Here is a 144179-nt window from a genome sequence, read left to right on the forward strand (position 1 = left end):
ATTATTGTTTTTCGTTTTTTTTCACAAAAACGGTAGTTATTCTAAAAGGCAGTATAGGTAACGAGATTTATAAACAAAAACGCAGCATTGAAAATATACTGGTGTTAAAATTCTAATGGATTCAAGCACCTTCAGTCGATAGTATTAATAATACTGGTGTTTGCTTATACCATAAATCAAAAGATTCATCCACATTTTTTTAAATTTTATTAAGAAAAGTTGAAAAAAGTTAATGTCTCATCTCAAAATGTGACTGGCAAATAACTGCCTTTTTGTTTATGGGGGCAGTATAATACCCATTTTAATACATATTGTAAAGGCGGTTTGTCGTACAGGCAACATTTTTACAAGGGTAACTCAAACATGTCAGAGCCTCAGACCTATAGGTACTTAAAACCATCACTGTTTAAGAGTAGGTTTCATGTGATTGCTCTATTTCTCATGTGATGGTGTGTATGTTACTTTAAAGTTTCTTTACACCTGGGGAGTTCTGGTTGAAACCAGAACTCCCCGATGATAATATTTGAAGAGAATCGACGTATTCAAGATATAGATGTGTCCACATTGGAAAAACTTTGCATCAAAGAACGTTTCCCATACAACTGCAAGTGAAGTATCATCACAAGTCATCCGAGTAGCCTGAATAGGAAATCATTTGTGGAATCAAAAAGAAGGGGTTGCGAAGGGGAGTCTATGATGATTTGGCACCGCCAACTGAACTCCAGGACAATTTGATGATGGACGTGTAGACGCCGCAGTGATGAATGAAATACGAAAATAAATATACAAACCTCCGTTACGATTTTAATCGGCAAGAAACCTTCAATATATTGAGCTTTACGGCTATTACAAGACTTGTATCGTCGGTGTACTTTCATATTTCAATGTTTTGCAATAATATTTACAAATGTATCGATATTCCACAAACTCACAATGCACAACCCTGTAATATGTCGGCCAAATGATTAATAAAATTACGCAATATTGTTGATAATTAATAACGTTGTCACTATTGCACAATATCAATTCTGTGTTGTGCCCAGATGTCAATCGTCCAGTTATCCAGGCGCCCAGTCGGTGATGCCTGTGCCCCCACAAGTGCTCTGGCCTGGGGGCCAGGCGTGATGGGTCGACCAGATAAGTGAGATAAACGCACTTTAAAAATTCGCTATAATATCAGAAAAGTCGCCTGCGGTTTTATTTTAATTAAAAGGTATTAAAATTTTAAAATATGTGGTTATGTGATACAATTTTTGATTATTATGTGTCAATACTCGACAACTCCATAATTCAAATAGATGTTTCCAATTCCAAAATACTGAAACCGATAAATAATTTTACCTCGAAAACCATTTGGAAAATGCTTGTATAGTGTCACATTGCCTTTAACATTAGTGATAGGTAGGGGGCCCGCCAAAGATTCTAGCCTGGGGGGCCCGTTTTAGGATGTGAGGGCCACGGTGGTGCCTATACTTCTTATTTCCAGCGCCGGCATGCACTTTGCAGGTAGAGATACATCATTAGTAAAGCGATTAGACTAACCGTAATAGAAACGACCAGAGCATCGCAGGATCACGGAAGAACAAAGGAAATTAATAGCAACGTCTACAATTTCAGTGGTCTTCATCTTCAGTAATGAGGCAAAAGATAAGGAAAAACTCTTCCGTACATAACTTTTAAATAATACAATCTATACATCTTAATAATATCATTATGAAATACTCTTCTCCATTTGTGAATTTTCGTTGACGCAATTATTGTTCTTGACGAAGTGATTCTTGATGTCAAGCCCTGACTCATTTAGATCAGCTCCTTTGTTGGTGTACTGGTGATGAAGCTGTGTGGTACTGTAGGTTCCTTGCGCTTCGTCGGATTTTCCAGATTTTCTGTAAAAACGCATTAAAGATTCATTATGTAAAATTGTTTATTACAACAACAATGATCTCTTGTTTCACTAGTTATGTATGAAAACAGTTTGGTTAATATTGTAATATATAAACTATAAGTAAGTATAAAACATATTGCCTATATGACATGTAAATAATATTATAAATCGTGCAAAAGGTTTTTCGTCAGATCATTCTCTTGTCTTTGATCAAAACACTTGAACATGCGAATTATTTGATGAATATAATAAACTAAATAAACATATTATATTACAATATAAGTTTGTTACTTATTGAAAATAAACTTTCTATACATATATAATAACGTGTCAGAAATCATTGGTAGGGTGTCACATTTATTAGAAATTGTTCATGAGAAAACTACAACTATTGTGGCCATGTGGAAATGTGTGAAAAAGAAAACAACTAACATGTTAATCTATCCAGAATCATTCTATGGAATTGTTATTATTTCGTAATACACAAATAAAACACAGGTGAAATTGACGGAAAATAATGAGCTCTACCTGTGTTGTAATAAATATTAATTTCCAAAATTCATATGTTAATTTAAAATTCAACGAACAAAAGATATGAGATATTTTATAGAGCAGTAGGTATTACATGGTACTTAAAACTGAACTATACAGCGGAAAACACATTTTGAAAATAGCCGATAAACTGGATTATTTGTTAGGTTAACCTAACCTAACCTAACCTAACCTAACCAAACCTAAACTAACCCAAACTAACAAATAATCCAGTATATCGGGAATTTTCAAAATGTGTTTTCCGCTGTATTCCTCATAACCGAACAGTACCGTTTATTCTTACAAAAAATATTTGTCAGATATATGGGTAATACAGCCGTTTCTGTGAAATACACCTATATTTCTATGAATCTATTGTATGGAATCCTGTATCATATTATTTATATTATATATATATATATTAATGGTTGTGGCACATGCTCATTTTATTGGAAGACATCAATCAGTATTTCACCAATACGTAGACAATAAAAGCTAGAAATGACTACGAAAAAATGGACACCCGACCTTTTACTTATTATTTATAGAATTAATAAAAATGTATACTCTTGTTAAGAGTAAAATGAGTCTGCATGAGGCACTGAGAATGAAGTAAACAGTAAGAAAACATATAGAAATAGGTATTATAACACCAGGCCCATCGTTCGCATTACAATTTCATTGTAAAGTTGTTTTATTCGTAAATCGTTAATAACCGAGACGAAGACAGAATAATTCAGGGAGGGAGTTTTAAAAAATGTCTTTGTCAGGAGGCGGTAAGCCAAATAAGTTTGGAAAACTATTTATTTACTTAAGTGTGAGAGAAAAACAGTGCACTTCCGTGAATTAAGTAGGTACTAGGTACATAATATTATAATGTTTTATTTTAATCAATAATAAGTTCAAGTATGTATTACTCAAATACTCCATCATACTTAGTAGTATCTACACATTATGTATAGATATCCGAGCATGTTATGATTTAAACTATAGTCATTATCTTTTTATATGAAGTTTAGTTTATTTATTTTAAGAGACTTAAACAAACTCAACATACTGTACCATCGTAAATTTACATTCTCTTATATTATTTTTTCATGTTAGGTATATTTTTGGAAAGTAAAATAGTAGTAGGTATAATTCGCCAACACATCTGTGTCGGCAGTGATGTTCTATTTTATAAATTTGATTTCTTATATTCAGACTCGTAGATCAGTACTTCTCAAACTAGGGGGCCCTGGAGCTCCTGCCAGGGAGCCACGAAATATTTCATTATTTCAACAAATATTTCCCAAACTTAAATGAAGACCATAAGTATAATTGGATAAAAACACCATTAATTGCTATATCCTTAAAATATGATCATATTACGTAGGCAGCTCAAAAAGCATTGATTGATATTAATTCAGATAATTCCCTTGAGGTCAAATTTAATGAACGAAGTTTTGCAGAATTTTGGATAAGGCGACATCAAGAGTATCCGTCACTCGCAAAAGGAGCATTGGTAATCATAATTCCTTATGCGACAACATACCTATGCGAAACAACATTTATTTTCATCATCACTGGTAATAAAAAAATAAACATAGGTCATGTCTTTTAACGGAGACTTTGAAGTAAACCCTGCAAATTAGCATTTCAAACATTGTACCGGATATTGATTTATTGTGTAAAAATATGCAATCACACCCCTCTCATTAAATTATTTTTGTAGATGTAATAAATTTGAAGCTAAATTTTGTTTGTTTTTTTTTCATTTTTGCTTTACAATCAAGTAAATGAAATGTTCTACTTACATTTAATAAAAATGTACCTATAATAATAATTAATGGTAAATAAAGTACTGTACACCCACGATGGCCGCGCGGCTTAAGCGTTGACCTATAGCGTCGTGGGTCCCAAGTTCAAATCCTGGGTCTGGCAAGTTCAGTATGAGTCAGAGTATGGACCTACTAGGTTGAGCAAGTGGCTGACATCCATTTTTCGTTTCGTTTTTAAAAAAAATCTGTTAATACAAGCCTCCACTCCGTGATTAGGATCGGACATGGTCGGTGGCGGGGGGGGGGATACTGTTGGTCACTAAAGACTACAATTTTTGGGAGCCTTGGATTCTTTCTTCTGATTTCGGGGGCCGTGGTATGAAAAAGTTTGATAAGCACCGTCGTAGATGACGTAATAAAGTAAACAATTTAAAATAGCGTTTGATTGATCGGCTCGAATATCGTGTAATACTACCTTTTGAGTGACAGGTAAAGCAGGAAAAGAATTTCTTTGACAGGTGCCTCGACGGCCAGATGAAGGATCAGACCGGCGGCGAAGGAAATCGCCACATCTCCAAGAGACATGCAAATCTGAAATTAATAATAAAAAAAAGAAATTATTGTATAACATCAGTAAACTCTTCCATTCCACGGTGAGTTCCATGTAATCTATAGAATATTAAGTAAACGTGACATAAAGAAGGCGAAAAAAATATCAGTTTTGTATATTGTTTGTACAAAATGTTATTTTGTTTTATGATAACTACTTAATAACGTTAGGCTAATGTCACTGGCGAAGGGTGAAGGTAGACTGTGGAGATCCGATATAAATAGTACATACTAAAATTTCTCAGTCATAGGTATTTATTTTCATTGCATTAATACTACAATATGCAGATAGTGTTAGTTATTTTTTTTATTAAACCCTGCGTAAACCAAGCCGCAATAGATAATAGTCAAAAAATAGTTGTATATCTATAAAATATCTAAAATTATGCCCATTAAATCATACATCGTTTTAGATATTTTATAGATATAAGAATATTTTTTTATCTCTCATGATTTGGTTTAGATAGGCCTCAATGAATTAAAAAAATCTAAAACAGTGATAATATGTATTCTTAATTCAATAAAACAAATAATTGTGCCTGGAAAGGTGTACACTATTTTTATTGGATCGCCCATAGCATACCTAAAATGTTATAGTTTGGATTAGGCAGGGTTTAATTGAATTTAAAAAACTAACCAGCACCATCTGCGAATTGTATTCTTAGTTCAATCAAAACAAAATAAATAAGTATGACTCACGAAGTTTATTGCGCATTATTTATATCGAATCTTAACAGCCTACGTCCACTCCACGCCGCTGAAATTTACCTAGGTACCCAACATCACAATTCAAATGTCGCATTATTTGAACAATAACACAACAACCTACTATTAGCAAGGGCATGGTTATTGATATATATATAGAAAAACCTACTATTGTAGAAACTCTATTGAAGATAATATTCACCATATAAATTCATTTCAGAAAGTCTCCTTCTTCCTTCTTTACTCGACGTTTCGGGCTCATTGCGCCATTATCAAGAGATAGAGAAGAATGTACTAAGATAAAAAAACAACCGTGAAAGCCTCAAACATTATATCACTTCAGAGAAACGGCGAGTATTAAACTTTGGTTGTTTGTCCAGTACAAATCTTGCAATCGATTTTTAACTAACATCCCGACTAGCTAGACATTCGAAACTTTTAGAATTTATCAGAACACGAAGCCAATGCATTCTTTTAATACTTTTAGCCATCTTCAAGCAGAATTGAATTCATTTTCAGTTAATTCTGTTTTGTATGAAAAGTAATAAGTAAAAGACTATTATTGGTTGCTAAGGGGGTGGTCCTAGTAACTAAATTATTAATATATACGTGCGTTAGTATGGAAATCAAAATGAAATGTTAAAATGACATTTCAGTACCTATTCTATATTTGTTTGTTTTTTATTTACTTCATATCAAGTGCAAGTTTGAGCATATTGAGCATAATAATTCAAAAAAAAAATTAAAAACGTTGTATATAAAAAGTTCTTTTTATCTTGTAATTATTATATTTTACGATTAATTTTAAACATGATTTTTTTTCATTAAACTCATCGAGCGAGTTGGATAAATACATATTTGCAATAAATCCAGAGATGAGCGTTAATATATGGGTCAGTAGAAGTAATTTATAATGCAATAAATAATAATGATAATCAAATAAATTAAAACTACACCACTGTTTTATCTCATTGACATGACTTGTGGATCGTGAACGTTTATTGTTTGAGGCTTTAGGATTACCTCTCGTGAGATCGTTCTGAGGATCGGTTTATATCCGACAGTTCAATATCTCAAAAATCGAAGAGTTAACAAAAGCTTTGTTTCGAATAATTCATCATAATAGGTTAGCAGCTTTATTTTTATGCTATTTTATGTACAGTTTAATTAAATAACTCACAATGCTGAAAGGGTCCAAGAAAAACGGCTGTCTTGTGGATGCTACACTCCTCATTTGGAAGGCCATGTGCATAAGGTAAGCTCCATATACCAACTTTCCAAGGACTGCCCAAGGGCGCCAGCTCAGGAATGTTGATATCAACGCTATATTATAGAATATATTATTATGTTATGAATAAAACTATAATCGAGTATATAATTATAAAATAACCCTAATCTTCTTCACCATATTATTGTAATGGAGGTAAATAAAAAAATATATCCAATAGCCCTTCATAATGGTTGCCAATCGATGTCTGTCGGTACACGAAGATGCAGGTGGCAGTCTCTTTTGTCGTTCCGGTCCTATCCTGTACGTTGCCATTTATTTTATAACTCAAATACATTATATCAAGTTATGTGCCGTCACGTGCTTTCACAGTAAGCCTCCGCTACGCGAAAAAGGTGTGGTGATGTCGTTTTATTGGTATTTAAAATGTTATCAGACTGATGCTCCCATCCCGTACCTCGTTTTGAACCTTTGAATGAACATTGTCAGTTAGCAAAATCTGCCGAAATCGCCAGAACAACAATGAGGTCACCTCACGCTTACCGCGCTACATCGGCGACCTCATGACTCAATGAACATTTTTTTATTATGTTCTGCATGCCTACACATTTTCAACTCACGTCACGTCACGCTCTTTGATTTTCTTTTCTCTATGGATTTTCTATTAAATTATTATCTTTGTCTGGTGTTTACGTCTATTATCTATGGTATGGATGCAATATCGTAAGTAAGTTTACGTATGCACACGTAGAAATTGTTAAAATTCATTTAAATTACCATGAATAATGAATAATAATTCAAAATATTAATAAATCAGAGTTGGCACTTTCAATAATTGAATTTATAGATATATTGATCATTCAAAATATTATGTGGAATGACGAAACCATAGACTAGATCTGTCGTATCAGCATGTTACAGCACGTGACGTCATCATAATATAATTGCAGCATTGCTATATCCACTACTTCTTCGTCGATACGTCATGACTGATAGCCTTCTCAGCGACTTGGCTCTATCCCAAGCATTCCGTGGCACTCAAGCTATAGCCAGTTGGAAACCCATGGCATTTTTGATTTGGTCCATCCATAATAATTATCATAAATCAATATGTCATTAACCTGATTTTAAATTTAAATCAAACTTTAAAGATCGCGCCAGCCATCAGCCGTAAGATATCCGTCTTAAACCACCAAACAACTTATTCTAAACTATTCCGTTCTTACTATTAATGAAAGTATAAACACACAATAAACCAGCATGGCGCCTGTAGTTACAGTAGTTGTATTATAAAAAAAACATACTTTAGAGGTTTTAGAGAATATTATAGCTTACGGACTCTTCCATAGACACAGCACATGACCAGCAAGCAGATGGCTGCGGCCCATGCTGGTCTGTGAAGACCTGCGTACAAGGCCGCTTCGACTGCGCTGTATGGGCGCGAAGTCTCGTAGAAGACGAATCCTGACGCTAGGGTGGCTAGCATGATCATCAACGAGACAGCGGCGCCTGTCGTGGATACTGTCTATAAATTTAATTGGAACTACATAAACGATTTTTAGATTTATTATTATTTCATATCAATTATCAATCCTTTTATATACGTTATTTTTTACATAGGCTATGATTCCAAACATACGACCAGGGAAAAGATCTCTTCTCATCTTGGCTGGACCGAAGTAGGAATCCTGCCCACTTTTGTGGATGTCATTCACATCCAGGGTCTCGGAAAGTTCTGGGGCGACCTCGGCACAACTTTAAACGGCGCTTCTTGTTGGATGCATTGCGGATGGTGGAAGAAAAGCATGTGGATCAAAATATGCACTGAAAAAACGTCATATGCCTTTGAAAGAAGCGGGATTCGTAGCTGCGACTCACTACAACTCTACTAAGGTTTTAAAAACTATAAATATTATCCTGATATTGGTTTACAAAATAGATTATTTTTAGTACCTTGTGGCCTAACTAGAGTTGGCAACATGTTAAAATCGGCCCAACTAGCTCATTGACTTTTGGAAAAACAAGTGCCATTTATTTCTGATGTAATATTGGCAACAGAAAATGTTGCCAAATTAGTTCAACAATCTATTAAATTAATTTATGCCGTATTTTATTGGATTGCCAACATGTTTTCTCTGTGTGAAGGGGTGCGCCAAGCGGGGTTGTCAGGGGTGCGAAACACACGGGCGGCAGAATTTAAGAGGTGGCAAAAGTCCCAATAACCAGTCACCAGAATGAGAATTGAGTCATAAAGGTACAATATTTCAAGATAAAAACAATCTGTCTCATGAGCTTATTTCACGGATAGTAAAAAAAAATCTCACATATCATTAAAGATTATTTTACAAATTTGAACTTCCATGCTTCATCGATACACATCAATCGTTCCGAGGTGCTTTGCATTATATTATAATTCAGAATGTTTTATTATTTAATAAGAAAAATATGTTGTAATTTTTCAACTTTTCTATGACTTTTCCACATTTCCACTAAAAAATATTTTTAAATTTGGGGGGTGGCAATTTTGGGTTTGGTACCCGGGCAGCAGACACCCTTGGCGCATACCTGTCTGTGTTAACATCTTTAAGCACATAGCTACTGATTTTCTTTGTGTAGTTCAAGTATGTAAGCAATTAAAAAAATAATGCCTAATTCAGACTATAATAAATCTGCCCGTAAACAAATAAACATTGTACCTATAATGAATTATTGGTTATAAACACGTTTTTTGTATTCCGCTATGGATGGAAAACCCCGTATAAATGCGCCGACAAAGAAAGAATTAGTTTGTATATAAGAATATGTTTGCTGTTTCAACGTGTGGTCTCGTCCAATGTTATTTTGATTAAAACTCTTGAATCTGTACGATGTGAACTTTCCAGAATGCATTTTATTTGATGGTAAATTTGCAGGTGTGGGCTTACGTTGAGTTTCAAACAATGTTTATGCACGTGCATTTGTGTAGCGACAAAAGCCAAAGAGACCAAAGGTTATGAACAATTGATTTGGTTAAAGCATACTATTTACAAACAATTTTGGCATAGCTGAATCAGCCAGTCATATGGAATTACTGTTGATAACACTCATACCCTTGAGAACTTCTTTTCGATTTGGTATCTGTGCACCAGATATCCTGTGAGGAGTCCTAGTAGATAAGGAGTGGCTCTTGCGTGCGATGGAATGTAGATCTGCTGGAAGAGCGCGTGTCCTCGAGGGTTTGTTAGAAAGCTGCAACGATAAAACAAAAGATGTGATACAGTCCACATTATGAGTATTCTCTATCATTTGGGTACCTATCTACATGGGCTAGTAGTATTTTATTAGGGAAATACTTAAACGCCCCAAGCGCAAACGAATTTTGAAGTTTTGTCGTAAAAAGCGCCGAAAGAACTTTCATGCTGGCATGGTTATCCATAATATTATGTTGTGTAATCTACTCACACACTTTCTTGCGAATATTAAAAAAACAGATCCGCATCTGACTCATGCGAATTATTTATTTATAACAACGAACCAAAAATCAAATCATTATACTTATACTATTAACATGCTCTTGGGCGGTATTCAAATTATCATTTATGATCTGTGTCCTACGTAGATCGGTAGTTTAACGGATAGTACTCACATTGACTGTAAATTCTCACACACTCCAACTTTTTTGCAGGATTTTTTTCTTATATTCTGCTGAGATTTTTCAAAATTATGTTTTTTTCAATACTAAGAATCTAACATTCTTAAATCTCGTATATATTCAGTAAGATTGGCTATTTGTATATAATTTTATTATGTATATGCTCATAAAGATGACGTTTCTAATCCGATATGATGTAAAGGACATTTTGACCAAACCTAGTTACTTATGGATTAAAGGATATAAAATGCAAACCCACAATGATTCATCTATCAGAAGCACACCACGCTATCGTCTGCTCCGCGGTTGATCAAAAGTCGGCACTACTTACTCATCATAAAACAATAATGTCGCTGGTAGTCTGTTGAAGTATGTGATGAGAGCTGGAGCAATCACCGAAGCCAGGATAGCAAAAGCCACTGAACATAGTCCAATAGCCGTCCTTCCTCGAACCTTCAGGATGCAGCAGGCCAATACTGATAGGATGAAGTAGTGGAAGTCGCAAGGTATGTACCATGACTGCACCATACACTGGAAACCGAGATTAATGATTCTTTGAACGTAGTATAATTATTTTTGAAGAATGAAATACTTACTATATTAGAGGGATTAAGAGATTTTTTTAATCATTTAAGTACTTGTTTTTATAAACGTTTCAGTATATATAATAGAATTGGTTTATTTAGCTTTGAATATTACATATTATTATATGAGATTTTACGCAATTATTTATCTAAATAATGACAATTTGTATTGCGCTTGTAAAATCAATATGTACAATACGTTTTTATCTGAATGCGGCTCGGACGCTCACGAAGACAGATTTTAAAGAACTAAGTTATCGTTTTCAATACTGTGGGGATCATGGGGGCCTATATAATTTATATTAATATACATTTTTACAAGGAAGGCCGTTTACCCAACTCATTTGATCCGTTCGTTAAGCGTCAATTGCATTGAGCTACTTTACGAGCTGTTTGTTGGCGAATTTAATAGCGAGTGATTCAGCTACTGCGATTATGATGATGACACACAAAACTTTCCATTCGCTGAGAAGCCACAAGCCAGCGACTATTTTGACCGAACGTAGTTCGTTTTTTTACCGGGAGGTTGGTACTGCGCTCTACTGCGCAGACGCAGTAGGGCCACACGCCGGCGTGTAGCGTGTAAAGTTGACCGGCTTTCAACTTTTCTCGGTTTACAATCTGCTTATTACCTTGTTCGATGATTACACTGGGCGACTTTACAGGCAGATTGTAAATTCGCCAACAAACAGCTCGTAAAGTAGCTCAATGTAATTGACGCTTTAGACACGTGGGAAAAAAACAACGTCGATTTTTACCAGTCATGTGATCTAACCCGTGACCTATGGCTTCAGAGACAGCCGCTCTATGAACTATGCAAACGTGGATGCTCACACAATGATAAAACTCGCTTTAAAATTATTTTTTAATAGAATTGGAGAGAAGGTCTGAATCGCAAATCGTCAGTCAGAGAAAAAGAGACGATGTGATAACGGGTTACTGTCTGCCTCGGTAAAATTATATATATATATATATATATATATATTATATAAGTACCCTATTAGGTCTTGAAAAAGTGCAGAGCTAACCTGCTATTGGTAATAGTAACTAGGAGAGCAATGGCTATTTATAAAGTCTTGAAATACGGTCAATAGAGTGGCGTGGTGAGGGTGTCATGTAGGTACGGTACAACATATAAACCTGAGCTATTCCCACCCCTATTTTCTCTTCGTGAACCAGAGATGATATTTACCATGTTCAACCTTAATAAGATCATATGGGCCTATATGAGGTTATATTAATGTTTTTATGAGAAATGGATGTTAACCACACTTCATCAGGTCCAAACTTCAAACATGCATTGAAAAAACAACGTGTGATTTTTCCAGACCGGCGATTCGAACCCGGGACCATGCCATTATTAAGGTGATGTCTCTAGGTAAAGTTGTTATTGAAAAATAGCTAGAAAAGTTTATTAATCGGTAAATATATATTCAAAAGTAATGAGAAAAATAAAATAAAAAATTAAGATGTATCGTGGAGTTCTATATACCAAAAATACGTGTCAAATTCGGTACATTTCTATCGGGTGGTAAGAATGAATGACATAAGATTTATTATCAGAATTACGATAAAAATATACGTAAATCTATTACCTAGCGAAACGCTAAACGTAAATTGGAATTTATTATATCCTTATATCTTTTTTTTCAAATTTAAAAAACATTGATTTAGAGGTTAGAAAGCATGCAATTAAAATCGAAAAATCTCGGTTTAGACGCAATTTATCGCGAAAAACGCTTAGCGTTTCTATTAAAAATATTATTTATTAATTTTTACGGCAGTTATTTAAATTTAATCTTGTATTTTTGTATTTTTGTATATTAACAAATCGATAGAAATCGAAACCATAATAATTGCTCAAATTGGCAACATGCTGACAACACTTAGCCGACGCTTGGCCGTATGGTGCTGCCGTCGTGGAATTATTTGGCCATGCTGGGCGTTAAAGTCAGCGATACAAAAATATTTGTATGAAATACCCGGAGTGCAGTTTAATGTAAGTGTTAATTAAATTAATAATAACAATGCTCTAAATCAAATTACCATTTTATCAACATTGACATAGTTGCTGATCATCAGTAAATTGGCCCACCAGTTTTCCCGACAGTGTGAGCCTTCAGGCCCTAGGATGACAGGCCACAAGGGCCCAGAACCCGTCAGGGGTAGCACACACGCTGTGAAGAATATGGCAACTGCGTATGTTGGAATCAATCTGAAAACAAAAGTAATTGATCACATATTTTGAGAAACTGGGCATACAATAATTTAAATAATTTCCTGCAAAATATTTTTTTAAGTAATGGTTATGGATCATTCGCTCAAATTTCTTCGGGGCCTACAGTATAGCACAGTGGTGGCGAACCTATGGCACGCGCTTGAAGAGAAAAAATACCTATAATAATAATAAATGACAGATCGCATTGTATAAAAAATAGCAGGCAAATACTCTTCAAGAATAAGCATTACGTTTAATTTAAATATATAATTGCATAAGTCGGTCTTTAGACTTTATGCGTCACATATAATATATCGCACTAACCTCATCAGGCGGCAGGGAATGGTGAGCCGCGAACCTCTAATTTTGATCGATTTACAATGCTTGAAACCACTCTAGCGAGAGAATGCCTAATCTGATCGGGGCAATTCTAGTGTCAATTTGTGCGTCCATAACCAATCTAATTAATACATTAACAAAAATTTTCATTTCTACCCACAAAAAAATGACTGCACCAAATAAGAAACAAAAACTTGGTGAAGCTAGTAGTAGTAATTCTGGCAGACAGTTTCAAAATTTGTGAACCAAATTGTAATTGAAAAAAGTGATAAAACCATATTCGTGCTATGTTCTGTGAGTGGTAGGTATCTAGAACATCATTTTTTTATTCGAATTTTTAAAAACTATTTTTCTCAATAACTGCTCGGCACGTCAGACAGTTGAAAAATAATATTTGGGAAATTTTGACACGCGTACGTAAAAAAGTTTGCGAACCCTGGTATAGGACAAACTTTTTGTTACCACTATTGAAATAGCATAAATGTACAAAACATAATATAGACTTACTTTATATTCTTAGTATCATGTAGAAATATATGAGTGCCTACGTGAGAATTGAAAAATGTAATGTACCTACTTTTATGTGTGAAAAATAAAATTATATTAGTAATCGCTATGGTGCGGTACATGTGTGTATCTATTTTCCTCGTCGTAACTCTCATGTCTGAACGTTGTGATCATTCCGAAACAGATCAAACTGACAGAAATTAGAAGCAACTCCTATTTCCTACTGTCAATCTGTAAAACTCATGCGTCACTGTTTATTTGGATAACATAAATCAACTAAGACAATTTGAAATGTGTACCGCATATATCTGAAGAATATGATGATCGGGAGGTTCATGGGGGAGTCTTTAAACTTCTTCAGCAGGGTATACATGGATAGGAGGCCACTCAAGACCAGGAAAGTGTCAACCAACAGGTCCCCGTGGCAGACGAAAACTGATTCAAATAGACGATATAGCTGAAAGAGATTAGAGAGAGAGAACGATTATATCATTATTTATCTACTTAAAAAAAAATAACTACAAACAGAAATAAACAATTTTCTTTTTTATTATTTCACTTGGTTTTTTAAACAAAAATGTAAAAACATTATTTATTCGTGACTTTATATTACAGAACCAAGATTTTATAGGATATAATACATTTTTCAAAATTAAATTATTTTTAAAACATGTTAAAAAGACGGCTCTTATATCAAATCTCGTCTCAACTGCAACGTGTCGAATACGTCGATGTGACGTCTCGTGATTCACAAAACACTCGTAGCCAAATGGAGCTCCGCAGATTGGTCTAATGCGCTTTTTTAGTTTGAAAAAAACATCTACTGTTGCAATCGTCAAGCTGCATGCTTCTCGGGCTGCGAGTCTAAGACGCCAGATCGTATACGAACGCCTACGAATTGGTCATTCCTATACAGGCTCACCGATCGCAGCATTCAAATATCTATATGTTTCGAAGGTTACGTGCGAGTGTCGCTAGGTAAATGTGCGCGGTCTTCATATGCAACACCGGATCGACGTTCTTGGAAGGCTTGATTTATGACTTTGCGGCAGACGGGCAAGTTTAGATGTGAGAGCCGGCTTAATCGATCGATCTTAGCACATTTTTCCATTAAAAACTTTTTTTATATTATAAATCTATTACATTTTAAATTGTTAAAGCTATGCAGGTATCCTATATTAAATAGGTAGGTACTATTTATATTTTACACGGTATTAAAAAAAATCAGCTAAGCGGACATTATACTTCCACCAAACCATGCTTGAAAGATACACCATTTTCCAAGATAGTGAACAAACGAGAGTAATTCGTTGAAAGTGGAAATTTTAACAGAATAGGTCAAAGACACGAACGCAAATTTTCAATATACACACTCGACCTTGTAAAGTACACAATATATGCAGAATTATTTTATCAACGACATTTTTTGATATAATATAGTGTTAAATTATACATAAAAATCGATTTCTATAATATAATAGTATAAAACCTTCATCAATTAGATTTTTAAATTCCACCTTGTATACTTTGTGGAAAGCATTAACCAACTTATATCTATTGGCGTACTACTGAAGATAAGACATACCTCTTCCATCCTTTCTCGATTACTCACAGGCCCCGAGAGGGTGGTACCAATTCTGTGATCGATTATAATGAAGAAAATGGAAAAGAATCTCATCCCATGCAGGACATCCAGACCAGAGCTGCTCTCGAACTTTGCCAGCTGAGGCAGGGTGTGTAACAGGGAGTACATCTTCACCAGGGTGGGATACTTTTTGTCTGCAATTAAAAAACAATCAATTCTATTGATTATTTAATTTATAATAATAATTTAATTATAGATAATTTATTCTATTGCACATTTATGTACTGAAATATAACTATATTCTAAAACATTAGAGCGAGAGGTTTAAAAGAATACTATTTTATGTAATAAAAATACTTTATGCAGTCATCAAATGCTTAAAATAAATATAAATGATAATAAGGCTTCAAAATGATATAAATAAATTATCTACAACGTTTAAGGAATGTCCAGGATCATGCTTTGAAAATACAATAAAAGCTCTATTTTCACCTACGCTGAGCATGTCTCCCGAAAACGGTTGATTAGTGTTTAGTGATTACTAATTAGTGCATCGTAAAGCTTAAAACTATTTATCGCCCAATCGCTTAAAATTGAGTTAGGTTAAATATGTTTAGAGAACATTAGTTAAATTTATTTGTTAAATTACCTTTCTTGGTAGTGATCATCCGGTAATGCCACAGCGATGTCAAAATAATCGCGATCAAGATCAGTCCAAACATCCAACTGAAATTGAAATTAAACATTAATGTCAAAATCGAAAATATTACAACAATTAATACGCTCCCTAAGTAAGTGAACGAAAAGCGTGTCTGGATTATTGTATGTCATCAACACTAAAAGCAGACGATACACAAAAACCCGTATACTGAATTTATTGTCAGCAGTCACAAACAATAAAATAATATTTAATCAACTTTTTTTTATACAACAAATAATTCACAAGATTTAAAAATGTAACATTCTAATTATTGAAAATACAAAATTTTGAAAACACTTATTTGAAATTATATTATGTATTATCATCATCATCATCCGGGGTCAATCCACTGCTGGGTGAAGGCCTCCCCAAGTTTCATCCAACTCTCTCGGTCCTGTGTCGTTCGCTGGCACGTATTTCCACGCAACTTTATCAGTTCGTCAATCCAGCGGCCTCTAGGGCGACCCTGTGGCCGCTTCGTGTCCCTTGGGTACCATTGGATGACGGCATTTGTCCAGCGGCCGTCCTTTCGACGAGCAATGTGCCCCGCCCATCTCCGTTTCAGCTGTTTGAGCACGGGCAGCACATATTATGTATAACCAATAGAAAAATCTTCATCTGCATCTCTCGGGTGTCGCGCCCACGCACATAGACCACTATGCTAAAGGAGCCAACTTAATTGCGACAAATTTTAAATTCAATTTGGAAAGCGCTTCTGTGAATATTAAGAGCCATTAGTTGTGTTTTCAAAACTATGTATGTTCAATAAAATAGTAATAAAATTAATTGTCGGCAAGATGATACTGATTACCAACCTGACGTCGAGGCGACAAAACCAATTCTCTTTAATTTCTCAATTTAACATTTGTAATGATATACCTACTTAATATGTATTACAGAAACGTTATATTATTAAAGTATCTATTTATATTTATAAAACACTAAGAGGCCTACCACCATTATAATTAATCTAACCTAACCTAATAGCCCATTTACACATGCGTGGATCTACTGCATTCACTGCATCACACTATAGGTACAGTTTATGCACGGTTTATTTACGTCACAAGCTTAGTTTGTGATTGAGTGTTATGCTGACCGTACGATTTAAAACCGTCTAATGTGAAAAAAAAAAAAAAAAAATGTGAAAGCGTGCATTAGGTCGCGTACACCACTGAGTGGAAATGGACGGCTGCTATACGGCACCGTTTTGGTTTTTAATCGTCGCCGTGTAATGTAATATGAAAAGGGCCATGCTCTTCTTCACGCCACTAAAAGAATGTCGCCGTTCGATTTTTTGCCGTACGGTCAAAACCGTATAATGTGAAAGGAGCGTAACTCCTCATCAGTAACGACCCTTTAATATCTAAGATCATACGAAAGCTGGTGTAGTCACTTACCCTACTCGCGATATAACAAAATGGAGGTGCACGAATGGTCATGAATTAAATGAGAAAATATTACTTACTAAAACACCAATGCCCCGGATGGAAGGTCCTCCCGAGGCTTCCCCAACTGAGGCGCCATCTGGCATGCCCCGTCTGGAACCACTATTCGAGCTGACGCCCTGCTGGCGAGTGTACTCAGAGCGTATGTCAGGTCCTGGCTGGAGCAAGCTGCTGGAACGCATATTGCCCATCTCAATCGATCCCTTCTCAGCAATGAGGGATCACTTACATCCTAAAATGCAAAAAGATGTGTCATACTTATATTCAGTATAATGCTTAGTCCAGACCAGGATACTTATAGAATATGTCTGCATATATTATGTTATTATACAATGTTTTGTAAACTATTGCCTCTGCACAAATGCACATGAAACAAGATTAATTCGAATCTCAATGCAAGTCCACACATGTGAACATTGCAATCACATTTGGTTTGGACAGTCTACATCATATGAATTTGCGTGTTTTAATAAAAAATATATTTCACAAGACCACGCATCGCTACGTCCGATGAAAAATAAAAAATAAATCATAAATATGGCCACAATTGCTTGTAGGTCATTAAATTGTATGTATGTCCAGTGTTGCCATATTTTTCTATGCTGATTATAGTACAAAGGCGTAAAAATTATAGTATTTCTGAAAAATATATAGTTCAGGAAAATTTTTCGTCTTGAATCCTTTAAAATTATAGTATTTTGGTATATTTGGCGTAAAATTATAGTATTTTACATTTTTCGCGAAATCAAAATTATAGTATTGTATTATAATTATAGTACGGTTGGCATCACTGATGTATGTTCCCAATAAATTGGTATTGCAGTTACTGTTCACAATTTTTCATCACCATTTCTTAGTTTAATGTATTGACCAACGGTAAGTACCTACCTACCTACTCTATATTATGGTAAAAGTAAATCTATAATTCAAAAAAAAAAAATTGAATTGACCATATCCGAACCCAATAATATCATATGGTGGCTCCATAGAGTGGAGGTTTGTATTAACAGGTTTCTTGTTTTTACGAAAAATAGATGTTAGCCACTTGCGTAACCTATCAGGTCCTTACTCTGACTAAAAACAAAAATTGAAAAATAATATAAGTATTTGCCAGACTCGGGATTCGAATTTGGGACCCACGACACTATAATCCGACGCATAATCGCTCGGCCATTGAGGGCGTTAAAATTATTAATCTTCAAATTAATGTGATATAAGAAATACGGATTATAATTAAACATTCATTAGAGGTGCTGGACATATAAAAATGTTAGGAATCCCTGATCTAGATAGAAAAATTTAAATTTAAATTCCAATAAAAACAGTGCATATTTTCATCATTAATAATTTAATCTACATTTTTTTAGTGGTCAATATAAGCATATTATATCAAGACATCATTTAAAATTCTGATAAAATACATAGTAGAGAATATTCCATAATTTATTTATAATAATATGTTGCCATCTAATAATATGCAAATTCTATTGTTTCTTTTTTAATTACTATCGTGTTAAATATTTTTCCATGCTGTTTTATCAGAATATATTATATGCAAAGTTGAACAATATTGCAAAATTTTGCATTTTATTTTCTTCTGATAGACCATTCTTTAACAACTACTGACCTTTATTATTACATATTATAACATTAATTTCACTTTTCAGCACGCGCAGAATGACGTTCATTGCCTATAGGAAAAAAAATATTAAAACTCATTTGTAGTAATTATAACACGAACTTGACAATGAAGTTAAGATTACACAACATGCCAGACAAAGAAAACACTTTTATTATCATTGAAATAATGTTCAATATTTGAAACATAATATAAAGCTGCGAAAGTCTTTTTTGTTGAAAGCTTCTTTTACTTTTTATATCAATACGTACGTCATACATCAGTAAATTTTAGCAATTAAAAATCGATTTGAAATTCTGCATAAATAAAATACATTATCATGTTTCAATTTAAGCATAAATTGATAATTTTGAAACACCAATAGAAATAGAAATAGAATAGAAAAAATCTTTTTGAAAAAAGTAACACACTCCGCAGGAATCGAACCTGCATCTCTCGGTTATCGCGCCCGTGTACATATACCACTATGCTAAAGGCGTCATAATTTACTGCGACAAATTCTAAATGATGGCATAGCATGTATATTCCCGCAATGTGCCATTCTAATTCGGATCGAGTGTTGAAGATGTTATATATTACCTGGGCAGTTCCGGTTCTTTTCCAACATTTACAATTTCGATGATTAGTTATTTTTTACGTGCAAAATTGTTACCTAACGATATTTTCATTTTATATTAATAACTTTATTTTTCAATTATTGTATATTTACGAGAGATGTATGATACCTGACGATACCGAAAGGCGAAATGATTAAAATTCATTTTTTTAATATTCAATTCCATCATTTGACAGCTGAATCCAATGCCTATCCAAATCAAACCACCAATAAATTAAAATTGCCTGATTAATTATTGTGTTTCAGATCTTCTGACTAATGCAAAAATTATTCCGTAATGCATGTAATATAATAATACCCCATTTACACGTGCATGGATCTACTGTTGACAGTAAGACCAACTTATATACTATAATATCTAATAACAAGAAAATGTATGGTGAAACATGTACCTATTATCCTGCAGTTGCAAGCTTGCATGCATGAATCAAAAAAGTTTGGAAGCTTCTGAATTTTCATGCGACAGTAGCGATTTTTTCGATCTGCGTCTGCGCAGTAGAACGATAGTGACGAATCTGCCGTCAAAAAAACGAACTATACTCATTTTGAGGTTAACCGATTTTCACTGCCTGTCAAATAGTACCAAAATGACAACATCGCGTCTCGCTTACTCTTGTAGTATGAGATTGGAGAGACAGTCAGCGTTTTTACGTGTAAACAGTTATTGTCACGATAGTTTAAAATACGCACTAGGTATTGCTGCCAGTTAATCCATGCACTATACAGGCGCTATAATACTCACAAATATTTTCTTCAAAGCTGCACTCTGAACATCATCAGATGGCATGAGGTGAACTTCAGTGAGGCAGTACTGTCTCGGAGGAGCACCTTCAGTCGCCTTCATGCACTCATCGTAATTGCCTAGCTGGTACACCGAGCCTTCTAGGATCCCTGAAGACTGTTTTGCCGTGGCGTCCCACACTGAAAAAAAATATTATGAACAATTATTGGTTTGAACCGTTCGTTATAAATGTATTTAGATTCATTTCGAACTATCTTGGTTAGAGACTGAAAGCCCTGACAGACGATAAAACAGGCCCCGACTGAATTGAGGACCACCTGACTAATACCGGATCCAAAAAAGGATAACCGGTTACTATGGATCTAACTAAGGGATACTTTTTTTTTAATAATAACTGGCACACGAAAGTAACAACGAGTAGTCTGACACCAGATCGTTGGTTTATAATTTATTAACTAACTCTGTTTCTCTATCAAATTTGGTCTTCTCCTATGAGCCGTTTTAAAGGTTAACTCAATAAGCACAATTGAGATTTGGGGGAGTTCCGACAAAACCCTTCAGACATTACCGCCAAAACAATTTAGAAATGAGACAATTTTTATTTTGAATATTTGGAATATTCTAAATTAGAAATACTACCATACAAAGGCATTAACTAAGTGTTAAAAGCTGATGATTTTAAGTTATTAATCTACTAATCGCTGCAACGGATTAAATCTCAAAATACACTAATTATCGTAAGTAATTATGTATATTTATATCGATACGAAATTCAAAAAACAAAAAGCACTTGTTGTATATATTTTTGTATATTTCGGGCGGTTTTGTCTAGGCGGATTTCTCCGGGCGGTATATATACTGGCGCATTTGGCTTGGCGATAATGTCTGAGCGGCGGCAATATCCGGGCGGTTTAATTTACAATATCTGGGCGGTTTTGGTTTTCAAGCCAATGGGATTTGTGTAATTACAAGAATCACATTAACCCTTCCTAATTACAGTGCACAAAAAGAAATCACATCTGCGCATATGCATGGTTTCTTTCGCTCGGCACCTGTCCAACCATGTCTTATTTCGTGCCAAAACTATCAAACCTCACGATAATGTGTTAAATGATTAAGTCGACTTATTCTTATATGGGTACTAGTATGTAATATGCATACACCTCTAAGTAAATACTATTATTTATATCTAAGTAAATAGTTATGCAATTTGTTCTTGAATTTTATCACTACTGAACACGTTTCAATCGATAAACATAATTGTATTTCGTCATTTGTATTAAATTTATTATTATCACAGAAAACACATTAAAAAATATTATTTAAATTCAAAATATCAACTAGTCAATAATGAACCTTCTCTAAAATATTTGATTATATTTTTGTCATAAATAAAAGTCAGTACGTGATAGGTATATCTAAAATACAAACATGACCACTTGCCTGCAGATGGTTTTGTAATAATTATTGACTTTGACAACTTTAATTTCTCAAAACCGCCAACGACTACGATTTTACAATACGCAGCTAGGTGCAACGCAAAAGGTTATACGGTCAAGGGTTTGTGTTTAGGTCGATTAGGACCTTAAAATTTGAAATATATATAAGTATATTTTTTTTAAATTGATACAAAAATAATTGGTTGATTATTAACTTCATATCAAAAATTTGATTGCATTCTATCAATATTAAGTACAATGTCAATTAGTGATAAATCACACGATCATAAAAATAGTTTTAATGCCACAGTATTTAACACCTGCGCATATATTCTATTCACAACACTGATATCGGCAGCTATCAAGGGTAGTTTTTTCATATTTTAATATTACAAGTATTAGCACTTATTGTAACGAATACAATAAGTTAGTTGTAATTGTTACAATAAGTGCTGTGTTTTATCAGCACCTCTCTTGGCTGTGTTAAATTTTAGAGCGAGATAGACAGTTTTGACTGTTTAGACCAGGGGTAGTCAACCTGGTCCCTACCGCCCACTAGTGGGCGTTCAAGCTTCCATGATGGGCGGTAGGGGTTTTTAAAACATGTTCATTATGTTTTCGCTTGTTCCTCATAAAAATTGAGCCAGATATCCAGTATTTAGTTTAGCAACATCAGCCTCAGGGATCTCATTAATAATTTAATTAATTAAATGTAATTTCATCAGACTTCATGCTTCTATGTATGCAAAGTATAAATAAAAATATATATTTAACCACAGTAAGTTGTTTTATAAAATACTGAGCGAAAGTCTGACATAAATTAGTATTTGGTAACTAATTATTATTATATGCTTTAAATTGTTGTAACTCTGCTTTATACATTTTATAAAGTAAAGTTACTTAAGCGTCAATTACATTGAGCTTTTTTACGAGCTGATTATTGGCAAATTTATAATCTGCCTGTAAATTCGCCCAGTGTAATCATCGAACAAGCTAATAAGCAGGTTGTAAACACTCCACCGAGAAAAGTTGAAAGCCGGTCAACTTTATAAGCTACACGCCGGCTTGTGGGCGTATCGCGTCTGCGCAGTAGAGCGTGGTGGTGGAAAAACGAACTACCTACTCATTTTGAAATTTACCTTTTTGACGTTTAATGGAAACATTATTATGGAGCGTAGCGACCTCCCGGCAAAAAAACGAACTACGTTCCGTCAAAATCGCTCGCTGGCTTGTGGCTTATCAGCGAATGGAAAATTTTGTGTGTAATCATGAAATCGCAGTAGCTGAACCGCCCGCTTTTAAATTTGCCAATAATCAGCTCATAAAAAAGCTCAATGTAATTGACGCTTTACCTACTTTATAAATTACCATTACTGTGGAACCGGTGGGCGATTAGAATATTTTACTATTAACAGTGGTACAAAAGTGGGTGGTAGGTATAAAAAGACTAATTACCCCTGGTTTAGACGACTAACGTATTGTATAAGTACTTCAATACAAACATATTATGATAAACTACCCTCGTTAACCGCCGATAGTAGTCTTGTGTATATAATAGATGCGCAGGTCGTTTCTTTTCTTCTTCATTTTCAGTTCAATTAAATCGTCTTTAAATAATATTTTATTTTTAGACCAAAAACTAATGTTTCAGGGAAACACGATGCACTATTTTTTGGTTGATCATGTATAAGCGACACATCAATAATCCACACGGCTGTCAATTCTGAGCATACATTCAAGTTTATTCCATCTAACATCTCTGTCACTAAGCGCTTTTCTCTTGGTGATAATATTTTCTATGGAAGTTGCATTACTGAGTACATAGTGTACAAATTTACAACAATACAACAAATGTACAAGTGTACAATAACCTTTTTTTGATACCATGTCCAATCCTAATAAGATCATAAATATGGGCCTCCACAGAGTGGAGATTTGTGTTAACAGATTTTGTTTTTACGAGAAATGGATGTTAGTCACTTGTTCAACCTATTACGTCCATACTCTGACTCATACACAAATTGAAAAACAATATGTCTACTTACCAGACCCAGGATTATAACCTGGGACCCTCGACACTATAGTCCAACGATTAAACCACGCGGCCAACCTTGGGCCAGCCGTATCAGATTTCAACGCACATTGAGTCACTTGCGGAGGTTGCGTAGCCAAAATATTTTCATTCTGCCTACGTTTCTGTTGACCTCTACCTTTTCTTGTACTGTGGCATGGTGTAAGTCAGGGTTGGCGAACCTTTTTACGTACGCGTGCCAAAATATCCCAAATATTATTTTTTGACTGTCTGACGTGCCGAGCAGTTTTTCATAGAGAACAAAATAGTTGCTTCTTCAAGCGCAAATTTACTCCAGAATTGCTCCGATCAGATAAGGCATTCTCTCGCTACTGTGGTCTCAGGTATTATAAAATGATTGTGAATCCATCAAAATCAAATGTTCGCGGCGCGATTTTTCCCGCCGCCTGATGAGGTCAGTCCGATGATATTATGTCTAACGTAAGGACCGATTTATGCAATTAAAATTAAACGCACCTATTGCTTATTCTTGAAAAGTATCTGCCTGCTATTTTTATACAAGAATGAATTTCGCCGTTTCCGTTGCGCATCGATTGGTAAATATTATTAGTAAAACTATTATTAAAAACCGAAGAAAATACGCATAATATCTATATTGTCATTATTTTTTAATATTATATACCTAGTTAATATATATTTATTTGTAAACCTTTTTGTAAAAAAAGTATATTTTAAATTATTAAGTGTATCATTTTTTTTATCTTCAACATATTTGCGTGCCATACAAAATCATCTCGCGTGGCATAGGTTCGCCGTCACTGGTGTAAGTCATACTTCTCATTGCGGAAAGTATTTCCGAAATATACAGTTTCACTGCACTTAATAGCAGCTATATGTTCTATTGGCTCGTTTTAAGACATTCTTATTGTTAATAGCACATGAATTTCATAATATGTTATGCCGATATAGCCACACCTTAAAAGCCTCCAATAATCTGACCGACCGCTTCTTCAACGTCCAGGTTACGGACTCCGTATAACAATGGGTATATAGCAGTAACGAAGGGTGGAGAGGGCTGCTAAGATCCGCAATAAAAAGTGCATATTAAACTTTGTTAGTCATACGCATTTAATTGCACATCGCACAATAATTGTAGTCTTTGTTCAATAAAAACACCATCTCTAAATTATTTACAGATGGTATTGGTTAGTTTTTAAAAATCAATTAAACTCTGCCTAAACCAAACCATAATGGTTTTGGTATATTTTGGGCGATACGACAAAATTGTGCACACTTTTTCATTCATATTCATTTATTTTCGTTGGATTAAGTAAACATATTACACATGTTGGTTATTTTTTTTAATTCATCAGCCTAAACCAAACTATAATAGATAAAAAATATTATACTATCTATAAAATATCCAAAGTTATGTATGATTGAATTGCATAATTTTAGATAGCTTCTAGATAGACGAGTATTTTTTTTACTATTGTCTTTTATGGCTCGGTTTTCGCAGGGTTTAATTGAATTTTAAAAACTAACCAACACCAACTGTAAATTTTAGACTTATTTCAATGAAAACAAATACGTATGACGTATGCCAAAGTTAAGTGGGCACTATTTATGTCGTATCTTAACAACCTACCTCTACCTTTCGCCATTCTTATATTATAGTGTAGCACCTAATCGCTTCCATTAAGTGTCCACACGCAGTTTCCTTATAATTTATTTAAATGTTCAAATATTGAATGAGTTAGTTGATGAGATAAACATTTTTCGGATAGATACTATCATCTCCGCTTTCATGGTGAAACATTTTTTAAAGCTCATTAATTGCTTCATTACTTAGAATCGTTATGAGTATTTCTTAGTCTATACAAGATTCTCACCCAATTATCTCGTCTTACCGCATTGAAGATTGGCCAATGAAGATCCAGTTAAATTCTTGATTAAAATTGATCGGCCAACGTGCGGGCTCCTTTTTTTCATTTACCGTTTACGCTGCCAATCATGACCAGTTGCTCAAAGCTTTCATTCCGAACGAATTCCTTCTTTCACAACGAACTGAAAAGCTGTGCATGAGTTCTTCAAACGATTTAACAACAATAGTGTTAGTGTATCAAATCTATATTAATAAAAGATATTTTAAAAAAAGTTTACTCAACCTATACCCTAATAACTTAGATGCAATTAAGTATGTAAATATAACAACAACACTTTAAATAGGCATTACAAACCACGGTAACCTAACCCATAGCTTATCAATCAGAGGTTAGACATTCTTTCTCCTTTTTATCAGTACTTGCCAGGGCGGAACTTTGCCTCATCCCCTGGCCCATATCCCTTGCCAAACGTCCAGTTTACCAGTCCTTCCATCTAACCAATCCACCTCTTTCATGTTTTCTTCCACTAGGATACCCACCTGGTCAGCGTCTTCGGTTTTATATCGTCTGACATTCTTTCAATGCTCGCACATCAGTGTTTCTTACTTACAAAATCTATTCATAGTTTTATGTTCAATCAAATTTTCCAGCTCATGGTACATCATTATTTTTAAATCCCATTTTCTAGCATGTGACTAAAAGTTTTACACACATATTTATCTCTCACACTACGAATAAAATGTATTTTCTTCGGTCGAAAGTTCGAACTGTGTGCCTACTAGCCATTGGTAAAAAGTGGAAAACGATTTTTTTAGATTTGGAATATTATCGTACATAATATTATGTTGTTAATTATGAAAACTTTTAATTTGCATAAAATCATTAATTGGTAAAATGCATGCAAAGTTTCATAATATAATATGGCCTCTTGGTATTTGTAAAATATGATATAATTCACAGAAAACGTAACGAAACATACAATGCATTGTCTTGATCAATAATTAATTTTAAAATATACAAGTTAGAATTCAAAGCCTGACTAAAAATAATATCCGAATATTCGCTCCGTCAATATTTCCTACCTACTGTACGTTCTTCACGCTATCTATCAGTAGCGAAGGGTGGAGGTAGTATGTTAAGATCCGCCATAAATAGTGCACAGTATACTATATTAGTCATACGTATTTGTTTTCATTGAAATAATACTACAATGTACAAAATGGTATTGGTTAGTTTTCAAAATTCAATTAAACCCTGGTTAAACCAAACCATAATAGGTTCCATATATTTTGGGCGATGCGAAAAAATTATTGTGCACACTTTTTCATTCATACTTATTTGTTTTCGTTGAATTAATACACATTACACATATTGTTGGTTCATTTTTTTTTAAGTTCATTAAACCCTGCCTAAACGAAACTATAACAGATAAAAAATATTATTATATCTATAAAATATGCAATGTTGTGTATGATTGAATTGCATAATTTAGATATTTTATAGATCGACGAGTATGTTTGACTATAATCTATTACGGCTTGGTTTTCGTAATGTAAAAACTGTAAATTGTAGTCTTATTTCAATGAAAACATATACATTTGTCTGAAAAAGTTTAATGTGCACCGTTTATGGCGGATTCTAACAGCCTACATCCACCCTTCGCCGCTGCTATCTATAATATAAAGCCTCGATTATACAGTCGATGATTTAATAAAATTTGATTCACAGATACTCACTGGAAAGATTATTCACTCAAAATTCACCACGTAATTTATCTGTGCATAATAATAATTGATGTAAGAGAAAGCTTTCTTTCATGACAATACAATTCAACAATCAATGAGTCACAGTTTGCCGGTATTCATCCGGTCCTTACATGAGAAATCGTGAGTTTCTTTTACAACTTCTCACCTTTTGTCAGGGGGGCCGCATTTGTATGCGCAAAGTACCTATGCTGTGAATATGGGCGGCCGAGACAACGAGCGGTCGTGTGGTGCTCATTTAGTTTGTATCTGGACCCGTAGCTTCTTGATTTAGGCAGGCTTGATGAGTGATTTGTTCGTAATAATTATTTAGGTTTTATAAATGAATATAATATACTTTTATTGGGTTGATATTATGACGTTTCAATATTACATTTTAATATATCGAAATAGTGACAGTAGAAAAGAAACAAATGACCTACGAAAACAAAAAATAAATTCGATTTAAAAAATAGAACAAAAGAGCGTTGTATATTTCGGATAGTGTTACCAACTGCTGTATAACTGTCATAGACTATGCAATGTTTTTTCACCAACAGTAAACATTATTTTTTATAAGTTCTACGCGTACGAAAATAAATACCAGATATTTGAATAGGTATTTGTAGTATATTTACCGCGTATTTATTAAACGTGATGTTAACCACTAACTAATGCGATTGCAATTAATCTATCATACCTATTATAAATACAGGGGTGTTAACCACGAACCAAATTGAGGCACCGATACGGGAAAACAACGTGTAATGTCGTTGTTCTTGGTGTTTAAAATATTATCAGACTGATGCTCTCATCCCGTTGCACATTTTGGAACTTAAAACGAATATTGTCAGTTGGAAAAATCTGCCGAAATCACTAAAACAACAATAAGGTCACCTCACGTTGAACTGTACTGTATCGACATTTGCGTGAAATTTTGTACGTTTTTATCATATTCCACATGTCTACACTTTTCGAATATCATGTCAAAATCACTTTTTTTTTGTTTAAGCGATTGGCACTATGTATTTTCGATAAGAATGTTGTCTATTATCTATGGTCTGCGGGTTGGGTTCTGTTCAAAATATTATCTATGGATGTCATGCTACAAGTATTTTACGTACGCACGCGTAGAAACTGTTAAAATTAATTGAAATTAGCATGAACAATTAATAATAGTTAAAATTACTAATACATTATAGTAGGCACTCTTCATCAGTGTCATTCTTTAGTGAATTTACAGAGATGGTGATGGTTCAAAATATTCTGCAAAATGACTAAACCATAAACTAATTTTGTAGCCGACAGCGTGACAGTAGGCGACATGCACCTCAATTTGGCTCGCGCTTAATTGTTATTTATATTAATCTATCGTATCTATTATAGATACAAAGATTTTATTATTTCTTTGACGTATTTAATTTTGTAAAACCATACGACGTATGTCATATAACGTCGTCAGTCTGTATATAAACAAAATTTTAAATTATCGTCATGAGCGACGCTAACGATTGGTTCAGGTAATAAACGGTAAACTGCTTAGGTCAGCGTGGTATGTTCAGGAATTTGACTCAGAGCGATGGAGCGGAGCTCGGAGCAGGATCACGGAGTAGTGGAGAAATAGGGTTTTACCCGGAACAGGAGCAAATCTGGACCACCGAGAATGTGTAGTGCTCCACTGCTCTGGATATTTTTTTATTATTAAATTTTCGTCCTAAAATCCAATGTAAATATTATATTTGATACTTTGCAACACTGGAATTATTGGAAATACGGCAATAATGTCGAGTGATAAATAACTTTACTTGTTTTGACAGAACAGGCGAAGAATGAAAGACAATTCGCTGTTGGATTTTTTTTAAAAATATAATTAATGAAAAGGACGAACCTTTTTTAATTTTTTAACATTTGTATACGTATAATACCCATTAAAACTTTTTACCCGGAGCGAAACAGACCCTGGAGCAAGTGTTAGGTCCCGGAGCGGAGAAATTCAAAAAAGGGTCCGCTCCAACATCTAATTTGACTGAGTTAAACTGAATTTGAATTAAACTGAGATTGCTCGGACGGTCTGTACACCAGATATGTGTCAAAGAAAGGCTGCAATTAGGTTATAGCCTCAAGACTTTTTTATGTGGAACATAATGAAATGTCTCGCTGATACACGATTAACAATGTTTTAGTATCTAAAATATTTCTAACTTAGGGCAGCATTTCTTTTCGTTCCCCTCGCAGCGGCCCTGTCTCTTGGCTTGTATATTACAACATCTCTGGTAAAACCACATTATGTATGCTCTCTGAATTATTATGCAGCGGCCAAATTATAAAGATTGCCCTCCGTATCAGACCACGAAAACAGGTACCGTAAGGTTAGCCCTTCGTCGGAAAAAATGAATCATTCAAGTTTTGTATTCTTCTTGCATGTGTGTAAAAATATTATTTAAACAAGTTTCTTGGACAGTAGGTACTTGGGATAATTTTACTTTCACTGGAACACTCAGTGAGGCACGGAAATATGATTTAAAGGTAGGCAAGGAATTAGACGATATGTACCAGAGAAAGAATATTATAGAGAGAATCTAGTAAACTCTCTTCTGCGGTTAAGAAATTTTTGCCTGCTCTCACTAGGGATGATTTCCAATCCTGCGCATCTATTCTATATACAAGACTGCGCCGCTATCGACAGCTATCAAGGATAGTTTTTCATTTTTTGTATCGAAGTATTAGCACTTATTGTAACAATTGCTATAAGTTAGTTGTAATTGTTACAATAAGTGCTATGTTTTAACAGCACTTCTCTTGGGTGTGCTAAATTTTAGAGCGAGATAGACAGTTTTGACTGTTTAGACCAGGGGTAGTCAATTTGGTCCCTACCGCCCACTAGTGGGCGTTCAAGCTTTCATGATGGGGGGTAGGGGTTTTAAAAACATGTTCATTTAGGGCGAGATAGACAGTTTTGACTGTTTAGAAGGCTAACTTATTGTAATTGTTACAATAAGTGCTAATACTTGGGAAAAAAATGAAAAACTACCCTCGATAGCTGCCAATAGCGGCTTATAGCAGTCTTGTGTATAGAATAGATGCGCTGAGATCCTAAAGAATTTGAATTATGCGCATATTGGTTACCAAAGCAGTCGCCATGTCCTATTCTGGTTTAGAACTGTTTCCTCGTGTCAGACTTAATGAGGACAATCAATGCGCTCCCTAAATACATCGTTTTTGCGATGATGTGCTGTGTATTTTGTTTTTTTAAATTTTATTTTATTTTTTAACATTGTTTATGTATTGTTTCTCTCGTGAGGATAATATATTAGTTAATTAGTCGTAATTATATAGGACTCACAAGACTCAATTACTAAATCACATTGGCTCGAATCCAGTGGATGCGGGTTATACGAGTATACCGACTGGCCATAGTATTTTTTTTGAAAAATATTTTTCTAGTGTGTATATATATACACCCACGGTGGCCGCGCGGCTTAAGCGTTGGACTATCACGCCGTGGGTCCCAGGTTCGAATCCTGGGTCTGGCAAGTACACATATTGTTTTTCAATTTGTGTGCAAGTCAGGGTATGGACCTAATAGGTTGAGCAAGTAGCTGACATCCATTTCTCGTAAAAAACAAAATCTGTTAATACAAACCTCTACTCTGTGGAGGCCCATATGATCTATTAGGATCGGACAAGGTCGAAAAGAAAATATATCAGCTGATGTGTTTTCAAATTAAGTACTTATATTTTTTTACATTATTTTATACTCCAATCCTTTCTATGCCGCAATTAGTTAATTGATAGTAATTAACATAAGAACTGGTGTAATTAAGGCGTCCAAAGACGCTCTGGGCACTTAATCGGTTATTGGAAAAATTTTTAGGACCAATGAAAACATAATATGACTATATGACAGCAAAAAGCGGAGAATGCAATAAGTTTTTAGAAGGTCTTCATCTAAATCGTGGATCTGCGAGTATAATGGTGACTGAATGATTACATTGGACACTTGCTATGGATAAAATTTCAAAAAAGCCAAATGACGGTCAGATGTGGGATTATAACTCGCATCTACGGCTACAGGGATGAATGTTCAACCAATTACTCCACCATGAGGTTATCAAAAGTTAGGCAAAATAATTATTACAAGACAGTAATATTAATAATTAACTCAATCAATTACAAAGTCAATCCCATCAACAGAAATTTAAAGTGTGCCACTGCCGTGAGTAAAAACGCATACAAAGGCCATGAAAAGCGTTCAGCGTTGCATAATATTTTAAAAAGTAAACCCCGCAACAGCCGGAAGACTTGTTTTGTATCACGCCACTGCACGCCACTGGTCGATGACAACATCATCCAATACTTGGACGTCTTTGTTCCAGTAATTTTGGAATGACCACAAAACTGGTTACTGCAGTCAATGACATCTTCTTTATTGAGTTTGGGTACCTACAGATTAATGTCATAAATTTTTTTAAATCCCATTTTAACACCAAAATACAATGAGGCACAATTATAGTAGTTTCGTAGTAGTAAATATATTGAAAGAAAATCACACACAAACACACATAATCGAATTGTCAAGACAACACTAGAAAGACACCTATAATAATAATTATATTATGCATATTGTAGAGTACGTAGACCAGCGAACTCAGAAATAATGGGAACTGAAATTAATACCTAACGGGTGTGGAGTAACAGGTAACCGTTCTCGAGTGTGGAAGAATATGGAATAAACTTAAACACGTGTCAAGAATATGTCATGCGTCGAATACTGATAACTGCTCTCGGTTTATGCACTGACGCTTATTTAATATTGGTGTATATCGATAATGTGTAGTTTTTTTTCATTTTCGTAGGACACTCACACATTCAAAACCCTGCGTCAAAATGTAAAATAGCCTATCGTAATTATATTTATTAATCTGTACTGTGATGTAGATTGTAGACCATTACATACAATATCTCAACAGTAAAATGGGTACTTTATCCAAATCCGATCCTAATAAAGATCATATTATTATGGGTCTCCACAGAGTGGAGGTTTGTATTAACGGATTTTTTTTTACGAGAAATGGATATCAGTTACTTGCTCCACATATTAGGTCCATACTCTAACTTATACACAAATTTAAAAACAATATATGTACTTGCCAGACCCAGGATTCAAACCTGGGACCCACGCGCCTATCGTACCTACCTTCATACAATATGTATTTATAACACACTGTTTCAAAATGATCCGTAGAATTTAATTGTTTTCTTTTATTTTAAATTAAAGTAACAATAAATTGACGTAGGCATACAAAATTAATGCAGTTTGGAAATTGATCCTTATGACAATTCAGCTATAGTTCATTTCTCCGTCATTCTAATCTGTATGTATGTGTTTATTAAAAAAAAAAAAATATGCAATGATTCTGGCGGACCAACTATCAGGCAAGTCTAAATTAAAAATCTGTAGCTAATTTTATTTTTCACTTCGTCGTTAAATACAAACCGTAGACCCACAGGTGTGTTTACATGTTTCGCCATTCATTAAACAGCCAATACACATTCATGTATCAGGCTCTAAGAATTTAAAATTATCTACCCATTCATAAAATCATGGCCTATGCCCTATATACTAGATTTGTTTTGAGTTAACTATATTTATTTATCATGTGCCCATTTCGTTTTTATGGCTTTTAATTTCAGTGAAGCATATATCTTCCGCATCCCTTTTCAATGTGCAACCATGGTCAACCATCTTCTGCTTTGATCAACTAGTAATAACTGGGCTTAGGATTCTTAGGTATTCAAATATATTTTTTTACAACCACAACAAAATATCAAAAATATCTATCTGTTTCGAGGAGATATATGCCTTCAATGGATCCCATCGCACATAGGCATTGAGGAAAATGAAAGGGCAGATGATCTGGCAAAGGAAGCCGGCCATTCAGGGGTACCATTTCAGTGGATACCAGAAAACCTGGACTGGAATGAGGCTATAAAGAAAATGTGCCATAGTATGTGGATAGATTTTCACCATAGGGCATCATTAGAAAAGGGGAAATGGAGTAAGTCGATTCTACCATCACCACGAGAGGTGCCCTGGTTTGTAGAGTCTTCTTTGACGAGGAATGAGCTTAAGTTAATACTGAGGCTAAGAACAGGGCACACCATGGGCAAAAGATTTGATGTCCTCATGGGAAGAAGCGAATCGCAGCTCTGCGATGAATGTCATATTTTAGAGGACATTGTACATATAGCACTGCAATGCCCCAAATATGAAATTCACAGAGTACAGCTGCGAATTGCAGATATCTATGAGAATGTCGACGAATTGAAGGGTGTCCTGGCGGAGGGTAAGACGGAAGAGCTAGGCAAAATTGTAAAGTTATTTAACAGAATAGAAGTGAGGACCTGATCGACGGATCCCCTTTTAGAAGAGAAGAGGCGATATGACAGCGAGTCGCAGTCAAAGCCTCGGTAAAATCACAAAAAAAAAATCTATCTGTTTCAGACAATTTTGAAGCATTTAAGCCCTATTTGTTGGCACCTATTTTTAAATATTTTTGGATAATTACAAATTTTTACATATTTTAGGTTTAAGCACATATTTTCCAATTGATATGACCAATTGAAATAAAAATAATTACAAAATTAAATAGTGTTTTAAATAAAAATACTGGACTTCAAACGCTGCAGAATATTTAAGCTGTTCTGAAAAATCCATCAGATACCTCAGATGTTTCAATTTTTTCTACTTCAGAAAAAGTTTCATTTACATACGCAATAATAACATATGTAGAATATTTAGTGGAAATAAGTTTTTCCATGTATAAAAATTTTCGAGGATCAAATCGTCAAAGATTTGCTTTCGAAAATTTGAAGCATTATTTTATTATTTATTGTAATACTTACTTGAATTTTTAGCACCTATTTTTGTTTATTAGCACATAATTATGACATTTTAATAACATATTTTCCAATTATATCTACATATTTTAGGTACCTATTATTCATTTTTTACCACCTAAAAATCCTAACCTAGTAATAACTATGTTGTATACATTGTATTACGCATAATCCACACAACCCCTTATATTCATTTTGTGTAATATAACCTCCTTATACGATTTTATGATTATATTCAAATACACGTTTAAATCTTTGTTTGCTTTATCCAATACAATGTTCAACGGCAAGTGTTTTAAAGATAAAACGTTATAAATAATCCATCGTAAAAAAAACTGCTGTAAATTAGTAGGTCAGTTTTTGTCTATGGTCTGGTGTCGATGACTGGCCTAGTGAAACCGTTGTACGGTAAATCAAATGTTAGTTAATTTAGATTTATAAATTATTACGTCGAGCTATAAAGGGCTTTCACTCACAAAATCGTTAATTCATCTCATGTTATGGTTTACTTATAAAATGTGTGTATATAATAAACAATGCCGAATTTAGACATTTACATAATATTTATTGCCTAAATCCTCATAAGTTATTGTTTGTATGTTTAATAATTCCACATTTATATTATTGTGCCTGATAAGAATAATATTTAACATCAATCAGAGATCGGTGTAGCTATAGGTGATAAAGCCCGCGTCATATTATGAAACTTTTTCCCAAATTGCACTTTGCGTCCCGTCCCTATGCAAAAGATTTGAAAGGCTTAAAATATTAATGTAATATAAATTGACATGGAGAGAATGTCTTGAAATTTTCTATTGGCTACTTGGAAATGCTACGAAAATTCGCGAATCTGATTTTGAGGTAATAATTGCCTTACAGGAAAAGCTTTTTTAAAAGCTCATTAATTTGTCTCTGAAGGGTTTGTTTAATAAAATATAGTGATGTACGTCGATAAAATCTATGTCTCTAAATTAGTATATTATATCATGTTGTAATTGTGGAAAATATAAAATGCCACAAAGAAAAAATGAACTAAATTTATTATTAGTTATTTTGTGACATTATTAATATAGTTATTTTTTTTATTATTTTCGCAGATAATTATTGGTGGAACGTCATATAATTAGAAATAACAAACACTTCAAAATGCTCAGTTAAAGAGTTGTAATTTTATTATTACGTATTTCACAATTAGTATAATCACCCAAATAGATCCAAGGAATCAAGTCAGAACACTGGGACTTTTAAAATGTAGATTCTAACGGGGCGGTTTACGTGGGCAAAGTCGCGCGAAGCGGTGAGCGGCATGCCAACTCAAACGTATAACCGTGTGTGAAAAAAATGTTCGTAAACAGCCTTTTTTGGTTGTACGTTTATACGATTATACGTTTGAGTTGTGCGCGACGTCGCTCACGTAAGACGAGCGGTAAGAATGGAGGTCTTTGAGCCGTATGCGAGGAGGTGGTATGAACCCGTAATCTCATATCGATTGCCTAATCTGCAAACCAGCTAACTACACTTTTCACCAAAAATTACATTTTGATGGCATTTTGTTATAAAGCATATTTTCTATGCTTACACATCCCATTCCTAAACCTATAAATAAATGCATTATCGTTCTTTACACAAAACAGCCAACTGCAGGTGCAAATTTTCAATATCATAAATGGAATAACTCCGTGCTTTACATAAATTTTCTTTGTGTATAAAAAGGAAGATAAAATAATGTTTTAATTCATAGTGCAGCTTATTTGTAAAAAGAATTCGAGTGTAGTTTTGGAATTGTTGTATTCCGCTCGATAGTTAAATTTTTAAGTTTTTTCTCCTTCCTGAACAATTTGTTCAAATGGAGTTAGCCGGTTTGCATATTAAGCAGTCGATATATTAAATTGGGATAACTCCTTTGAGCAGGCCATGTCTCAAGAGTAGAAAAAAGCCAACCACCATGAAGGTCTGCAAGAGACCAGAAGGGAATAGGAGAGTCGGAATTCTCTTTGACGCTATGGCGATAAAGAAAGCTTCAGGTTATAGAGGGACGTGAGGTTTCTTTCAGATGACCAAGACTCGAATAAGGTTGTTGTCCCGATGAAGATGAGTTGGGTATCTATTTGTTTTCGTTATTACTAAAGTTATTTTATTATGACACTTATTTTTTTTTAAATAAGCCTCATTGCGACTCTGTATATTGTAGGCGTGTGTAGTACCTACTGGCTAATTCAGGAACTTCAAATTATAATTAATTTGGGTTGAATAATATCATAAAGTAATGATGCTTTATTCCGTCTGACGCAACTTGATAATCTGTCAGCTCCTTAGGGCAATATGAAGACATACAAGTCGTTATCGGATACAATTTATACATAATAAAATACTAGGAGATGCATTATTTTTTTAACAAAACATTTTAAAGTAGGCTGTATTCAAATTTCTACACAAATAATATTATCACAAAAATACATGAAGAAAGTATTTTAGTTAAGTACTCGTAGTTTGCTCTCGCCTTGGGGAAGTCTTATATTTGTGTAGCTTTGTTATACTTGTGGTGTTCGATGTGTGGATTATGGTGTTGAGGATGATGATGAAGAAGTCGAAGATGTATGCACCAGCGAGTTTTATTTGCAGCGTAACGGTCGGTACGATAGTATAAATACAATGACAGTACATATTATGTATGAGATAGTTACGAGCCAGGTACTTAGATTCATAATATAATATGATACTATGGCAGTGGTCGGCAAACCGCGGCTCGCGAGCCACATACGGCTCTTTGACCCCTTGAGTGCGGCTATGCCACAAATTCCCTCTGCCCTATTTGACATGGCTACAAAGAAGAAGCATAGAAAGACGAAAACCGTGAATTTAAAGTTTAATGGACCGAGACTTTTTTTTTTTTAGAGACGCTTTTATTCAAAACTTAAATGGCCTGCCTAGTGACCTGTATTATTTGTCAGGAAAAATTGGCGCATGACAAGAAGTCAAATTTGGAGAGACACTTTACAACTAAACACGTCCTTTCACGACATTTAGCACTAAATATCCTGTCGGTGATGCAAGGAAGAAAGCAGTGGAGGAACTTTAGAAGAGTCAAGAAAAATCAAGTTCCGTATTTAATTACTGAATACAATTTTCCAACAATGTTAATAGTATTGCAAGTTTTGTGGTTAGTAAAGAGATTTCCAACAGAGGAAATCAAGAGTAAATTGAGAAGTCGTCTTATTGATGACAACCTGGAATCGTGCTTAAAATTAAAAACAACAACATGCAAACTTGACTTCCCAAACTTTCCAAGGAGATGCAAGGCCATTGTCCACATTGAGAGTTTGTCAGTCATTATCATGATTTAATTTTCTGGATACCATACTTACAATTTAATTTTTATCGATAAATAAGATCATTATTACGTATGATATCAAGTTTTATTAAGTTAATAAACAGTGTACCTACATATTATATAATTTATGTTTAAGAAATTTGACTCTCAAATGAAATCGCAATCGCTGTACTGTTGATATTTGGCTCTGTTGGCTAATGAGTTTGCCGACCACTGTACTATGGGAATGGATATTAGACTAATTTTCCATTGCGATAACGTATTTAATATTGCCAATCAATTTGCTGTCCCTGGGAATGTATTATTGCGGTCGAATAATTTGATATACTTATTAAAAATAGATATTTGATCAATAATATACTGACAGCTACATACTTATTAATTACTTTGTTTTTTCTGAACTATGTCAAATTAGTCATATTATTTTAGTGTCAGTGATGCCAGAACTTGGAATATTTCTGGTATTGTGGGATTTTTTAGTACTAAAACGTGGAAAAAGAAAAATGGAACGTTTAATCCTGAGCGTTGGAGCGGTGTTCGGAGCAGTGGAACAATGGGGTTTTATCCGGAGCATCGAAAATTTGTAGTGTCAGGTTGTTTTTTATTCTTATTAAATTATCGGCATAAAATCCAATGAAAATATTATATTTGACACTAATTTACAACACTGGAATTATTTGAGTGATAAATAACCTCACTTTTTTAACAGAAGAGGCAAATCATGAAAGACGATTTGCTGTCGGTTTTGTTTTATATAATTAATAATTAAATTGATGATCATTTAATTTTTTAACATCTGTATATATATATTACAAATTAAAACTTTTTACTTGAAGCGGAGAAGACCCTGGAGCAGAGCTGGAGCAAGTGTTAGGTCCCGTAGCGGAACTGAGCGAAGCAACTCAAAAAAAGGGTCCGCTCTGGTTTAATCATTAAAACCCAAATTTACGATAAAACCCATCCTTCAATAAATATAAAATTATATTTCCCGCATAAATCTTGTAAATTTAGATAATATAACCAAATCTTTTGCATGTATAGTATTTTATGAGTTCTTTATAAAAATAAACAAAGATTCGGCAAATTCCATTTATGTATGGAAAAATGGGTCACCAAGCTGGATAATACTGAAAGTTTCACAGACAGAGCCTTTGTTTGTCTCTACAAACAAAGGCTTTCATCAATATCTTTAGATAAAACTAATATTTACGTACACTTTTCTGTTATATACGAATATACAATGGTATAGTCTACCGCAATGCGATTTTTCTGCTAATCAACATACAACAATTATTTATTGAGCTCCCACAATAAAAAAAAACCAAATTTTTAGTAAAATATTTTTTGTACACTCTTCTGAAATTATAAAAGTTTTACTATTGTAAAACTCTTCGCCAACTCTTTTCTTCTTCACAAATAATACGTTTTGCTAAAACCAGTTGGAAATTTGTGCTTTAGAAAAATATATAAACATGAAAAAAGCTGCACATTACAAGCTCTTGTCCAAAAATTATTTCAATATATTATATTTTATTTAGATGATAAGCATGTTACGCAAATGATAATTTTATCGTTCACACTCCTCAACAACAGCTTTTTGAAAGCTCTTAAGAGAGTTGCTTTATTTAAAATTAATAATATTTAGGGTAACAAAGCTTGTTTAGTATTATCATAATTAACTAATTATTAATAAACTGTTCTTTGTAGTTTTTCCATAAAAAGTTTTTTTTTTCATCTAAAGAAGCTTTATTTTGCTACATCATCAACATCTGACCAATCCACAAATTGACGTAACGCACGCTTTTGTTTTCCAAGCGTAAGTGATCTCTGCAGTGAAGAGCTGTAAGTCTCTTTTCTGTTGTATTTTATTTACAAATTACAAAAACATCCCAATTTTTATTAGTCAATAAAACCTTTATTGCAATACATATAATAGTAATTGGATATATCGGCATTTATTTGTATTATTATGTTAACAAATCGATTTCTGTAAGTTATATTTTTAAAAAATCGTGTGCTTTTGGCGGGTTGTGTGTGTTATTACATATATCGTTACACATAAGTGACCATATGTGAACATTTTAGATAGGTTTTTGAAAATATACACCTCATAATATTGTCGTAAAATGTGGATATTTGTCGCCTAAATAAAGGATCTCCTCTCATTCATTATAATTAAAGTCACCTTATCTTCGATTACCTTTCTGATTTCATAATCGTTAAATAATATAATGATACCAACTTTATCCTTCAATGTATACATTCTTTTCTGATTAATATTAATATAAATAATTAACAGAGACATCGGCTGTTAATAAAAACCATAACAATTTTGTCACCACACCTTGTCCACTGCAGAGTTTTTAAATAAAATTCAATTCATACAAAAAAATATAAAGAATAATAAAGTATGTTACAGAAAGGCAATTAAAGGTTAAAAGTAGCATTTACAATGATTACGTATCTTGGTATCTTGGTATCTCTGATCCATGGCTGACATAACAGATGTGTATATCTTCAGATCTGGGACGATACAGGTATCGCTAATCAAGAATTCTCCACTACGGACTATCTTCATCCATAAAGTTATCCAGACAAGTCTTAACATTGAAATAGAGTTATACATTTGTTTGATGCTTTAATGCATGATGTAAACAAATTTTAGATTGAATTTATCGAATAATTTCACTCTCATCAATTCAATCAAGTATATTGATCATTTAAAATTGGTTACATAAAAATTGTACGTAAAACATTTCACCGTCGCACAGTATGCCATGAGCTTTCTTATCGGAAAGAGATGACCATATACTATACGGTCTCCAATTTTATTAGATTCAATATGAACATTAATTCAATCTTCGTGGCTGATTTCGGCAAAATTCATGAATTATTCAAGAATGAAAACCTAACCTAACAAATAATTCAGTATATCAGCTATTTTCAAAAAAATTGTTTGCTGCTGGCTTTCTGTAAAGGGTAAACTGACAAGAACCGTCTTTTATTTAGACATGAATTTTATGTCAGCACTATACGACCCAAAGAGGTTGGACGATCTTTAATACCGATAAGTTCCGATACAACATTTCACGGTGAAGTGTGATATGGTGAACTACATACGTAGAAGTTTCCGGAAACGTTTAAAATGCACCCAAAGTGCATATTATGCAGTATGCAGTAACCATTAAAACACCGTTTTGTATAGTAATTAGAATTAAGTGGTAAAACTAACCACGCCGTGAATTAAATCATTCATTCGTGATAATATTTAATTTAAATTGATGTAATAGTTTACCTAAGTATTATTAAAAGTTTTTATTACCCTAATCAACAGATAGGTATATAAACTCTAATTATATCGACGTGTTGCAAGTCTATTGCAAAGAATAATTAATTAAAATATTGTTTTTTTTATATATACCAACCAAAGTAGATATATTATTCTATATTATGTAACTTCCAACCGCAAAATTACATTGAAACCTTGCATTGTCGATAAGTAATTATAGGTATTAAATTAATAGTTATTGTAAGTGTGATCAATATTAGCTTTTGCTAAGCACTTTGGGATATTACCGTTAAAAAAATATTTGTATACTTATGTATATTGACATAAATACACATATATGTGTACATATACATTAGATACTAGATATATAAATAAATGGGGAATTTTTGTAGGCATTAGTAGTATAGTAACCGTATCATATCTACCATCATTATTGCCGTTACAACTTATTTTCTCTTATTCTTGGCAACATTGAATCTACGGTGATGAAGAACATACTCGTAACTTAAGATTTGACAGGGAATTTGGGGTAAATTAACATTTGCATTTTAAGACGTTCCCAGAGTATGTGGTTTGCATCCTGTAATTCCCAGCCACATGGATATGTAGGTTGACGGTACATGGTAAAAAATACACATTCTTGCTTTCGGGATTTGGAGAATGGAATTTTGACCATTGCTTCACCGTGGCACACCAGTTAAATAAATTAAGTACGTAATTAATCTATCATTTCTCTAATTCCAGGGCTCGAAATGGACTGGAGCGCGATTCCGGATCATATAATCCTGAATATTATTACTTTGTCTCGTGGAAATATTAAATTGACCGTCTGAGCTACATAATAGTCATATAATAAAAATTGAATACACTTATTTTTATAAAATACACATACACTTAGATTACTATGATAATATTTTCGTAAAATTATCCATTTCGAGTGCTGCCTAATACCCATATATGTAGTAAAGGGTTACCAAATTAGTAGGAAGGTACTATATATTTTTAAAACGTCATAACAGCATTTTTTTTCTGATTCCCACGAAAATTAACATTTATGTTTAGTATTGTTTGGCAAATCATCATGGAAAGATACACAGTTATACAGCGTATGCAAATCTATTCGTAATTTAATTGTAAAAAATTGAGTCAATATGGTAATGTTTGCGATGTTAAGAATCCAACCCGTTAAAAACGTAAACGTACTGCTGAAAATATAGATGTTGTGAATCAAAGTTTGAATGAATATCTAGAACAATCAATTACACGTATATTTATATATATATATATCTTGTTTGATGAGCTTTTATAATCACCATTTAATAAACACAATGATTTGGAAAAAACACACAAACATACCCTGTTTTGGACCAAGTGGGATTCGAATACATATCCACCGTCGACTAGTCGTGTGGTTTAACCAATATTAAACTAGCAATATAAGTACCACAAGTATATATTATATTTCTTAATAATTTCGTACATATTTTCAGGTTTCATGAATACGTGACTACAGTATTAAATTTTGTAATTTAAACCAATCCAATATCAATCACTTAATTATAAAGTGGTCCTTTTTCAAGGAGAGTGTAAACTGTGGCAGGATCATTTTAACTGGTAATAAAAGTATAACAAAGTTAAATAACATGTCAGAATTGCAAAAATACGAGTTTTATCAACAAAACACAGGGTGGGGTATTTTGTACTGGATTATGAAAGGGTTTTAATCTGAGGGTCGACCACTAACTTCTACTTTAAGTAGGCAACCTATGTTGTATTGAATTAAGGCGTTCAGAACTGGATAATCGTAGCCTTGGTCATAATATTGCCACAATATTGTGTATAGTTGGAATCGGAGGGCGTCATTACAGGGTTGTTAGTGTTGAAAGGTTGAAAAAGTAAGGAAACATGCTCCGATTAAAAGAGGTTTTTCTCGGAATACAAAAAAAAAACTTTAAATTTATAGAAACATCGTCAGAGTTGTATTGTGTTTTCATTGGAAAAGCGAAAATTATTCGATTGGTATTTCGGATTAAACAAAAAGCTCTCGAATTGGAGTTAGCGGGGGGAAATTAACCGCAGAGATAACAATATAAAAAAAGCAAACAATAGCAAACTCTGAGCCAAAACGATATATTTTACCGTTGGACAAATAGTACCCAAGGGGCACTAACTCCCAAAGGGACGGCCATAAAACCGGCTGGATATACGAATTCATAAAGTACGGTGGATGTACATGGCAGCAAATAACTAGTGACCGAGAAGAGTTGGGAAGCTAGGGAAGGTCTTCATCCATCAAAAGATTGACCCCGGCTATATATATATTACATATTGGGAGATCAATCAAAAAATTAATACAATGATGATGACGAAACTAATTAATAGTTTCGCAACTGTGTTGTATTTTTGTCTATGCATTGTAATATTGACGTTGCATCTAGGCCTAAGAATGTTCCATAATAACTTAATTGGTTAAAATATCATGATTCAACCAATGTTAATATAAAATATTGTTTCAGTTTAGTAATAATTACAATGCAATAGATTGATATGATAATGAAAAAATCAGCGCAAGGTTAAATGCTTCATTGTCTTCTAAGTTTTAATATGAATATAATTATTTTTATTTACTTATAAATACAGTATCTATAGGCACAATAATTGTTTTAAATTGCAACATAATAGAAAAAACCGCAGTGCATTTTATGCTTTTTTAATAGTAGAAAAATATGTACTTACTGAGCCTAATTGATCAATTTACTATAATAGCCGTACAACTATTTATTTCTAGAGCTACCCGGTAGCGAAATAAGGGTTTGTCATACTTACAGAATATAATTCTAATTTAATTAGGTTTCGTAATTTTCCATTTGAATCATATTTGAAGCACGCTTTCAAAATAAATGTCGAACTGGCTTTTTCAAACAAAAATAAATCTCAAAGACACAAAATAAAATAAAATACGAATGGTTACCGTAGTCATAATCCCCACGGCCAACTGACAACCTGAAACTCGACTGCCAAAATACCGTCAAGAAAATCCAGACAGACCAATATCCCGAAAAAATAAAATGTCATACGTAAGTATATAGGTAGATATATTATCTACATAGAAACGGTTATAAAAATTGTATATTTTTGTTGTTTCCTGATGATTTAAAACTCTTGTCACCTTGGACGATTATCATCGACGGTTTGGACGATTGAGATAGGCATTACAAACTGGACTTCAATATTGATAAATGCAATCATTTATCGTTCACTAGAGCCTCACCAATATTGTTTAGGTCTAATATTCAATGCATGGCAGAATTCTCTCGCGAATACCATTAATTATTGTAAGGGATCTTGGCATTGGGTTTGACAGTAAACTAACCTTTAGTAAGTAGCCATATTGTTACTGTTTATTACAAGGCACTACAAATGTTGGAATTCGTCTTGCGGACTTCTCGGGTTTTTTTTGATGTTAAGTTTGTCAAAATCGGCCATAGAGTTCAAGGTTTTAAAATGTACATATTTATTATTCGTTAGTTCGAAGCAGGATTGAGAGTGGTTCTATCGTCTGGGTTCCACATTAGTTGAATTACGGCCTTATAGAGCAGAGGATTCAAAAGATATGTTTTAAACTTCTTTCTTTGAAACTTTATGGAATGACTTTCTCTTAGTTGTGCTTTTTTTATCTGCTGCTATTATGTTGCTGTATTTTTTTCGACTTATATGCGACTTAAATGGAAATTTGGTCATTCTTGGTATTATCAGTGTACTTCCGTCTTTTTTACTCATCTTATTACCCTATATTGTATTTAAATATTGATAACACTTATTTTCTTTCGCGCAATTGCGAAAGTCAAATGATTTACTATTCTATATTGTAAATATGTTGAATATTCTTTATTTTTTCGATGGTAAAATATGGCATTTTTATATAGAATATATTATATAGGATAGGGTAGGTTTGGCGTTAGTAGGTATATGGAAATTCAATTCAATTCAATTTATTTTTTAAGAAATTATGGATATTACAAATTATAAGTCTAAGACGTTCACAACATGACACGAAACATTATTATAAAGAAAAAAGTAATAAAAAGGATAAAAATGAAAATATAAAAGGAGAACATAATGTAAAAATACAAAAGCAGTGAAATACAATTATACATCTATGGAAGTCCAAAAAAGTGCACCAAGTTTGCTAAGGAGACCCTATTTTAAGAATTTATAAAATAGCGTCCACCTAAACTCACCACGCAAGTGGAATATATCAACATCCGAAGCAATTTGGTTGAACATAGTTATCGCTCTCTCAATTGCCATTACCAGTGGCAGGTTGGTTCTGCACCTTGAGAGAATAAAAAACTGATGTTCTCTATTTATAAAATAGTCATCAGGGACATACAGGTCAACACTGCCCAGAATGGCCTATTTATACCTCGTATAAGTCACCGTGATAATGCAATAATGCATCATGGAATAAAACACAGCGATGATTGAACGTACCTACTTTAAACGTTAATTTTCTCTTTTGAAAAATAAACCTACAATTATTATATAGCTCTCACATTAATCATGTTTTTACATCATACGTTATGGAGCTGACAATTATTTGACCAACATAATTATTGTAATATTAAATGAAAATAAAATGTGTACTTGATCTAGTTTAGAGCTTAAAACGTTAATTATAATAACGAACACTGTTTTGGAGTAACTCTCAGACACGTAGTCTCCGAAAAAAATATTGCATACAATACGTTAGCATACAGGCTAAAGCAATTATAATGAATGACATTGTACGGAAGTGAATTTTAGCAGGTAGGCGTTATTAAAATTGTCTTACATAACGCAAATGTAACATCGCATCCTACTTTTAGGTTGTATCCAATTGATTACCACGTAAGTACTTGTGCCTGTTGTATGCCAATCCGAAATTAATATCTCTATAAGATTAGAAAGGCTTGAACATGAACATACGCATATTTTTTTCAACGGTATATGTTGGTACTTAAATCACTTCATAGATCAAAAACCATTGAATACTTATTTATGCAAATTTAATATATCATTAATTATTCAATAATAAAAATTCACAATGTAACGTGAGTGGGTATTTACAAAGAATTTTCAAAAGTATCTATTTCATATGGGGACTTAGCAGTAGCGAAGAGTAGAGGTGGGCTGTTAATATCCGATATAAATATCCATCCACAATGGCCGCGCGGCTTAAGCGTCGGTCTATAACGTCGTATAAGTCCCAGGTTCGAATCCTGGATCTGGCAAGTACACGTCATATTGTTTTTTTTTAATTTGTGCATGAGTCAGAGTATGGACCTAATAGGTTGAGCAAGTGGCTGGCATCCATTTCTCGTAAAAACAAAATCTGTTATTTTAATATATATTTAAATATATATTTAAAATCTATTGTTTATTTGGTACCTTTTCAACCTTATTTGTAATGTAAGCGATCTAGCATTTTTGACTAAGTTTACAAAAAACATATTTAGTGTATGACGTTAAACGTAGCGTTTTTGACACGCAAATAGTTTAAATAATAAATTTCTCATAAAAAAGCTCGAATTTATAATGAAAATCAACATACTTTATGAGCATATTATATTTTACCAAAACATAAAATAAATAAATATAACATATGACATTTTTAATAATTGAAGGGTTGAAAGTCTATAGAGCCTAAGTGCCAAAAAATATAAAACTATCTATATGTCAATTCTAATGATATTCTGAAGGGTCTAAGATCCTAACTCTACCATTTTTGTCACACAAATACACTGAAATATGGGCGGGGTCTATGTGCCCGTACATACATAGAAGGTTTCAATATTTTATTCTTCTTTTGTTTATTTTATCTTTAGAATTATGTAAACTTATCATATTATAAGTATAAGTACTAGTGTTTTTCTGTAATTTTGTAAAAATAAAAATGTAAGTTTTCATATACTATTGTATGTATGGTTTTATTCTTTTTTTTGTTATATCTCAGTTTCATATTTTTGGCACTTAGACCCTATAGACTTTCAACTCTTCGATTATATTCATTTTGCATGAAACGGTGTTATTAGAAACAACAAACAATTTATTTAGTTAAGTATACGTTTTATTAGTGTTATAAACCCAACTTTGGTGAATATTCTCAATTTGTTAGAAAACTTTACACTGTATTTATAATCTTACTTGACACATTCAAAACAAAGACTAACCAATCACATTAAACGAACCTATTAGATTGTGATATGATGTATTAAAAACTTATCATATATTTTGGCGCTCGATATCGGCAGTTTCCGATCGCCCACTTTCTACTTACATAACACCTTCAGTGCCACAGTAAGTCAGCACCTACGTTCGGACAAAAAGCTCTTCAGTCAATTAGAGTCGAACGTTTTGACTCATTATGGCATTAAAAATTAAAAGTACGAGTCTCATTACGCCGCGTTTGTGCTACTGACATAATAAATAGTCGCCATTATGCAACACTTGAGCCACATAATTGTTAATTTATTATGTCACTATGATGTGCGAAATTAATTTTTGAATTATTTAAATACTATAGGATGGTTTTTATTTATTTATAGCATAAAAAAAACTTTGGGCCCACGTTGGTCGCCAGTTATAGTATGCTATAGTATATATAAAATAGAAACACTTCCGGTTTTGTATTTGTTCAGAGTTCACAGAGATTGATCAACAATAACAGAGAATACTTCAAATGGCACACGATTAACAAGATAAGATGACTCGCTCGATCAAATAACTAGATGAACTTTCCAAAGGATTAGTTCAGTTCAGGTAGGTATCACATTTGACAACTATAAACCACACGTATCACTATAAACGAATATCGATAGTGCTTAGTTTAATAATAGAGGATTTTTGTGATCAATAGGTCAAAGCTAATCAGACTAAGCTGACTGGCTGTAAGATTGTAAGAGATTTTCGAGACATATAAATTACGGATTCAGCATAGTGTTAAATCCGAATCCGTCTACATAGAGTTTGCGGCGTCCAGTCAATGGGCCACGCCATCTATTGGCCCCTTCGTGAAATAACATAAAGATTCAGTCCAGAAATTCTGTTACTAAATAGTAAATACAGGTAACTGTTTATCAATTATCCAAATTGCTCCCTTAGGAGAGCTTTGGGAAGCAAGAGAGTGGTGGGTATCGATTGGCTAGTATTACAAATAGATACATAATATTTTTCATTATATTGATATATCAAGTCCAAAAACTACAAGTAGCTATACGTGGTTTGAAAAGGTGCATGTTGTACATAACGCCGAAGTACTGTAAAAAAACTAATCCACAAGAAGGCAGACAAGAATACGTGATGTGATAAATATGTGCAATCTGATGAAATGTCAGTATTAGACATATATAAAAATGCTGTCATACAGTGGTAACCAATTTGCATTAAAGAATGTAAAAACTCATCACAGGTTCGCAGGATGTACGTGGAGCAAAGAACTAGGGTCCAAGAAGAGTGGAATGAGCTTGGGGAGGCCTTTTCCAGCAGTAAATTAGGGTCAACTATACAGATCATCAGAAATCTAAAGGCGGTCAAGATGTTAATGATCTGGACTGACCACGTCACCAATGAGGAGGTTTAAATAAAAGAGAAATAATAGCTACTGTGAATCGCAATAAATCTTCAAACTTCGGCAGTTTTTCCTACAATGAGAAATGAGAAATGATTTCCTGTAACTCATAGTACAGGACCTGAGGGTAGAAAAGATTCTCTTTCGCTCTTACGCTTCACAACCCCCTTAAGTTACCCCAAATGGCAGGTTAGTTTTGCACCAAACAACTGATGCTTCCGATTTCTTAGATCATCATCAGACACGCATAGATATATATTTACAAGCATAAGTCAGAGAAAAATACATAGACACCTAAATGCAGATATCTTCCACTTTTTAATTAAATACAGTATGTGAGCACACCTAAAAGAAAATCATTCGGATAAAGCCACATAGTATCCATTCAGAACAAAGAATTCGAACTATACTAAAAATTTACCTAAGCTGTTTCTATTATGACACTTTAACACTTTTACCAAAGCAATGAAGAATAATAATTATTCTTCATTGGTTTTTGTTAAATTTGTAAATTGCATATATATTAACACCGCTAAGTTGATATTTCCTATTTCCTAACTCAAGCAATGGCTGCCACTTTTAAATATTCTTTCTGTTTACGCTGTTTATTTACTGGTGAGCAGTTATAAACAATTTTCAAACAAATAAAGGTTATTTCAAATAAATAATAGTGTCAAAGTGTAACGTGACGGTTTCGACTTACATACCCTGCAGATTGTCAAATAAATTTTGGAAACCAGACAAAACAGAACATGAAGAAACAGAACAGTGACAAAACAGAACAGTCAGTGGAAAAATAATTAAATATTTGTATAACTTAAGTTTATAAAAGAAATGTATATAAATATTTAATATATTATATAATCACTGCATGTTGGCCATTCGGCGTAAAAGCCTCAATTTATCTGCTTGATTTTGATAATCATGCACAACTCCACATAATTATTAAACTCATTATTATTTCGTTGTACTTAGTTACCCAAGCATTTTGAACATATTAGATTGATTAAAACGAGATATACGTAGCTTGACGGCGACACCGAGTTGAGTCCCGTTTAATTGAGGCTTTCCAGCGATTAAGAATGTATAAATAATTATATAATTTGACAACATTTGAAAACATGTGTTATTAAAAATCTATACTCCATTTTATTGAGAGACGACAATTTCAATATTAAATGTCATAGTTCTGTTTATCGGTGTTCTGTTTTATCATCGTTCTGTTTTTTCGTGTTCTGTTTATTCATGAAACCATTAATTTTATATGTAGTATGAGTATGTTTCAAATAATGAAACTGAGATATGGTGTTACTAACATGTAGCTAATCTATCCAATGGACCAGATTTTTTCCTGTTTTTTCTTAAATACCTTTGCTAAAGACAAAGTATTAAAATAATTACGAGAAAAAAAGAACTATTTATATACAACGTTTTTATATTTTCCGTTGAATTATTATGCTCAATATGCTCAAACTTGTACTTGATATGAAGTAAATAAAAAACAAACAAACAAATAGAATACTGAAATGTCATTTTGACATTTCATCTTTATTTCCATAGTAACGCACGTATATATCAATAATTTAGTTGCTAGGACCACCCCCTTAGCAACCAATAATAGTCTTTTACTTTTTTCGGATGTTTCTGAAATAACTTTCCATAAAAAACAGAATTAACTGAAAATGAATTCAATTCTACTGTTCTACGTGTTCTGATATATTCTAAAAGTTTCAAATGTCTAGCTAGTCGGGAAGTTAGTTAAAAATCTATTGCAAGATTTGTATTGGACAAACAAGAATACGAGCTAATAAAAACGTCGTAAAAATAAAAAATAGCGTAGTGCCTTAATAACTTACATGCACATAACATCAATTATTAATTAAATTGTGTGTTATCGCGGTACTCGTATTTACCAAACGACATGAAGTAAGTTCCTACTCGAATTAAGAAATGTGAGATTGGATAAATTTATTCAGAATTGCATCAACCTTTTTTCGAGTGGCCACTCGGTTTTGGATGGGTAATGACATCGAAAATAGTTGAGAAATTCGTTCAAATTTTTCGGTGGATTTTAACATATAACGCGTTTATAAAATATACGCCTTGAATTTGATGACCATCATTAAAATTCTAATCAAATAATTTTATAATTAAAAGAATGCATTTTTCGACATTGCCATTTTCAAGTACATTATTTTTGTTTTAATATTGCACAAATCGTATGATTTTTAAAAACATAATAGTCTTGGATAAAAAAAAATCGATAGGCGACTTAATCTTTACTCAATTAATGTCGTCATTTAATAAAAATAAATATGTTAGTATTAATAAAAGTGCACTGCAAATATAACAGTTACCGATGGAAAGATAAAAAAATTAACTTCACGAGAAATTCACAAGAAACAGTAAAAATACATAGATTAGTAAAGTGAAACTAAATGCAAAGTTTGTGAATTTAAAGGTTAAAGCAAATCAAGATCATATTTTACATCTGGATCATCAGTTGTAAAAATTTGTTAGAAATATACCTAATAATCCACATAACAAAATTTTAGTTTGTAGTCGCATTAGTATATTTTTTCACCCAATTAAAAAATACGTTTTTATGCTAATGTGACGGGGGGTCGCAAGTTACTTGATTCTTACTAGAAATATTACGGTAAACAATATAAAGTGATAACACAGTTAATCAGTGTAATGCACTCAGTAACGTGCAATTTCCCATAAATATTCAGGTAGAACGAAATATCTCTATTCGTATGTTATCTAGTGATTCATGATAGTCGTATATGTTAAAAAAAAACAACGATAATAATGATTATATATTCTTTTAAAAATATTTGTTTTAAAAGATTTAAATGATTTTTTTTTAATTTCAATTTTCTTTATTATTGTTTAAAACCAATAACTTCAAAATAAACTACCACGCATTATCAAAGCTCTAAATATTACTCGAGCTTCGACTCAGCTTTTCAAAACAGAAAAGATCAATCAAGAAACATTTTTTTCGAAATTTTGAGAGTTCCCATTTCTCGATCATTAATGAAAATAGACAATAAAACTTAAAAAAAAATGTCTTGACATTAAGTCCGATCGGAATTGCTTAAACTTATTGGTGATTTTATTTTGCTAGAATAGCAAAAAAAAGCTCTCGACTTTAATTTTCGGAATTTTCTTGTGAAAATTTATTTTAGTTGAAAGAGCTTTAATTTAGGTAGAGGTAAATAATTTGATTATATTGTTGATTTCTCGAGATCTTTGAGAAAACAAAGATTCTTCAATTCGAAAATTCTCTAATAACACCCTACCATTATCACTATTTCCTTTTGTTTTTGCGGATACTTTCAGGACTTACTTACTTACTTTCGGACAGCAAATACTGTTACACCTGTGTTATGATAATATATATATAACACAAAACTAATAAACACTAATTCGAATATAATATGTTTTTGTTTACACTTACTTTCAAAAGCCCATAGTGTCAGATTCTGCAGGTGCGCCAGGTAATAACTGGTCTCCGCCAAGCACTCCTGGCTGATGTTTAACTTTCCAGAGTTAATCTGAATGGATATCTCCAGCACATTCTGCAGTAAAGACCTGTCAAGTCTGGGCTCACAGAAAACTATTGGCGCGAAACACAAAACTAGGGTAAACACTGAAGAAAATTTTAACTGCATTTTGGCAATTGTTTATTTTTTATATCTGCAACATTTGGTTGTTTTTTTTTAAAGACTTTTGTGAGCTTTTATTGTTCGTTTTATAACTTTTTAAATCGAGTGCTTTACTATAATCACTGAAAATAACATAATATTATTAATCACTTTTCATTTTAACTTTATTTTTCCAATATCAATAATTTGAGCTAATTCCCCCTCTAGTCTAACTTGACATACACGTCATATGTACACTTTAGGTAAGCAATAAGTATTATATAACTAAATACATAAACGATGGCTCAAATTATAAGAATAATGTCAAAGTTTCCAGAAATATATTAAATCAAATTATCTTCCAGAATTCCAAGGCGTAAATTTAAAAACACTATTATTTTTTTGTTTATTGTCATTTTTTATTGACCTCTCTCTCACATTCCACAACTTTGCAGCCATATCATAATAAAAGGTTTTGGTGCCTCATTTCCATGCCCAGAGACATAACCGCATGGGACCGATGAATTCAGTATTAACTATAATATAGTGTTCCTTACTGCGCAAACAAATTCCCTTCCGTCACATTAAACTACCATAAATATTCACGATATCAGTATATATTATATTAAAACGGATACGCAGGTTTTGGCAACATAATATATGGATTTATAAATTTATTTGCATTTTGTATTGACCATTTTAGATATAGCTAAAATATGAACCGTACGGTGGCCGCGTGGCTTAAGCGCTGGACTATCACGCCGTGGGTCTCAGGTTCGAATCCTGGGTCTGGCAAGTACACATATTGTTTTTAAATTTGTGTGTGAGTCAGGGTATGGACCTAATAGGTTGAGCAAGTGGCTGACATCCATTTCTCGTAAAAAACAAAATCTGTTAATACAATCCTCTTCTTTGTGGAGGCCCATATGATTCTATTAGGATCGGACATGGTCGGAAAATATAATTATTTTAGGAAATTGTGTGATAGAATTTTACATCAGATAACGGGAAAGATTAAAGACAGAAATTAAATTAATATCTCCTTATTTACTCCACTGCCGTATATAGACTTTAACTTCGGTGCCACAGCGGTCGTAATACTTTATATTAAAACTTGTGAAGCTCCGGAATTCCTCTTTAAAGAACTAACTTTTTATTAATGACCTTCACTAATACATAGGTTCCCAAATAGAAATGTAAAAAAATGGGTCCTGTCGATTTACTTTTTGGGATATTGGATCTTACATAACATTGCATTATCGTTGTATTTTGTGGGTATTACGAGGGGAGAATAGGGATTCTGGCGGAGGTGGGTGAAAGACCCTGATCGGTGGTTGGGCCGTTCGAAACCGCCGTAATTTAATATAATATTTTTGTATAAGATGAAAAGCTAACAGAGGACTCGTTTTTTAATATGTAGATCTTATGTAAATTATTTATTGCTAATGTACATAAATCTTGTATAACGATATGCAAATAATCATAATTTAGCAATCATTTCCAGCTGATTACTTTACAAGCACGAGAATAATAATTGTTATAAAATTTTGAAATCTTAGTACCAGAGTATAGCGGGTTATAATATATCCTAATTAAAATCTGACATTTAATTTAAACTGTTTCGTCTTGAAATTAAGTATTGAGAAATGGTAAGTGTTGTGTTTGATTATTATATCTCGATGCAACAAAAAAAATCCCAAAGTTCATAAGTAAAATAACTTGCTGGTAACCAATTCATGATGAAATTGAGATAATTAATTGTTGCAAAAACTTATATTATGGAACGTGTGTTACACATTTGTATATTATGGCTCACAATCAAAATAAAAAAGTGTATGTACAGTAATTTCTTTGATTTAAGCATTATCAATCATAATAAGGCTGTTAGGTAATACTAAACAATATTAACTAAGAGCATTTTGATATGAATTGTGTTTGATTTCAAACTGATTGCATATAAGTGAGCATGTAACCCAATTTTTGTAATTTTATATTAAGAATTTAATAATGTTGTACAATATCCTACCCCGTAAGGCACTAATGAGTCAAATGGGTCAAAAAAATTGTCGAATAAGGAGGATTACATTTGAAAAGGTAATTATTATTAAAAATAGATGTACCAAAATGGCTGATTTCAATAATATGACATAAATAATTATATACTTATTGGTCAATAACAAAATATTAAAACGTGGTTTCACCCCATCGGTCCTTAGTTTTTCTCTGCGTGCTAGGGCATAATGTGGACAAACAACAAAAGTTGCAAATGGTAAGGAAACATAGTGCACAGTGTGATAGGTGTCACCAAACTAGTATTGTCAGAAAGAATTGATATTTATAGAATGTTCGACAGTGACTAAAAATCTAAGAAATCTACTGCTATCCATGGGTAATCAATAAATAATACTTGATCTAAAAATATATAGTATTGATACCGTAACCATTCAGTCGATTCTTTGTTTAAGAGGACTGAAAGATTCTGAAAAATCCAGTTTTGTCCTTTATTTTGAAAGTGGTAATTTTACTTTTACTGAACCTGAGAAAACTGCTAGGACTTTAGAGATTAGAATCTTTTATGGAAAATGAAAGAAGAAAAAATGGAAGTGAATTCTGGGTCTTCTTTTATGATTCGTAGTTGAGGAAAAACCTTTTTTGATAGAATAACAGGACAGAAAAATCTGTAGATTTCTAAATGATTCTGAATAACAGCGCCCTTTCATTTGTTATTATTCTCAAAACATTAGTGCATCCAATTATCAATAACATAACATATCGGAATGCCAGACGGATACCTTCAAGAAGAAAATCATGAGATGTTTTTGTGATATTTAATAAAAAATATATTTGGACATTAATATATGTAATGTGACTCTATATGAGATAATAAATATACTTTTACAAACGATCACATGGAAAATGAAAATTGAAAGCCTGTGCTAGGTTTACAGCGTATAAAGAATGCTGTATAAATTAACAACAAGGAATGCAATGGATGTTTCCCCTGAGAGTAAAAAAAAGGTCTGGACCGCCGATACTGAGTAGCCAAACTACACTACAAGAGGTTTGAAGATGTTACCGCTAGGTCGTCCAGGATGGAGAAAATTACTGGAAAACTCCAAGACCAACAAATGGACTGTATAAACAAGAATAATAATACATTAGTGTTGCAATATACTAATATTTGTCGAATGAACGTTGAATGCGGTACTACTAAACCTTTTATAAAACACAGGTGTAAAAAATTACAAATTTTTCCAATCTATTATTACCATTACTTTACTGATTGCAAACAAACATCGTACAAAAATGTTTTGCAATGATTTTGTGTCCATTAAAATATGTTTTCTTATAAAGTTTTTCAACGATAACCATCACGCGAATATATATCAGAGTTTAACTGAAAATTATAACAGTATGTAGATTTATTAATAAACTACAAAATGTAGCAATTTAAACTTAATTTAATTCTCACTTAACCCATTTGGTAATCACTACTCTAAGTGAACGAACCCGGTACTGGTCGTTTCATTTTAATTAAATAATGATTGTTAAGCAATGCTATATTATTTTTTTTGCTATATTTTCAATAGGTAAGTATATGAAAATCTTTCGATGATTATAATAATGTCATTAATTAACTTCAGTCCTTCACGGTAAGGTATATTATACTGTTCTATAAAGCTTTAAGCTTTATAATATCACACTTAATTATATTTACTCGATAAGCTCTATCCTCGATCAAAATACATAATGAAACCATTAAATAAATGTATAAATATTTAATAATTTTATATTTCGTAATGCTGTAGTTCCATCAACGAAAGTTCATTTTTTATTCACTATTACTCCACTTATAGAAATTGAAAGTGTTGAAGTAGGTAGTATTAAACATTAAACCGTTGTCCTATAAACTCTGCTATATTTTATTAATATTAATCAAATATTGTTTTTTTATAATATTTATTAAAAACACTGATTATTATTTTCAAAATACTATGTATAAATTACTTTATTATTTAATTGTGAACATTTATTTTTCTTACTTACACAATAATTAATTATTGTTGCAAAATAGATTTTTTAAATTAATACTTTATAAATAAAAAAATAATTGTAAATTATTATTAACATGACACTTAACATGACACTATTGTCAAATTAATTCTTCATAGCTGCCGAAATATCAACAAACTTTCCTACAGATTAACAATGAAAGATTAACGTTTTTATTAGTTGACGATGTCGTCTTAAACGGAAGAAACCGGTCCTGATCATCATTAATGTATGTGGATTAAGCACTAAGTACCTACATAATACAATATAATATTTTCATTTATATTTAGATAACAATTGTTTTATTAATAAAACGCAATTTTATTTAAATAATATAATAATGCATTTCCACCATGAATTGACAAATAACACCATAAAATAAAAAACAATGGCTTAATCATTATAAATTAATAATTTAAATAAAACAATATATAATGCGTAAGCGACATAATTTAAAAAATGACGTCCTGATCATTATATTAAATTATTTTATCAAATAATTTTGTTTATTTTAGTTAATACACTGAATAATAATTGACCATTGATTGACACAGTTATAAATATTATTTTTTAAGTTTTTTTTTATTATAAATAGACCTATTGTTTATAGTTGTTTAATACCGCACACAAAATTAGGTATAGGTTAACTCTATAATTATTATTTAGATTAAGTTTGCTATTGTTTTTATAAGTTATGTTTACAGGTGTTTGATTCTGCACCGTTATTATTAGTTAACTCTCACAAACTCTTCCCGTAAGAAATGAGAACGGACTAAGGTTGGAGTCCGGCTGCAAAACCTTTTTATTATCTGGCCGCATCTTTCATAATCACGTTTACATTCTTCTCTTTCTCGACACCTACCATACCTACCATAATATTACCCACTGCAAGCGTTTTGCGTTGCACCATTTTTATAACTCACTGAAGCCCGGTCGATGGTTTCACAAGACACCGTTAAAAATTTCGGTTTATTTCGCATTGCTTGGACACTGCGGCCAGTTGGTAATATATATCTGAATGTCACCGACTCAATGCGTTGCTATATTCTTTCCCATTTTTCTTAAGATGATGTCTTTACCTACCAGAGGGACCTAACGGAAAAATACGAAGCTTGCAATTTGAGATATTTTTTGACAATTTACAATTTCAACCGTTTAATCAATAAATATTAATTTGAAAACATTAAAAAGAAAAATATAATATAATTGAAGCTCGATTTGATATAAATAAAAAGGATTTCTAGTTATACACATTTTTATTTTCATAAAAATATATGTTTTTAAAACAGTATAAAAAATATTAAAACTATGAATTAGTCAATAATCTCTACGACAAAACATAGAACACTCAATAAATTTTAATAATAAATATAACCATAAAATATAATTCATTTATTTTCAATTTCAATTTATTTATTTTTTACATTAATTGTGGACATTACAAATTATAAGTTTAAGACGTTCACAACATGACATGAAACATTATTATAAAGAAGAAAGAAAAAGAAAAGTAATAAAAGGGATAAAAATAAAAATATAAAAAGAAAACATAATATAAACATACAAACGCAGTGAAAATACAATTATACATCTATAGTAGTTCAAAGAAGTACACCGAGTTTTTTTATAGAGATATTCTATCGATAGACGAGTATTTTTTGACTATTATCTATTATGGTTTGGTTTTGGCATGGTTTAATTGAATTTTTAAAACTAACCAACACCATCCGTAAATTGTAATCTTAGGTCAATAAAAACAAATACGTATGACCAACAAAGTTTAATGTGCACTATTTATGGTGGAACTTAACAGCCTACCTCCGCCCTTCGCTACTGATGCTGGATATGCGCAATGCATAATCACATACTTTCTCAGACATAAAAACGCTTGGGAGTTTTTGCATATGCTAGGCTAAATAAGCTGGGAGTAAAAGAGTTAAAATATTACAGCGTAACACGAAGTGCATGTAAGAGTAAAGATAAACAGCAAGAAAAAGCTTAATTATTGAATTAGAGAACGAATAACGGTTGTATGGAAATAGGGCTTGAGAGATGAAATGATGAAAATGGGATAATTGTCGGATAAATCTAGCCATAAAGGGGGTTCCAATAGGTAGAAAATTCCCTAATTAGGTATCTAAATATCTTTGTTAGTGAAAATCCATGTTTTGTACGCATAATTATTATGTAGTTACAGAAAGTCACTGGTAAAATGCTTTGAATTTTAATCACAATCGGAGGTCAATTTTTAAGACATAATTCAGCCGACCAAAAGCAATCCATCTCAGTCTTATTCTTCATCTCAATCTAATCGATTTTACATATCTCCATGCTCTATCAAAGGGGTAGAAAAGGGGCTTTTTTTACAAAACCATTAGTAAAATTAATGTTAACATTATATAGTGACATATTTACGATAAAAAAAAAAAATTTTAATCTTTTTGATCCCAAATTTGACAAGAATTAGGCATTATATTATTCAAAAATGGGCACGATTAACACATTTGAAGATAATTCTAAAGATACTGATTATAAGCTATGTCTTTGACCATTCAAATGTGATAAACATCATATGAAATGAATAATGTTTGCTTTATAATAATTATTGACCTAAGAATAAGGTAGTATTTTTTTGAAATACGCCATTTCTATTGGCTTTTCCCAGTGGCTAAGCTACGTAGCCATAAATTGGCAAACGATAAATGAAGTAGGGAGTAAGATCATGTTAACGCGTGTGTTTGAACATGTACCTAACCGATAAAAAATATTTTTTTAAAAACGATAATAACGATAATAGTCCAATCCAAATACGTCTTAGTTGTTAAGTAAAAATTTAATTGTTCAAAAATATTATTAAGTACTTTTTTATATCCAAAATGCATCTTAAACAAAATGGAACCTCCCGATGTTTCCCTATAAAAATTGCAATTCTAGTTTGAAGTGCCATTTTTGTAGTAAAAAAATATATAGTTTCTTATTTCAGAGATAGTGTAAAAATAGAGCTCCAGATGTAATTTTTGCCTCAGTTTTACATGTATTGGCTCCGTGTATATGAAAGAAAGTTTTAGTCAACATTTTTGATCTTATACTCAACTGTAAGAGGGCTCGCACATCAGAACTCGCCGCATGAGTCTTACGACGAATTCGTCGATGTGACGTCATCGTAAACCAAGAAACAAACGTTATCAAATGGAGCTTCGCAGATTGGCCGATGCAACTGCGACGCTGCAACGGTCCTGCATGCGACGAATTGCGTTTGCTAGAGCCTGCATGTCGATTTCGAAAAATAAATGTCGACTCCGCGCATGCGCACAGCCGAACAATCGGCCATTTCTGTCTCTGTCTCTGTCTACACTGTCATTACTCGCTCATCGCTGGTCACCGCGTTTGACGTTTGTTCATACAATCAACACAATAAAAATGGCGGACGAGAGTCTTCTCCTTTTTCGCGTTTGCCGTTTGCCGCTAGGCAGATGTGCGAGGTTGTAGCATGCAACATTCGGCGGCGGTCTCGGAAGTTTTGATTTATGGCCGTCAGGCACACAAGGCGAGTTGTGATGTGCGAGCCGGCTAAGGCGTTTTCACTGTAACTGGGATTTTGATAACATAAAGTTACTAAGGAAAGAGAATTTTTAGGTATAAATTATTTTTTCGTGATTTTGTGTTTAGTTTAGTTTATTTTTTATTATTGCAGGTACGATGTTAATTCATTCAAACTTTCTCAGTCTACCGTATAATTTAATTAAGACATCAAAACTTTCCATAATATAATAAATTAGTTAAAATTATTTGTCATATTTTTTTTAAAACATACCTACCTACCTCCAAAAATATTAAACTCTTAAGGGGAGAGGCATGCCAGCAGATTACCTAGCGGAAAAATACGAAACTTTCAATTTGAGATTTTTTTTTGATAATTTACAATTTCAACTGTATTATTTAATAAATATGTATGTTTTTTTTAAATAAATATAAAAAATATTAAAACGATGAATTAGTCAAAAATCTATACGACGAAAAATTGAAAACTTAAAAAACTAAATTTTTATTATAAATATGACCATAAGATATAATGCAATAATAAGATGTGACCCTGTAACGAATTCACATTTTATTACATTTTTTTACAATTGTAAGTTTATCTTTGAATTTAAAAAAAAACATAAAAAATCTTTTCAGATACATATTTATTTATTAATACAGTTGAAATTGTAAATTATCAAAAAAAATCTCAAATTGCAAGCTTCGTATTTTTCCGCTAGGTTCTCTGCTGGCATGCCTCTCCCCCTTAATAAACAATATTATTTTATAATAATATTTTTTTCCGATCCTAAAATGGCGTGACAGTTTGCCATGTATTTGAAACAGTTATGAGTAAGTATGTCAGTTATAATTTTTAAATGATAAAATAAGCATGGAGATATTTTAGAATCGCTTACTTTCGAAAGCGGCTATAACTGTTTTTCGAGTATTTTGAGTTAGATATATATTTTGATAAATATATTTTTCTGGTTGTTTTAATTTCAAAACTCAGCTAAATACGTCAATATTAATTATTAAAAATCTATTTTAGTAGTATCAATATCGGCTAAAACGGTTGTAAAAGAAATAATAATGTTATTTCAATTTATCTCACAATTGCATAAAACCGTTTAGCCGCTTTTGAAAGTAATCGAATTGAACATTTCAAATGGATAGAATATTTATTTCGACGGTGGTTGAAAGATACACATTTTCGTCCAGACCTTGAACAAAAGAGATCGATCCTTTTATACTAGTATAATTTGACACGAACGTACGATATGTTCATAGTCTTACAAATAAAGGAACCGCTTCGTAAAAGCCGAAAAAATTGTTATCTTTTTTAGTTCAATAGAGAGGATGAGGGCTACATCAGTACCAAATTTCAGCTCCCTGCCTTAGAAGACGATAACGCATCAAATGTCGACATTTTTTGATTATTTATGTTTTATAGTGTTTTAATTATTAGGTAAGTATGCTGATTAAATAAATATATTTTTTTATTTTAAGCTAAATTTACATATACATTAAAAAAAAGCTTTACTTATATAATATCAATTAGTTAAACTTTAATGTAATAATAAGATGGGATCCTTTAGCGGTTAAACGATAATCTATGGTCATATTTATTATTAAAATTTTATTTAGTTTTCTCTAATGGATAGAAAATATTTTTGACTATAATGCATTTAATATCTATTTTAAAATAATTACAAGATAAAAAGAACTTTTTATATACAGCGTTTTTAAATTTTCTGTTGAATCATATAAACTTGACTTGACTAGCTTAAACGATCAAAAAAAATTGTACACGATAGAAAAACTGAATAATGAAATGTCATTTAATATTGATTTCCATAGTAACGCACGTATATATTAATAATTTAGTTGCAAGGACCCCCTAGCAACCAATAATGGTATCGAAATAACTTTTTATACAAAACAGAATTAACTGAATATGGATTAACTTCTACTTAAAGATGGCTAAAAGTATTAAAAAATGCATTGGCATCGTGTTCTGATATATTCTAAGAGTTTCAAATGTCTAGCTAGTCAGTAAGTTAGTTAAAAATTGATTGCAAGATTTGTACCGGACAAACAACCAGCGGACAAATAAGAATACGAGCTAAGAAAAACATTGTAATAAAAAACGTTGTAAAATAAAATAACATCGATGTTCATAAAAATTAAAATCTGTATAACTTAACAAAATGAATTAACAAATATTTATGTCAGATCAAGCTTCAATATTATGACCATATCAAAATCACATTCCAGATTGTGCGATAGTACCTACACATATTTGGTGTTAACGGTGATTGATGCTGAAATTAAATTAAATTATAAAAAGAGAGCTCTGAAAACTTGTAACCATCTTAATGTCGTGGATAGAGTCGGTCTTCATTTGTCGTGAACACCATTGTAACCAGGTAATAGTTAGAGGCGCTTAAAATGTTGGGCTTCGTCATGCGTACTTCCCGGGTCTTTTCGGATGTTACGGTATTAAAACTTTTATTTAATTCTTTAGTTCGAAGCAGACTTGAGAGTGGGTCTATTGTTTGGGCACCGCATCAGTTGAAGTATGGCCTTATGGTGGAGAGGGTTCAGAAGAAATTCTTGAGACTCCTTTATTTGAGGTTGTACGGATACTATCCGTGGCTTTATCCAACTGACTTTCTCTTAGGCATGCTTACATACTGCAGTTTGCAATTTAGAAGAAATCTTTATTTAGCTATGTATTTTTTTCGACTTATACGAGGTATAAATGAGAACTCTGCCATTCTGGGCAGTGTTGACCTGTGTGTCCCTGATAACTATCTTAGAAATAGAGAACATCAGTTGTTTATTCTCCCAAGGTGCAGAACCAACCTGCCACTGGTAATGCCAATTGGGAGGGCGATAACTATGTTCAACGAAATTGCTTCGGGTGTTGATATATTCCACCTACGTGAGGATGAGTATAGGTGGACGTTATTTTATAAATTTTTAAAATAGGGTCTGCTTAACTCATCCGGTGTATTTCCATGTACCTATATAATTAATATTTTTGTATGTACATATTTCTACTGTTTAATAACATATTATCTATCTCTTTTTTATGTCATGTTGTGAACGTCTTAAACTTATAATTTGTAATGTCCACAATATGTAAAAAATAAATAAATTGAAATTGAAATTGAAATTATAAACTTGTTAGTTTGAATAATAGCATCTGTACACGTTCATGGATTTACTGGCAGCAATAGTGAGTATTTTAAACTATCGTGACAATAACTGTTTACACGTTGAAGTGGTGACTGTATGTAAAAGTGCTGACTGTCTCTGCAATCTCATTAAGAGTGAGCGAGACGCGATGTTGTCATTTTATGGTACTGTTTGACAGGTAGTGAAAATCGGCCAGCTTGAAAATACGTTCGTGGTTCGTTTTTTATCACTATCGTTCTACTGTGCAGATCCGCAGATCGAAAAAATCGCTATTGTCGCATGAAAATTCAGAAGCTTCCAATTTTTTTGATTCATGCATGCAAGCTTGCAATTGCAGGATAATACATATTTACCCATACATTATCTTGTTATGGCCGCGATAATACTTACTGTCAACAGTAAATCCATGCACGTAGAGTTGGGTTTCGGGAATTTCCCGACGGGAATTCTCGAGAAATTTTTGAGATTTTCCATCCCGAATCTCGATCGGGGATCCAGGACATTTCGGGAAGTCCCGGATCTCGAGAATCTTTTTTCGGGATTCGGGATTTCTTTATTATCAAATATTAATTGAAAAAACGATTTTCTATATGACAAAAGGGGACAGGAAACACAAAACGCTCAAAGACTGGTCGGGGCATTTAACACAATAATTAAGCAAACGTCGACTCAAAATGAGCGCAATTTTTACAACATCAGCGAATTTTGTGTCTCAAAAGTGTACGCGATTATCAGACGCAGCGATTGACAGTCTGTGTTTGTTGAAAAACTATTATAATAAGTAATCTTTAAATTATTTTTGTTTTCCTACTTCTATTTTGTTTGTCTTGTTACATAAATAAAAAAAATAAAAAATTTGGAATTTGTCTGTTTTAGGATTTTTACAGGCTTTTTTTTAAATTTCCCGATGTCTCGAGAATTCTCGAAAATTCTTTTCTGGAAATCCCGAATCTCGAGATTGAGATTTTCTCGGGAAATACCCAACTCTAAATGCACATGTGAACGGGGTATCACAACGATCTCGTTAAATAAAGAAAATGTAAATGTATTTCAAATTTGAAAGAAGTAGATAAGTATATACTTCAATCAAAAAATGTTTAAACTAGTTTTATTAAAATCTATTTTAATAATTTAAAATAATCAAAAATAATTTTTAACGTTCACTATTTCATTGTTTTCCAAGAGCAACGTGTAGGTAAATGTGTTGGGTGGGGAGACAGAAAAATATTAGAATAAAACGGAAGACTCATGACAAAAAAGGTTGATACACACTGATATAGACAACGATCAATAATGCAACAGTCGTTCATTTATAACGCTCACGTTTCAACGTATCCATATGACTGCGCACCAGGTAGCAAGTCGATGATATAAATGTACTTTTTTCGCCATAATTGATAAAAAATAAACATTCTATGTATATTAATTATTAAACACAGTGTTATATAACTAATAATATTGAAACTTTACTCTCTGTGTATACTATGCGCATGATGCAATTATTGCATTTAGGTCAAAATTGCATGTGTCCTTGATACCCTGATTTTATTAAATTTAATGTTGACTGAACGGAAAAAATGTATTGGTACAACTAATATTAATTGAAAGCTTTTAACGTCATTTTTTTTTTTAATTGCCCATCTACAATCCGTGTTGCTTGTGTGTTACCATCACTTTACTATTTCACCCTACCGCGCAGCATAATGTATAAAGTCACAACTAGGGCTTCCAATCCCGGGATCCCGAGCTATTTTCGGTACCTATGAATCCCGGGATTGATAAACATAATCCCGAAACTTTCGGGTTTGATTTTTTTATCAATTTTTAAGGAAAATAAATTGGCTCGGGATTGGATTTCCTAGTCATGGGTCCCAGGGTCGAATCCTGGGTCTGGCAAGTAAAGTACACATATTGATTTTTAATTTGTGTTTGTGTCAGAGTATGGATCTAATTTTAATAGGTTCAGTAAGTGGCTAACATTGATTTCTCGTAAAAACAAAAATCTATTAATATAAACCTCCATTCTGTGGAGGCCCATATGATCCTATTAGGATCAGACATGTTCAAAAGAAACAGAAAGAAGTAAATATTTTTTTCTCATTTTTTTTTTTATTGATGATGTATTGTATTATTTACCATCCCTGTTCAAAGTGTTTAAAATGTAACAATACAGGATTTACGAAGTATTCTATCGCATCGGAAACCCTGTTCTATGCAACTATAGTTTAACGATAGATATGATATAACGAATGTATGGATGAGGATTTAGGTATGAATAGGTGTGTTTATATCACAGATCAGATAATACATAGAATATCGATAGGCTATATTCAATACGCCGCATGCTGATGCAGTGTTTTGAATGTGTGTGTCCTACGAAAAATGAAGCACGCATTATGCACGTGCAATAGTGTGTGTAATACACCAACATTAAATGAGCGTAAATGCATAAACCGAGAGCAGTTTTCAGTATTCGAGGTAAAACGTATTCTTGACACGTGTGTAAGTTTAGCCCGGATTCTTCCTTACTCGAGTCGGTTACCTGCTTCGCCTTACCCGTTATGTATTTCAGTTCCCCGGTTTATATATATTATATTAGGCGAGTTTATATGTATAGTTTTTTTTAAATAACGTTATAAAAAATTAGGCACCATGTAAAAGTATTATTAACGACTAATATCTCATTAGTTAAATCCATTAAATATTTTTCTTAGAATTGACGATTTACACCTCTTGAGTGTAGTATTTTTATTGTTTATAAAGAATAATAATCTATTATTAGGTTTTGACGATTTATTATAATATGCTATCGAGTGTATTGTTATTAATAAGATAAGGTTTTTACTAATTACGTTTTTACTGACACTACAACTAACAGTGTTCGTTGTCAGTGTGTGTTTACCTTTGCTCAGTGTACACGACGCCTGAAGATGCCGAAAGGCGAAACCCGGGTCGCAAAAAACGACTTAAATGGTACAGAGCTTGAATCCATTAGAATTTAAATTTAAATTCCATCAAGTACCTTCAGTCGATAGTATTAATATTTTACGATAGAATTTTTTGTTGGTAAAAATAAACTAGTTGCAATGAACAATGTGTCGTCCACATAATATATTTGATAGTTTTAGTATCGTTATATTTAGCTAACTTCACTTCAATAATTCATATATTAAAAGAACTATCACCATTGACGAAGGCCTTTCTATAATATTATCTAAATACAACAATAGGTTTACTTTTTTACAAACAATAAACTTTAAAATGGCAGCGTTAACTTTTGCAATCAACGGCTCCATCTTGCAATAAATAAATAAATAAATAATTATAGATTATATAACACGTAACGTGTTTAATGAATAGATTATCTTTCAACGAATACATCCACAAAGTATCAACACTCGGCAGCACATGAATATTATGTATATTATAATTGTATATACCTACTACACACCAGTGGCGAAAAGTGGAGGTAGGTTGTTTAGATCTGCCATAAATAGTGCACACTAAACTTTGTCAGTCACACGCAATGGCATTAATATGGACGAAGCATCTGGAAAAAAATGACACGCACTTTTTTTGTCAGGTCTGCCAAATGGCATAATCTGTTCTAACGCCATTACAATAAAGGTGATATTGCTATAAATTCCCGATGCTTTTTGTCGGGTCTGCCGAATGGCATAATTCATATTTTAATATCAATATCGCTCTCTCAAATAAACATTGACACTAGAAACACTGTTCTAACGCCATTAAAATAAAGGTGATGCCTATTGCTATAAACTCCCGCTGCGTGATATCGCATAATGGAAATTGCGAAATTTTGTCACGTGACGTCTACCTATACATGTGCGAATGTCGCTATGCGCGAATTTACTTGCTAGCTACTGTACTGAGTGCATTGTCCATTAATAATGTCATTAGTCAGACGTATTTATTTTCATTGAAATACGACTACAATTTACAGATGGTGTTGGTTAGTTTTTAAAATTCAATTAAACCCTGCGAAAACCAAGCCATAATAGATAATAGTCAAAAATACTCATAACTTTGAATATTTTAAAGAGTATTTAGTTAGTATAATATTTTTTTTATCTATTATAGTTTGGTTTAGGCAGGGCTTAATGAATTTTAAAAAAATGAATCAACAATATGTGTAATATTATGTATTCTTAATCCAACGAAAACAAATAAGTGTGAATGAAAAAGTGTGCACAATTTTGTCGTTTCGCCCAAAGCGTACCAAAACTATTATGGTTTTGTTTGGGCAGGGTTTAATTGATTTTTAAAAACTAACCAACACCATCAGCTGTAGATTATAGTCTTAGTTCAATAAAAACAAATACGTATTACTAACAAAGTTTATTGTGCACTATTTATGACGGATCTTATCAGCCTACCTCCACCCTTCGCCACTGCAGTACACACTAATATAATATTATCTACAGTCAGTGGCGACTCTGCCTTAGGGGCTCAAAGGGATGATACCACCCGGTAACAATTAAATGAAAAATATGAACAAAACCAAACATCTGTTTCATTAATATCAGAGGTTTCTTCTAACTATGCGACATATTTATTGTATCCTGTATCAGATTCGAATCCGGCATTGAAGTCTGACAAAAATATCACATGTTGTTCTTCAATGTGTGTTTGAACGCAGAGTAGGTATGGACCTAATAGGTTGAACGAGTGGATAACAGCCATTTTTCGTAAAAAAAAACTGTTACAAAACCTCTTTGAATTTTAGAGTCAATGGAATACAAACAGTATAAATTAATCAATATCTACATCAATTCGTTTTAATTATATTGTGTCGATGTATCCTAAATAGTAAATCAATTTTGTTATTGACTAATATGTTTTGGTTGCGCTTTTTACAGTGGACTGTAATTTGAATATTTTTGTGGATTACGGATCTAAGGGGGGTTTAAACAGGATGCCAGACACTGACCTTTTATGTTGAGAAGGCTGGCGGGCGCCGGAGCTGGTTCGGTGTTCACGCACTCACGCACTGGTAAACGGACGGTTCAGAATGTCACTGGGGTTTGGGATAAGTGATGATAACAAGTTTAGGATAAGTGATGATAACAAGTTTAGGATAGACGATAGACGTGACGTTCGCTTAAGCCGTATCAGATTTGGTGCAACAAAGGTTGAACAGATCCGTTTTAGATGAGTTACTCAGTGGTTAACGACTGCTAAGGTTTAAAAAGCCTAGGCGCTTCCGCTTTCTTGAAGTAATTAACTGTAACTTAACTCAACTCGTGACTGCTGATCGCCGGGTATTGTGACAAGATCTGGGGATTTGAAGTAGGTGGGAAAAGCGATCATAATTGGCACAACCGTATTTCATTATATTATAGTTTTCCCATCCCTATTATTGTTTCGTCGATCCCATCTCGGCACCGATAGGACACGATTTGCGCTCTTCTAATGCAATCAACTGTCAGCGACGGCGATTTTGCATCACTTCCTCACACGAATCTGCAGCATACATGTCTAATTGTATTGTATAATACTGATATACCTACGTATAGTCAACTTGAAAGCTTCGCGTGCGTTTAGGTTTAGTTGATACTACGATAGGTAGGTATTTTTGAAAAAAAAAATCACCGTTAGAATCATGGCGGAACTCTGAAATAATGGGAAGTGAAATACCTAACGGATAAGGAGTAGCAGGTAACCGATCTCGAATAAGGAATAACCAGGGAGAAACTTAAACACGTGCCAATAATACGCCATACGTCGAATATCGACAATTACTGCTCTCGGTTTATACATTGACGCTCATTTAATATTGGTGTATTACACACATTATTGTAGGTGCATAATGCATGTTTCATTCTCGTAGGACACTCACTCATTCAAAACCCTGCATCAATTGGAATTCTATTTATTATCTCTGTTCTGTGTGCGTGAACATACTGTTATCCTTTTTATATAGCGATGCCAATTCAAGGTGTTCTTTAGAATTGCATTTCTTATAAGAATTCGTTAATATATTATGTTTGTATTATTTTATATTATAAATAAGTATTAGGTGCTAAGTCAGTTTGTTGGAAACCATTATTTTAACGCGGAAATATATTTCTTTATAAAGGTTTATTGGTAGTATGGAACACTGTTTTGTAATATCTGAAAAAATCTAGGACCGCCACTGTTTTTAAATAATATAAATAAAACTAAATGCAGGGGCGAAGGGTGCCTACTGTAGGAAGGTATGATGTGATAGGTAACTAAAAAAAACCTCCCAATAGCCATATTTCAGGAACTCCAATTCTGTTTGACCTTCAGTATTCCTGATCCATTTTACTAAGAATAAAATAGTATATTTGACTTTTTTTATAATGATTTCACAAAAAAAAGTGATGTCCAACCGCGAATAGAATTTGCGCTGAAAAATCTACGGCCTCATCAGAAGAGCCTCTTATATAATAGTCCAATCGTCTTAAAAGAAATTTGGGAAACATTCTTTGAAGGTTTGACACTGTCGGCTGATATATCTTACGGCTATTTATACAAAAAATAACAATGTTAACGAATATTTAATAGCTTCAAACCATGGTCATAATTAAATTATTTGTATTTAGTAAATTAAGCTACCGATCGCTTAAAAGATTGAGCACTCCACCGGAAAGTAAGAGATATGACTCGCACTAGCTTAAATTTTGCTATAATATTTTATAATGTACCTATGCATTTTCCTGCGGTTTTTCAAAAATAAATCGTCGCCCCAAAAGCAAAAGGGCACTTGTGCATAAATTGAGTTTTGAGAAAAACGCATTTTAAGTGTTTTTGGAGTGAAAAAAATCGTGGAGAGGTTATAACCTAATATTTTGAAATGAAATTTGAAACACGTGTGACCTAATTACTCAAGATTACAATGCAATTTTTATTTTTTTTATAATTTTTCAATTTTTGATTTTTAAGAGGTTTTAAGTCACATGTTACCTTTTTCCTATATGCATTTATGAATAGCTTTATCATCATCTTTTGATTTGCGAGAGTCCACTTTACGCTTATTGTGATCTTCCAAAATATTTATTTGGGCCTCTTTGTCCGCTGCCAACATGTTTTAAAATTTTTCACAAATTTCACAAGTGCCCTTTTTCTGCAACGAAATTATTTTTTTGTACAAAGGCCTTTACTCACATTTAAATAATTACACTTGTTACCTTTTTCCTATATTATTTTTGTAAACATTGCACATAGTTCCTAAAATCGTGTTCATGTTACCTTTTTCCTATACATTAAATGAAGATCAGTTAAGAAATACACAAGTAACCTTTATTTTCTTTGCTCAATTGTGAATTCATGGATGTTGCTTCACAAATGCTGTTTTGCCCATAATGGAGAGAAAAAAAATTACAAAAAAAACTGCATTCATAACTCAAAACCGTCAAAATTGCAGATGAGCCCTTTTGCTTTTGGGGTGACGATATATTTTCTATAATAAAGAAACTAACATTCTTAAACTTTGTATGTATTCAAATTTGAATTTAAAAAAATATTATGCAGTACATATATTTTTCTCCTTACTAATCGCCAAGCCGATGAAATATCAATGGGCCGGACGTATCATTCGGCGATTGGATCCGATAACCTACCGCTGAACAATGCTGCAGTCATATAGTGGGATCCAAGAGGCAGTAAACGACCACGTCATGTCCACCCTATAACATATTGGATCGTCAAACTCAGCAATAGGGCCCGGATTTATATGCTAGTGCATGTTTTGTTAGGGTGTATGCACAGCTATGAGACTTGCACAGAAATCCGTTTTGAAAGACGCAGAATCCAAAATATCCATATAAATGCATATTTGAGACGTTAGAGCATATTTGAGACATGAGTGCATATTTCATAAATACGTGCATATTTTAGGGCTTTTGCATTTATAATTTTAGTTTTTTTAAATTATTTTGGCGAAATATTACTAAATAATAAATATAAATAACTGCGCAATCACCTGTGTGGACGTTAAGAGCTCGTTTATGCGGAAAATTTTAATGCCAGATCATAATATTGTAACTTGACAGTAAATATGTAGTTTTTAGGAATAGTACCTAGTTAAGTGTGTCGTTTTTGTTTTTTAAAGTTGTGTATAATTTACATCATTCCTTATTTAATTATTTGTACTTGTAAACAAACTATTTTTAAAATTGTAATTGATTAACTTTATATTGATTGAGATTATTAATTTGTTATTCGATTTTTTATCAGTAATATTAGGTGTAGTGGATATTCACATTTTTTTTTCATAAAAATGTAAATTTTTAACTGCATATTTCTTTGATTTTAGTGCATATTTTACTGATTTTAAGTGCATGTGTGCATGCATATAATCATGTTTTTTGTTGCATATAAATCCGCTCCCTACTTATCAAATTCGGCAGAAGTACCTACATGTCAACTAAAAACTGCAGACCGAAAATAATGGAAAGAGCTAGGGGAGCTTCTCATCCAGCTATAAAAACGACTAGGCATATATTTAATTTTTAACTAGTTACAACAAATGAAATACATATTGTCTATTACACTGCCTAAAATAAAATAAATCATGCAATGAATATTTTTTTTTTTTTTTGTTCATAAATCGGCACCATTTTCATATATTACTATTAGCATCTATCAAAAAGTTTCCAAACTACTAAGCCGGATACGTATATTATTAATCCTGGTTTCAAACCAGTACAATGTTTCAAATTACGATTTTCCTCATTTATATTTTTACCACAAGGTGTCAGCACTGTGATGTAAATGACACAATATGTTATTTTATTTTATTATCTCTGTCGTTGATTGACATTTATTTGACTTCATAATAATATTATGAATTTATTATGCTGATAAAATTAAATCGGATTTAAATGAATTATGTTGTGTTGTACATTATATTGATTAATAACAATAACAGAATTTACTATATGTGCAGTGTAAGAATTACATACCTATTAGTATTATTTTGATAAATAAAAGCAAACTTATTATTTGAATAATAATTAATGGTGGATCTACAGTTGCGACTCGTGGCGTGTTACGTACATATTATTATTTCTTTACATATTTTTATTATTACTAGTACTTAGATATTGATTTTTTTTTAAAATAATAGTTATTTTGAGTGTTTAAAATAAATCAGACATGTCCAAGGCATCGGTCATTCGGTCGATCGCGCCATAGACCTTAGTGTCCATAGAAAATGAGTTATGAAAGTATAAACGGTGTGTACCTATATTCAATTATAAATATAATTAATATAATATGATTTCATTCAGTTTTTGAAGGAAAAACGTTAGCCACCCCTACTCTTATTTCTTTGACCAGCTTACGTGAAAATCAAACCGGACCCCCCCCCCCCCCCCCAGGATGTGAGGGCCATGGCCCATGACTGACATACACTAATAAATAATTAATATCACTACTTATCTAAGTACTTACTATATGTACCTACCCACATTTTTATTGGTTGGAATAAATTTACAATGGCATAGTATAAAGACGTGTTTTATTACTATTATTAGTTTTATCAGTAAGCTAATGATTATTTTTAATGAACCAACACGAGTTTCATTCAATTTTATGTTAAAGCACGTACATTTTTCTCATATATTATGACGTTTATGAAGATAATGATTACGTGCATTGTATTTTTTTCTAGATGCCTTTATGGATACCTTGCGTTTGCTCTACTGGATGCTTAGTCAAAAGAAAAAATGCCAGATTGAGAACAATATTCGGTACAAGTCTGTTTACTAGAAACCATGCGGGAACGGCTGGCAATAATTTTCATAGCCGATTTTGGCAAAATTCATGAATTCAATAATGATAAACTAACCTAACCTAACAAACAATCCAGTATATCGGCTACTTTCAAAATTTGTTTGCCGCTGACTTCCACTAAATAGAAAATTCATCCATCCATTCCAATATTCATCTACCCGTATTGGGTATTGCTGCTTTAAATTTGCCCAGGGCCCATGAGACCGCTTTGAAAAACCTTGGAAAATTCTTTGTAGCGCAAGATGGTGGTGATTCTGTTGAATATTTTGTCGCATTGTGAAATGAGAACTGTTTTCTCTAAACTACAATTTTCAGACGCTTTATTTGTAGTTTTTCGGTGGAATAAATGTCACATAGGGACTGAACTGCTGACCATAGTATTACGATGCTGCAGGATTAAGATTAGAATCTAATAATACCTACTTATCCTAGCTCAGCGATGGCGAACCTATAGTACGCGAGATGATTTTGGATGGCACGGGAATGTTTCATTTTGACAAGAAAAGAAATTACTATTTTATATATTATTATAACCATTTAAAAATGTTTTTTTTACAGAAAAGTTTTACAAATAAATATATACTTACTTTAAGTACTTATTTATATTATATAATATTTTAAAAAAATAATGACGACATAGCCATGCGTATTTTCTTTCGGTTTTTCATATTATGTTTACCAATCGATGGGCAAACGGAAACGACGAAATTCATGCATAAATGACAAATCGCATTGTATAAAAAATAGCAGGAAAATCCTTTTCAATGTAATCATTACGTTTTATGTAAATATACAATTGCATAGGTCGGTTCTTAGGATCGGGCAATTAATCAACAAACCTTATGAAATTAATTATCGGCAGTCATTCAAATATAATAACTGCTTGTTATTTTGACTCAAACATCATTTCTAAAAATGGAAAACCGTTCAGTAATGGAGAAATATGAAATAAGCGTGGTTCAAGTGCTTTCACGATCTCTCTGAGAATTTTGAAAACGAGACAAAAATATTCAAAGAAGAAAAGATATGCCTTCGGCTAGAAATACGGTGAAAGATAGAATATCAAGAACTCAATTGTAATTTTTAATCTTTTTTAATGGAATTCTTTTTTTTTAGAAAACTTTTAAAAACTTTGTTTCGCTATGAAAAACTGCTTGGCACGTCAGACAGTCGAAAAATATTATTTGGGAAATTTTGGCACGCGTTCGTAAAATGGTTCGCCATGCCTGTCCTAGCTTATACTGCAACTACTGGGTCTGAAAGGCATGAATCATTTTTATTTGTCATAGTTTATTAATTTGATTATTTTTATAACGTCATTGCAGAAATTAAAAAGCGCGTTTGCCGTGGTTCAAAGAAGGTCTCTGATGTCCGCATCTGTAATAAAAAGTTCAAGTTGTGCCGATCCTTGCAGAAAATTATACAAGCGAAGATTATTTATATTAGATGGATGACATTCTGGTCCATGCAAATAGATATAATAATATCAACAAAAAAAATCTTAATAATAAACCATTTCTTTTATTCAACGAATACGTCACAAGATTTGAGAATGTATCATTAGATATATAATATATTGAATACCTATGTACACATAATTTAAAAACCTCATAGAAAAAACCTTTTTTGAAAAATACGACGCCCTACGTGACTTGACCCTGTAACCACTGTTAGATAGTACCTAATTAGGGAAATTAATGATACCCACTTTAATTTAAAACACATAAACCGATATTTAACATAAACGCAATTTGATAAGCATTTCATGTAAAAACATTGAAAACTACTAGCTAGTTTCGTCGTAATTAAGTAGGATGCCCGTAGATTAATTGGTAAAACACATTGGCGCAAATCAAGTGGTTTCAGGTTCAAGTCCCGTCGGGTTTTTTTAAAATATATTTTTTCTAGTCGGTATATTTCTGAGGTGTTTTCAAAATTTATATATCCAAATGTCTTTATATTTGCTAGTATATATAGTAATGGTCTCCCTATTACAAAGTTCACCTCCAAATAATTTTAAATGCTAAATTAAAAGGTAAAAAATGCTCTTCAATCAGGCTCTGGCGAGAAAGTTTTCAATTGGCAAATCAGAAAATCAAAAAAAAAAACAGTGATAAACAATTTATGGACATTCTGAGAAAAACTTCTATAAAGAGATATTGTAAAAGTATTCTTAAATTCTCGAGAAACGAATATTCCTAAATTTTCTTAAATCGTAATAATCGAAAAATACGATTAATATATTAATATTAATATTTATAAACACCGTTTTGTTTTTTTCAGCGTGGGACGCCTCGACAAAACTGTCTTCGGCTTGAAACAGGCCCGCGATTTTTTCTTCTATGGAAGTTTATATTGACAAGATAAGAAGGCAGAGTTCAAAAAGCGATAAAGATAAAGTAGGAGAAAATCATAGAACCAACAAAAGCCGTCAAGTTTATCGTTTTTCTCCGCGGAATACCAAAACGAGTGTCGGTCGAAATGTCAAGCAGTCAATAGAACGCGGGGTGGGTTCCCAAAATAGTGGTGCTTTATTGATCCCGCCAGACTTTGGGGGGTGGGGCCGGGGGGCTCACAGCTGGTCTAGAGGGGGGCACGGGCTCGACGGAAGTCCCCTCACACCCCGGACCGACCGGCCGGAAGATAGGAGAATTTTAATTTTGTGGAAACTGCGAATTAAATTAGAAATGACTGAATTCAGTTGACAATTAATAATTGTTTGAATTTTAAAAATCTATTTTTAGAATATTAATGAAATTAATACGAAATACGTACATTATACGACTTAAATTTATTGTCTTACTATAAATACCACGTACTAACAATTGGTATATCATGATTTAATAATTACAAGATAAAAAGATTTTTTTATATACAGCGTTTTTAAATTTTCTGTTGAATTATTATGCTCAATATCCTCAAACTTGTACTTGATATGAAGTAAATAAAAAAACAAACAAACAAATATAGAATACTGAAATGTCATTCCATAGTAACGCACGTGTAAATTAATAATTTAGTTGCTAGGACCACCCCCTTAGCAACCAATAATAGTCTTTTACTTTTTACGGATTTTTCTGAAATAACTTTCCATACAAAACAGAATTAACTGAAAATGAATTCAATTCTGCTTGAAGATGGCTAAAAGTATTAAAAGAATGCATTGGCATCGTGTTCTGATATATTCTAAAAGTTTCGAATGTCTAGCTAGTCGGGATGTTAGTTAAAAATCGATTGCAAGATTTGTACTGGATAAACAACCACCGGATAAACTAGAATACGAGCTAAGAAAAACGTGGTTATATACCAGTAAAAGTTGACCGTCGAGTGAGGGAGCCACAATATGCTAGCATTTGGTATAGGTATTATGATTAAAAAATTCTTTGATGAGCTTAATTATTCCAAATTTGAATAGCCAATAACTGAATGCCGCTTTTACTGTATCCATGATGTAATATATACTAAATATCATCTATACATCAAGAGTTTAGTTTCATAATTAAATATACCTATCACCTAACAATAAAATTGTCATACTTTGCTTGGTTACTAGCAGAGTCGAATTTTGACTTAAAGAGACCGTAGTTAGACTAATGGGGACACATTAAGGAGGGGTCATTTAATGAAAAATTTACTTATTATTTTGTTCGAAAAATCACCTTAAAGTATTTTACTAACATATTTTACTCTAGGTATCTATCTACATTACAGCAAATTAATTTAATAATTTTTGGCCAACGGCGTTTATAGTTTAATTTTTGAGAATAATGAAAATGATATTTCGGGTTTGTCGTGAAAATTTTCAATTTATTTTTCAGGCCCCTGGTTCCTATCAATTTGAGGCTAGGGAGACTTGTTACTTAAACATTATTTACCCAGAAAATATTTTTTAAATTATATACACTGAACTCCCTTTTTACACGATTTCGAAATAACACGGTGCAAAGCCATTAGCTCTGAATGCATGTTGGAGACCAATTTGGCCAGAATGTGTTAAAACCTATAAAATAATTTTTGTTACCTTTGATTTTTTAAGTATTTTAGTGTATACTTTTTTTACACATTTTTTTACACGGTATCGCGTGGAACGTATCTACCGTGTGAATGGGGAGTTCAGTTTACATTTAACATAATATCAAAGTGGCACAGATAATGTAAAGGATCTGTTTATTATAATGTGATGTTTCTCAGCGCTCGAAATGGAAAAGTTTATGAACCGGAGCGCTCGATGTGTATTTTATAAAAATAAGTGTGTTAGATTTTTTGTTATATGGCCTGTCTAGCCCAGACGTTCAAATTATTTTTTTCCACGAGACGGAGCGGAGACTTTACCGATTTCACGAACCGGAACGGCGCTCCTGCCCATTTCGAGCCATGAAGTTTCTATTTAATGTCACCCCAATTACTATAATAATAATTATTATAAACAATTATTTTCAAGAATTAAACTAATAATTAATACACAACTAAACATCAACGGAAGTACCTACCTACTAACTATTCTTCTTTTTTTGACAGTCCGATCCTAATAGGATCATATGGGCCTCCACAGAGTGGAAATTTGTATTAATAAATCTTATTTTTACGAGAAATGATGTTAGCGACTTGCTCAAACTATTAGGTACATACTCTGACTCCAAACACAAATTGAAAGAAAACTTAAATATTATTTTATGTCACATTTTTTTTTTTGTAAAGTAAGGCACAAAAAACCAGCAATGCTGATTTTCAATCATTTCCGGTGTAATATTTTAGCCTTTTCATAATAAATTTTAAGCTGCTGTATTGACGAAAAATGCTAGATTTAACGCCATATGTCAGATACGTATTTTGCATTATTGCTGTTCAAAAATACTAGATCTGGATTCACCAAATGGGAAACGCTGATAATATTAAGTACATATCGCTCATCCGATAAAATAGAGTCATAACTCAAAAAAGTAGATTTTTCAGTAGAACCAAAAAACTAATCTGAAAATGGTCAAAATCACGTTTTTTATGTTTTCCACATCACTCTTTAGAGCAATGCCCATGTTATATATATATTAGGATTTGTCGTAAAAAATGCTGTATTACATTGTAAAAATAACTTTAAAAACTCATTTTACAGAAAGAAAATCGTGAAAAACTTGAGTTGTGACACTCATATAAGTTTTAGGATTTTTTCCAGAAACAATATTCAATTCGAATTATGACAACATAGTCACTTTCCACTTTATGACTATATTATTTGAGATACGAAATACAATACGTGCACACACCGACGCGTCGAAGTCAAAAATGACACTGTTCAAGAATGAACACGTTCAAATTAGTTTGAGATGTAATATAGTCACAATTCCATATATTGGTTAAATATTAAAGCTAAAATTATGACTATTTTTTAGCAGATGGAGATTTTTTTTTTTGAATATTTCTATATACTTAACTCAAAATTGTGTTTTTTTGACTTATGACTCTATTTTATCGGATGAGCGAATGTTACATAACATAGGTGCTTGCGCATTATTTGTGACAGATTGAATCAGTCAAATACTATTGATTTCACCGTAACAAAGTACTATTTATATGCTGTGGTTATATAAACATTCTTCTATGTGTATGATAAGAACACTGTAAAATAATCGTTAGGTAAATAAGAATTTCTTTTCATCAGAAGGTTTGTCGTTCACATTTTTAATGGGGATTTGACATCTTTAAAGAAAACATAAATTTCATGTAGGTATTGATTTTCATTTTGTGCTTGTACCTCATACCTATATATTTTTTTTAGAGTCATTAATAACCATGTCCTTGCTTTTTCGTACAAGGTGATTGTTAGTAATTTTGAACAATCACAAACATCCAGGCTTTGAGAAAAACACATAAATGTTTTTGTCATGACCGGGAATCGAACCAAGAACTCAAGGGTGGAAGGAAAGCGCCTTACCCACTGCACCACGAGACCCGCTCTCATACCTATAATAATTCCTATTTCAAATCTACATAATGACGGGCTTAATTTAAAATTATAAGTAAGTTAATGTATTGAAAAAATATCAGAAAGTAAACTGGTTGACCAGTGGTATGTAACATAGTTTTGTAGGTTGTACAATAATTATAAGCCGGCTCTCACATACCACGTCTGCCGTACAGCCATAAATCAAACCTTCCAAGAACGTCGATCCGGTGTTGCATATGAAGACCGCGCACATCTACCTAGCGACAGTCCCACGTATCCTTCGAAACGTATAGATATTTGGATGTGGCGGTCGGCGAGCCGGTATAGGAATGACCAATTCCTAGGTGTGTGTATGCGTCCTGGCGTCTTCGACTCGCAGCCCGAGAAGCATGCAACTTGTCGATTGCAACAGCAGATGTTTTTTTCAAACTAAACAGTCGCATTCGACCAATCTGCGGTGCTCCATTTGGCAACGTGTGTTTTGTGAATAACGATGACGTCACATCGACGTATTCGACACGTTGCAGGCGAGACTAGTTTTGATGTGAGACCCGGCTGAAATGAAGCTGATGCGCAAGCCATGGTTATATATAAACTGATCATCAGTCAAATCTATGTCCACCCTTGAGCGCTTTCATCTTCAACTTATTAACGTTATTTTCCGTACTTATTTCCACAATTATACCAATAAATAAACCGGTTTCGTCCTTAGAAACATGGCCCCCACATCCTGAAGCGAGCCCCCAGGCTAAGATGTTTGGCGGGCCCCCTAACTATCGCTAAGAATAAAAGCAGTGTGACGCGCTGCAGTAGCGTTTTCCAAATGGTGTACGCGGTACATCCATACCACCATGTACATCCATTTGAATTATGAAGGTTTCAATTAGTATCTGCACACAGTTAAAAATTGCATTGTATAACCAAATATTTTTAATTATCAATATTATTGAAGGAAAATGACTTTTTTTACAATTAGAGAAAATTTGTGATCTATGTTTATTTCACTTATGTGATCAACTTGCCACGCCGGGTCCTTCCTGAGCCCGGGCCCCTAGGCTAGAGCCCTGTCAGTCCCCCTTGGTGGGCCATGCTTAGGAATATAAGTTCAATAAACTTGATTAAACAATTTGTAATTGAATTATATATTAGGAATACAAGCAGTAGTAATAATGATAATTAATTATAATAGAATCCAGTAATAAAAACATGTTTTCTGTCTGATGTCTCAAAATATTTTATTATTCTTTTATATAGGTATGATACTAAATTGAAATAAGTCGACAAGAAAATTACACAACTCACTGTAAAATAAACACATAATATCCTAAGTAATTTGCCATCAGTTTGTAGACACATCAATCATCTGGAATTAATAAAACATAATGAGATTCAAAATAAGTTAGAATAATAATCAATATGATCGATTGAAGATACTTTATACGTTTATCTTCTTCTTTGTTAATGTTTTCTGTAGGTGGAGCATGTGGACACGACGAGACGCCGCTGAAAAATCTCTCTCATCTGCTACAGTATAATATTATTATAATATAGTACAGTCACAGGGTTATGTACCAGGTTCTTCTATAAGTATAATTTCAAGCAATTTTAATTTAATTCACTGATTTAGATTAATAGGTTATATGTAAATTGTACGTAGGCAGGTAGAGTTGGGTTTCGGGAATTTCCCGACGGGAATTCTCGAGAAATTTTCGAAATTTTCCATCACGAATCTCGAGAATTGAAATTTTTAATATTTTGGGAAATCCTGGATCTCAAGAATCTTTTCTCGGGATTCGGAATTTCTTTATTATCAAATATTAATTGAAAAAACGATTTTCTATACGAAAAAAGTGGACTGAAAACACAAAACGTTCAAAGACTGATCGGGGCATCAATTTAGCCAACGTCGACTCAAAATGAGCGCAATTTTTGCAACATCAGGGAATTTTGTGTCTCAAAAGCGTACGTGATTGTCAGACACCACGATTGACAGTCTGTTTTGAATTATTTTTGTTTTCCTACTTCTATTTTGTTTGTCTTCTTACATAAATAGAAATAAATCATATTTTTTTGGAATTTGTCTGTTTTTACACTGAGTTTAGGATTTTCACAGGTTTTTTTTAAATTTCTCGATATCTCGAGAATTTTTGAGAATTCTTCTCTCAAAATCCCGAATCTCGAAAATTCAAAATTTCATCATTTCGGGAAATCCCGAATCTCGAGATTGAGATTTTCTCGGGAAATACACAACCCTTAGGCAGGGCTTTTTTGTCATGTAACGCGGTGGACCGGCGTTCCGGCACCTTTTTCAAAAGCAATAAGACGAAACAATGTTCGAGTTTACATAGTACAAGTTTAATGAATTTTCCTGAATAATCTCATATGAAAAAACATATCGTGAAAAACTATCGCGTTTGATATCTTATGCATTGATTTCAATTACCATTTTTTCAAGTGAATGTGAACGCGAATTTTCGCAAATGAATGTAATTATTACCCCAATAAGCGCTTCGTTGAAGACCAAAACAGTTTCAAGACATTCGGCCATAGAGTCTAACAAGAACAGGAATCGAGACGATTTGCTAGACGAAAATTTGACTAATATAGAGCGTCACACTGCCTTTTACCTTTGTGATAGGTAGGGGCCCCGCCAAAGATCCTGGACTGGGGGCCCGCTTCAGGATTTGGAGATCATGAAAATCACTATAACTTTTATTCAAATAGGTATATGATGTTTTTACAATTTTATTTTTTACAACTTTAGTTGTTCATTTCTATTTGTTTGTTTCCTTATTTTTTATGCGCTTCGTGGCATAGGAAAAGTTGCTTTAAATTACATTTTAATATAATTTTCATTAGTAGGTAAGAAGTTTGGCAAGAAGTGTGTTCCGGCATCTTCGTTTTTTTTTAATAATCCCTGTATGTAGGTATTACATTTTACCGTAGCACAGTTCGCCGTGAGCTTTCTTATCGGAAAGGGATGACAGTATACTGTAACGGTCATAGATTTCGGTAGTTTTAATTACGTATTTTGTAAGTGTTTTAGGTAGATACAAGTCGATTTACAGGATTCCAGCAGCAAAAAAAAAATTGAGTGCTTTATTTAGACATGAATTTTATCTCAGTACTATACGAAAAAGAGGTTGAACAGTCTTTAATATACGACCATATATTTCCGATATAACATTCCACGGTGAAGTTACGAGTATCTACGGCGAACTGCATACGTACGTGGGAAACACTGTTCTATAGCATTGTCAATTATTGATACCTAATTCTTCCAACTATACGAAACTGGTCCCGTTCGTTATTAAATAATGCACATTACGTACATATCATAATAAATTATATTTTGTTTTATTTTAACTAACCATCATATTATAAGTAAGTATAACCAAAAATCAGTGAATTTTAATTGTTCAATTTTATTCCCTGTAAGCCAAATGATCCAACCAAAATGTGGAGCAGATGTTTTTTAGAGTCCCTTTCAGTCAAGGTTGGGCGGCCATCTTTAATTTTATTATTTTTTCGCAAATAATAATAAAAGAAAATATCGTAATATAAACTGGAACTAAACCCTTTTAAATTATCTCGGCATGTGGATACATTTTGTATGGTCTATATTCGTGAGAATGTTAGTTTATTTAACCTATTGAGAGCGACAGTAATGTGTCTAGATTGATTATTTTATAGTTTTATAATAAAGACGTGTCTCATTTTGATCATCTAGTAATTCTAGTATTTACGAATTAAGGGGGAGAGACATGCCAGCAGAGTACCTAGCGGAAAAATACGAAGCTTGCAATTTGAGATTTTTTTTTTGATAATTTACAATTTCAACTTTATTAATTAATAAATATGTATCTGAAAACATTAAAAAGATTTTAATTTATTTTTAAATTTAAAGATAAACTTACAATTGTAAAAAAATGTAATAAAATGTGAATTCGTTGCAGGGTCACATCTTATTATTACATTATATTAATGGTCATGTTTATTATTAAAATTTAGTTTATTAAGTTTTCAATTTTTCGTCGTTTAGATTTTTGACTAATTCATCGTTTTAATATTTTTTATTCAATAAATATACTTCAATATTGGGACCATACCTAAAATAATATTTGATATAAATAAAAAGGATTTCAAGTTATACACATTTATATTTTTATAAAAATCGTTGTTTTTTAAAATAAATATAAAAAATATTAAAACGATGACCCTGCAACGAATTCAAATTTTATTATTTTTTTTTTACAATTGTAAGTTTATCTTTAAATTACAAAATAAATAAAAAATGCTTTTAATGTTTTCAGATACATATTAATTAATTAATACAGTTGAAACTGTAAATTATCAAAAAAAAAACTCAAAATGCAAGTTTCGAATTTTTCCGCTAGGTTCTCTGCTGGCGTGCCTCTCCCCCTTAAACACAATTTTCTTCTTGTTTTTGTGCCATATCCGTTATCAGATGACGGCGATGATTTTGCTATCATTTTCCTGTCTGCTGCTGCTCTAAACAGGTATTGAGAACTAAGCGTAAACAGGTATATGAAATAATTTTTAGTTCTTCATCAAATTCAAATTCTTCTTGTGAAATTGAAGAGGATGCTAGATATAACCTGGATGTCAATGACAATCTTCGAAGTAGTGTTGCCAACCGTACTATAATTTTCGTACATTACTGTAATTTAGATTCGCCGAACAATGTTTTCATATTAGTATACCGTACTATATTTTTTTTTTCAGAAATACTACATTTTTGTACCGTTATACAGCATATAAAATAGGTAAATAAAAATAAATTCTGATGCACAGTGAGAACTTTATTAAGGTTGTAACAAGCTTTAATTCTTGAGTGAAGAGAATTATGGGATGGAACTTAAAGACGTGTTAAGTTTAATAATATATTTCCAATAAAGTGGATTCAATATTAATAATATTTGATGACGCCCTTTGTATTGCTTACGATTTTTGGCCTCACCGAATTAAAGTATGTAATACTTAAACCAATTTCGACATCAAAATTTTGGTCCATGGCGAGTGGCTTTTACATTTATATTTTATTATTATTTCAATAATCTGCCTATTTCGATAAACTCCCGTTTGCAATATATATTTATAAGAAAATAATATTAGACATGTGACTGAACTGAAATACCTAACGGATGTTGAGTAACAGGCAACCGATCTCGAGTGTAGAAGAATATGGGATAAACTTAAACACGTGTCAAGAATACCTAATTCTAAGGTTGCCCTTCGTTCTGACAACTGCTCTCAGATTTTGCACTGACGCTCATTCAATATTGGTATATTACACACGCTATTGCATGTGCATAATGCATGTTTCATTTTTGTAGGACACACACATTCAAAACCATGCTTAAAATATACTGTATGGGGTATTGCCTATCTGAATTCTATTTACTAATCTGTTCTGTGCATAACACTATAAATAATCGGTTTGTGTAAATATGTTTTTATATGTTATTTTTGTTTGTAATTTTAGCGCATTTTAGAAGTAATAAATCATTACAATATTTGTCTGAAATTATTGTACATATAATATGTGCTACGTATCTTTGTTAGATTTGATGATATGTGACTTATCCATTTTTGTTAATAGACGTTTCAATTATATAATAATATTATATAAGGCAATATTTTATCATCGCCTTGATTTTATGTCGGGTTCTCACTGAGTTAATCGCAACTGACTCAGCATCCATTTGCGTTTTTTCCTTTTTGTACTTCAACCTTGGCCTTCGCGCTGTTGCTATGCAAATTGTGCATTACAAAACTGTTTGCACTGCACTTTAATGCCTGCTGCACTATCTGCGTCCCTTTCGTCTACAACTCTACAATATGGAGATGTATGCTTCGTTGTATAATGCCCTCTCGCTCGAACGCCGGAGCTGCATTGACAAATTAATGCATTTTTCCCGCTGAAATAATAATATGATAAACTTTTACGATCCGAGTGACTGCGATTTATTTCAAACAATAGTTTAATTGCTTTTCATCTTAGCTTAGAGTATTTAGAAAATAATGTAGATACTTCTATATTTATATTCAAATCAATATTTTATACTACCATATTATAGATATCTCGCCATACTGCTCGCATAACCAGATTGACATGGAGTACATTTGAACACCTGAATAGCATCTTCAAAAATTGACCTTACACCGTGTCTCAAGCGTAAAGTGTAACTAGTGTGTGCTACCAGTGCTGTGCATGCATGTGTTATACGAGTAGCGCAACGTGGCATTGAAAAATGCTTGTTGGGCATAACATGAAAAGACCACAAAAGAAACGAATATATAATCGAGCAGTTAAGAGTGTGGGATATGAAATAGATGAAATGGCAATTGGCTGGATAATTGCCGTCATACAGTGATACCCAGGGGACGATATAATATGACCACAAGGACGCCCTAAAATCCGCTGGATACATTACCTTATAGAGTTCGGTCAATGTACGTGACGGAGAATAACAGCTAGGGACCTAGAAGAGTGGACGGAGCTTGGAGAATCTTTCATCCAGCAGTGGATCGGCCACAGCTGATGATAATGATGATAACTTCTGCGACTCTAGCTAGATAAATATTTTTTCGATTTTTGGTTTAGTTATAGTATAAGTCTGTTAAGACATTTTAAGTCCCGCTTACTATCTCGTCGAACTAAAAGCACTCTTTACAAAACACTTGTAAAGCCAGTGCTCACCTACGCATCGGAAACCTGGACATTAACTCTGCGAAATAAACGAGCCCTGAACATCTTTGAAAGAAAAATTCTCCGCCGTATATATGGACCGATCAGGGATGGCACCAATTGGAGGAGAAGATATAATGCTGAGCTCTACGGACTGTACGAAGATTGCAGCGCAGTTCAATCAATTAAGATTGGGAGACTGCGATGGCTAGGTCATGTGCACCGTATGAATGACAATGAACCGGCAAAGAGAGTGATGTCCAGCAAACCAATAGGACGTAGAAGAAGAGGGAGGCCAAAGATTCGCTGGTTAGATGGAGCTGCCAGTGACTGCCGTATTCTGGAGGTACCAAATTGGAAAGCGGCCACACTGGATAGGGAGCTGTTGGAGGAGGCCAGGACCCACACCGGGTTGTCGCGCCCCTGATGATGATGATAAGTATCACAATATCTTTAGAGAGAATTTTAATATAAACGAAATATTATCAAAGTTTGCGTCGAAATATTTAAGACATAAAAGCGATAATCATTTGCTTTTTTTATATTCACTTTATAGATATACTATGTAACTAATTTTATTATAATAATAAATATTATTAGACCATGTCCGATCCTATAAGATCATATATATGGGCCTCCACCAATGACACTCACTTTTTTGTCGGGTCTGCCGAATGGCATAATCTGTTCTAACGCCATTACAATAAAGGTAATATTGCCATGAATTCCCATTGCTTTTTGTCGGGTCTGCCGAATGGTTCGGTTCGAACGGGTTCGCTCAAATGTACATTGATACTTACTAGAAACACTGTTCTAACGCCATTACAATAAAGGTGATATTGCTGTAAATTCCCGATGCGTGATATCGCATAATGGATATTGCGTAACGTCTACCTATGCACGCGCGAATGTTGCTATGGGCGAATTTACTTGCTAGCTACTGTACTGAGTGCGTCGTCCATTTATAATGTCATTGGCCTCCACAGAGTAGAGGTTTTGTATGAACAGATTTTTGTTTTTATGAGAAATGGATGTTAGCCACTTGCTCACCTATTAGGTCCATACTCTGACTATAAACACAAATTGTTATTTAACTATTTTGTTTTGTGATTCATTCAGACATTATTAATTGGAATTTGAACGCAATATTTTGTCAAAACTTTAGCGTACGTAATTACACAGTCAGAACAATTTTTTTCGTTACCCATACTAAAATGCTCTATTTGGTGTTTAATAAATTATAATAATATTTACTTACTTATTGTACTTGTCAGAAAAGGCTCGCGTAATCCCGGATGCCTGACTATTGCACTGTATTGATTTATGAGATGCATCCCCGGATACTATTAATAGCCCTTGCATCCATCTCGTTGGGAAGCCAGTAGGCAATGGTATGAGGGTAGCGCCCATAGCTCCAACGCCCGCGCCCTAATTGCACCGGGGATTCCAAGAAATTCAGCGGACGGCGGTGTGGCGTCGTGATGATGTAGATTACACGTATAACAATAAAATCATTATTCGTAACCAGATGGACTGTTCCACACCATTGTGCACACTTCGGACGTGTATATTAAAGTATTATGTAAAACTATCGACTGCAGTTTTGTTTTATTTTTAACATGTATATGTTTTACCGCCCGCCGTGATATTAAAATTGTGTGCACAAATTCGAGTGTAACGTAAAAATGTTACCATTACTATTTTATTACAATTTTTCATATCATCGCGACAAGCACGGTGGCCCAGAGGTCTAAGACTGCAGTAATTTTAATTGAAGTTCTGTTGGCGTGGGTTCGAATCCAACTTCCGACAAATACTTTTATATTTTATTTTATTACTAATATGTATTTCTTAAATTATTAATTTATATTTTTAACCAAATATACGTTTATAAGTGAATACTAGACTAAACAAATAGACGATAAAAATATTCTTCTATTTATAAAATATCTAAAATTGTGTATGGTTTTATGACATAATTTTAGATATTTAATAAATAAATGAATATTTTTTGACTATCATCTAATATGACTTGGATTTAGAATTTAATTGAATTTTAAAACGTAACAAACACTATCTACATCAGAAGTCGGTAACGTTTTGAGGGACTGGGTAAAACATACACATGTTCCAATGTACTTCCGTGTAGCGAAGGTCAAGGCTACTGATATTTTTGTGAATTATCAACTAAATGATAATGTTTTGGGCTGCCAATAGTTTTTTTATACTTATCTTCTACATGAATTTCAAATTGTTTATGAAAACTACGATGAAACAAAGAAATTTTACAAAACCTTTTCTAGAACAGAATATGGATATTACCAATGCCATGCTGTCTATAAATCCTGTAGACCAGTCGAGTCTATCGGGATGGATTTTGGTCGCTCGCATCAAAGTTTCATAATATGAATTGATTCATGAAAATGTAAAAAGCTTGTAAATTCAGTTGTAATATAATATGATTGCATTAAGCTTTTAAAGATAAGCTTTATTTATTCGTATTTGTACGTGAAAGTTTTGTTCAAATGAACTTACAAAGAAGCCCGCGTGACACTCGGATGAGTTGATTTGTTTTGTAACACTAAATCCTGCTACAGATATTACATAAAGAGCAGATGTGAATATCTGTGCTTTCCACTAAGCGTGTTTTCTCCTAGCTATCGCCCGGTAAGCTATTTTCACAGTAGTAGGAAATTATTTTAACAATGAGTGCAATGAGTACCCAAAGGGTGACCGAAACGGGGGAGGGGGCTGACTGACCAGCCATGTGAGAAAAGCACAAATCATAATAAAAAAAATGTCGCCTGCGGCACTATTTCACTTCAAACATACTAAGATTTTGAAATATGTGGTTGTGCGATGTAATTTTTGATTATTGTTTGTCGATATTCGACAACGCTTAAAAATACACTAAATTTTACTTGAACACTATTTGGAATACACAAGTATAGATCATCACACTGCATTTAACCTTAGCGATAGGTAGGGAGGCCGCTTCAGGATGTGGGGGCCATGGTCACGACGTTACGTGATGGTGAAAGAGAAGTGTTGTTTAATTTGTAATGTTGCAATGCCATCAGCCCTAAATAATACATATTATGTATAAGTTGAAAAATGGCAATGAGAGAGTATGGTCGATCACTGTCAGTTTTAATACTGGATAGTAGATCATACACTACTTGAAGTTGGACATGCTTGATAAACTTAGCTTTTATAAACCTCTATTTATGGCGCCCTTCAAAAACATGCCAGGACCATCGTTTTACAGCTTTAAATATACGTAAGTGAAGTCGAAAAAATTAATATTCATTTTTATCTAATTGTGTACAAATTAGTTGTAACAAAAACTATATTTCTTCATAAAAGGCTGCTCAATTCCGAAAAGGCAGTCGACACCCATTATCGTACGCCGCCATCGGTACAATATTAATTGTGACTGTGACCCAGTCAGTTACCTGGGCTGGATTACTCGGACATTATTGTATCGTTGATCATAAAATAAATACTGTTATCCGCAAAAATTTACCCTAGCTTCCTGACCACTAAGGACCCTTTTCAAGCCTCTGTAGGTACTTCATTCAAACTTTTAAAATGAAACATAATAAGAAAATCCACCAACCGTTTCATTACATTATGATATTGTAGGTTACAGTGTTATTAAATCTACCCTTTCACCTTCCTATCTTTAACCCTACTCCACCCGAACGGGCGAGAGGTTAAGTAGAAACGCCACGTGTATGATGTCACCCCCTCATTCTTCACCCCTATCCACCTGTACCCCGCAAGTCAGAAGGGGTGACCGTGAAAATGAAACCAATACCACTGCACAAGGATACTCATACACTGATACACCAATACGTGTGAACTTGCATCGCGGTCATTCTGCAGTCTACAACTCTACACCGAGGTGTATTTACCTATTTCTTTGCAGTTGACTTTATTTAAATACCTACAATGTAGTAGGTAGTGATTTATTTTCCTCTTAGGTATGCTTTCATAATGTAGTTTAAATGCTAGAAAATATCAATATGTGGCCACGTATTTTTTTCGTCTTATACGTGGTGTAAATGAGAACTCTGCCATTCTTGGTAGTATTGACGTGTGTGTCCCTGATAACTATCTTAGAAATCGGGAGCATCAGTTGTTTGTTCTCCCGAGGAGCAGAACTAACCTGACATTGGTGATGCCAATTGGTAGGGCAATACTCTGTTCAATCAAATCGCTTCGGATATTGATATATTCCACCTACGTGAGGATGAGTACAGGTGGACGTTGTTTTATAAATTCTTAAAATAGGGTCCACTTAGCTGGAATTAAGTTACTTAAGGAGATAAATACTGTTTAGTCGTAAATCTTTGATTTATTATTTTTTTCTTACCATGTATGTAATTTAAACCGAGCCACAAACTTAATCACCGCTATGTATTGCAATACCGGTATTTCAAAACCGGTATCCCAGTATTTTTTGATACCAAAATACCGGTTTTAAAGATTACCGATATATTCGGTATTTACAATGGAAATAAAATGTATTAATTAATAATAGGACTGTATTTCTTATCGGATTACGCGATATCTGGTTTACTTCCATCCCCCTTCATCGTCCTTGGTGAAAATATTAATATTTTAAAGGGATTTTTACATATTTATATTATAATATATTGGTAGATACTTCCGTTTTTTCAATTATTTTACGGACTACCGGTATTGATATTTTCATTCGGTATTGCAATCCCTAATCACCGCCCACACTAGATATGAAGGCGATTAAGGGCTTAGCCCAGGTGCTCCATAACATTAAAAAAGCAATATAAGTAGGAGATGACACAAAAATGAGATATACAGTCGAACTTGGCTATTACGAGGAAGATGGGATCGACTGAATTTGCTCGTTATAAGCTTCACTCGTTTTTCGTTATATAACATTTTTCGCACCATGTTCTATTTATGCATAGAACATAAAAAATCTGAAAACCATCGTAAAAATCCCCGAAACAAGCATGGCATCCATAAACTACAAAAGAAGTTGTTTATTGTAATGAGGTGCTGAGTCGCCGGCGCTGGTAGGTACCTACTGACTTCACAAAGCTTGGATTTTTTACGTGCAATTTCAACCATATTCGTGGATACTTTTTCAATGTTGTCGGCGAAAACACTAATTAGGTACTTAGACACTTAACTAGTGTCATAAACGTAATCCGATCCTGGCGGCATCGGCGTAGTTAATTGCCCGGGCGGATTTTATTGCTTAGGTTCGAAAATGTTGTTTTTAAACGATCGACACATTAACAAAACAGTTTTTCTCGGAATATCCGAGAAGTAGTTAGTTATAAAAGTGAATAAATGTATGGAGAAAATCATAAACTAAAATGTCAACGAATGTTTCCTCATTACATCCGAGATCGTAATAACCAAGTTCTACTGTAGTTAATATGACATTAATATCAATATTTTTTGTGACCAATGACGTAAATTATAAACTCAGGCTCATCTGTGTAACTGGGTTCACTTAATGATAACTAAATAAAACACCTAAATTATTTGAAATAAAAATTGTATGTATACCTACGTTTTTTACAACGTGTCTACTCATTTACTCCCAGTACGAGTAGGTTTTATGAGGCACATACACATGCCCGCGGTGGCTAGGGGGTTGACATACACTGAAGCAAACAAACGTCGATACATTGCGCAGGCCTTGGAGTCTGTTTTCAGTGCGCGCGCAGGCTTCGAACCTCAACCCTTTACGAGTGAGGGCGGACGATTCGTCTCCCGGTTGCTATTTATTCAGACTGTTTTTTTTTCGTGTGTATTTTTTTAATTCAAATTTTACCACTGCCACCACGTGATATACAAAGTTTTGTAATTATTAGCTAGCTCGGAATTTTACATGTAGCGAAAAGTAACTCGCTCCTAAATGGAGCATACGAACCTCTACAGAGCCTATTTATTTATTTGTTTCTTTGTTAAGGCAGTTGAGGCATGGTCTAAAAAGATCGTGGCTAGGCGATGCGCGGATTGCGGGTCGCGGGGTGCAAATGACGCATGCCGAACGAAATATAAATTGTCATATAAATCCAACATGCGTCCATTTAATGTTCTGTTTATTGTTCTATTAGTAACAATAATAATATATTCATTGACATGTTTTCTTTTTCAAGTAAATGGGTAACGTTTTTAGTCATCTTTACACGATTTAAGAATTAATACCCCCGTCGCCATCACGAAACAAATTGACGTATTCACACCTTGACGTTCGCTCTCCGACTGCCAGAGAGTCCATAATTTCGTCGCGCCTATAGTTGAAAATTATTTGCCGTTGCACTGAAGTATCGTCTTAAACACCACTACATGCCGTTGAAGCTCAATTACAATGGCAAAACTCCCAGGCTTAAGGAATTTACATATTAGATTATGTAAATATATTTTGTCCTTACCGGACATCGAACCCGGTGCTCCCGGATGGGAGGCCAGTGCCTTACGCACTGCACCACGAGAGCCACGTAAAGTAAAACATATATTTCTTTTGGTACCCTCTTCGAAGATTTTCGATAAAGTTACACTATATCTATGTCTGACATGTTCTGTTTTAAGTCATTACATTTTTTTAACCATGTCCGACAGAGTGGAGGTTTGTATTAACAGATTTTTGCTTTTACGATAAATGGGTGTTGGACACTTGCTTTACCAATTACTCTGACTCCAAACACAAATTGAAAAACAATATATGTATTTGCCAGACCCAGGATTCGAATCCTGGGACCCACGACATTATCAAACCGCACCTATAAGTTGTCTTAAAGAGACAAATACAATAAATAATCTTTAAACTGATTACAAGCACCACTACCATAGTTTAAGACACGCATGTTTCATGGAAAGCAAATGTGTTTTCCATGAAATCTATAATTACTCAAATGTTTATTATACTGTTTCCTTTCTATGTTTGTCATACGTTAGTAAGTGTCGCCCCAAGGGAGTGTGTGTTCTGCCTGGACCAGTCATATCAGATCACCAACGCTTTGGATATTGAGTAATTTTATAGATGGTGTGTAGCCAAGTAAATCTCTTCGACAATTCCTTGCAGCATGAGAGGGTTTGATGATATCTATGTGTTCTTTTAGTTTTTTAAACCTCCTCATTGGTAAAGTAATCAACAGAACAATAATTAATCGGCATCGTATGATCATCTGATACAGCCATATTTGAAATCATCCAGTCTTCTTGTGCTTACTTAAAGTGCCCACTCCATGGACTAATACGGATATAATTATAGCACCCAATCGCCCTTCATCGAATGTCCAAGCGTAGGTATGTCTCAATTACAGAAAAGATATTTCATATTTTCTGCTATCGAAGATTGCTAATTTGTTTTATAATCTATGTTTAAGATTTAGACTGACCTGACTTTATTTTCGTTGAAATATCAGCTTGGAAATCATCACGCCCTTTGAAGTATCTATTTGAAAATATTACATTACTGTCCATTATGATTTATTGAAGCGTCACGTTAAACCTCTCTGAACAGAAAAAGCCCAAAATGTTTATCGACAAATAAAGGAGGCTTTGACGATAAAAAAATGATTCGCCTCGAAAAGGTCCTTTAGAAACCGACGGCCGGAAATCAAATACGGGAGGAAAACTTGAGAAAATATTTAACGTCGTCCAGGGAGAGCGGAAAATTTAGAAAATGCTCTTTGTCGAATTATCAAAAGCAGTGTACAATTGTTATTATATATTATTCATGTATGTACATACCGACCGACAGTGGCGAAGGGTGGAGGTAGGCTTTTAAGATCAGCCATAAATGGTGCACACTAAACTTTGTCAGTGATACGTATTTGTTTTCATTGAACTAAAACTACAATTTACAGATTGTGTTGGTTAGTCTTTAAAATTCATTAAACCCCGCGAAACTAAACCATAATAGATAATAGTCAAAAAAATACTTATCTATATATAAAATATTTACAGTATCTTATGATTGTTTGTTGTTCAATCTCTTCAACCTCTTCCCGTGGACGTGAACTCGTGGTTCATTTTTATTCTGTAGTTCTCATTTTTCAACGTGGGTCCAAAGATTTTCCGGAGTATTTTGTGCTCGAAGACAGCTAATTTATTTTCCTCGTTTTGAGTTAAGCACCAAGTCTCACAGCCATAAGTGACCACTGGCCTTATAATTGTTTAATATATTAGAAGTTTACTTCCTCGGCCTCGAATTTTCGACCCCACCAGTCGCTTGCAGGCATGCCAGCATTTATTCCCGGAGGATAAGGCGGATTTTTATCTCCTCTGCTGTCTTATTTTGGATATTTAGGCTGGATCCGAGATACGTGAACTTGTCTACGCCTTCATATGCATGTTGTCCTATGTCTATATTCTGCAGCGGTACCTGATCGCGTGTGCTGACCATATACATTTTTTGACTGGTTTTTTGCAGCCCAGCGTTTTCTGCTTTTATTTTCATAGTGTCACCATGGTCAATCATCCTCTGTTTGGATCTGCTTGTAATTACTATGCATATCATCAGCATGAGCGCACAACTGCGTTGTATTATTATCTACCCATCCTCTTATGTTGGTTTCATGAGCTATGGATTCCATCACATGGACGGGACATGTGGAGAGAGTGCCTGAAGTTAGAGCGCCAAGGATCATGACGACGTGGCTACCCTAACGGAAGAGACCCAGAGGCCGACCAAGAAGGAGATGGGCTGACGCCGTAGAAGAGGACTGGCTTTATATAGGAAAACCCGGTAACTGGAGAAGTGTGGCGAGAGACCGGAGTGAGTGGAGAGTGGTTGTGGAGGAGGCCAAATTCCACCCCGGAATGTAGCGCCGTGGAAGAAGACGAAGATATAAAATATTTAAAATTGTAGCATTAAATCATACATAATTTTGAATATTTTATAGATACTCATAGAATAATATTTTTTATTTATTACAAAGTTTTTATTAGGTCTTATTCTTATTTGTCCGGTGGTTGTTTGTCCGGTACAAATCTTGCAATCGATTTTTAACTAACTTCCCGACTAGCTAGACATTTGAAACTTTTATAATATATCAGAACACGATGCCAATGCATTTTTTTAATACTTTTAGCCATTTTTAAGTAGAATTAAATTCATTTTCAGTTAATTCTCTTTTGTATGAAAAGTTATTTCGGAAGAAATCCGTAATCCAATCCACTTTATTGGTTGCTAGGGGTCTGGCGTCCTAGCAACTAAATTATTAATATATACGTGCGTTACTATGGAAATCAATATGAGGGTCAAAATGACAATTCAGTATTATTTCTATCAAATACATTTTTTGATCATTTAATCTAGTCAAGTCAAGTTTATATGATTCAACAGTAAAGTTTAAAACGTTGTATTCAAAAAGTTCTTTTTATCTTGTAATTATATAGTTTGGTTCAGGCATATCTCTTAGCTTGTCTCGTTTTAAGACTTTCTCATTGATGATGTGATCATCCCAGAAAATCTTCATATCCAGCCAGTCTGTTTGTAATCTCCAAATATTATTTTTGCCTTATTTATATTATTATCGGCGTTTTGACTTTTTACCATGTTCTTATTAGCTCGTATTCTTGTTTGTCCCGTACAGATTTTTTCTTGTTTGTCCAAGATTTTTAACTAACTTCCCGACTAACTAGACATTTGAAAATTTTAGAATATATCAGAACACGACGGGAATGCATTTTTTAATACTTTTAGCCAGGGCTCGAAATGGAATGGAACGCACCGTAACTGAAAATGAATTTAATTCTACTTAAAGATGGCTAAAAGTATTTGAAAAATCCATTGGCATCGTGTTCTGATATATTCTAAAAGTTTCAAATGTCTAGCTAGTTGAAAGTTAGTTAAAAATCGATTACAAGATTTGTACCGGACTAACAACCACCGGACAAAAGACTACGACCTAATAAAAACGTTGTAATAAGCAGTTTTTATTATGAAATCAATACATTTACCTGGATATATTCACCGTTCACACGATAATATGAAATACGTTTATCTCGACATGTTATAATATATGTATTATGGGCTGTCAGTTACAGGGTGGCCGCAATATTGCCTATTTCCTTGTATTATTGACTCACACCATGCTTACGCTTTCCACTTTCCACTTCCCAATTCCATTCATTGCGCCTAGCAACGCCCACCCTACTACAATTCGATAATGGATTTTCACAGACACCTAAATACCGCAAGATGTGGTATTGCCGGGTGCACACTGAAGTTAATAACATCATGAAATCTAAAACTCGTCTCGCCCATTAGATCTTAGAATCAAACTAACAAAATTAAGCTGGTAGCTTATTTTGATTATTGAACATACATAATTAATTTTGAAAACACTAGAAAATATATATATTTTTTTAGAATAATTATTAATTATTAAACACCCAGGCATTGAGAAAAACACATAAATATTGTGTCCTGACCGGAAAACGAACCCGGTGGAAGGCCTTACGCACTGCACCACGACAGCCGCCGAGAAAATATATTATAGTTAATAGAAAAAAAAATCTTTGTGAGAAAAGTAAGATACTCCGCAGGAATCGAACCAGCATCTCTCGGGTATCGCGCCCACGCACATAGACCACTATGCTAAATTAGTCATACTTAATTGCGACAACTTATAACTAATGGCTCTTAATACTCTTTGGAGCGTTTTCCAAATTGAGCTACTATTGGCGATCGGCTTTTGTATTTTAAATCAATCTGTTAAATGAACTAAACATATCCTTGCAAGGACAACTTAAGGACGTGTTCACACTACGAAGTAAAATTTAGCACAAGTCTAACATCCGCGGGATTTAAAATTATGAATTTAGTGGTCCGCGAGGTACTAAATTTTGTCGATCGCTGAAAAGAAGTTGTAAATCAACGGTTAGCTACAGTGTTTACTTGTAGAATCATATCTTTCATGCTGTAGGTACATAATTTCCATTTTTCTCTAAAGCGAAATATAATCCAACACTGTATTATTTATCTGGTATTCCTTCTGTGAAAATCAATTAGACTTTTCACGAATTCAGCCCATTATTAATTACTTTAAGTGATGAAGATTTATCGCTCTTTTTAAACAGACTATAAAACAATTTAAATTCTAGTAAATTCGCGGAACTCGAATTTTCATTATTTAGAACAAAACAACGTTAGAACATTGGCAATAAATTAAGTACATCATTAATTTATGTAACAGTCTTCTCACCCGCAATGGACGAGTGGTAACATGTACGTTTATAAAATCATGGGTCTCGATCATAAAATGAATCCAAGGGGCCATCCAATGGATTTAATCTTAATAAATACTTTTTTTTGATTAGCTCTACAATCCTATATGGATCTAGCAGTGGCAAAGGGTGGAGGTAGGCTGTTAAGATCCGACATAAATAGTCCAAACTAAACTTCGTCAGTCATACTTAATTATTGTTTTCATTGAATTAAGAATAGGTACAAATTGCAGATGGTACCTATTGGTAAGATTTTTTTAATTCATGTTATCACTGCCTAAACCAGTGGTCGGCAAACTCATTATTCAATAGAGCCAAATATCAACAGTACAACGATTGAGATTTCTTATAAGAGCCTAATTTCTTAAACTGAAACTATATATATAGGTTACTTAATAAACTTTAATTAAACTTTTAAATCTTAGTTAAACCATATGCACTACACTGAATAAAACTTGATATCATACAAAATACTGATCTTATTTATTGATAACAATTAAATTGTAAGTAAGATAAATTTAAATCATGACAATGACTGACAAACACTTAATGTGAACAATGGACTTGCATCTCCGTGGAAAGATTAGGTAAGTCAGGTTTGTATGTTGCCGATTTTAATTTTAGGCACAATTCTAGGTTATCATCAATAAGATGACTTCTCAATTTACTCTTGATAAGGTTCATGCTTGAAAAATATTGTTCGCATGAATAATATCTAGAACCGAAAAGCGAAAGAACAGCAATTAATGCTAGTTTTTCAACTGATTGTTGATGTAGATTGTAGTTGATATAGTTGATCAAACAGAGCCGCATTCAAGGGGCCAAAGAGCCGCAGTTTGCCGACCACTAGCCTAAACCAAACTACATAATATAATAAATAATCTTCTTTCATGAAAATAACTATCTAAAATTATGTACGATTTAATGGCAATATTTTAGATACTCGTATTATTTAATAGTTGGTTGAATATTTTTTGACTATTATCTATTATGGCTTGGTTTCAGCAGGGTTTAATTGAATTTTAAAAACTAACCAACACATGATAAAGCAATAGCTAATGCTAATTCAATGTAATGGCTCCAAACACACATTGAAAAAACAATATGTGAATTTTCCAGACCCTGGTTTCGAATCCGAGACCCACTACTTTATAAGCCAACACGTTATCGCTTGGCCATCGTATATTTATTGAACATGCCTAATTTAGAAGCACATCAAACAGGACTCAAAAACTCAGGAAAAAAATGATAATATTGGCGACGAGCTTTTGTGACTTGAATCAATGCACACAGTGACGTCCCGTTGTGGTAGGCATGCCATGCGTTGCATAGGGGCAGCATATTATAAAGCGAGGCGAGTGAACACAAATTTGTGTGTTCCCTGGAAGAAACAAATACTAATATTACAACTTTTGAAAGCAGTGGCGGTTTTCCATGAAGCAGACTATAATTTCGCATCATTCGAGCATATTGATACCTATCTTAGTTTAAAAAATAATCGAGGCATAAAAAATCCCGATAACATTATTGTATTTCAATACCCATTGCAATAGGTACCTACATAGTACATATGTACCTATTTGAATGCCGGTTTATCACACAGGTAATTTTTTCACAATGGTGCCTCCAAAACTATCAATGCCACAAGTTTCCACTTAGATACCTAAAACCAGGGCTCGAAATGGACCGGAGTGCACCGGAGCGCCGATCCGGTTCGTGAATCGGTATCGCTCCGTCTCGTGGAAAAAATATTTTGATCGTCTGAGCTAGATATGCCATATTATAATAGAAAATCTAACACACTTATTTTTATAAAATACACATAAAATTTGATAATTTTGATTTTATCTTCAGAAAAGTGTCGAGCACTCTTGTTCGTAAACTTTTCCATTTCGAGCGCTGAATAAAACCAGCAAAGTTTGAGAGTAGGTTTAGTGTAAATTCTCAGTAGATTATTATATTATGACAATTTAACGATTTTTGTATTTTTGTTAGTTTCATATAGCCAATAATAAATAATATCACCTCAATAGGTACTACTACAACTAGATAACTTGATTTTCACTGTTTTTGAGATAGCTATTGAATATGATTCTACATTTCCTTCTCTACAAAATGATACAACTAAGTAAATCAGAAGTTAACGGGAACTGTATTAATTGTATGTTTGAAAATATTAGATACCTAACTTTAAAACCATAAATGTATTAAATAAATAAAACAATAGAAGGGCGATACTAATTTTGGGATTGTTTTATTCTCTGATAGGTATTTTACACTCGGATTGTTAAAAACCTGCACCTTTTTAATATGTTTGTACCTTGCCTACCGCTAACAAAAGATTCAAATTATTATAACAATTATTAAAAGTTATATAGAATATAGTTAAATATTTACTGGTAATATCTCTTATTACGCGTATATACAGTATACACCATCACATAATATTATTACATATCATCCAAATGGATGTGTTGCACAACTCCCCTGACCTTCAAACCGAATACAAGCCTACCACCCCACCGGCAAACAAATTGACAGCGTCCTCCACACCACCGCGCCGCAATACCAGTTCCCATCCAACCCAACTAGCTGACCCACTTCTCCACCGGTCTCCATTCCCCATTCCTCTGCCTATCTCTACTGATCGAGTTCTGCGTCAGGGCTGGCGACCGGTATTTACAATACAATATCACCATTAATTCATACTGTGACTTTGTCCCAAAGATGAATTTATTGCAAACGCGTTATTCGACATTGATTAGATTATAGATGTGCGCTTCTCTACTCTCACCACACCTTACCACTCCGCCGCTGCTATCCATACCATTTTACCTATTGCGTTATTTTTGAGAAGTTTAGCTTAAACTTTTAATTTGTACTGGTTTCATCGATAATTGTTTCAGGTTGATAGCAAGAATCATTGACAACAAAGTAATATTATTTGTTTGGAGCACCAGAATAAAAAAATACTTATTTCAGTTTTATCAATATTAGTCTAGTACTCTAGTAGTCTCTAGTAGTATTTCTAGTAGTCTAGTTGTAATAAACGGTTCATTGACGAAACAGAATATGACAAAACAGAACAGCCAGGAGAAAAATAAAACATTCATTTTTGTGGAATCTATTTTTTATTAATCAAATACTTATAAAACTTAAGTTTATAAACGAAATATATATAAATATTTATTATTTAAAAAAAAATAATATTTGTGAAATCATTAACTGTTTATTGGGTATATAAGTATACTTACACTGTTTTACAAAACCATTATTTTGAAAATAATGCATTTTTTAATATATAGAGTGATTTCACTTAAAAATTGAAAAAAAAAATAATAAATATTTATGTTTAAGTACTTATTTCGTTTATAAAGTTAAGTTTTATAAGCTAAGTATTTAATTAATAAATATATTCCACAAAAATGAATGTTTTATTTTTCCCTTAGCTGCTCTGTTTTGTCATGTTCTGTTTTGTCACTGTTTCGTTTTGTCCAGCTACCACAACAGGGTTTGCTTTACTTGGTTTAATCATGACATCAGGTCTGTGGCAGCTGAATCCGAATCTTTCGAGTCTCACTTCAAGAACAGGAAAATATCATTAATTAAATGAGTCCAACGTATTACCTTGACTGAGCAAGTCAAAATGTCTCTTATTTTTTCAACTTCCGGTGAATTTTCGAAACATCAGTTCCTGGATGCATGTCGTGCTACAGAAGTAAGGCATTGAAATTGTTTACACCATTTATGGAAGTATCTATATGTTTATCCAACTTTTGGAGTATGAGTATCTAAAGAAGGTATTAATAATTTATTATGATTCTCAAGCCTTTTTTATCCACTTTTGGATAATATTAGGTATGTATTACCTTAAAATTTCTATCTACTTTGATCTATCTTTCAGGTATCATCTACTTCTTTTTCTTCGGCCAAATCCGCCTCTTAGTTGGAACACGCGGCGTCTCCAAGAACCCCTGTCGCTCGCCAGTCTTTGTGCATCGTTCCAGGTCATTCCAGCATCCCGTAGCGGCATTCCTGGACGCCGGAATCCGGTTGGCTTGAAGAACAGGCAAACCTGGCTTGCCTCAGCCATCTTCCATCCAGGGTTAGATAAGGATCACCTTTCGGACGGCTATTCGTCTGGATCCACTTCCATCATTTTACACTAATTCCCAATTCAAACAATAATTGTAAAAATATAAATATTTATTATAACTTCAGATACTTACAAACAATGATGTATAATACAATAATGCTTAGAAATGACTACAAAACTTAATCAGTCTCTTATGAACTTTCGGTGTAGATATGTCACTCCTTTGCGCTCGTCTGCATGCCTTTCCGTTATTCAACAAAGACTTCAGACTTTATAGTATGCCATCAATGCAGGAGGGTTTTGCTTATATCTATGATTACTTGAATTATACAATGTATCCACTTGAGATTTGAGGAGTATGGAATGTCATCCATCACCCCAAATTTATTTAATAAACATTTATTTTGTTTACGATCCCTGTTTACTATTCCCAACATGCACATTCTGAGAATATGTATTTGTTTGATTATTCTGTAAAATATTATTAAATTAGGTACAGTTTGTTTGACAAACCTACCGTAAAACGGGTGAATATGAATGACGTGGATAATAGGAACAGTATCCGAAAAAAAATGATTGAGAGCGTTACAATTACCAAAATAAACGTTTCTATATTATTAATCATGTTTTTATTCAAATTTGCAGTTTTCCTTTCCATTTATTTTGGAGCAGGCAATAATTTTAGGAAAATATCGATAGCGAGGGAATAATAAGCGTTCCCATTCACCAAACCATACTGCTGAATTGCAACCACTACTTTTGACAAACGAATTTAGCTTTTCAGTCATCCAGCATAAGATTTAAATTGAATATTAAATTTGAAAACGTTCCTATTCACCCCATTTTACTGAATGTAATAAAACAAAAATAATTATCAGATATAAAGAATGTGTGTTCCTACAATTAATCAGAGAGTAAAAATCAAAACTATAAATCTAGCTTCAAACAATATTATCATTATCATTATTAGAAGAAAAAAAATATAATACACAATAGATAGCATGTATTTAGTTTGAATTCCCATCGCAGCACAGATCTGGTATTTCATGACCTGAAATTTATATATTTTTATTTAATAATAATTTTTTGTGAAATTATGAAATAGGTTAAAGTTGTTATTATATTGAGATGCACGTGACGTCATAGTAAGCTGTCTCTAGGGGGGAAAAGTGTGTAATGTAGTTTTTCTTAGTGTTTACAATGTTATCAGACTAATGCTCCCATCCCGTAGCACATTTTGAACCTAAAGACAAGTTTAAATGAACATTGTCAGTTAGCAAAATCTGCCGTAATCACTAGAACAACAATGGGGTCACCTCACGCGTACCGCACTGCGTCGACACCTGCATGACTCAATGATAGTTTTTTTTTATTATTTTCTACATGCCTACACATTTTCGAATCATGTCAAAATCGCGTTTTTTTTTGTTTTTAGCGGTTGGCACAATGTATTTTCTATAAGAACGTCGTCTTTCATCTATGGTCTGCTAGTTGGCTTCTGTTCAAAATATTATTGAATTTACAGACACTCGTTACTAGGTTACTTCATCATTGAATTTCCAGAGATCGTGTTCGTTCAAAATTTTCTGGAAAATGACGAAACCATAGACTAAATTTGTCGCCGTGATATCGTGACAGTACGCGATATGCATCTCAATATAAATACTCCATTTACACGTGCATGGATTTACTGTTGACAGTAAGAAAATGAATAAGTAAACATGTATTATCCTGCAGTTGGCAAGATTGCGTGAATAAATCAAACAAGTTTGGAAGCTTCTGAATTTTAATGCGCAAGTAAGATCTGGGCCTGTGCAGTAGAACGATAATGGCGAACCTGCCGGTAAAAAAACAAACTATTCATTTTGAGGTTAACCGATTTTCAATACGTCCTGTCAAAAATAGTACTATAAAATGACAACATCGCGTCTCGCTTACTCTTGAAGAAGAAGATTGGAGAGACAGTCAGCACTTTTACGTGTAAAGTAAGTCTGTAAACCAAAACTGTCCTGAGTTTGCAGAACGTTTACTACGAGTACCATTGAAACATCTCTAATTTTATCATACGGTGATTCCTGAAATAACCCCCAGTGACTACCACTACCAAGCGTGTTTAATATTTGGCGTGGCCTTGAGGTTAAACCATAAATGAATATAATAATTTAATGGCAGTCTAGGCCCTTACAGCCAACCCCGCCAGACCTGACTCCCTCCCGCAGCCCGCGCTTCCCCGCTATTAAAATTGGACGCCGGTCGATGCAACGAGCTGCAGCCTACAGACAGACCTGCATTTCGCGCATGGCAATAGGCAGCCATTTTCAATGTGTGCGCGGCCATCTTGTGTGTGTGCGCGCCATTTCGTGGATGTATGCACTTCACGAGTGAGTGTTAGAGTGTTAACAATATTCATTTTTACCGAGAGCTTCGCATCTCGGCACGGGATAAATGACATTTTGTACGTTAGCTATAATTAATCAAATATAGTCAGAATATTATAATATTGTAAAAATGCTTCACAACAAAAAAATAATAATAATTACATTATTAATGTTGATAGTATCTAGTAACTATAGTAACTTATCCTCGGACTGCATTTTGGATGTGGTTACAATCATCAGCCATGTGGCGACGACCGTGAACAAGAGAAGGTACGAGTACCTATGCAAAAGCATTGATTTTCATAATCGTATTTCATGATCATCATCCAGATTTGATCCACTCCTTTACGAAATTCGATTTAATCATAAAAATTATAATACATTTTCCGGAAACGTTTAATAGCACTCTCATTCTGAGACATTCCTCATGACACAGTATGTAAATCTACTGTAGAATGAAGGTCCTTCCCAAATTCTTACTAGTCTTCTCAGTCCATAGTTCACTACGCACTAACTTACGCCGCACTTGCAGAATTCATCGATCCATCAGGTTTTCGGTATTATGGTGATTTAGTGCTTCTTGGGTACAAACCACTGCATTTGTCCAACATTCATTAATTCACAATAATAAACTTTAAAATTTATTGGGTTTCCACAGCGTGTACTTCTTCTTTCTTTACTCGACGTTTCGGGCTCTTTGCGGAGGCCATTATCAAGAGATATAATATGTGTTATGATGAAGTGTGTAGGTGTATGAATGCAAACGTCGCTCTAAGAATGTCAAAAGGAATCCGATTAGCTATGAGCAAACGTTGCTCAGAGTAATGTGTCACTCGTTACGATCAGATATACCGGATCGAATATTGGATTTTGCTGACAGTGCCGGAAGCTATGACGTTTTCATCATAACACATATCGCTTGATAATGGCCTCTGCCACGAGTCCGAAACGTCGAGGAAAGAAGGAAGAAGTAGACGCGGTGGAAACCCAAAGAATCTAATTACGATAACAAAAACAACCGTGAAAGTCTCAAACATTGTTTAAAAATTCTTCTCTTTCCGCCGTATTCTTTGTAAATACAGATTTACACCATTTTCCTTGTTTCAATTAGAGACAAAATGGTACACACCTTTGTCAGTATTAGCGCGGGAAACGCCCCGGAGCCTACCCACGCAATCACGAACACACGCGAAGTTCTGAAACACTTCATTGCATACATGAACAAGCTATTGGTATAGTGCACTTTATGAAGTCGACATAACGCCATGTATACGTACCGCGTGTTCGAGTATGTAACAGGCATCTGCCCTTGAATTCGTATTATGGCTGTTCATGAATACATGTACCCTGCATATATATGCCGCAGGCCATATTATTTAATATGGAATATGGAGGGTGTAATGAATATAGCTATCGAGATGGGAAGTAGAGTGAAAATTCAAAGCATTACTTCAATAAGCATGCTTATTGACTAATGCCAAATTAAAATAAGCAAACGGAATGGTTATTAAGGTACTTGATATTGGTATTAATATTAATTGAGTTAACTTTTACTTTGGTGATTTTCAAACTTTTTCGTGTCGTGGCACCGTTCGTGTCTAAAGATTTTTTTCACGTTGCCCTAAAAGAATATCAATCAGTTATGTGAGTCCGCTGTTCCCCGCGTAGTTTCTCAAATCTTGACAGCTATTCAGTGACATACCTAAGCGAAGTGCCACCCTCACGTAGGCTCAAATTACCGCATTTAGACTAATTACGTACTTTTCACCCTTTAGGTATAGGGCAAATGCCGAATTTGGTTAATATATTAACCACTCACACTATAGTCTGTAATTTCAATTCTGGTCATTGGCCATAGTATTTCAAAAGTTTGTTAAGAATGCTCTTTGATCAATACCAAGGCCAACCGGCGTGAAGTTGGCATCAGTGGCTGAAAATTAGTGTGTGTGTCTTAAAGTCAAAATATTAACCATTGCCCATTTAGCGTTTTAAGTATAGTTCAGTGTTGTTTAAATAATTTTACCAAATTAAATATTATGTTAGTTATTTTTTTTAAGATAATAATATATTATCGTAATATATTTTTATTTTTCATGAGTACATTTGGGATCAGGAAGTTTTCAATTTATTTATTGAAATATAGCACATTTTTGCTTTTTCCATGAAATAATTCTCAACCACTTCGCGAGTTCGCTAAAATTTCTTCTGCTGTGTTTCAGCAAACATGAATAACGCCTTTGAAGAACTTGATAATTTGAATCAAGATGATATTTTTGAATTACTTGATGGAATAACATAATATGAACAAGCTGTTCTCGTAAATGTCCATTGTTTAATATATATTGACCAACAGAAATTTTAGTTTTTCTGAATTGTTAATAAATATTTTTCATTCTTATTATCAAATTTACTATATTTATATCATCGTGTCTTCGTGTCAAGCCTATCAGGCACCATTAGCGAGGGGTGCAAGATAAGTAAATGCGCTCCCTAAAGACATGGACATTTTCAATGATGTACTTTGCATTTTGTTTTTGAAACTTTATTTTTCTGTACTTACTTATAAAATTGTATGTTTTTTGTTTTCAAAATTTAATTTTTACAACGTTTTTATTAGCTCGTATTCTTATTTGTCCGGTGGTTGTTAATCCAGTACAAATCTTGCAATCGATTTTTAACTAACTTACTGACTAGCTAGACATTTGAAACTCTTAGAATATATCAGAACACGATGCCAATGCATTATTTTATTTTAGCCATCTTTAAGTAGAATTGAATTCATTTTCAGTTAATTCTGTTTTGTAAGAAAATTTATTTCGGAAGAAATCCGAAATCCAATCCACTATTATTGGTTGCTAAGTGGGTGGTCCTAGCAACTAAATTATTAATATATACGTGCCTTACTATGGAAATCAAAATGACATTTCAGTATTCTATATTTGTTTGTTTGTTTGTTTTTTATTTACTTCATATCAAGTACAAGTTTCAGTTTAATAATTCAACAGAAAATTTAAAAACGTTGTAAGTATATAAAAAGTTCTTTATCTTGTAACTATTCTGTATCAAATTGAACTTAAAAATGTTTAAATTTTTTTAATTTTTTTTTTTGTTATTATTATTGTTACTTTCTATATTCTCTGCTTCTCTCTTGTGAGGCTAATATGTGTTATAATGTAAATCTCATGTTGTGTACCTACGTCTTGAATTTAGGTTTGTTATGTCCACAAAATTATGTTTTCTTAAATAAATAAATAAATAATAATGATATTTCGCTATTTTAAACGGATAGATGAAAATAATTATTACATTTGAGTACATAAAAAATAAATAATAATATGAGTGGGTACGTTGTAACATGGCCCCCACAAAGGGGGGGCTGACAGCGCTCTAGCCTGGGGGCCCGAGCTCATGAGGGGCCCGACGAGGCGAGTCAACCAAATAAGTGAGATAAACAACATCACAAATTTGCGTATCGATACTTGACAACTCCATAATTCAAATGGATGTATTAAAATATACAAAAAAACACTAAATATACCTACACATTAATATTACCGCGTACACCATTTGGAAAACGCTACTATAGAGCCTCACACTGCGTTTATCCTTAGCGATAGGCCCGCTGCAGAATGTGGGGGCCATGCATTGTAATATTTGTCATTATCAAGCTATTAATAGTATTCTACTTTTTTCGATGGCGCTACAGTTCAAATTGAACGCTCGTTTCCTCAATCCTCCGCCTCCAGTACACTGGATCTTCCGCTGCTACCCTGCAGTAGTCCATTAGCAACAGTTCCCTGATATCCCTCCCCACATTGACCCTCCAAAGAAATCTTGATCTCCCCATGGTCTCCTCCTCCTAGGAAACCATAAAGTATGTTCTTCGAAATACGGAAGTCAGTTAACCTTTGCAGGTACCCATCTAAGTCAGAGCATTTTTATCTTTCTTTCTTTACTATAATATCGATCTATGTTGTTCTTCATTTTGTAATCGTTAAATAAAAACGTAATATCGAAACTTTACTACTGCTTAATGTAGTACATTCATTGCCCAGAAATAACACATATAATATTGTGTACACTACGGTGAAATGGGGTGATATACTATAGGGATGGAATTAAGTAATATTAACGGCCCACATGCTCAGCGTAGGTCAAAATGGAGCTTTTTTTTAAATATATTTTTTTTCGGTTAGGTACATGTTCAAACACGCGCGTTAACATGATCTTACTCCCTACTTCATTTATCGTTTGTTTATTTATGGCTACGGCCGTATGTTGTAGCTTAGCCACTGGGATATGCCAATAGAAATAGCGTATTTCAAAAAAATACTACCTTATTCTTAGGTCAATAATTATTATAAAGCAAACATTATTCGTAGAACGTTTATCACATTTAAATGGTCAAAGTACAAAGTATAAGTATCTTATAATCAGTATCTTTAGAATTATCTTCAAATGTGTTAATCTCGCCCATTTTTTTAATAATAAAATGCCTACTTCTTGTCAAATTTGGGATCACTGAGATTATCAATATATTTTTTTATCGTAAATATTTAACTATAATAATTTCAACATAAATTTTACTAATGGTTTTATAAATGCTTTTAAAAATTAATAAACCTAAAAAATCTGAACACCAATGCACATGGATGTACTGAAATATGACTATATTCTAAAACATTAGATCGAAAAGTTTAAAAGAATACTATTTTATGTAATAAAAATACTTAATGCAGTCATCAAATGTTTAAAATAAATATAAAGGATAATAAGGCTTCAAAATTATATAAATAGATTATCTACAACGTTTAAGGAATGTCCAGGATCATGCTTTGAAAATAGCATAAAATCTCAATTTTGACATACGCGGCGCACGTCCCCCCTTAAGGTTTACCTACCCTACCTTTGGATTTTGAGAGAGGAAAATCCTCTGGGAAATCCAAACTTGGTCACGTGATTTCAGAATATTTTTAAAATGATAAATATATAATATGTACAAACCTAGTTTAATAATATATAATATATTGAAAAACCATCAGAATAATCCTTTACGAAAAAATCTTTGAAGAAAACAGACCTTATGGGAATTATGTTTACTTATTCAATGTAAAATATTACACTTCAATTATGCCTGACCATAGAATAATACATAGGTTCCTATTGATGAATATTATAACCATGTATTATGCATTTGTTACCTACTCTTAAAGGCAGTAGTGTATCTGCCATTCTGGGCAGTGTTGACTATAACTATCTTAGAAATAGGGAGCATCAGTTGTTTATTCTATCAAGGTGCAAAACCAACCTGCCACTGGTAATGCCAATTGGGAGAGCGATAACTATGTTCAACCAAATCGCTTCGGGTGTTGATATATTCCACTTGCGTGGAGTGAGTTCAGGTGGACGTTATTGTATAAATTCTTAAAATTAGGTCTCCGTAGCAAACTCGATGTATTTCTTTGAACTTCTATATAATATGTATAAACGTATTTTCACTGCTTTTGTATGTATATATTATTTTCTCTTTTTATATTTTCATTTTTATCCCTTTTATTACTTTTATTTTTCTTTCTTCCTTATAATAATGTTTTATGTCATGTTGTGAATGTCTTAAACCTATAATTTGTAATGTCCACAATATGTTAAAAAATAAATCTTAAATTGAAAAATTAAAATGAATTGAAATTAAATTGAATAAGAATTTGAGTAAGAATTTTAATTACCAACGGTTGGACTATCATCGGTTTGTGCAGAAAATACATTTCTACAACGTTTTTCTTAGCTCAAATTCTTATTTGTCCGGTGGTTCTTTGTCCGATACAAATCTTGCAATCGATTTTTAACTAACTTCCCGACTAGCTAGACATTTGAAACTTTTAAAATATATCAGAACACGATGCCAATGCATTTTTTAAATACTTTTAGCCATGTTTAAGTAGAATTGAATTCATTTTCAGTTAATTCTGTATTTTGTGTTAATTTTGTATGAAAAGTTATTTCGACACCATTATTGGTTGCTAGGGGTCTGGGGTCCTAGCAACTAAATTATTAATATATACGTGCGTTACTATGGAAATCAATATGACATTTCAGTATTATTTCTATCAAGTGCAATTTTTTTTGATCGTTTAAGCTAATCAAGTCAAATTTATATAATTCAACAGAAAATTTAAAAACGTTGTAAGTATGTATATAACAAGTTTTTCTTATCTTGTCATATTGCTAATATGGTTTCACTTAAAAAATGTTGTACCCATTTTATGTCAGATTATAAATAATATCGTTTGCCACGAAAATAGCATTTTATTATTAATGACTTCTATAAATATTTAACGCTATTAACGAGAGGGATTAATTTATTATGTAACTGCGACGACTGATAAAGGAGAATTCACTTTTATCGCTATATTATGGACCCTTAGGTGCCTACATCGTTAAAACGAAACATAAATTTTACACGACGTCTTAATGCTTTTCTAGTAGGCTATAAATAAATTAAATTTATAGTCTACTTCTCAGTCAAAATAGTGACGTTTGTTTCCGCCCTTAGCGTGCACGTAGTTTCCAATTTGAAAATGGAACATATATAATCAATAGAAAGACAGTTTTAAAAAATAAGTTTTTTTTCTGTAAATCTTATATTATAAATTATCTATGATACTTTACGTATTATTATGATTTGTTAAAAATTATATAAATACTCAAAAAAATTAAATTATAATAATAATTAAACAATAATAATTAAATAATTAAAAATTATATATATTTACACCCACGGTGGTCGCGCGGCTTAAGCGTTGGACTATAACGCCGTGGGTTCCAGGTTCGATCCCTGGGTCTGGCAAGTAGGTACACATATTGTTTTTCAATTTGTGTGTGAGTCAGCGTATGGACCTAATAGGTTGAGCAAGTGGCTGACATCCATTTCCCGTAAAAAAAAAAACAAAATCTGTTAAGACAAACCTCTACTCTGTGGAGGCCCATATGATCCTATTAAAATCGGACATGGTCGAAAAGAAAAAAGAAAATATATTTTATAACTGTTCCACTATACAATTAAATCAGTAATGATTGCCTATTCAAAAACGACCAATGAATTTACGTACTTAAGTAAGTATTTAAGTACCTACAATTTATACTGAAAAATAAATTTTCGAATAAAAAATACATAGCACGTCACCGAAAATGTCTACGTCTTTGGGGAGCGCATTGACTAGTCTTGCACCTTGCACCCCTCGCTAATTACTGTAAATTCAAATTTATTAGGACACCAAGATTGGAAACCATCCCTCGCGATAATAGGCAAAAGTGTTTCAAGAGCAGAGGAGACCTACGAGATTCGAGAGAGTGAAAAGTAAGCATGCCTTGTAGAAAGGCAGTCAGAAAATAATCATTTGACGATTTATCGAAAGGAAAATGAAAATAGTAAGTTATATGTCTTAAAATAAAGACATCGAAGAAATTTCTTCTCGACGCTAAAATAAGCTTATAGGAAACTTCATAAGGACACCAGATAATCGACCCATATTCAATAATTCTACGCACTAATGAGACGTAGAGTGTACGTAATACATTTGGATTCTTGAATGGTTTGGATTGTCGCATGATGAATCCTAAAAGCTTACTCGCAAGCATGTACCGTAGAAGTTATATGCGAGTGAAAAGATAATGAAGAATCAAAAATTATCCCAAGATCTTTCGCCTCAGATTGACGCTTTAATGAACTTTTTGACATAATATAATTATATTTAATTGTGGTTCTTGACCTAGAAAAAGTATTACAGAAACATTTGTCAGCGACCCGTTACAGCGAACATTTTATTTAGGTAGGTACTGCATGGCCCCCAGGCTAGGATCTTTGGCGGGCCCTCCTACCTATTACTAAAGATAAAGGCATTGTAACGCGGTAAAATGAATGTGTATATTTAGTGTTTTTTTTGTATACCTACATATATACATTCAATTGAATTATGGGTTGTCGAGTATCGATACACAATTAAACATTGTATCCTACACATAATTTGTAATAATAACGTCATTTTTAAAGAAAAATAGCGCTGCAGGCGATTTATTTTTACTATTAGAGAGAATTTGTGATGTGTGTTTATATCACGTATCTGGTCGACTCGCCACGCCAGGCCCTTCCTGAGCCTAGAGCCCCCCCCCCCCCCCCCCCCCATTGTAGGGGCCATGAGACCTACACTACTATAAGAGCAGGTAACAAATGCATAATACGTGGTTATGATATCCATCAATATGTATCATTCTATGGTCAGGCATAATTGGAAAGTATTCAAAATAGGAACAAGACAGTGACATTTTCGCGACCTAAGACACGAGCGCTTTCCCGCGCCCCAACCGTGACCATAGACACAAAGAACAGGCGGCTCCGACCTTGACCGTGAGCGCTGCCGGAACGTTCCAGAAGCGCGGCGGTCGCCGGTCGGTCGGTTGGGTTGGTACTCTGCCGGTTACGTCACGTGAGCTGTATCGAGCGGCGCGGATGGTACGCCTGCTTATGGGGAGGCGGAACGTCGTCATACTGTAAGGGAGCTTCCGGTCACATTTTCATGATAGACCTTGTGTCGCAAACGACAAAATAATGTTCTTGTGGTAATACACAACATTAATGTGTGTATTTAAGTTGATTTACAATAATCAATGTCTTTGGAATTCTTAGGCCAGAATTTTCTTTTACTGCCAGATGTTCGCTTACGGAAAATATTCACTTGAATGATAAGATGCTTAATATATATATCAAGACAAATGATATGGCTAAAGTATATCAACACTTTAGAAAGATTTCTGAGGGTTATTTCTGTGAATTTACACGGCTCCATTCCATATAGTAGGACCGAAAAGATATAATTATTGTCTTAGCATACTTATAGTCTGAGATTTAAGTGTGTAATTCAATTTATTTTTAACGTATTGTGGACATTACAAATTATAAGTTTAAGACGTTGACAATATGACATGAAACATTATTATAAAGAAGGAAAATAAGTAATAAAAGCAATAAAAATGAAAATATAAAAAGAGAACATAATATAAACAAACAGTGAAAATACATTTATAGAAATTCAAAGAAATACAGCGAGTTTGCTAAGGAGACCCAATTTTAAGAATTTATAAAATAGCGTCCACCTAAGTCCTAAACTCACCCTCACGCATGTGGAATATATCAACACCCGAAGCAATTTGGTTGAACATAGTTATCGCCCTCCCAATTGGCATTACCAGTGGCAGGTAGGCTCTGCACATTGGGGGAATAAACAACTGATGCTCTCTATTTCTAAAATAGTAATACAATGTGTAACCTCCAATGACACTTTATTTATAACACGTTCTGTATTTTACCACGTTTTTCTTAGCTCGTATTCTTGTTTGTCCGGTGGTTGTTTATCCAGTACAAATCTTGCAATCTATTTTATTATTTAGTTAGTTAACTTCCCGACTAGCTAGATATTTTAAACTTTTAGAATATAATATCAGAACACGATGCCAATGCATTCTTTTAATACTTTTAGCCATCTTTAAGTAGAATTGAATTCATTTTCAGTTAATTCTGTTTTGTATGAAAAGTTATTTCGGAAGAAAACCGTAATCCAATCATAAGTAAGGGGGTGGTCCTAGCATAACGTAACGTAACTAGCGTCCTAGCATACCCCATAAATAAGGGGGTGGTCCTAGCAACTAAATTATTAATATATACGTGCGTTACTATGGAAATCAAAATGACATTTCAGTATTCCATATTTGTTTGTTTGTAGCAAAAAAAATGATTTGTTGATAATTGCCTTAATTGTCCTAAATTATTAATACATAGAATTGTCAAGTTTATATGATTCAACAGAAAATTTAAAAACGTGGTATATAAAAAGATCTTTTTATCTTGTAATCATTTTTTTTCATCCACACCATAGATTTTAATATAACATCCACACTTTATAATATTATCAAGGCTTTTTGAAATATATAGATACATAGATAGGTACCAGTGTATTGATACAAAAAGTGAGCATGAATTACTAAATCACCCAAGTAAACTTCTTCTTTTAGTATTTGTATTAGGGACCTTCTCCATACAAAATGCCGAATGAAAACAACGTAATAATATTATGCAAGATAACACCGCTAGGATGCGTATCGTAATGATGTGATAAAAGCTCTCCCAACCGTCGAGGCTGTAATAATATGTGAGCAAGGTGCCTAGGGAGGGGTAAGCTGCGGGGGCGTGCATAGGGGAGGGGAAAAGTTGCGCTGCACCGTTACCGGGGAAGCCTTTTAGGCACACACCAGTCGTTCGTCTGTTGGGTTCGATACAACGGATCCCGTGACCCTTGGGAAAACCAAACGAGGAAATATGGTTATGAAATTATGAAACAAGGTGTATTTACTAATACATATTATGGAGTTAAAATTGCTAATAATCTATACATATAATATCGACTGTAGAAAAGAAAAAGAACGTAATCCACACAAATCAAATTTTACAGGAGGCACAAAAACGTTTTTGTTATGGTTTTCTGTCAAAGTTAAAATAAAAAATAGACATAACCATGAAGTGCATGACAATTAATAATTTCGTTTAATAAATTCCTAATCTGATATTAATAATTATTGAGTTTTCCCATTTTCCTACTATTTTTTTTTGATTGCCAGATAAATTTAGATAATAAATCGGTATTTGCAGCTTACATCCTTTGGACACAATATGTATTTATTCGTGTACAACGTTATTATTCAATAAAACCCTTTTTTTGAAAAAACTGAGAGTTACGTCCTTTTTCCTTTCGACAGTCGATAATATTATTAAGTATAAAAGTCCAAATGATTGATTTTTTTCTTATTTGGCCCCAACTCACATCTACATAAATGAAAAATAAAAATATTGTTTATTAAAATTACCTTTCCTGCCAATTTCAATTTTGAATTTTCACGACAGATCAGGATACGGTTTGCATGTTTTGGATTCGATTTTAATTTGATGTTCTTTTTTCGTCAGAATTATTTTCATTTCGACATGTTGTATGCCTAGATTAGATACAGATATGTAAATATTGAAAAATGTAATTAATTATTATTGATTTTTTAAGTCAGATGTTGATCAATGAAGCGACCTCGTACGAAGCAGGGTACTTCAGCTAGTATAAAATATAATTCAAACGTATTCATTTACATGAAACGATCATTCCACCTTTATCCTTTTTATACTTCTTCTTCTTCTTCCACCCTGTCACGTCCATTGGGGCATAGGGCAAGCACAAGTTGGCGCCACTTCCCTCGGTCCATCACCAACTCTTGCGCCTCTCGCCATGTCAGACCTGCAGCACGTAGGTCGCTCTTGTAGCACCGCTGAAAGGTGAGGGAGGGCCGGCCACGGCGACGGAACCCTTAAGGTTGTGCCACAAGGGTACGAAGTGCCGCACTCTTTGGCGGCATCCGGAATACGTGTCCCAGCCATGTAAAGCGTATCTTCGTGACAAATTCAATCACCGAAGGTTGTTGTGTCTGCTCACGAACTCGGGTGCTTGTAACGCGGTCGTACCAATGTACCCCTAAGATTCGGCATAGACATCGATTCTCAAAGCTCAAAACCCGAGACTCTTGAAGCTTAGTAAGATGCCATGTCTCACAGCCATACAGCCCCACCAGCAGCCAATTTTATACACTCGGATAAAAATACAGTAAGTATAATAATAAAATTATGAGGGTGGGGGTAAGTTAAATGAACTATGTTTTATGAATTCTTTTAAGCTCATTCGGTGTACCTTTTTATGATTTGTGTTTTCACATCCTGTTGAGAACGTCTTCAATTTAATATTTGTAATAATCACGATATTCCAATCTTAATCCGATAGCATCATATACTAAGAAGTTTAGTCCATGTGTGGTTCTTCCAAATTCTTAGCGGAAAACTGCACTTTTTGAAGAGAGCACTTAAGAATATTATAGGAACATCATGTCTAAATCCATTGGGGGGGGGCTATATGTTTGTCAGTAGAGCTGCCGCTGCTCGTGTTGCAAGTTTGGAAAACTCTGGTCTAAATCAAATGATCGATAATGGAACCCGACGAAGTCATTCTGAAAATAAAACTGAGTGTAAGTACTTATGAGGATATTTTTATTCTCAGCTGGAAAGCCGTGTAATGGCGAAATCGGTTTCCGCGCCAGTTCAAGGCTTATTCGCTCTATGAATTTTTAATAGTTTTTCTGTGTCAAAGCTTTTAGCTCCCAGTTAGATCGTTTGAGGCCGTTGGTGCTGTGCCGCATGTTGCTATCCAGTGATGGTGAAAATTTCGCCAAAAAATATATATAATTATTAAGCGGCAATTTTTTTGACGCAGTTAACGCAATCGATTCGACAGAAAATTTAAAGAGGGGCCTCGAAAGAGTTCAAACCAGTCACACAATTAATAAATTATACGCAGGGCTTGACCGCACCGGAGCGCCGTTCCGGTTTAAAAAATCCCCAAAATTATCGCACCGTCTCGTGGATAAAAAAAATATAACACACTTATTTTTATAAAATAATCACACTTCTTCTTCTTATTGCACCATCCCCTAGCGAAGGTCGGCCACCATCAAGGCGATCTTAGATTTGTCGTCTGCTACCCGGAACAGTTCGGTGGAGCTGCCCTCGTACCAATCACGGAGGTTCTTAAGCCACGAAATGCGGCGTCGTCCTTTTCTACGCTTACCTTTCCTTGAATGGCAAGTTGGGGAATACTACTGTCCTCTCATAATGTGGCCGAGGTACTGTAGTTTCCTGGTTTTGATACTACGTAAAACTTTTCGGTCCTTCCCTATTCGATTGAGAACTTCAACATTTATCACGCGGTCAGTCCATGGAATTTTGAGGATGCGTCTATTCAGCCACATTTCGAAAGCTCTCATCAATTTTTAATGGAAAATAAAATAAAAACGAAAATATAACAGAAAAAATACTTTTAATAACAAAAAACTACATTTGAAATAAACTGAGTTTAAATGAAGTTTGATTTCTACCTATGTGTAAGTAGCCGATTCATTTTATTTGTTCACATAAATTAATAAAAATGAGAAAGACTGGAAAAAACCAATGCTTCGCACTATCAACAAAGCACTTCCACCATGATCTCATACATTTTACGGCAGTTTCATATTTGGCTGACTAATTAGATTTATGAAGCGGAAAGGCCATAAGTAGGTACACCATGATTTACTTTACTATTTTAAATCTCGCTAACCCATTCATTAAGTCTTTACTTTCAGAAACAGCAATCTCATATTAAACTCACATTATTATTTTATATTACAATATTATTTACTCCATTAAATTTATGTATTTCCAAGATTGAAGGTATACAATATTAACAATAATAATGTCTTAAATAATATAAATTATACTAGGTTTATTTTTGACCGATTTTATCAATGTTATTTGTAAATATAAAAATCTTATATTACCAAGGGATAAAAATGCCAATTCCGGGACCAGTACCGGGATCCCGGGATTGTCAAATTGTAATCCCGAAATCCCGGGATCAGAATTTTGGCTCAGGATTGGATTACCTACTCGTGTAGTATTGGTATACGAATAATATAAATGGTCATAATATTGTTCTAATTTTAAAGTACAAGTATAATGTCATGAAAAAAATGAAGTAGGTACATATACCTTTTATAATAAATAATTACAAGATAAAAAGAACTTTTTATATAGGTACTTACCATGTTTTTAAATTTTCTGTTGAATCATATAAACTTGACAATTCTATGTATTAATAAATACTTTTTTTGTACTTGATAGAAATACTGAATAAATATAGAATACTGAAACGTCATTTTGACATTTCATATTGATTTCCATAGTAACGCACGTATATATTAATAATTTAGTTGCTAGGGCCCCCTTAGCAACCAATATTGTTTTACTTTTTACGAATTTTTTTCCGAAATAACTTTCCATACAAAACAGAATTAACTGGAAATGAATTCAATCATGCTTAAAGATGACTAAAAGTATTAAAAGAATGCATTGTCATCGTGTTCTGATATATTCTAAAAGTTTCAAATGTCTAGCTAGTTGGGAAGTTAGTTAAAAATCTTCCATCGTCCAATACAAATCTTGGACAAACAAAAAAAAATGTGTACTGGACAAACAAGAATACGAGTTAATAAAAACATGGTAAAATTAATGTGCCAGCTAAATCTGGATGGTTTTGCATCACTGATATCCGACATGGAAACCTGCCAATGAAACTTCTCGTGCCGCATAACTAATGTTCATTTCATTCTCTGTATGTTTTTTTTTTGTAAGTTTGTACTTCCATTTGATCTGAATATTTGATAATAATATCTACTAATCGCCAAAACAAATCGTTTGTTTTTTTGTTAAGTATGTGTTTTGTGTGTCGTAATCATCATTCATGGTGGGTCTTGGCCTACTCCAGAAACATTCTCTATCCTGAATGAAAGATCTGGAACTTGGAAACGATCCAGCGATGTCGCGTTTCCAATTCTTTTGACAACGATAATTTTATATGTTGGTACGTTATTCCAAAATCAGTATCTAGCCGTACCTAATGAATGCACATCTAATGCATCCATACCTGTTACCGGTTGTGCGCTATTATATTTTATATAATCTATTATTTGTGTTTTTCTGGCCATGGATATAATATAATATTCGAGGTGGAAGACCAGGGAACTCAAAAATAATGGGAACTGAAATACCTAACGGGTATGGAGTAACAGGCAACCGATCTCGAGTGTGGAAGAATATGGGATAAACTGAAACACGTGTTAAGAATACGCTTGTCCTTCGTTCTGACAACTGCTCTTGATGTATGCACTGACGTTCATTCAATATTGGTGTATTTGAAAATTGCAACCCTGGCCCCCACAAGGGGGGGGCTGACAGGGGTCTAGCCTGGGGGCCCGGGCTCTGAGTAGGCCCCGCGTGGTGCGACTACCTTATAAATATGATAAACATACATCATAAATTTGCTCTAATGGTAAAAAAGTCGCCTGCTGCGCTATTTTACTTCAAGACTATTAAAATTTTAAAATATGTGATTGTTTGATGCAAATTTTGATTATTGTATGTCGATATTCGAAAACTTCATAACTCAAATGGATTTATTGAAAAATACAAAAAATCGCTAAAATACACTGAATATCCTTAATTTTAGCTGGAACACCATATGGAAAATATTATGTAGAGCGTCACACTGCTTTTAACCTTAGCGATAGGTAGGGGGGCCGACAAAGATCCTGGCCTGGGGGCCCGCTTCAGGATGTGGCGGTCATAGTTGCAACACACACTATAGCACGTGTATAATGTGTGGTTCATTTCGTATGACACTCACACATTCAAAACCCTGTCTAGTCCATAATGAAAAATTTGAGACATCTTTGGCAGCTAAGCATGAATAATCTATCGAGTTTGTATGAAAATCTTTCCTTATCATTATGTTTTATCACACATTAATACCCCAATAGAGTAGGTAGATATCATCATAAACATCATTATTTTAAATAGTAAAATAAAGCCATATTTTGATGCAAATTGAAATTTATTTATTTCACCCATAATGAACGTGACAAATTACGAATCGAAAGTGTTCACGATATTTAAATAAAAATATGGTGTAATATAAGTTTTAAAAAAGTATGTACCTACATAGAAGCACACTGAATGAACTAAATAAAAAATCTATAAAACAACGTCCACCCAACTCACACTCGCGTAAACGTAAACGTAAACCTCCCAGCAGGTTTGTTTTGCACATTGGGAGAACAAAGAACGGATGCAGAATTTTCATTTACACCAAGTATACAATTACGTGTGCATGCCGAGAAAGCCAGTCTGATAGGGCCACGGATAATATCCATATAACCCAAAATAAAAGAGTCTCAAAAATTTATTCTACGCCCTTTCCATCATAAGACCGTACTTCAACCGATGCGGGGCCTAGACAATAGACATATGTACTGTCAAGCCTGCTTCCACTAATTATACAGTTGTGTTAAAATGCTTGCGAATTTTTGACAGATACGGGCAATATCAGTGTGAGGTTCGCTACAAATTAATCTAATCTAATCTAACCTAGTAACATTTGTACAGCTTAGCCTTCGTCTATATTATATAGAGAAGGGTTTCTTCACGATCTTTGATAGTTAATAGTCGAAAAAGATACTTAATTCGATTTTACAATCGCTGGTAGGTATAATATTGTCTTCAAATTTATTTTAATTCTAAATTTAAACATCGGTCCAGTGTTGCCAGTGGGAAGTCAAAAGAATTCCACATATTTCTTCCAGAAATACGAAGAATTATTCTGTGATATTTTCCAGTGTGAAAACATGCAGAGAAATGGTATTACCTAATCGTGTGAAGTTGGCAGCGTTGCACGTCGATGCACATGAGAAATAATAATAAATTATGGCAAACGCGACTCGCTGATTGAGTTTGTGATAGCCTTGAGGTCAGCACGTGTTCCGACCACAAATAGATCACATATTTGTATTGAAGCCCCATTGTACAGAGGTGAATCCATATCGACTGGCAACACTGCGGTATTTCCCAATAGTATCATAATCTATCAATCTGGAATTTTATTTGGTGGACGAACACTATATAGTGTCAAAACAGATAGAAAATATATGTTTATTCATATTTATTCGTTTTCAGTGGTACCTAAATAACATAAACAATAAAACAAATATTATTTAACATGGTTAAAAAACGATAAATAATAATGTTAGAGCGGCACAAAATTAAATCTTTGGCTCGACCGAATGACAATAAATTGACATAAAATAATTACAAGATAAAAAGAACTTTTTATATAAGTACCACGTTTTAAAATTTTCTGTTGAATCATATAAACTTGACTTGACTACCTTAAACAATCAAAATGTTCAATTTGTAATTGATAGAAATAATACTGAAATGTCATATTGATTTCCATAGTAACGCACGTATATATTAATATTAATAATTTAGTTTTTAGGACCCACTTAGCAACCAATAATAGTTTTACTTTTACGGATTTCTTCCGAAATAACTTTTCATACAAAACAGAATTAACTGAAAATGAAATCAATTCTACTTAAAGATGGCTAAAAGTATTAAAAATGGCATCGTGTTCTGGTATATTCTAAAAGTTTCAAATTGTTAGCTAGTCGGGAAGTTAGTTAAAAATCGATTGAAGATTTGTACCGGACAAACAACCACGGGACAAATAAGAATATTTCTGAGCTAAGAAAAACGTAATAATTAATAATTCTGTACGCCATTGCTTGTGATTTCTCGAATTGAAGAACATTTTTTGATTCTCGCAAATGCGAGATTTATAATATATTGATTTTTTTGAACATTTCTTTTGTGAAAACCCCTCAAAAATCCGTCCAGATTCGAAGTCAAGAGCTTTTCTTGTTTTTTTTTTTAACTCTTCAAGATATAAATTCTAATTCCATCAAGTACCTTCGGTCGATAGTATTAATATCTTCAATATAATATATTTAACGACTAAGTACGACTGGAACGTATGAATATTATATCATTATTTGACTTAACGTATCAACGAATCAGTGAACTCCAAATTTGAGGCTCTCCTTGGTTTGCCTTCGTGAGAATCTTCATTTATTTTTTATATAGCCCGCAGAGAAGGTGAAAAACCTAATAATATTGGGTCGGGAGTCGGGACTAAGGCCGGTTTCAGACGGGACACCGGTGTCGCGCTCGTATATAATAAGGAGGCCTTTGTATTCGAATAAAAGAGTCTTTGTATTATGCTTATGAACGCCCCGAGCTAATGAGTCAAAGCGTGTATGGTACACTTTACCGTCGGCCGCTACATTCTCAAGCCGCCGATACACATGTTTTTATGACCGCAGCCAGTTTTATGTTCAAATTTATATCGCGAAATTATGCGTTGACTCATTAGCTCTGGGCGTTCATCAACATAATACAAAGGCCCCTTTATTCGAATACAAAGGCCTCCTTATTATATACGAGCGCGACATCGGTGTCCCGTCTGAAACGGGGGTAAGTTCGAAGAGATCCCTCTAATTACCCGAACCAAATCAAGAATACCGCAAAGTGTCTTCGAATGGTAAGATGAAAGAATACTAAACGGAGCCAAGTTGTCGAGAAAGCCGTCAGAGTGAAGGCCTCCGACTTCCTGACTAGCTCAGGCACTTGGAAGTGGAGGTTCATTAATGTGGAGGAACAGGCAAATCTCATAGACGTGGAGTAACCAAGAAGTTACGGTAGAGAAAGAAAGTCGATAACTCAAGAAAACACTGGTTAAACTTCATAACTGGTATATTATCAATGTTGTTACACAATTTAACTTATGGTCACCCTTTATTCAAAAGTTTATAATCAAATTTCAGTGAAATAGTGTTTATATGTAACTAGATTCTCGTTAAACAACCACGATAAGTCGAATGTCAAAATTATTTAACGTCTACAAGCCACAATTATCCAAAAGGAAAAGGTCTGACTTGTTCGCATCCGAAATTCACAAGTAAATTATGAAAAGTCATTTATTTAAATCTCGAAATTCAAAAAAAAACATTTGAAAACGTCTGATTTATTTATATCTCGAAGTCCACAAAAATAACCACATTTATTACTAATTAAGTTAAAATTAATTCGAATATTATTAATTAATTATTTTTAAATTCACTTGATTATTATTAACTAATTATTTAACATTAACTTAATTATTTCTAATTAGTTATGCAGACGAGATCGTGAGGGTCCCGGGGCAACAAAGCGTCGCCGAGGCGACCCCCGGGATCCACAAAACAGATTTTAGAATCTTGCCTTTTTATCCGTTAGGGGTGGTCGTATTTCTTACCAATTCACACCGATACCGCCATATGCTACACATTTATGTAAGGTTGACGGATATCAGTCTATCAACCAAACATATAGTGATATAGATGTACATAATATGATTAATATTAATATCACTTTAATTACCATATACTATTAACGCCCGTCCATATGTCCCACTTGATTATTTCGCTAACCCATTGCATATTACATTTCATTAACCATTATATTACAATTATACATTACCAATTATCTTACAACCAAATCATATTTTATATTTAATCTATCTTAATTAACCCTTTACCTAAGCAAATTATATTTAGTCAAAATTTAATCCTATTATCTTATTACCTCTATGTACATGGTCTGTGACCGACTTATCTCTTCCACAGTTCACTCTGAGAAGTGGTGGGACCTGCCAGAGCAAACTGCGGGACTTCTACATATATTAAATATTGTTCTGCTTTGTCGAGGGTCGTAATCATCTAACCGGTGGTACATTGACTACCAGGATCAGACCGAGCGGTTGGGAGGCACTACTCCTTATAAGAGCGCCCCCCACAGGGGTGGAAAATTAAGTGTGCGTCAAGAGCTTGGTCATAATCCTCAGTCATGAGGTCCAGACGAAGAATAACTATTAAATTATTAAGATTGTTTTTGTGGTCTAACATTTGGATTCTAAATCCACCCCTGCTTCTAGTTATATTGAAAGAGGCAATAATGTGCAACATCAGATCCTCAACCACATCTGTGACGTCACCCGCCTACACTCCACAACTACATGCATCTACTAATTCTAATTCTAAACGCTGCATATTGACGTGTACATAAAGGCGTGTCCAAACGTACGTAATCTTTTTTAAATGCTTTAAAAAGTTATCGTAAATCGCAATGAAGCAAAAAGACTGCTCTGGATTGATCACGTACGTATCCAGAATGCCGAAGGAGCCAAAGAATACCTGGACTGCCGAGAATGAGATTGCTGAACTGCGCAACATGAGATTTGAAATTAATTGGAAAGCGGCGACGATCGATCGCCCGGGATGGAAAACATTTCTGGAGGAGTCCAAGACAAGAATGGGGATGAAAAGTATGAGTTTATGTTACTCAGGCGCAATGACATTAATATGGACGAAGCATCTAGAAAATAAAATGACACTCACTTTGTGTCGGGTCTGCCGGATGGCGAAATTCATATTTTAATATCGGTATCCTACGCTCAAATGAACATTCTGTTTGCAAGCGGTCTGGTGAAACCGCTGGGTCTGCCCATACAAAATTTCTGACTGTCAGGTTTCGACTCCACCGTTATTATTGTGTTACAAAATGCCAATGTGCCTAGTTAAAAATTGTAAAAAAAATCTACTAAACACTCCAAGAAAGATGGGATATCACTTTTCATGTATTAGTATTATTTATTATTTATAAAATGCCATTTTAAGATATTGATGAATGTTTATTCCATGCAACTGAATGACAGAAACCATTGGACAGTCGCCTGTGATACGCTGGCCTCACTTGCGTCTAATCTCCGAGAAGTCGTAAGTAACCGAGAATCTGTTTCTAACGCAATGAGTCATGACACTAATACGCCATTACAATAAAGGTTATATTACTATAAATTCTCGAAGCTTGTATCGCATAATGGAAATGGATACGTCATATGGTCACGTGACATCTACCTATACGTCTGTGAATGACTTTCATGCACAATTTCTCGTGCGCGCCGGTATGAAGTGAGTTGTCCATTTAATATGTCATTGCTCAGGCGTGATAATTTTCAAACCGCAATAAAAAAAAACATCATGTTTAGAGCAAAATGAATTAAAACTAGATACTAAGTAATATTCTCCAAGTAATTTCTCGTCTACTTTCTGTATAAAATCGTAACAAACGTCTATTTATTTCATTCGACAGTGCGGCGCCCAATTGTCCTGGCGCTCAGTTGTCCTATTCCCTTCCGATCGATATCTATGTCTACATCTTATCATTCAAGACCCCAAAAAGGAGAAGAAATACTGCCTCAAAAATTTCAGAGAGTGGCTCCAGCTCGGCATTTTACCCCTATTTAATGAAGTGGCGGACAGGAAAAAGATAACCAAAAATATTGCCTACATCTGATAACGTATTTGCATGGCCTCCACATCCTGAATCGGGCCCCCAGGCCAGGATCTTTGGCGGACCCTCCTACACATCCCTAGGGTTATAGGCAGTGGAATGCTCTACAGCAGCGTTTTCTAAAAATGGTGTTTCAGGTAAAATTAAGGGTATTCGGTGTATTTTTCGCGATTTTTTTTGTATTATGGAGTTGCCGAATATCTATTTATAATAGAAGAGAAGAGAAAATTTGTGATACTTATGTGTTTCTCACTTATCAGCTCGGCCCGCCACGCCGGGCCCTCAGGCTAGCTAGAGCCTTGTCACCCCCCTCTTGTGGGGACCATGAGTACATGGCACTGAAGGACAACGTTTCTTGGACATATTGGAAGGAGGATAGAAGGACTATTTTTCCATGAGTGATGAAAGTAATCATCATACCGACTACTTCTTTACTCGTGTATTTATTCGCACACACAATGTCATACATTGAATTATCCGTGGAAAATAACAGAAAAATACCAAAATTTCTATAAATATTTCAGTAAGCGTGTCTTAGATATTGTGAACGTGCACTAACTATATTATATAAATATTAAATGCATACTAAGAATGTCAGTAGGTACAACAGAATATTTCCGTGAGTTGGCAAAATAGCCAAAGTAGAAAGCACCGTCCAAATTATTTTCTTTTTTACTTTGCAATTTAAAAAAATTAGATAAATTTGAAAAAAAATATGACTCCTCGATAAACAATCCTATTTTTAAAATAGCGTACGTAATAACATCATACAAAAGTATTCATTATTCAATAAGATATAGGTACACTGATTAAAATAACTTCCATGTACTATCTAGTACTTATTTCACATTATTTACTAAGCATCAGTTAATTCTGTGTTCCCTGGTCATAACCGATTGATGTTGATTAAGGGGGGACATGCTCGTCGAAGGTCAAAATTGAGTTTTTATTGTATTTTCAAACCATGATCCTGGACACTCCTTAAACGTTGTAGATGATCTATTTATATAATTTTGAAGCCTTATTATCCTTTATAGTTATTTTAAACATTTGATGACTGCATGAAGTATTTTTGTTACATAAAATAGTATTCTTTTAAACCTCTCGCTCTAATGTTTTAGAATATAGTCATATTTCGGTACATAACTGTGCAGTGGTGTTAAGATTTTTTACATTTATTAATTTTTAAACGCATTTATAAAACCATTAGTATAATTTATTAGGAGATAATTTTTGTAAAATATTCACGATAAAAAATTATTTTGATAATCTCTGTGATCCCAAATTTGACAAGAATTAGGCATTTTATTAGTCAAAAAATCGGCAAGATTAACACATTTGAAGATGATTCTAAGGATATTTATTATAAGCTATGTCTTTGACCATTCAAGTGTGATAAAAATCTTATGAATAATGATTGCTTTATAATAGTTATTGACCTAAGAATAAGGTAATGTTTTTTTGAAATACGCTATTTCTTTTGTCATTCCCTAGTAGTTAAGCTACAACATACGGCCGTAGCCATAAAATGAGAAACTATAATTGAAATAGGGAGTAAAATGATATTGACGCGCGTGTTTGAACATGTACCGTTTAAAAAAAAATAAAAAAAAAATCGGTTAGGTACATGTTCAAACACGCGCGTTAACATAATTTTACTCCCTACTTTAATTATAGTGTGTCATTTTATGGCTACGGCCGTATGTTGTAGCTTAACTACTAGGGAATGACAAAAGAAATGGCGTATTTCAAAAAAACACTACCTTATTCTTAGGTCAATAACTATTATAAAGCAATCATTATTCATAAGATTTTTTTCACACTTGAATGGTCAAAGACATAGCTTATAATAAATATCCTTAAAATCATCTTCAAATGTGTTAATCTTGCCGATTTTTTGACTAATAAAATGCCTAATTCTTGTCAAATTTGGGATCACAGAGATTATCAAAATAATTTTTTATCGTGAATATTTTACAAAAATTATCTCGTAATAAATTATACTAATGGTTTTATAAATGCGTTTAAAAATTAATAAATGTAAAAAATCTTAACACCACTGCACAGTTATGTACCGAAATATGACTATATTCTAAAACATTAGAGCGAGAGGTTTAAAAGAATACTATTTTATGTAACAAAAATACTTCATGCAGTCATCAAATGTTTAAAATAACTATAAAGGATAATAAGGCTTCAAAATTATATAAATAGATTATCTACAACATTTAAGGAGTGTCCAGGATCATGGTTTGAAAATACAATAAAAACTCAATTTTGACCTTCGACGAGCATGTCCCCCCTTAAATAGTGTGGAGTAAGTACTACATATCGTATTTTAATTTTAATTTATACAATGTCCACTTGCGGGCTTGGATACTTGGAGGCCTGAGGCATTGATGAATTTTGAGACCCCATATAATAAAATAAAATAAAAAACATTCCCAAATAACTACCAAAGTGATACAGGAAGGCTGATACACTATGGCAATATCAGTGTTTTATTTTTATGTACAATGACGTATCTATTTGAATTATCATGTTATTATTCAGTTGCTATTGATTTTGTTATACTTTCAGTATTATTTTATACGCATCTATTAAATAATTTTGTATAATTTAATAATGTGATTGGCTTGAACCGTTTCGAGGCCCCCTTTTAAATCTTTTGACAATTCGATTGCGTCGCTCGCGTCATAGAAACAGGCCGTTGATATTTTTTTTCCCGCTGATGAGTAAAAAGTATACTTTTTCATTAGGTAGGTATGTTTATGAGATGTGCCAGATTATGCATGTTCAAAAAAGGAATACTAAAATATACTTAGGTACTTAAATGCTGTAAATCATTAATTGAATAAAAAATGTTTAATTACAAAGTTATCACTTCTTGTTAATTTATGTATTAGTAACACTTTTTCAACTTTACGCGGGGCGTGGGAACTTCCTTTTTTGAAAATGAAATAAAAAGCTGTACACGTTTCAAATTTTTTTATTCTTATTTTTAGCCTGTCACATGACAAGAGGAGATTTGATTGTACACCGCTTTAAAAATAATATTTTGTAAATATCGTCCTCCACTGTCAATACACTGATTCAGTCGAATTCGGCAGTTTCGGTTCACTTTTTCAAGTATGCCGACCGGTACACCGACAATTTCAGCTCGGGTGTTGCTCTGTAGGTTTTCCAGGGACGATCGTTATAAACCAATGATTTGAGATAACCCCACAGAAAATAATCACAAGGGGTAAATCAGGCGAACGAGTTAGGCTTGTCTCAAAAAAAACATTGAAACCTTCGCAGTGTAGGCTGTGGTCCCATCTTGCTGAAACCACACATTGTCCAGTTCCATCTCTTCGAGAGCAGACAAAAAAACTCCTGGATCATTGTCAAATAACGATCTGAATTCACGGTTACAGCCGACCGTTTTCTTGAAAAAAGTAAGGGCCAATGATCCCTACTCTTGAAATTGCACACCATACCGTGACATGATCCGAATGAAGGGGTCTCTCATGAAGTACCCTGGGATTTGTTTCTCTCCAGTACCGCATATTCTGTTTGTTAACACAGCCACTAAGGTGAAAATGTGCTTCGTCATAGAAGAACAAAAGTGCGTCATTGGGTAAGGTGTCAACCAGCAGCTCACATGTTTTTTGTCGGGTTTCTCATTGAGCCGTTCCCCACCCCTCTGTGACCTCTAATAACTTCACCATGCCGTTAAAAATGAAGTTCCCGTGCCCCATATATGACTACGTATATTTATTTCTATTATTTCAACGGCTATTCAATTCTACACACAAAGCGGCTATCGACGGTAGTTTCTCATATATATGTATTTAGGAGGTTAATTGTTACAATAAGTTAACCGTCTAAACCTAAACCCAAACTGTCAAAAAGTGCTATGTTTTAACAGCCCCTCTCTTGGCTGTGCTAACTTTTAGGCATAAAGCCCATTGACGCAGCGAGTGCGGCGCTCGCGCAAAATTTCTACAAGTGGCGCGTAAATCATCGAAAATACAACGTTATCAAATACGCCAGCGCACACTGGACTTGTGCCCCGCCTGCCGCATGAGTCACCGTTTTTCGCTTCTCGGCGATACGATTTAATGAAAATACAAAGAAGTCCATTCATTGAACACGGCTACCAAAATCACGCTGCTCGAGGCGTCGTCGATCGACGGGCGAGAAGCAATTATTTAATAACAGAGAAGTCTTTGTTTAATTTTATTCCGTGTCCTATATTTCGCTGGTTGAATAATGTCGTCGTAAATATTAATTACAAGCCCCGAAATAATATAATATTTTTATTGCTTTGTTATGAGAGACGCTGTTATAATAATTATTTTGTGCTGCTTGGGCCGCTTATTACATAGGTGAAGGGTAATGCGCGGCAAGAGACGTGTGATTATGGTTATGAATAAACGCTTCATACGCCGACTTCGCCCGCTCGACGCGTTCTATGGGCACTATCGCTTAGAGCGAGATAGACAGTTTTGACAGTTTTGACAGTTTAGTTTAGAGGGTTAACTTATTGTAACAATTATAACACCTCAATACATAAATATGATAAACTACCGTCGATAGCCGCCTTGTGTATATAATAGACCCCCTGAGCACTTGAATTATACATCATTATGACAATACGACACTGGCAATAAGATTGATTTACTCCTGTTTATTTTGGCTACAAAGTAGCGATACTGGGAATGTCATGTTGCATACATACTTCATAATCCAACAAGCATATTATTATTATAACTTGTGTGTTTTGAGATTTCTCTTGCATAATCTTTATAACTTGCCAACACGATAAGCGTGCCCATAATATTATTAGACACGTCATAACGTAATTGCTTCACTTCTATACTAGGTACACGATAGTGTCACTATTTTAACTTGGCATTGCTCCATAAATCTTGGTACATATACATATTAGTATAATCTGGCATACTGACTATTTAGTTATTTTCAAAGAGAAGACAGTACATTGGGTGGGTGTCATGGGCCCCACAGGGGGGGCTGACAGGGCTTTAACCTTGGGGCCCGGCGCGGCAGGACAACCAGTTAAGTGAGATAAATGCACACCACAAATTTTCTCTAACAGGAAAAAAGTCGCCTGTGGTGCTATTTGACCCCTAGAATTTTATTTTCTAAATATTTTTAGTGTGTTTCCTAACTAATAGAAATGACTATTTATCAAATATGGCGAAGGATTGCATGTTACTTGGCTATCACAAAAGGGGATTACGATCAGTGCTTCATAATTTGATGCCAAGTGACAGCAATTCAAGTGGATTTATTTCAAATATATCAACTAACGAAAATATATAACTATATCAAAATATTCATATTAAAACATTATACAGTTATATATCGCTGGATCACCCTCGCCAACGGGTGCTATTTTGGTATCCACATGCTTCTAAAGAGCAAGGCACTCTAAAGGAAAACTTAAACAACGGTACATAAAATTCTCCTGCGCCCAATATTAAAACATATGGATCAGAATACTGGGCACTCAGTAAACTGGATGAGAGAGTTATGGATATCTTTGAGAGGAGAGTGTTGTGAAGAATCTTTGGGGCTGTTCAATAAGGTAGCATTTGGAGGACAAGTAAGCTTCTAGGATTCATCATGCGACAATCCAAACCATTCAAGAATCCAAATGTATTACGTGCACTCTACGTCTCATTAGTGCATAGCATTCTTGAATACGGGTCGACTATCTGGTGTCCTTATGAGGTTTCCTATAAGCTTATTTTAGAACGCGTCCAGAAGAAATTTCATTTTCCTTTCGATAATTCGTCAAATGATTATTTTCCGACTGCCTTTCTACAAGGCATGCTTACTTTTCACTTTCTTGAATCTCGACGGTCTCTTCTTCTCTTGAAACACTTTTGCTTGTTAGCGCGAGGGATGGTTTCCAATCCTGGTGTCCTGATAAATTTGAATTTACATGCGCCTGCCAATTACCTACGTGGTCGCAGCCATGATTGATTCTGGATCGGAACCGTTTCCTCGTGTCAAGCCTATCAGGCACCATTAGCGAGGGGTGCAAGATCAGTAAATGCGCTCCCTAAAGGCATAGACATTTTCAGTGATGTACTTTGCATTTTGTTTTTGAAACTTTATTTTTCTGTGTAAAAATGTATGTTTTTTTTTTTCAAAATTTTATTTTTCTGTATTAAATTGTACTTAAGTATGTTTTGATTTAATTTGTTTTTGTGTTATTATTATTATTATATTCTATATTGTAATATATGATGAAAATCTCATGTTGTGTACGTCTTGAATTTAGATTTGTTATGTCCACAATGTTTTGTATTCTTAAATAAATAATGAGGAGCTGTACACACTTTATAGGGGTGAAAAGATCACGTGGGATATGAAAATGCAGAGACTGCACTGAATCAGCCACGTGCATATAATGCCGGAGGATATACCAGCAAGGCGGGTTATGTACTTAACCCCCGAGGATAAGAGAAGCATTGAAATTGAGATGACTGAACTATGCCACAGGATATTAGAATGCTCGGTCAAAGCAACTTGAAAGTATCGGCGCTGGATCGCCCAGGATGTGAGAAGTTTTCGAAGGAAACCAAGACTCGCCAAAGGTTGTATTGTACTAAATGATGATTGCCATATATTTTTTTTCTGTATTATAACGTGAAGCGACTCGAAACGATCGATAGCTATGTATCGATGAATCACGACCACACAATTTATAGACAAAAATGGCATAGAAGAAAATTGTGTCGCAGGCGATTTTTTACTACCCATAAATTATTAATAAACTCACGAGGAAAATTGTTTTTTATTGAAATGTTGTATTTCGGTACCTTTATGTCTCAGTTCATTTTCTGATGCACTGTGTAGTTAGTGTATTATATTTTTCTAAAAAACGTTTTATTTATTATGCTATGACACTGACCGGTATTTTTTATACAACTGTGAGGTATTAGTCATAGATTGAACATTATAAAGTTATAAAAAAGGAAATGCTTAGGTAGTATCTGTATTCTTTGCTTCGTCTTACGTACAGTGGAACTTAATAATAAGATTAAGGACTTTTTCCGCCCCTGAATCCCCCGCCCACGTGTTTCACACCCTTACACCTCCGCTTGCTACGTCCCTGGGTGTGCAGTATCTCTATATGTGTACTAGCAGTAGAGTAGTGGACTGCGCGGCAACCTTCAATAATCCGTGGGTTCGAATATCGAATTCATAAAATCCGCTAGAACCTGATATCTGTGAAAATGATAACATAACATAGTTCTAGCACTGATACAAACTCGCAACTGCAAAAATCAAACCTCATTGATCCCGTTACTATGCGGCAGGCATCATTCAGTGATGTATCAACCTTTAAGCGCCGTGATAATGTAAGCCGGCTCGCACATCACAACTCGCCTTGTGTGCCTGACGGCCATAAATCAAAGACTTCTGAGACTGCCGGCGAATGTTGCATGCTACAACCTCGCACATCTGCCTAGAGGAAAACGTCAAACGCGAAAAAGGAGAAGTCTCTCGTCTGCTATTTTTATTGTGTTGATTGTATGAACAAACGTCAAACGCGGTGACCAGCGATGAGCGAGCAATGACAGTGTAGATAGAGACAGAGACAGAAATGGCCGATGGCCGCAGGCTGTGCGCTTGAGCGGATCCGACATTTTTTGAGATCGACATGGAGGCTTTGGCCAATGCAACTCGAGGCATGTCGCAGGGTCGCAGAGTTGCAGTTGCATCGGCCAATCTGCGAAGCTCCATTTGATAACGTTTGTTTCTTGGTTTACGATGACGTCACATCGACGAATTCGTCGTAAGACGCATGCGGCGAGTTCTGATGTGCGAGCCCACTAAAAGTTCTTTGTAGATTTTTTGAGAGGCTTTTAATTTTTCCAGACGTATTCTGCAGGCACCAAACTAGAAGACTCCAACCTTCGCACTGGATTAGCCAGTTCCTCACCGGCCATGGCAACTTCGCCGCCAGACTCCACGAGTTTGGCTTGATAGTAGATGGACCGGGTTGTACCTGCGGGCATGACCACCGAGATGTTGAACACATCCTCTGGGATTGCCCGCTTATGGAACTCGAACGAGCGGCGCTGTTTGCCAGGGTCCGTCCTCACACGGGCCCAATTGGTCATGGAGATCTGATAGCAATCGAGGCCAACTTTGCGGCATTCGAGAAATTTGCAGCGTCGTATGGGGAGCGGGATAGTCCCGACTCCTCTGTAGACTCATCCATTTCGATCCGTGACACTCAGTATGCGGGTACACAGGGCGCTTAACATCAGCGGACAGCAGAGCCAGTCCAAAAACAAAAAAAATCTTTCTTAACTTTCTTCTTTAATCCCTACGGTGCACGGTTGCAGCATCAGTCAAGTGCGGCTCCGTCTCGGGTCGGAATGAGCACTTAAAATCACTTCTTTCAGACACGTTTAAAGCGTCATGGAAAGCAGCCGTGCTTATCCACGGCTATGCATATATGACGGGTGGTGGTGGGTAAATGTGGGAAATTTAGTACGCCATTGGATGCGTTGTAAACATTTAATTTAAAAAAAAATCATTTACGCCAATTGTCTCAGTTTCGTAAAAATAATATGCTCGGTCTACAAAATGATCTTACAAACAGCGTTCTGCTTTCGCAGAGAAAAACAACATCACTTATTAAAAACATTCTACACCGAAGTGAATGTTATTCTTCTTAGCAAATATAATTTTTATCATAAGCGCTATTCGTTGTTTGCCGCCAGACAAGATGGCGGCATGAGGTGATACAAGGTTGTTATCTACTTATCTTGGAAAACTCCCACAGTATTGTTTACTCAACACTCAAATGCGACACGAAATACCAATTTAAATCAACAATTCTTACGATTGATCATCGTGCTTCTATTGGTATTTTGTATTTTGTATGATGGATATGGAATCATGATTTAGTAGCAGAAAAAATTAACAACTCAGGCAGGCATTAGTTCAAAGGTAAAACTCATTATGTAGATTTTTTTGTTGTAATAAAATTACTGTCATGTAATATTCCTTTTGCTCTTTATGTAGACGTACTAGACATTCGTCAAATTAAGATACATATCAAGAATTATTACCAAATGTGCAAAAGATGGCTTAGATATCCAGGAGAAGTTGTTGAAGAAGATTTTCACACATCTTGAAAATCAATAATTTGTAACTTATTCTATAGATTCTTCTGCGACACCAGAACGGTATTTTTTCTTAATAATATTCATTGTCGAAAATGTTCACTCATATAGGTAGGTAAACGCATAGGTAGCCGAAACATTCAACCTAACAAAAGACAACTACATCCTCTGAAAGGTGCGAGTGATTGGAATATTCGCCGTTAATGGTGATTTATCTGGTCTCTCAGACTGCCTGAATAGATCTTCCATAGTAGCGGTGAATAGTTTAGGTAAGACCATGTCGCCATGCCGGACACCATCGCTAATAGGAAGCCAGGTGCAAGATAGCTTATACAGTTGTGAAACATATTATATATGCCAATATTTAGTGTTTCTCTCTTTGTACAATGCTGACTTGTCACAAGATAATGTTTATCAATAATCATTGATCGTGCATAGGTATAAAAAGAGAAAATGCTTATCAGCAAATTGGTAATAGAAAAATACTCTATCTTTGTTGTAGGTACCTGAATCATGGCCCCCACAAAGGGGGGGCTGACAGGGCCATAGCCTGGGGGCCCGGGCTCAGTAGTGGCCCGGCGAGGCGAATCGACCACATAAATTTACTTTACCTACTAGTAAAAAAAAGTTGATTTAAAATTATGTGGTTATAGGTACGATACAATTTTTAATTGTGTATCAATTCAAATGGATGTATTAAAATATACTTCCATAAAAACACTAAATATACACATTGATTTTACCGCGTACACCATTTAAAAAACGCTACTGTAGATCGTCACACTGCCTTTATCCTTAGCGATAGGTAGGGGGCCCGCTTCAGGATGTAGGGGCCATAGCCTGTATGTGCAAAATTCTAGGGCTATTGATTCTGTAATGTAGCAAGTTCGTTGATGATGATGTAATATAATCAACAATAACTATAACTCACTTTATCCCACGATGGCCGCGCGGCTGAAGCGTTGGCCTATAGCGTCATGGGTCCCAGTTTCGTATCCTGGGTCTGACAAGTTCACATATCGTTTTTCAATTCGTGTATGAGTCAGAGTATGGACCTAATAGGTTGAGCAAATGACTGACATCCATTTCTCGTAAAAGCAAAAATCTGTTAATACAAACCTCTACTCTGTGGAGGTCCATGATTTAATTAAGATTGGACATGGTCGATGAGATAACCCACTTTGATATAGATACTACCTATCAGTGGCGAAGGGTGGCTTTTGGAAAGAGGTAGGCTGTTTAGATCTGATAAAAAGATCACACACTTGTCAGGTATACTTACGAGAAATAAGAAGATAATACGATATTACTACTAATGAATAGGTACAGGCTAATGACTACGACACACTAATTTAATGAAACTTCAAAAACTCACTGACGACATAAAATTAAGCGATCAGTTTAAATTACGTATTTTTTCAAAACAATTATATACATCAAAAATCATTAGATAAAAGTTCTTTTTATTTTTAAAAACAGTCTATATTTATTAATATTCGATTAAACGCCATAGAATTATATTTTTCGGTTTTAGGCTCTGCTATCGGAGCTTACCTTAGTTCATACAATTCGATATAGGTACTGGGCGCGGCTACGTGACGTAAAGTCCATATGAAAAAAATCTACAATTATTTGAAACATAATCAGACCTTTATTTACGTCAAGACAGATGGCGCAAGTGATTATATAAATAAGTCAATATTCAATTAAACATATTTTTCTTAAGAATGTAAGCTTCAAATAATCGCCTAGTATGGAGTCTTCGCCACTGCTACCTATGTCGCCTGATCCATAATATTGTATAATGCTGTGAAAACGTTTAAAAGCTAGTGTATCACAAACGACATCCACAAAAAAAATGATTTTTTGTTTAATAATAATATACAATAATAATATGCAAATAATGTAAATGATTATTAGGTATATTTAATATTATTTGTTTGTATGTAAGTATTTTTTTAATGAATTGTCTCACACTTAATATACAATAAATTTTCCTTGCCATTATTCCTCGTCGAATAATATACGAGTGATAAAAAGCGGTCTGACAAGTATTTTTTTTTTAATATTCGATCAATCTTCTGAATATTAAAAGAATTATAATACAGCTGCCGAGGTATTTAATAAAACATTCAAAATGTATTCCCGACATTACAATAAGTGATTCGGTAATTTATCAAAATGACACAATAATTATTAATGATTAAATTATATAATCAGTTGGGTGGGTACCTAAATATTATATTGTTTTAAACTAGCTAACTTCATTCTATCTAAGATTCTAAGTAATACAAATTACCTTTTTACCGCTTGCAGATGGGTATTTATCTATTATAAATTGTTGCTATTAATTCACTTTTATTTTATTGAAATATAATTAGATATGGGGAAATTGAACGAGAAAAGGATGGACATCTTTTAGACCAGTGCTCCGCAACCGGTGTGCCGTGAGACGATGCTAGGTGTGCCGCGGTGCAATAGCCAAATTTGCGTACATGGATGGTAATATATTTGAACACCTGCATGAACTTAATAAAACAATGCAAGGTCAGAATGAAAATATATTGACGTGCTCTGATATATTAGCAGAATTCAAAAATAAACTCGAACTTTGGCAGAAGGCAGTTAAGACAAGGATCTCTACAAATGTTCCAAAGGAAATACCAGACCACCATTGAAAACAAGCAATCAATTTTGAATCCGTCTCAAAAACATTTAACTTTACTGCAAAAGAAAATTCATCAGTACTTTCATACAATCAATGCGACTAGATACAAAACCCTTTTGCAACCAATGCCAAAAATTCTATAGAAGCGCTTTTCCTATAAATTCGAGAGGAATTTGTTGAATTGATAAATGACGGGACGCTAAAACTGAACTTCGCCGATGTCCCATTGGTTAATTTCAAGATTTCGGTTAATAAAAAACATCCTCGGATTTCCGACAAAACTATCGCAGTTCAGCTACCATTTTCGAGTAAAAAAAGTCGCCTGCGGCGCTATTTTACTACGTTAGTGTTCATATTTTAAAATATCTTTTTGTAGGATACAATTTATTATTATTATGTCAATACTCGACAAATAATTATTCCTAACCCGACTTCAACCTTAGCTATAGGTAGAGGGGCCCGCCAAAGATCTTGGCCTAGGGTCCTCCTTCAGGATGTGGGGTCCATGTTTTGGTGTATAAATTGTTTTACGTGTGATGTGCCGCAGAATTCTGGGAAGACCTTTGGTGTGCCGTGGGTGGGAAAAGGTTGCGGAGCACTGTTTTAGACTATTAGAAATAGTGGCATTTGACGTAGAATTAGGAGCTGTGGTTCCAATCAATAAACAGAACACGAAGAAACAGAACGGTGACAAAACAGAACAGCGATAAAACGAACTATTTTTTTTCTTTTTTTTTGTTAACTGTCAATTCATGGTGGAACTGCATTGTATTGTTGTTTTAATTTAATAAAACGCAATTTTTTTGTAGGACTTATTCCACGTTTAATCAATAGATTAGGACCGGTTTCGTCCACCTCGGAGGGATATTTTCAACTGAAAATTGAAAGTTGAAAATGTCCCTCTGAGGCGGACGAAACCGGTCCTAATGTATTGATTAAAAGTGGAATAAGTACTACAAAAAAGCGTAATAAAACCGAACTATTACATTTCAGGAAAAATATAACACTTAATATTGAAATTATCGTATTTCTATATTATGTTGTATAGATTTTAATAACACAAGTTTTCAATACGCCGTAAAAAAAAAATCAAATTGTATACCTACCTAGTTTGTGCATTCCTAATCGCTGGAAAGCCTCAACTCTGTGTTACCGGCAAGCGAGGTATATCTCGACTTAATCAATCTAATAAATATTCAAAATGATTGGGTGACTAGGTAAACCAAATAATCAGTTTAATAATTCTGTGGAGATAAAAAACAGAAATTTAGCTATTCGAATATGTGCCTATTGTAATCTATAACTAATACTTATTTATTTGTCTTTCTCCAGCAACTTGAATTCGCTTGAATTTTGCGTTCCTATATAAAAAGAAATAGATAATTTTAAACCTTATCAAGTTTTTCGTGGAATATGGAAAAAAATATTATTGTATACATAGTTTGCAGTTACAAATTGTTTCCTAAGTGCCATTAAATAAATTTTATAATCCGTTGCATATCTTGTATTTTCCCAAGTTTAATCGTTTAAATGGTTTTTCAGTAAATGATGCTCACTTACGATAAATCTAGCAGTTTACTAGCAGGATACTAAACTACAGAGAACTATACACTTTAAAATAAAATTTCATGTACACAAAAAAATATAAAGAATAATAATTTTTTGCTGAAATGCAACGTCATACAATATTATGGGTCAAGGATTGTCAGCGAAAACGCTTGGGGGGCGTCAGCGCCGGGTCATCCAAAATTGAAAAAAAGGAAGAGGCCGATACCCAGCAAGGATTGTAAATCTAGAAATAATGACGTTAGTAATTATGTCTTATTTGTAGTTTGCGTTGTTTATTAAATTTATACATCGATCCTGTAGGTGTAGAGTGCCAGTATTGCTAGTGTTGATGCATGGGCGGACGTGCTCAGCGTGGGTCAAAATGAAGCTTTTATTCTATTTTCAAAGCATAATCCTGGACATTCCTTCAACGTTGTAGATAATCTATCTACTTATATAATTTTGAAGCCTTATTATCCTTTATATTTATTTTAAACATTTGATGACTGCATAAAGTATGTTTATTACATAAAATAGTATTCTTTTAAACCTCTCGCTCTAATGTTTTAGAATATAGTCATATTTCAGTGCATAAATGTGCAGTGGTGTTAAGATTTTTTACGTGTATTAATTTTTAAACGCATTTATAAAACCATCAGTATTATTTATGTCGACATTATTATAGTGAAATGGGGAGGTATATTGAAGTAGGGAGTGAAATGATGTTAACGCGCGTGTTTGAACATGTACCGTTAAAAAAAATCGCTTAGGTATATGTTCAAACACGCGCGTTAACATGTTCTTACTCCCTACTTCAGTTTTAGTTTGTCAATTTATGGCTACGGCCGTATGTTGTAGCTTAACCACTGGGGAATGCCAAAAGAAATGGCGTATTTCAAAAAAACACTACCTTATTCTTAGGTCAATAATTATTATAAAGCAATCATTATTCGTAGGATATTAATCACATTTGAATGGTCAAAGACATAGCTTATAATTATCTTCAAATGTGTTAATCTTGCCCATTTTTTGAATAACAAAATGCCTAATTCTTGTCAAATTTGGGATCACAGAGATTATCAATATAATTTTTTATCGTAAATATTTCACTACAATAATGTCGACATAAATAATACTGATGGTTTTATAAATGCGTTTAAAAATTAATAAATGTAAAAAATCTTAACACCACTGCACATTTATGTACTGAAATATGACTATATTCTCAAACATTAGAGCGAGAGGTTTAAAAGAATACTATATGTAATAAAAACTCTTTATGCAGTCATCAAATGTTTAAAATATATATAAAGGCTAATAAGGATTCAAAATTTTATAAATAGATTATCTATAACGTTTAAGGAATGTCCAGGATCATGCTTTGAAAATAGAATAAAAGCTCCATTTTGACCTACGCTGAGCATGTCCCCCCTTAAGTGTATCCCATATTTCTCCACTCTCGAGATTTGAAGCCTGTTATACCATACCCAGTAGAGTAAGCCGGTTTCCATTATGTTGTGTTCCCTGGGTTGAAAAAATAAGGATGTGCCCCTTCAAATTCAGAAACATAAAACAAGGGATCTCAGAAATAATGGGAACTGAAATACCTAACGGGTAAGGAAGAATACGGCATAAATTTAAATACGTGTTACGATGGCCGCGTGGCTTCAGCGCTGGTTGATAGTGTCGTGGGTCCCAGGTTCGAATCCTGGGTCTGACAAGTAGGTACACATATTGTTTTTCAATTTGCGTATCAGTCAGAGTATGGTCCTAATGGGTTGATCAAGTGGCTGACATCCATTTCTCGTAAAAACAAGATTTGTTAATACAAACCTCCACTCTGTGGAGGCCCATATGATCTTATTAGGATCAGACATGGTCTAAAAAAAAATAATACGTCATACATCGAATACTGACAACTGCTCTTGGTTTATCCATTGACGCTCATTTAATATTTGGTGTATTACACACACTATTGCACGTTTATAATGTGTGGTTCATTTTCGTAGGACGCTCACACATTCAAAACCCTGCCTCAAAATTTACTGTATTAGTATATAGCAGTGGTTCTAATGTGCGGACACCAGAGGATTTTGCTGCGGCCACCAGCATCATTTTCAGTATTTAATTTAATTAACTGGGCTAACGTTAAATATGCGTTCTTGGAAATGAGTCATGACCAAGTACATAAAAACCATTTTAATAATACCACGGTTGATAAATTTTGATTGAAGTTATACGTTGACCAAGAATCAAGTCAATTCAAAGAATTGGCAACAGTTGCTTTATTAATAGTGTCGATTTTTCCTACTACTGTATACTGTGAAAGATCATTCAGTGTATGTAATGCACTTGATAAAAAAACAAATATCGAAGCCAGTTGACAGAATGGTGTAAACTTAGAAGCAGCCATGCCGCTCGCATTGGAAAAAGGAGTGTTAAGGAATTTCTATTCGCATTATTTTTAAATAAGTACATAAATAGATATGTACTTACTAAAATGTTCAAATATCATTTATTAAATAGACTTTTTTAGTAGGTAAGTAAATAAAATTTAGTTTTAATTTTTTCAATCACAACAAAAGTGAAATTTGGTGCGGCCACCAGACGTTTCCATATAACTGTCACTGTCAATTGTGCGGTCACAGTTAAATTTCATGTGAGAACCACTATTATATAGCCTATCGGAATTATATTTATTATCTGTTTTGTGCACATTATACTTATGCCTAATTGAAATAACAAGGATTAGGTAATACAGTTTTATAAAACAATAATACAGTAGTTTTGTGCAGCTCGATGCTTCCGACAGGAAAATGCACGATTTATTATTTTTAATATGGACCACTCCGAGAGCTCCATGCAATGTTGTATTACCGCCTGCATGCACGTAGTCGGTTGCTACCTGCCCCGAGCAACAGAGACTCGCACACCAACACAGGTTCATATTCCTGTTTGACAAGCCGCGAGACCAAAAGACCTACATAATAAAATGATAATATAGGTAAGCTATGATATGACGTAATGGCATTCGGCCCCAGTACACGGCAGCCTCCGACAGTGTTATCCAATATGATTTGACCATGACCCACAGTAAGAAATTAAAAAAAATGTTAATCTAATCTAATTATAAAACAAACTACTCAAAGTTGTCGTTGGTGAATGTGGCAAGATTGGTAAACGATTTAAATATTGTATATGCTTGAATAAAAGCTATGAAAGAGGTGGAACTTTTTTTTAAAGAAGACTATACATGTGCAACTGGAGTGTATTTGTGCGCCTCCGTAGTATCTTTAAAAATAACCTCCCATTATGTCTTAGGTCTTATCCCCATCCGCTCACGTGAATACTAAATAATTACAAGATAAAAATAACTTTTTATATACTTACCTACAACGTTTTTAAATGTTCTGTTGAATCATATAAACTTGACTTTGACTAGCTTAAACGATCAAAAAAAAATGTACTTGATAGAAATAATACTGAAATGTCATATTGATTTCCATGGTAACGCACGTATATATTAATAATTTATATGCTAGGACCCCAGACCCTTAGCAACCAATAATGGTGTCGAAATAACTTTACATACAAAACAGAATTAACTGAAAATGAATTCAATTCTACTTGACGATGGCTAAACGTATTAAAAACATGCATTGGCATCGTGTTCTAATATATTCTAAAAGTTGCAAATGTCTAGCTAGTCGGGAAGTTAGTTAAAAATCGATTGCAAGATAGAACCATCGGACAGATAAGAATACGAGCTAAGAAAAAGGTTGTAAAAAAGACGAGACTGAAACTCCAGTATCTAGCTAATGTGTTTCAATGGCGGCTCGCTGACGACAAGACTGGAATCTCTCAGTTTCAAAACGTTCGCAACTGAAACCGAGGAGACGCGACATGCCAGTTGCCAGTCACACATTAAACAGTGGTACCAATATCAGTAGATTCGATAAAAAAATCATATTTTCTTATCAAAATTAGTAGCACTGAACAAGAAATAACAAGCCAAGACGTCAAAAGTTAAAGATGGGCAAACAGATTTTAAATTTAAAATATGTGGCAGATGTTGAGAAATACTCCTGCCAGTCCTGCCTGTATAATTACAGGCTGCCAGAATATTCCCGTAAAGATATTACGGAAAAGCTTAGAATGACGTAGGAAATATAATGTGTTTGACAGTTTGAGGTTATGAGATTATTAGGTTTCAGTAGCGCCGTGTGTGAAGCATCAGTCATCTGTTAGTTTATCAGTTCCATCACCAACCAGTTCGTCAGATTTTAGTTTCTGCGTGAACGGATGGCCTTAGGCGCAAATGTAGTGTTCAAACGATGTGTGCCACCAGTGGTCATGTATGCATATGAAACATGAACCCTTAATGTAGAAGAAATCCAAAAATTATGAGCAGTGCAACGTGGCATGGAAAAGTGCATGTTGGGCATACGCGTAAAGACTACAAAATAATTTGGCAATATATACGATTGGAATATCGTATATGCTTGAATACAAGCTATGAAAGAGGTGGAACTTTTTTTGAATAAGAATATACCTACATGTGCAGCGTAAAGTGTTCAACTAAAGTGTGCTACCAGTGCTCACGTATGTATATGAATCATGAACCCTTAATGTAGAAGAAAAAATGGGAGTAGCACAACATGGCATGGAAAGGTGCATGAAAGACCAAAAAAAAAGAAACGATTGGATAAGGAAGCGTACAAAGGTATGTGACATATTATAGAGGCTGCCAAACAGATGAAATGCAATGGGCTGGGAATGTCGCTCGGCGAGTGGATAACCTCTGGACAAAATAATGCTGTCATACTAAGGGGAATTAAACGACAATAGGCATACCCTAAAATCCGCTGTATCATAAAGTTCGGTAAATGTACGTAACAGCGAAGTACTAAGGACTAAGAAGCGTGGAAGAAGCTGGGCTACTAGGGTAAGACTTCATCCAGCAGTAAATCGACCGCAGCTGGTGATGATGATACATGTATAAAGAAATCACACTAACTTCACATAATAAACGACATTCCTAACTTAGTAAGTTCAGTAATCAGCATCATCAATAATGAGGCAAGAGATATGAAAAAGCAGTGGAATTTGACGGAAAAAGTCAGAATTTTATAAAAAGACAATTATTAATAATCATTATAATATTAATGTTAGTGTGCATGGCTATTTATTTGCAATCCTACGTTCTTAACACCTGGAATTAATGGCATCAAGCTATCTTGCTTGCATGAGAATCTGTCTCTTTCTTTGGTACGATATAATATTTTCCTCGTGGAAGAATTGTGATTTATTTTATATTATATAATAATTAAAATAATGTGAATTAATAATGATGACCAGTGGATTCACCAACAGCTGTCGTTTGAAATTCAATATTCACAAAGCTTGATGGCTTGGATTCATTTTTATTCAATACATACAAGATTCAATATTATTCCGAGAAGCAAACAGGAAATATTAATCTTAACGATTTTTTCCTGCAGCTGGATTTATATCCTAGCCAGTTATCTTTGAGTTTATAAAACTATTAAGTAATTGATATTTTTTGCGGGCTAAAAAAAGAGGGTAGGTATTAAGGTACGAGTACATGGGATACTTGTTTTAATAAGAAACATCAGTCTCTGTGCGAAAGAAAGAAGCCATTAAGTCTAAAATCGTTACTTTTCAGGATAGCCAAAAGAAGATTAATTTGTAGACCATTTTGTATGGGAAGTCCAATGTTTCTTTATGGAAGTTAGTAATTTAGATGTGTTGATTTGACTGTTCTTTTTCTATTTGTGCATCTTCATCATCATCAGCATGAATCTATCCACTGTTGGATGCAGGCCTCTTCAAGCTGCTTCCACTTCTCTCGGTCCTGTGCATTGCGTTGCCACGTACTTCCACAGAAGTTTATCATTTCATCGATCCAGCGGCCTCTAGGTCTTCCTTGTGGACGTTTTGTACCTCTTGGATACCACTAGATGACTAAATTTGTCCAACGATTGTCTATTCTTCGAGCTATGTGTCCAGCATATCTCCATTTAAGCTTTTAATGAATTCTATTACATCGCAAACCCTTGTCTGCTTCCTTATCCACTCATTCCTCTTTTTGTCCTTTCGCGTTATGCCCAGCATGCACCTCTCCATACCACGTTGTACTACTCTAAGTTTCTGGATCTTGCATATTATGTATATTATGGTTCATTTGCCATCTTTAACTCATTTTATCACAGTAATATAAACCGAAAATACAGCACTATCCATTTTTATACGAATATTACTATTACTGTTCAATAATTCCATAGTAT

General features: G+C 33.8%; 1 protein-coding gene across 1 annotated transcript; it reads right to left on the reverse strand.

The window, feature by feature from the left end:
• Window positions 1–1711: 1711 nt before the first annotated feature.
• On the reverse strand, window positions 1712–112082 carry LOC147071528 (O-acyltransferase like protein-like). Its single transcript, XM_085947965.1, has 14 exons — window positions 111936–112082; window positions 52422–52542; window positions 20728–20906; window positions 17751–17962; window positions 16232–16308; window positions 15583–15776; window positions 14297–14454; window positions 12980–13148; window positions 10681–10880; window positions 9808–9946; window positions 8054–8243; window positions 6671–6813; window positions 4652–4767; window positions 1712–1886 (listed from the first exon to the last, which is right to left on the reverse strand). The coding sequence occupies exons 1-14, from the start codon at window positions 112080–112082 to the stop codon at window positions 1712–1714; spliced, it is 2220 nt and encodes a 739-aa protein (XP_085804091.1).
• Between the last annotated feature and the right edge of the window lie 32097 nt (window positions 112083–144179).

The sequence above is a fragment of the Rhyacophila brunnea genome, unplaced genomic scaffold, assembly GCF_057557595.1.
Source record: "Rhyacophila brunnea isolate RB1 unplaced genomic scaffold, BYU_Rbru_1.0 scaffold_20, whole genome shotgun sequence".
Taxonomy (NCBI): Eukaryota; Metazoa; Arthropoda; class Insecta; order Trichoptera; family Rhyacophilidae; genus Rhyacophila; species Rhyacophila brunnea.

Coding starts and splice junctions, on each gene's coding strand:
- LOC147071528 (XM_085947965.1), bottom strand. CDS start 112,082: ATGACGACGTTCCGCCTCCCCATAAGCAGGCGTACCATCCGCGCCGCT. Junction 9,947..10,680: donor ACATTATTGTTTTATGATGA/GTAAGTAGTGCC, acceptor TTATCGTTGCAG/CTTTCTAACAAACCCTCGAG. Junction 8,244..9,807: donor TCGAAAAGAAGTTCTCAAGG/GTATGAGTGTTA, acceptor TTAAATTTATAG/ACAGTATCCACGACAGGCGC.